Source organism: Engystomops pustulosus, chromosome 3 (genome assembly GCF_040894005.1).
Source record: "Engystomops pustulosus chromosome 3, aEngPut4.maternal, whole genome shotgun sequence".
Lineage (NCBI taxonomy): Eukaryota > Metazoa > Chordata > Amphibia > Anura > Leptodactylidae > Engystomops > Engystomops pustulosus.
The window spans coordinates 229,306,958-229,425,940 of NC_092413.1; the positions used below are offsets into that span (position 1 = coordinate 229,306,958).

General features: G+C 48.5%; 1 protein-coding gene across 1 annotated transcript; it reads left to right on the forward strand.

Annotated features, from left to right (window-relative positions):
* Positions 1 to 22,340: 22,340 nt before the first annotated feature.
* On the forward strand, positions 22,341 to 106,637 carry LOC140122767 (fucolectin-like). Its single transcript, XM_072143965.1, has 5 exons — positions 22,341 to 22,386; positions 30,453 to 30,511; positions 31,875 to 31,958; positions 101,456 to 101,756; positions 106,382 to 106,637. The coding sequence occupies exons 2-5, from the start codon at positions 30,454 to 30,456 to the stop codon at positions 106,521 to 106,523; spliced, it is 585 nt and encodes a 194-aa protein (XP_072000066.1). The 5' UTR covers positions 22,341 to 22,386; position 30,453; the 3' UTR covers positions 106,524 to 106,637.
* Positions 106,638 to 118,983: the final 12,346 nt, after the last annotated feature.

A 118,983-nucleotide genomic window follows, 5' to 3' on the forward strand; every position in this document is an offset into this window, starting at 1 on the left:
CTACATACAGCTGCCTCGTCCCCAGTAACACAGCTACATACAGCCACCTCACCCCCAGTAACACAGCTACACACAGCCACTTTGCCCACCAGTAACGCAGCTACACACAGCCGCCTCACCCCCAGTAACACAGCTACATACAGCCGCCTCGTCCCCAGTAACACAGCTACATACAGCCGCCTCGTCCCCAGTAACACCGCTACATACAGCCGCCTCAACCCCAGTAACATAGCTACATACAGCCCCCTCACCCCCAGTAACACAGCCTCATACAGCCGCCTCGTCCCCAGTAACACAGCTACATACAGTCACCTCATCCCCAGTAACACAGCTACATACAGCCGTCTCATCCCCAGTAACACAGCTACATACAGCCGCCTCGCCCCCATCAACACAGCTACATACAGCCACCTCATCCCCAGCAACATAGCTACACACAGCTGCCTCATCCCCAGTAACACAGCTACATACAGCCACCTCGCCCCCAGTAACACAGCTACATACAGCCGCCTCACCCCAGTAACACAGCTACATACAGCCGCCTCACCCCAGTAACACCGCTACATACAGCCGCCTCACCCCCAGTAACACAGCTACATACAGCCGCCTCACCCCCAGTAACACCGCTACATTCAGCCCCCTCACCCCCAGTAACACCGCTACATACAGCCGCCTCACCCCTAGTAACACAGCTACATACAGCTGCTTCGCCCCCAGTAACACAGCTACATACAGCCGCCTCACCCCCAGTAACACAGCTACATACAGCCCACTCACCCCCAGTAAAACCGCTACATTCAGCCCCCTCACCCCCAGTAACACCGCTACATACAGCCGCCTCACCCCTAGTAACACAGCTACATACAGCTGCTTCGCCCCCAGTAACACAGCTACATACAGCCGCCTCGCCCCCAGTAACACAGCTACATACAGCTGGCTCATCCCCAGTAACACAGCTACATACAGCCGCCTCGCCCCCATCAACACAGCTACATACAGCCACCTCATCCCCAGCAACATAGCTACACACAGCTGCCTCATCCCCAGTAACACAGCTACATACAGCCACCTCGCCCCCAGTAACACAGCTACATACAGCCGCCTCTTCCCCAGTAACACTGCTACATACAGCTGCCTCGTCCCCAGTAACACAGCTACATACAGCCACCTCACCCCCAGTAACACAGCTACACACAGCCACTTTGCCCACCAGTAACGCAGCTACACACAGCCGCCTCACCCCCAGTAACACAGCTACATACAGCCGCCTCGTCCCCAGTAACACAGCTACATACAGCCGCCTCGTCCCCAGTAACACCGCTACATACAGCCGCCTCAACCCCAGTAACATAGCTACATACAGCCCCCTCACCCCCAGTAACACAGCCTCATACAGCCGCCTCGTCCCCAGTAACACAGCTACATACAGTCACCTCATCCCCAGTAACACAGCTACATACAGCCGTCTCATCCCCAGTAACACAGCTACATACAGCCGCCTCGCCCCCATCAACACAGCTACATACAGCCACCTCATCCCCAGCAACATAGCTACACACAGCTGCCTCATCCCCAGTAACACAGCTACATACAGCCACCTCGCCCCCAGTAACACAGCTACATACAGCCGCCTCACCCCAGTAACACAGCTACATACAGCCGCCTCACCCCAGTAACACCGCTACATACAGCCGCCTCACCCCCAGTAACACAGCTACATACAGCCGCCTCACCCCCAGTAACACCGCTACATTCAGCCCCCTCACCCCCAGTAACACCGCTACATACAGCCGCCTCACCCCTAGTAACACAGCTACATACAGCTGCTTCGCCCCCAGTAACACAGCTACATACAGCCGCCTCGCCCCCAGTAACACAGCTACATACAGCTGCCTCGCCCCCAGTAACACAGTTACATACAGTCACCTCATCCCCAGTAACACAGCTACATACAGCCGGCTCATCCCCAGTAACACAGCTCCATACAGCCGCCTCGCCCCCATCGACACAGCTACATACAGCCACCTCATCCCCAGCAACATAGCTACACACAGCTGCCTCATCCCCAGTAACACAGCTACATACAGCCACCTCGCCCCCAGTAACACAGCTACATACAGCCGCCTCATCCCCAGTAACACTGCTACATACAGCTGCCTCGTCCCCAGTAACACAGCTACATACAGCCACCTCACCCCCAGTAACACAGCTACATACAGCCACTTTGCCCACCAGTAACGCAGCTACACACGGCCGCCTCACCCCCAGTAACACAGCTACATACAGCCGCCTCACCCCCAGTAACACAGCTACATACAGCCGCCTCGTCCCCAGTAACACCGCTACATACAGCTGCCTCGCCCCCAGTAACACAGCTACATACAGCCGCCTCACCCCCAGTAACATAGCTACATACAGCCGCCTCATCCCTAGCAACACAGCTACATACTGCTGCCTCGTCCCCAGTAACACAGCTGCATACAGCCGCCTCGCCCCCAGTAACACAGCTACATACAGCCGCCTCGCCCCGAGTAACACAACTACACAGAGCCGCCTCACCCCCAGTAACACAGCTACATACAGCCGCCTCACCCCCAGTAACACCGCTACATGCAGCCGCCTCACCCCCAGTAACACAGCTACACACAGCCGCCTCACCCCCAGTAACACAGCTACATACAGCCGCCTCGTCCCCAGTAACACAGCTGCATACAGCTGCCTCGCCCCCAGTAACACAGCTACATACAGCCGCCTCGCCCCGAGTAACACAACTACACACAGCCGCCTCACCCCCAGTAACACAGCTACATACAGCCGCCTCACCCCCAGTAACACTGCTACATGCAGCCGCCTCACCCCCAGTAACACAGCTACATACAGCCACCTCACCCCCAGTAACACAGCTATCCACAGCCGCCTCACCCCCAGTAACACAGCTACACCCAGCCGCCTCACCCCCAGTAATACAGCTATCCACAGCCTCCTCACCTCCAGTAACACAGCTATACACAGCCCCTTCACCCCCAGTAACACATATTTGTATCTACCTTCACCCCTACCAGATATGCAGTCCCATTTACCATACACCTCAGCCCGCAACCAGACATGCAGTCCCGCAGTTTATACAATTACACACATTTATACACTGATATATACACACCTTTATTATCGTATGCTTGCACCATATACATACAAGTATACACACACTTTTATGTATCCATAAACATTTATACACTAATACACAAACTCATAAAGTATATACATACATACAGTATATATACACATCACACATACGGCATACATATATATATATATATATATATATATATATATATATACTCACTGGCCACTTTATTAGGTACACCTGTCCAACTGCTCGTTAACACTTAATTTCTAATCAGCCAATCACATGGCGGCAACTCAGTGCATTTAGGCATGTAGACATGGTCAAGACAATCTCCTGCAGTTCAAACCGAGCATCAGTATGGGGAAGAAAGGTGATTTGTGGCCTCTGAACGTGGCATGGTTGTTAGTGCCAGAAGGGCTGGTCTGAGTATTTCAGAAACTGCTGATCTACTGGGATTTTCACGCACAACCATCTCTAGGATTTACAGAGAATGGTCCGAAAAAGAAAAAACATCCAGTGAGCGGCAGTTCTGTGGGCGGAAATGCCTTGTTGATGCCAGAGGTCAGAGGAGAATGGGCAGACTGGTTCGAACTGATAGAAAGGCAACAGTGACTCAAATCGCCACCCGTTACAACCAAGGTAGGCAGAAGAGCATCTCTGAACGCACAGTACGTCGAACTTTGAGGCAGATGGGCTACAGCAGCAGAAGACCACACCGGGTGCCACTCCTTTCAGCTAAGGACAGGAAACTGAGGCTACAATTTGCACAAGCTCATCGAAATTGGACAGTAGAAGATTGGAAAAACGTTGCCTGGTCTGATGAGTCTCGATTTCTGCTGCGACATTCAGATGGTAGGGTCAGAATTTGGCGTCAACAACATGAAAGCATGGATCCATCCTGCCTTGTATCAGCGGCTCAGGCTGGTGGTGGTGGTGTCATGGTGTGGGGAATATTTTCTTGGCACTCTTTGGGCCCCTTGGTACAACGCCACAGCCTACCTGAGTATTGTTGCTGAGCATGTCCATCCCTTTATGAGCACAATGTACCCTGTAACATCTGATGGCTACTTTCAGCAGGATAATGCGCCATGTCATAAAGCTGGAATCATCTCAGACTGGTTTCTTGAACATGACAATGAGGTCACTGGACTCAAATGGCCTCCACAGTCACCAGATCTCAATCCAATAGAGCATCTTTGGGATGTGGTGGAATGGGAGATTCGCATCATGGATGTGCAGCCGACAAATCTGCGGGAACTGTGTGATGCCATCATGTCAATATGGACCAAAATCTCTGAGGAGCTTCCAGCACCTTGTTGTATCTATGCCACGAAGAATTGGGGCAGTTCTGAAGGCAAAAGGGGGTCCAACCCGTTACTTGCATGGTGTACCTAATAAAGTGGTCAGTGAGTGTATACACAGTATATAGACATATACACAGTATATACAAATATACCCTTTATATACACAGTAGAATCATATATACACAGTATATAAATATATAGACAGTATATACATATATACACACAATATACATCATATATACACACAGATAAATACATATGTAATGTATACTTACCCTTTTAGGGTGATCGGCTGTCCCATCAGCAGGGTGTTCGGGGGGGGGGGGTGTCGGTCGGTTGCTTCTTCAGACGAGGGGGTGGTCGTTTGTTAGGCCGGGGAGGGGGAGCGGAGGACGGCTGCTTGTTCCAGCGGGGGAGTGGTGGGTAGTTCTGGCATCGGGGGCCTTGTGGAGAATGACTACTTGTTTGGGGGGGAACAGAGGACGGCTTCTTGCTCCCACAGGGGGGGGGATTGGATGGAGGTCAACTGCATGTTCCACGGGGTTGGCGGCGCTATCGGCGGTGGGATGCGGAGGATGACTGCTTGTTCCGGGGGGGGGGGGGGGTCTTGGTGCCAGCGGGGGTATGCAGAGGATGACTGCTTGTTCCTGAGGGGGGATGCCGGTGGCGGGATGTGGAGGATGACTGCTTGTTCCTAAGGGGGGGTGCCAGCGGCGGGATGCGGAGGATGACTGCTTGTTCCGGGGGGGGGAGGTTGCTTGTGGGCGGGGGGATGCGGAGGATGACTGCTTGTTCCTTGCTTGTCGGCGGGGGGATGCGGAGGATGGCTGCTTGTTCAGGGGGTGGGAGGTATTGAGCGGAGGACGGCTGAATGTTCCTGCGTAGAAGGGGCACGGAGCGGAGGATGGCTGAATGTTCCAGCGGGTAGGAGGGGGGCGGGGGGGATGCGGAAGATGGCTGCCTGTTCCGGGGGGGGGGGGTTTGGCGCCAGCGGCGGGATGCGGTGGATGACTGCTTGTTCCGTGGGGGAGCTGCTTGTCGGTGGGGGGATGCGGAGGATGCCTGGCAAAGCAGCGGGATGGGTGGGCAGGGGGCGGACGGCTCGGCCATGCAGCTGAATGGCGGGGAGGCGGTAACTTGTGCCGGGGGGTGGACAGGTGGGCGGGGACGCCATGCAGGAGGATATGCGGGGAGGTGGTCACCTGTGCCGGGGTCGAGCCGACGACTAAGGGAGACGGCGGCTGAGAAGTCAGGGACCGGGGGACGCGATCTGGTGGGGGCCCCCTGGGGGGGCAAGATGGTCTGTAATCCGGCCCTGGACGTGTAAGAGTACCACGTCATGCTGGGTGGAGTGCAGAGTCTCCTGGCTTGTAATTGGCTCAGTTTCTGGCCACCAAAAAACAAAACGGCGGAATATGCCATCTTCTCGAGCTGGCGAAATACTCGTCCGAGCAGCGAGCAGTTGCGAGTACGCTAATGCTCGGACGAGTATGCTCGCTCATCTCTAGTGTTGATGCAGGTTATATCAAACCACTGTAGCCACCTACTGTCCCTCTGGGTCAACACTTCAATTGAAGACGTGTTTTCAAGGCCACCTTACCTGTGCATGTCATCCAGACCACTGTACCTGGCCCTGTGCAGGATTGTTCATGCGTTTATTAATTGACACATAACACCTACAACCTCCTGGGTCATTTGAATGAGAGTCACCCTGTTACTTCAGGGATAGGATATGACCAGCATTTTTAACAAGCCCCAAAGCAAATAGCGAAGGGGCTGAGGACTGTAGGGGGTGGTTTCAAGCCTTCTGGTAGGCTGGTGGGGCTGGTGGGGCTGGTGCCCCTTTACTCCTCCCGTGTGAGATCACCGGAGGCGGTGTTTGGGGGGCGGGTAAGGACCCGCCCGGTGGTTTTATAAAGTCCGAGAGCATGTGGGGGGGGCTCTTTCCTTCTGTCCCCTGGACCGAAGAGGCGAGAAGTCAGAGACCCCTCTGCAAATACCCAGCATGGCTTCCCTGGAAGAACAAGTAATCCAGCAAGTGGCCATGCAGGGTTCAGCCTGGCTGGATACCCTCCTGCAGCGCCCTGCTGCGGGGTCGGTTCAAGAAGCGGACGTCCCTGAAGAGGACACCCATCTCCTAGGACCGAATCCTCCTGCAGTGGCTTCCAGCCTGGAGGGTACAGCCACCACCCCCGCCCGGCGGCCCGCCACCCTGTCACCACCACCCACCCAGTGCTCCTCACCTCCTCCACGTGCTCGCAGCGTCTCCAGTGCAGTGCCTGAGGAGCAGCTGGCAGAAGATAGAGGAAGGCCCATCCAGAAGATCAGGCCCCCTGTCCGTTTGAGCCCTGGATCGCCTGCACCAACCAGGAAGTGCGGCCCGGGCCAGAAAAAGATGGCGTCGTCCAGACCACGTGGGACCCATGCTGCAGCCAGTGCAGCGGATCGTCGGGGGACGGATCGGAAGGAGGCCTCAAAGGGTAAGTGTTTGCCTCCTGCGCGCTCCCCTACCCGGCATCCAAGCGCTGCGCCCCACACCTCCCTGCATTCACCCAGCAGGCCGCATCCCCCTGCCTGTCACCGCCCCCCCCCCCCCCACTCTCCACCGCTCCTGCTAGGCACCTAGCCGGTGCCAGCTACCAGTGCTGCGGCCTGTGATTCCCAGCGCTCCCTAGCCCGCGCCTCCCCCGATTACCCCCGCCTACCCCCCCCCGCGCTCACCTCCGCTCCGGCGTGTCCCCCAGCCGGTGTAGGCATCCAGCGCTGCGGCCCGTGCCTCCAGCGCCATCTAAGCAGGCCGCAATCTCCTGCCTGCTAGCCCGCGCCCACCCCCGCCCCCCTGCGCTCACCTCAGCTCTGGCGTGGTTTTCAGCTGGGAGCAGCATGCAGCGCTGCGGCCCGGCCCACCCGGCAGCCAGCAGGGGACTCAGGCCTTTCCCCTCCGCACCCATCTCCTCATGGCTCTCCCTCATCCCACCGGCAGCCCCAGGCTCTCCTCTTCTCAACGCCGCCTACCTCCCCCAGCACTCTCCTCGGCGCGGCAGGCTTCAGGCCTATTCTGCATACAGCCCTGGGCCTTACTCTGGGCCTCAGGCCTATTCCCCCACAAGCCCAGGGCACCGCATCAGGCACCGGTCCCACATGTCAGGCAGCCTCAGGCCTGCTCCCCATGCAGCCCCAGGCCCCACACTAGGCCTCAGGCCTACTAAACTGCCAGCCCCAGGCCCCATACCAGGCCTCAGGCCTGCTCCTCACCCAGCCCCAGGCCCCACTTCAGGCCTCGGGCCTACTCCCCAGCCAGTCCCAGGCCCTCCCTGTCATATACCCCCCCCCACCAACAAAGCCACCAGCAGCGCTATCACCAGCCTGTGGCCCAGCCCTCTCCCCCTCCCCACCATGCCCTCCGGCCCAGCCAACACCACAGCTCTGGATCCCTGGGCAGCTCCCCTTCCCTTCTCCCCTCCTATTCCCCCGAGTCCTCTCTGCATACCCTTGATGCGGTAGAGACCTCCATGCCCACGGTGCACCACAGACACAGGAGCCACAGATCCCCGTCCTACAAGCCGCAACATCACAGCAGAGTGGACTCCCAGAGGCCATACCGCAGGCGGGCTGCCGATACTGGCTCTGAGCTCCTCTCACCAGGCTGCAGCCGCCATCATCATCATCACGAGGACGTCGCAGACACTACAACAGCCCATCGTCACCGGGTTCCAGTGGCCGCGAGGCGGCGCATTCACACGCCCGCATCCGTCACCGAGACTACCGACAACGCCGCAGAGACTCCCCTCACCGCCTGACCAAGCGCTCCAGGCGGACATCAGAGCATCCAACAACTCGCCAGGAATCCGAAAACAGATCCTCAGCTCATCTACAGCCACCGCAGTCCCAGAGGTCATCCCGTCATGGCAGCCAAGGCTCTCAAGCCCCACCTCACAGTTATGACATCATCAAGAAACCACCTCAACGCATCACTTCAGCTTCCGAACATCACCAACCATCTGAACAGGACAAAGCACAGTCTTCTCATCAGGACACGTCAGCTCCACCAGCGAAGACTTCATCCGGTGAGTTCAGTGGCCTCCCCTCTTGGTCGGCCATTACCTCCTCACACAAGAACACAGAGGTCAACACGTACATTACCACCTCACACACGAACACAGAGGTCATCACGTCCATTATCTCATCACACAAGAACACAGAGGTCATCACGTCCATGACCTCATCACACAAGAACACAGAGGTCATCACGTCCATTACCTCATCACACAAGAACACAGAGGTCATCACGTCCATTAGATCACTACTCACACAATTACAAGGCAGTCAGGATACACATGTGGGTAGGACGCAGGACAGGGTAACACATTTAGGGATCGCAGCCCCGGGACTGCCAGTGCCCGGGGCTGCGCGATCCTCCTACCAGGAGCCGGGTCCGTGCCTTCTGGCAGGACTCGGCTTTAACACACTGAGCATGCGCAGCATGTTACATTACACAGTGTAATACATCTGTATTACACTGTGTGAGGTGAAGATTAGCTTGAACAAGCGATCAGTGGATCGCTTGATCAGGCTTACTGTAAAACTGATAAATAAAAAAAAACAAAAAAAACCCACATATTTGGTATTGTCGCGTCAAAGGTAAATTTTTCACAAAATCTCTTCACAAAAATGTTCTAAAAAGTGATCAAAAAAAATAAAATAAAAAATTGAGCGCCAAAATGGTATCAATTGAAAAGAGCAACTCAACACGTAAAAAATAAGCCCTATCAACGTAATGGAAGTGACCTATAGAATAAATATTATAGTATTTTTAGTGTACGGTGTACGACCCCCAAAAAATACAAAAAGAAAGGAAACCAAAATTGTCAATTTTCTTTCACCCATACATTCAAGAGTTAATAAAACCTCATCAATAAGCTAATGACCCACTAAAATAAAGTATTTGTAATGTGCATCTCATGTTGCAAAAATAAGCCCTTATATGTCAAAATTGCCAAAAAAATAAGATTGTATGGCCAATAAAAGTGACAATGCATAATCTGCTGTGAATGGCGCAGCTCCCCCCCCCCCATGCCCTGGCGTGTGCCCATACAGCAGGTTACCACCACATATGGGGGTTTGTTATACGCGGGAGAGATTGGGGATCAAACTTTGTGGGGCGTTTTGGTGTTTTATCCACTGAAAATTTGTACATTTTGAAAAACACATTCATCTAGCCAAAAAAAAAAAAAAGTACTTTCAAAATTGTATCCGATTTTGTTTTAACCCCTGTAAAACAGTTAAAGGCTTAACAAACTTCATAAAAGTTGTTTTACGTACGTTGAGGGGCGTAGTTTCTATAATGGGGTAATTTATGGGGTTTTACTTTTTATTTAGGTCTCTCAAAGTGATTTGAAACCTGAGCAGGTCCCTCAATAGCAGGATTATGCGTTTTTTTATGTATATGTGATAAATCGCACGTAACGTTCAAAGGGCCATAACATCCTACAAAGATAAGAGTATGCGTAAAACATCACGTCCACATAAAGTAGACTTTCAGGGAATGTTAGTTATTACGTTTTTTAGCGGTTATGACTATGTATGGGATAAAGTAGAACATTTTGAAGTCCGAAAATCGAGAATTTTTCCAAATTTCCAGGATAATCCTGGGCGTGCTGCACTTATAAAGACTAAACGCCCATAGACTTGCATTATGAACCAAACTTCATCCATTAGTCTTGTTCTCACCCATATATGGTAACATCCATAGGAATTCCTTTATGACCAGCTAACACAGAGACCATTATATGGTAAAGGATACCTCTTGTCATGTGAATGTGGTGTGATGTGGATGTGATAGGTGCTAACACAAAGAGAACTTCATATGGTAAAGGATAACTAATGCCATGTGCTAGGATGTGGTTGGGGGTTGCGTTCTAACATTATCTTTGAGATATGTCAAGAATGTACATACAAAACCAGTGTTGAACATATATGCCCCTGATTACACTTATGATTATTACACACTTACTCTCTATACATATTATAATCATATCACATTTGTGTCTCATTGACCATGTTGTACTTGATCAACTCTTTAGTACATTTTCACACTCTAATTAGAATATTGTAAATCTGGAATATTTAACAGCAGGTATGTCTTCGAGTAGGTAATGGGTCAGGTATCCTATTCACAGCTGCTTGAAAGAGAGCAAAGAAAGTCCTGATTATCAAAAATACATGGTGTCCCTGGGAGGAGTGGCGTTTAGGCATGAGAATCTGCGGGGGATAACCGCCATCTCTTATTATGCGACGGGGTCCATCTCAATTCCATTGAGGTGAATATTTTCCTTCTTGGCCTGCAGGAGCTGGCTGAGAGGTCCATGGCCTTGGTCCGTGTGGGGGGTCGCAGCCGGTGGTAGGAGGGAGGAGGCTGCTCCGTGGCAGAAGTTACACAGGCCCTAAGGCGCTGGAAGATGCCCACATGCTGGCTGCAGGGCCGCAGCCGCCATTTCGGGCGAAGTTGGTTCTCAAGATTTTGAAGATGCCGAGCGGGCCTAGCAAGTTGGGAAATGTTTTAATTTATAACGTTATTTAATAATTTATCTTAGTTGTTAATAAACGCTGTGGCCTTCCCACATTACCCAAACATTTAGTTTCCCGGTCTGTTTATGGGTGGTTAGTCTAGGTACACGGTCAAGTACCAGACGGTTGGGTGGTTAGTCTAGGTACACGGTCAAGTACCAGACGGATGGGTGGTTAGTCTAGGTACACGGTCAAGTACCAGACGGTTGGGTGGTTAGTCTAGGTACACGGTCAAGTACCAGACGGATGGGTGGTTAGTCTAGGTACACGGTCAAGTACCAGACGGTTGGGTGGTTAGTCTAGGTACACGGTCAAGTACCGGACGGTTGGGTGGTTAGTCTAGGTACACGGTCAAGTACCAGACGGTTGGGTGGTTAGTCTAGGTACACGGTCAAGTACCAGACGGTTGGGTGGTTAGTCTAGGTACACGGTCAAGTACCAGACGGTCGGGTGGTTAGTCTAGGTACATGGTCAAGTACCAGACGGTTGGGTGGTTAGTCTAGGTACACGGTCAAGTACCGGACGGTTGGGTGGTTAGTCTAGGTACACGGTCAAGTACCAGACGGTTGGGTGCTTAGTCTAGGTACACGGTCAAGTACCAGACGGTTGGGTGCTTAGTCTAGGTACACGGTCAAGTACCAGATGGTTGGGTGGTTAGTCTAGGTACACGGTGAAGTCTAGGAAGTCTAGGTACACGGTCAAGTACCAGACGGATGGAAGGTTTATCAAGGTACAGGGGCAAGTACCAAATTTAAGGTTTGGGTTTGTTAATCCCTGCAGTCCAGTGCTCCTGGCACTATTGTGGAGCAAAAGTCACAGCACACGCACATCTCCCACCACCACTTTGCAGGTGCACCAATATATTTGTCCAGATTCGGTTGCCAGTCTGGCTACACGGGAAGACTAGTTCTAGCTGAACCATCACTTTCCATTGGTGGCTTTCCGGTGTTTTTAGGTCTTGACATTGTCCTTTTTTGTTTGTCACTCTATTAATATATTACTAATAAAAGTTACATTTTAATCTCCTGGCTATGGTGCCTTTGGGTTGATTGATACCCACTTTTGGATTTTATGCAGTCCTATGTAATACCACAGATAACACAGTGATATCTGAGTGCAGATCATGTAGTAGATGTGTCCTGCAGTCCCATGTAACACCACAGATAACACAGTGATATCTCTGAGTACAGATCATGTAGTAGATGTGTCCTGCAGTCCTATGTAACACCACAGATAACACAGTGATATCTCTGAGTACAGATCATGTAGTAGATGTGACCTGCAGTCCTATGTAACACCACAGATAACACAGTGATATCTCTGAGTACAGATCATGTAGTAGATGTGCCCTGCAGTCCTATGTAACAGCACAGATAACACAGATCATGTAGTAGATGTATACTGCAGTCCTATGTAACACCACAGATTACACAGTGATATCTCTGAGTACAGATCATGTAGTAGATGTCACCTGCAGTCCTATGTAACACCACAGATAACACAGTGATATCTCTGAGTACAGATCATGTAGTAGATGTGTCCTGCAGTCCTATGTAACACCACAGATAACACAGTGATATCTCTCTGAGTACAGACCATGTAGTAGATGTGTCCTGCAGTCCTATGTAACACCACAGATAACACAGTGACATCTCTGAGTACAGATCATGTAGTAGATGTGTCGTGCAGTCCTATGTAACACCACAGATAACACAGTGATTTCTCTGAGTACAGATCATGTAGTAGATGTGTCCTGCAGTCCTATGTAACACCACAGAGAACACAGTGATATCTCTGAGTACAGGTCATGTAGTAGATGTGTCCTGCAGTCCTATGTAACACCACAGATAACACAGTGATATCTCTGGGTACAGATCATGTAGTACATGTGACCTGCAGTCCTATGTAACACCACAGATAACACAGTGATATCTCTGATTACAGATCATGTAGTAGATGTGTTCTGCAGTCCTATGTAACACCACAGATAACACAGTGATATCTCTGAGTACAGATCATGTAGTAGATGTGTCCTGCAGTCCTATGTAACACCACAGATAACACAGTGATATCTCTGAGTACAGATCATGTAGTAGATGTGTCCTGCAGTCCTATGTAACACCACAGATAACACAGTGATATCTCTGAGTACAGATCATGTAGTAGATGTGTCCTGCAGTCCTATGTAACACCACAGATAACACAGTGATATCTCTGAGTACAGATCATGTAGTAGATGTGTCCTGCAGTCCTATGTAACACCACAGATAACACAGTGATATCTCTGAGTACAGATCATGTAGTAGATGTGACCTGCAGTCCTATGTAACACCACAGATAACACAGTGATATCTCTGAGTACAGATCATGTAGTAGATGTGTCCTGCAGTCCTATGTAACACCACAGATAACACAGTGATATCTCTGAGTACAGATCATGTAGTAGATGTGACCTGCAGTCCTATGTAACACCACAGATAACACAGTGATATCTCTGAGTACAGATCATGTAGTAGATGTGTCCTGCAGTCCTATGTAACACCACAGATAACACAGTGATATCTCTGAGTACAGATCATGTAGTAGATGTGTCCTGCAGTCCTATGTAACAGCACAGATAACACAGTGATATCTCTGAGTACAGATCATGTAATAGATGTGTCCTGCAGTCCTATGTAACACCAGAGATAACGCAGTGATATCTCTGAGTACAGATCATGTAGTAGATGTGTCCTGCAGTCCTATGTAACAGCACAGATAACACAGTGATATCTCTGAGTACAGATCATGTAGTAGATGTGTCCTGCAGTCCTATGTAACACCACAGATAACACAGTGATATCTCTGAGTATAGATCATGTAGTAGATGTGTCCTGCAGTCCTATGTAACACCACAGATAACACAGTGATATCTCTGAGTACAGATCATGTAGTAGATGTGACCTGCAGTCCTATGTAACACTACAGATAACACAGTGATATCTCTGAGTACAGATCATGTAGTAGATGTGTCCTGCAGTCCTATGTAACACCACAGATAACACAGTGATATCTCTGAGTACAGATCATGTAGTAGATATGACCTGCAGTCCTATGTAACACCACAGATAACACAGTGATATCTCTCTGAGTACAGACCATGTAGTAGATGTGTCCTGCAGTCCTATGTAACACCACAGATAACACAGTGACATCTCTGAGTACAGATCATGTAGTAGATGTGTCATGCAGTCCTATGTAACACCACAGATAACACAGTGATTTCTCTGAGTACAGATCATGTAGTAGATGTGTCCTGCAGTCCTATGTAACACCACAGAGAACACAGTGATGACTGTAGGGATTAACAAACCCAAACCTTAAATTTGGTACTTGCCCCTGTACCTTAATAAACCATCCAACCGTTTGGTACTTGACCTTGTACCTTGATCAACCATCCAACCGTCTGGTACTTGACCTTGTACTTTGATCAACCATCCAACCGTCTGGTACTTGACCTTGTACTTTGATAAACCATCCAACCGTTTGGTACTTGACCTTGTACTTTGATAAACCATCCAACCGTTTGGTACTTGACCTTGTACTTTGATAAACCATCCAACCGTTTGGTACTTGACCTTGTACTTTGATAAACCTTCCATCTGTTTGGTACTTGACCGTGTACCTAGACTAACCACCCAACCGTCTGGTACTTGACCGTGTACCTAGACTAACCACCCAACCGTCTGGTACTTGACCGTGTACCTAGACTAACCACCCAACCGCCTGGTACTTGACCGTGTACCTAGACTAACCACCCAACCATCTGGTACTTGACCGTGTACCTAGACTAACCACCCATCAACAGACCGGGAAACTAAATGTTTGGGTAATGTGGGAAGGCCACAGCGTTTATTAACAACTAAGATAAATTATTAAATAACGTTATAAATTAAAACATTTCCCAACTTGCTAGGCCCGCTTGGCATCTTCAAAATCTTGAACCAACTTCGCCCGAAATGGCGGCTGCGTCCCTGCAGCCGGCATGTGGGCATCTTCCAGCGCCTTAGGGCCTGTGTAACTTCCGCCTTCGCTGTGACAACTGTAGGAAAACAGAAGGAAACAGCCAAAACCAAGGAAAGGAGAGCTGAAAAGAAATAATTCTGAGGGCAGGGTGGGAGGGTGACTTCTCGCCTCTTCGGTCCAGGGGGCAGAAGGAAAGAGGCCCCCCCACGTGCTCTCGGACTTTATAAAACCACCGGGCGGGTCCTTACCCGCCCCCAAACACCGCCTCCGGTGACCTCACACGGGAGGGGTAAAGGGGCAAGCCCCACCAGCCTACCAGAAGGCTTGAAACCACCCCCTACAGTCCTCAGCCCCTTCGCTATTTGCTTTGGGGCTTGCTAGACTGTAGGGATTAACAAACCCAAACCTTAAATTTGGTACTTGCCCCTGTACCTTAATAAACCATCCAACCGTTTGGTACTTGACCTTGTACCTTGATCAACCATCCAACCGTCTGGTACTTGACCTTGTACTTTGATCAACCATCCAACCGTCTGGTACTTGACCTTGTACTTTGATAAACCATCCAACCGTTTGGTACTTGACCTTGTACTTTGATAAACCATCCAACCGTTTGGTACTTGACCTTGTACTTTGATAAACCATCCAACCGTTTGGTACTTGACCTTGTACTTTGATAAACCTTCCATCTGTTTGGTACTTGACCGTGTACCTAGACTAACCACCCAACCGTCTGGTACTTGACCGTGTACCTAGACTAACCACCCAACCGTCTGGTACTTGACCGTGTACCTAGACTAACCACCCAACCGCCTGGTACTTGACCGTGTACCTAGACTAACCACCCAACCATCTGGTACTTGACCGTGTACCTAGACTAACCACCCATCAACAGACCGGGAAACTAAATGTTTGGGTAATGTGGGAAGGCCACAGCGTTTATTAACAACTAAGATAAATTATTAAATAACGTTATAAATTAAAACATTTCCCAACTTGCTAGGCCCGCTTGGCATCTTCAAAATCTTGAACCAACTTCGCCCGAAATGGCGGCTGCGTCCCTGCAGCCGGCATGTGGGCATCTTCCAGCGCCTTAGGGCCTGTGTAACTTCCGCCACGGAGCAGCCTCCTCCCTCCTACCACCGGCTGCGACCCCCCACAAGGACCAAGGCCATGGACCTCTCAGCCTGCTCCTGCAGGCCGAGAAGGAAAATATTCGAAAATATTCACCTCAATGGAATTGAGATGGACCCCGTCGCATAATAAGAGATGGCGGTTATCCCCTGCAGATTCTCATAATAAGAGATGGGGGTTATCCCCTGCAGATTCTCATGCCTATACACCACTCCACCCAGGGACACCATGTATTTTTGATAATCGGGACTTTCCTTGCTCTCTGTAAAGCAGTTGTGAATAGGATGCCTGACCCATTACCTACTCGAAGATATACCTGCAAAACCCACAAGACTTCCTTCAAGAGACTAGTTATCCGGGGTGAGATGTGCCTTTTTACGCAACCCAGGATTATCCTTTACCGACTAAGTTGCTGCATTTACCCAAAACCAGGGACCGAAACCGCAGAAGCTCACAGCTAGTTATGGAAAGTTTTGGACACTTCCATCTTTCTCTGCACTAAGTCGACCGCCCTGTTAAAGGAGACGTACGTAACCGCCACAACCTCCTATATAGCGTCATTAACCGAGGGACCCTTGGGAAAAGACAGGTGGACGATTAATCTGAACTTTCCGGGCTCCTTTTGGGAACTAAGCCTGGCGGTTCTATAAGGGACCGGCCGTCCTACCCGGGGAAACCTCATTCCCGACCTTCTCCAGTGCTAATACTGGATTGAACGAAATTAAACTGCCGTATTTAACCAACATTGCGGTGGGCTGGTGGCTAACCTGATGCAGTGGATGGGGTGAGAAGTGCCTTTTGTGCTGCCCAGGATTATCCTTCACTGACATTAACCCCTTAACGCCGAAGCCACTTTTCATCTCCCTGACACGGGCCATTTTTCCAAATCTGCCCTGTGTCACTATAAGTGGTTATAACAGATTTTAAAATATTTTTCTCGTGACACTTTGTACTTCATGTTAGTTGAAAAATTTTGGTGTTATGTTTTGCACTTATTTATGAGAAAATCAGATATTTGGTGAAAATTTGGAAAAATTCTCGATTTTCAAACTTCAAAATGTTCTACTTTTACCATACACAGCCATCACCGCAAAAAACGTAATAACTAACATTCACCGAATGTTTATTTTATTTCTCTGTGGTTTTTTATGCATGCTCTTATTTTTGTAGGATAAAAAACCTGAGGGACCTGCTCTGGTTTCAAGTCACTTTGAGCGGCCTAAATAAAAGTAAAATCCCATAAATTATCCCATTATAGAAACTACACCCCTCAGTGTATGTGAAACTACTTTTATGACGTTTGTTAATCCTTAAATGTTTTACAGGGGTTAAACAAAAATCGGATACATTGTGAAAGTACGTATTTTTGGCTAAATTAATGTGTCTTTCAAAATTGTACAAATTCTCAGTGGATAAAATTTCAAAACGCTCCACAAAATTTGATCCCCAATCTCTCCCGCGTATAACAATCCCCCATATGTGGTGGTGACTGCTGTACGGGCAGACGCCAGGGCATCGAAGGGGAAGTTGTGCCATTCACAGCGGATTATGCACTGTACTTTTTATTGGCTATACAACTTTAATGTCATTTATTTATTTAATTTTTATTTTTGGCAATTTGGACATATAGGGGCTTATTTATTGCGACATGCGATGCACTTTACTAAATAAAAATTATTCAAACTGGGATTTGAACCTAGAACCCGCAGTGTCCATAAACAATAATGACACAGAGCCTCAACCAACTGAGCTATAACTTCCGTGCTTCATGTTAGTGGGTCATTAGCTTATTGATGGTATTTTATTAACTCTTGAATGTATGGGGATGAGACTTTATTAACTCCCGAATGTATGGGTGAAAGAAAATTGTCAATTTTGGTTTCCGGACTTAAACTTTATTCACTTAATTCTTTTTATTAAAAATTGTTTTTTTTTTTTTTTTTTTTTTTTTTTTTATTACTTTTACAGGTAAGCTTGATCAAGCGATCCACTGATCGCTTGTTCAAGCTATTCTACACCTCCCACAATGTAATACAGATGAGATGCTGCGCATGCTCAGTGTGTTACAGCCGGGACGGACCCGGCTCCTGGAAGGAGGATCGCGCAGCCCCGAGCACTGGCAGTCCCTAAATGTGTTACCCTGTCCTGCGTTAGCCAAATTCCCTACGCCCACAGGTGTATCCTGACTGCCTTCTAATTGTGTGAGTAGTGATCTAATGGACGTGATGACCTCTGTTCTTGTGTGATGACCTCTGTGTTCTTGTGTGATGACCTCTGTTCTTGTGTGATGACCTCTGTGTTCTTGTGTGATGAGATAATAGGCGTGATGACCTCTGTGTTCTTGTGTGATGACCTCTGTGTTCTTGTGTGAGGAGGTAATGGCCGACCACGAGGGGAGGCCACTGAACTCACCGGATGAAGTCTTCTCTGGTGTAGCTGACGTGTCCTGATGAGAAGACTGTGCTTTGTTCAGATGGTTGGTGATGTTCTGAAGCTGAAGTGATGCGTTGAGGTGGTTTCTTGATGATGACTGAGCTGCGAAGTGGAGCTTGAGAGCCTTGGCTGCCATGACGGGATGACCTCTGGGGCTGCGGTGGCTGTAGATGAGTTTCGGATTCCTGGTGAGTTGTTGGATGCTCTGATGTCCGCCTGGAGCGCTTGGTCAGGCGGTGAGGGGAGTCTCTGCGGCGTTGTCGGTAGTCTCGGTGACGGGTGCGGGTGTGTGAGTGCGCCGCCTCGCGGCCACTGGAACCCGGTGACGATGGGCTGTTGTAGTGTCAGCGGCGTCCTCCGTGATGATGATGGCAGCTGCGGTCTGGTGAGAGGAGCTCAGAGCCAGTATCGGCAGCCCACCTGCGGTATGGCCTCTGGGAGTGGCGTTGCTGCTTGTAGTACGAGGATCTGTGGCTCCTGTGTCTGTGGTGCACCGTGGGCATAGAGGTCTCTACCGCATCAAGGGTATGCAGAGAGGACTCGGGCAATAGGAGGGGAGGAGGGAAGGGGAGCTGCCCAGGGATCCAGAGCTGCAGTGTTGGCTGAGCCGGGGGGGTTGGGCCTGGGGCTGGCTGAGGGGTAGGCCCGGGCATGGGATGGGGCCTGGGGCTGGCTGAGGGGTAGGCCCGAGGCCTGGGATGGGGCCTGGGGCTGGCTGAGGGGTAGGCCCGAGGCCTGGGATGGGGCCTGGGGCTGGCTGAGGGGTAGGCCCGAGGCCTGGGAAGGAGCCTGGGGCTGGCTGGGGAGTAGGCCCGAGGCCTGGGATGGGGCCTGGGGCTGGCTGAGGGGTAGGCCCGAGGCCTGGGAAGGAGCCTGGGGCTGGCTGGGGAGTAGGCCCGAGGCCTGGGATGGGGCCTGGGGCTGGCTGGGGAGTAGGCCCCAGGCCTACGGGAGTAGGCCGACTGCAGGGAAGGACCGAGGTCTAGTAACAGGCCCGGGGTTGCATGAGTTATAGGCCCGAGGCCTGGTGGCGTGCCCGGGCCTAGGGCCTAGGCGCCGGGTAGGCCTGAAGCCTACCGCAAAGCGAGAGGGGGTCTGGTGAGTTGCTGTATGGCTGGGGGGGAGGCCGGCCCCGAATGAGCAGGGAGCAGGAGGAGGATCGCTGGAGAGGAGGGCGCCCGGGCTTGAGAAAGGCCCGAACCGGAGCGTGGCCGGATGTGAGGGCCGCAGGCTCCGGAGGTAAGGTGAGCGGTGGGGTGGGGGCGGGATTGCGGGCGCCGCGGAGGTGGAGAGGTCGCCTACCGGTCGGGTGCCCGGGAGGCCATGCTGCAGTGCAGGATGCTGCTTAGGCCGCGGCCTGGAGGTGATGTGGCGGGTGCTGGGCGCGGGGGTCGGGGGGGGCAGCGCTGGGCAGCGGGGGTGCAGCGCTGGGGAGCGGGGGTGCAGCGCTGGGGAGCGGGGGTGCAGCGCTGGGGAGCGGGGGTGCAGCGCTGGGGAGCGGGGGTGCAGCGCTGGGGAGCGGGGCAGGGGATCAGGCAGCAGCGCTGGGGTGCAGGGCAGGGGAGCAGGCAGCAGCGCTGAGATGAAGGGCAGGGGAGTGGGCAGCAGTGTTGGGGTGCAGGGCAGGTGATGCAAACCACTTACCCCTTGTGGTCTTCACAGCAGGGATCCCAAGAAAAACCTCCAGTGCAGCCAGCGTCCCACGTGGTCCAGGCGACGCCATCTTCTTCTGGCCCGGGCCGCGCTTCCTGGCTGGTGCAGGTGATGATCTTCTTCAGGGGACGTCTTCTATCTTCATCCAGCTGCTCCCGTGGAGGAGGTAAGGAGCACTGGGTGGGTGGTGGTGACAGGGTGGCGGGCCGCCGGGCGGGGGTGGTGGCTGTACCCTCCAGGGTGTAAGCCACTGCAGCGGGTTTCGATCCAGGGAGATGGGTGTCCTCTTCAGGGACGTCCGCTTCTTGAACCGACCCCGCAGCAGGGCGCTGCAGGAGGGTATCCAGCATGGCTGAACCCTGGTCACTTGCTGGATTACTTGTTGTTCTAGGGAAGCCATGCTGGGTATTTGCAGAGGTGTCTCTGACTTCTCGCCTCTTCGGTCCAGGGGGCAGAAGGAAAGAGGCCCCCCCACGTGCTCTCGGACTTTATAAAACCACCGGGCGGGTCCTTACCCGCCCCCAAACACCGCCTCCGGTGACCTCACACGGGAGGGGTAAAGGGGCAAGCCCCACCAGCCTACCAGAAGGCTTGAAACCACCCCCTACAGTCCTCAGCCCCTTCGCTATTTGCTTTGGGGCTTGCTAATCTCTGAGTACAGGTCATGTAGTAGATGTGTCCTGCAGTCCTATGTAACACCACAGATAACACAGTGATATCTCTGGGTACAGATCATGTAGTAGATGTGACCTGCAGTCCTATGTAACACCACAGATAACACAGTGATATCTCTGATTACAGATCATGTAGTAGATGTGTTCTGCAGTCCTATGTAACACCACAGATAACACAGTGATATCTCTGAGTACAGATCATGTAGTAGATGTGTCCTGCAGTCCTATGTAACACCACAGATAACACAGTGATATCTCTGAGTACAGATCATGTAGTAGATGTGTCCTGCAGTCCTATGTAACACCACAGATAACACAGTGATATCTCTGAGTACAGATCATGTAGTAGATGTGTCCTGCAGTCCTATGTAACACCACAGATAACACAGTGATATCTCTGAGTACAGATCATGTAGTAGATGTGTCCTGCAGTCCTATGTAACACCACAGATAACACAGTGATATCTCTGAGTACAGATCATGTAGTAGATGTGTCCTGCAGTCCTATGTAACACCACAGATAACACAGTGATATCTCTGAGTACAGATCATGTAGTAGATGTGACCTGCAGTCCTATGTAACACCACAGATAACACAGTGATATCTCTGAGTACAGATCATGTAGTAGATGTGTCCTGCAGTCCTATGTAACAGCACAGATAACACAGTGATATCTCTGAGTACAGATCATGTAATAGATGTGTCCTGCAGTCCTATGTAACACCAGAGATAACGCAGTGATATCTCTGAGTACAGATCATGTAGTAGATGTGTCCTGCAGTCCTATGTAACAGCACAGATAACACAGTGATATCTCTGAGTACAGATCATGTAGTAGATGTGTCCTGCAGTCCTATGTAACACCACAGATAACACAGTGATATCTCTGAGTATAGATCATGTAGTAGATGTGTCCTGCAGTCCTATGTAACACCACAGATAACACAGTGATATCTCTGAGTACAGATCATGTAGTAGATGTGACCTGCAGTCCTATGTAACACTACAGATAACACAGTGATATCTCTGAGTACAGATCATGTAGTAGATGTGTCCTGCAGTCCTATGTAACACCACAGATAACACAGTGATATCTCTGAGTACAGATCATGTAGTAGATATGACCTGCAGTCCTATGTAACACCACAGATAATACAGTGATAACACAGGGGGGTAATAAACCTCCTAATAGATAAGTCCCTCAGTCATCATCCATCTATCATATTACCTCACACATAAGCGTCTTATAGTCGTTTCTTATATTAACCAATCAAAGCTTAGATATCATATTAATGATCAGTGACAAAATACAAGCTGAGCTGTGATTGGATGCTTTCCCCCCAGTAGATTATCTTTATGTACATAACACTGGATCAGTTCATTGACATTTCCCCCAATCAATAATTGTGTGGGCTGAGGTCACCCAGGACTATATAAGAGGCTCCCATCACCTCTGGGGATACGGCTGGTGAATATCCCTACAGCAAGGTAAGATCTCCCTGATATTAGTTAATAGCACAGGATCTGTATGTTATGGGGGGAGCTGCCCGGATGTAGCAGAGTCTGTAACTACAGATGTAGCAGAGCTGGTAGTGCTAGAATATATCCTGTATACATTGTATCACACAGGTGCAGCTATTAGTAGTAACCTGTGCAGTGTCATGTGTAGGGGTCAGGGTAGTGGGGGGCTCTGGACAGCACTGCTGGGGGCTCTCATACTGGAAGAACTTTACATACATAAATACAGCACAAGAACCAAGATTAGACTTTGGGCCACATGTATCACTCGTTTTTTCTGTTGTTTTTGCGCCTTTTCATTCAGGCGCACCGTTTTTGCGCCATTTTTGTGACTAAACGCCAAACTAGCCGCGCAGTAAAAATAACCAGCTTTCCCTCATCTATCTTACCAATCCAGATGTTTTGCTGCGCCTAATGATATGGCGTTATCTGAGAAGAAAGCACTGAGCCCCTGTGCAGAACAGCTCATTTCTAGCAGCAAAGCTCAACCAGACACTGCAGACACTAGAACAGATCATACAGACATTAGATACTCTGCAGACACAAGTACAGATAATACAGACATTAGATACTCTGCAGACACTAGTACAGATAATACAGACATTACATACACTGCAGACACTAGTACAGATAATACAGACACTACATACACTGCAGACACTAGAACAGATAATACAGACATTACATACACTGCAGACACTAGAACAGATAATACAGACATTACATACACTGCAGACACTAGTACAGATAATACACACACTACATACACTGCAGACACTAGTACAGATAATACAGACATTACATACACTGCAGACACTAGTACAGATAATACACACATTACATACACTGCAGACACTAGTACAGATAATACAGACACTACATACACTGCAGACACTAGTACAGATAATACAGACATTACATACACTGCAGACACTAGTACAGATAATACACACACTACATACACTGCAGACACTAGTACAGATAATACAGACATTACATACACTGCAGACACTAGTACAGATAATACAGACATTACATACACTGCAGACACTAGAACAGATCATACAGACATTAGATACTCTGCAGACACTAGTACAGATAATACAGACATTAGATACTCTGCAGACACTAGTACAGATAATACACACACTACATACACTGCAGACACTAGTACAGATAATACAGACATTACATACACTGCAGACACTAGTACAGATAATACAGACATTACATACACTGCAGACACTAGTGCAGATAATACAGACATTACATACACTGCAGACACTAGTACAGATAATACAGACATTACATACACTGCAGACACTAGTACAGATAATACACACATTACATACACTGCAGACACTAGTACAGATAATACAGACACTACATACACTACAGACACTAGTACACATAATATATACACTACATACACTGCAGACACTAGTACAGATAATACAGACATTACATACACTGCAGACACTAGTACAGATAATACAGACATTACATACACTACAGACACTAGTACAGATAATACAGACATTACATACACTGCAGACACTAGTACAGATAATACACACACTACATACACTGCAGACACTAGTACAGATAATACAGACATTACATACACTGCAGACACTAGTACAGATAATACAGACATTACATACACTGCAGACACTAGTGCAGATAATACAGACATTACATACACTGCAGACACTAGTACAGATAATACACACACTACATACACTGCAGACACTAGTACAGATAATACAGACATTACATACATTACAGACACTAGTACAGATAATACACACACTACATACACTACAGACACCATACCTCCCAACCGTCCCGCTTTCAGCGTGACAGTCCCGTTTTATGGGCTCTGTCACACTGCCACGGAAGGGGGAGAGAATTCCTGGGCCCCGCCCACTTTTTCCGCTTTGTCCCGCCTCCTCCAGCCCCCGTAGTTTAGAGCTGCAGAGCAGCCAAGGCATGGGGGCCGGGAGGAGGCAGGACCAGCCCCTGCTCCCTCCTCACATGATGTCTGCACCAATCTTGTGAGGAGCGAGCTCTGCCCCCGGCTGGCCACGCCCCCTCCTTGAGTCCAGGGGAGAAGATGGAATGAGAGAAGATAAAAGACTGAGGGAACAGGGGGGCCACAGGGAGAGGAGCCAGGAGGAGGATGGAGGCTACAGAAAGGACAGGGGGGGCTGGGGCACAGGAGGAGGACAGGGGGGATACTGGAGGCTACAGGGGTGGCTGGGGCACAGGAGGAGGACAGGGGGGTGCTGGAGGCTACAGGGGGGGCTGGAGGCTACTGGAGGAGGACAGGGGGGCTGGGGCACAGTAAGAGGACAGGGGGGAGATGTAAGCTACAGGGGGGGGGCTGGAGGCTACTGGAGGAGGAAAGGGGGGCTGGAGCACAGTAAGAGGACAGGGGGGGGGTGCTGGAGGCTACAGGGGGGTGCTGGAGGCTACAGCAGGACAGGGGGGCTGGAGGCTACAGGGGGGGAGCTGGAGGCTACTGGAGGAGGAAAGAGGGTATGGGGCACAGGAAGAGGACAGGAGGGGTGCTGGAGGCTACGGGGGCTGGAGGCTACTGGAGGAGGAAAGGGGGGGCTGGGGCACAGGAAGAGGACAGGGGGGTGCTGGAGGCTACAGGGGGGAGCTGGAGGCTACAGGGGGGGGCTGGAGGCTACTGGAGGAGGAAAGGGGGGCTGGGGCACAGGAAGAGGCCAGGGGGGGGGCTGGAGGCTACTATAGGAGGAAAGGGGGGGCTGGGGCACAGGAAGAGGACAGGGGGGTGCTGGAGGCTACTGGAGGAGTAAAGGGGGAGCTGGGGCACAGGGAGAGGACAGGGGGGTGCTGGAGGCTACGTGGGGGGGGCTGGAGGGTACTGGAGGAGGAAAGGGGGAGCTGGGGCACAGGAAGAGGACAAGGGGGGTGCTGGAGGCTACGGGGGGGCTGGAGGCTACAGGAGGAGGAAAGGGGGGGCTGGGGCACAGGAAGAGGACAGGGGGGAGCTGGAGGCTACAGGGGGGAGCTGGAGGCTACTGGAGGACAGGGGGGGAGCTGGAGGCTACAGGAGGACTGGGGGGGCTGGAGGCTACAGGAGCAGGACAGGGGGGGCTGTAGGCTACAGGAGGACAGGAGGAGGCTGCTGGTGGGCAGGAGGATGCTCGTAGGGGACAGGAGGAGGCTCGTGGGGGACAGGAGGAGGCTGCTGGGGGACAGGAGAAGGCTGCTGGGGGACAGGAGGAGGCTGCTGGGGGATAGGAGGAGGCTGCTGGGGGACAGCAGGAGGATGCTGGAGGACAGGAGGAGGAGGCTGGGGACAGGAGGAGGATGCTGGAGGACAGGTGGAGGCTGGGGACAGGAGGAGGCTTGAGTAGGCTTGGGGACAGAAGAAGGCTGGAGGGCAGGAGGAGGAGGCTGGGGGACAGGTGGAGGCTGCTGGGGGACAGGTGGAGGCTGCTGGGGGACAGGTGGAGGTGGGAGGAGGCTACAGGAGGACAGGAGGAGGAGGCTTCAGGAGGAGGAGGCTACAGAAGCACAGGAGGAGGCGGCTGGGGGACAGGTGGAGGCGGCTGGGGGACAGGAGGAGGCTGCAGGAGGAAGAGGCTTCAGGAGGAGGCTGCTGGGGGACAGGTGGAGGCTGCTGTGGGACAGGAAGAGGAGGCTGGAGGACAGGAGGAGGAGGCTGGAGGACAGGAGGAGGAGGCTCGGGGATAGGAGGAGTAGGCTGGAGGACAGGAGGAGGAGGCTGAAGGACAGGTGGAGGCTGGAGGACAGGAGGATGCTTGAGGAGGCTGGAGGACAGGTGGAGACTGCTGGGGGACAGATGAAGGCTGGAGGACAGGAGGAGGAGGCTGGGGACAGGAGGAGGCTGGGGGACAGGAGGAGGATGCTGGAGGACAGGAGGGGGAGGCTGGAGGACAGGAGGCTACAGGAGGAGGCTGGGGGACAGGGGGCTACAGGAGGAGGCTGGAGGACAGGGGGCTACAGGAGGAGGCTGGAGGACAGGGGGCTATAGGAGGAGACTGAAGGACAGGAGGATGATTGAGGGGGAGGTCGGAGGACAGGAGGATTCTGGAGGGGACTGTGGGACTGGAGGACAGGTGGAGGATGCTGAAGGAGGAGGCTGGAGGACAGGAGGCTACAGGAGGACAGGGGGGGCTGGAGGCTACAGGAGGACAGGGGGGGGGGCTGGAGGCTACAGGAGGACAGGGAGGGCTGGGGCACAGGAGCAGGACAAGGGGGCTGGAAGCTACAGGAGGACAGGAGGAGGCTGCTGGTGGGCAGGAGGAGGCATCCCGGAGACAGGAGGAGGCTGCTGGGGAACAGGAATAGGCTGCTGCAGGACAGGAGGAGGATGCCGGAGGACAGGAGGAGGATGCCGGAGGACAGGAGGAGGATGCTGGAGGACAGGAGGAGGATGCTGGAGGACAGGAGGAGGAGGCTGCTGGGGGACAGCAGGAGGATGCTGGAGGACAGGAGGAGGAGGCTGGGGACAGGAGGAGGATGCTGGAGGACAGGTGGAGGCTGAGGACAGGAGGATGCTTGAGTAGGCTGGAGGACAGAAGGAGGCTAAAGGGCAGGAGGAGGAGGCTGGGGGACAGGTGGAGGCTGCTGCGGGACAGGAGGAGGAGGCTGGGGGACAGGAGGAGGAGGCTGGGGGACAGGTGGAGGAGGCTGGGAGACAGGAGGAGGTGGCTGAAGGACAGGAGGATGCTTGAGGGGGAGGTCGGAGGACAGGAGGATTCTGGAGGGGACTGTGGAACTGGAGGACAGGTGGAGGATGCTGAAGGAGGAGGCTGGAGAACAGGAGGCTACAGGAGGAGGCTGGAGGACAGGGGGCTACAGGAGGAGGCTGGAGGACAGGGGGCTACAGGAGGAGGCTGGAGGACAGGGGGCTACAGGAGGAGGCTGGAGGACAGGGGGCTTCAGGAGGAGGCTGGAGGACAGGAGGAGGCTGGAGGACAGGAGGCTACAGGAGGAGGCTGGAGGACAGGGGGCTACAGGAGGAGGCTGGAGGACAGGAGGCTACTGGAGGAGGGCAGGAGAGAGGGAGGCTACAGGAGGAGGCTGGAGGACAGGAGGCTACATTATGAGGAGGATAGAGAACAGGGACCACACCATGTGAGGAGGGGTGGGGGTAGGGGTACAGATAATATTATGTGTAAGTTTGGGGAGATAAATAAAAGTGGAAAAGAAATGTCAAGGGAGGATAAAATTAAAGTTGGGTTTTATATGTTGCAGATTTGCTTTATGGGATATTATACGGGTCCATGGGGGTGGGGGGGTGGCCAAAGTAAGGGGCACTGTACTATGTGGGGACCGTCAAGGTTGATATTATACTATGCTTGTGGGTGGGACAATGGGCGTGGTTTAGAAAAAGGGGGAGGGGCTTTTGTCCCTCTTTCTCTTGTCCAAAAGTTGGGAGGTATGCACCTCTGTTCCGTCTCCTCCAGTAGATAGTGTCCTCTGTGAGAGGGGCTGCTTCCTCTGCACATGAGGTGGTAGGGGACCCCTAGGAGCCACTGTCAGCACTTCCCTGGTACACAGAGGCGCGGGAATTGTGGGCGGGGCCTCATCAATGAGTGAAGGAAGCGGAGGACCTACTGTACTGAGCTGTGCAGCAGCTTTTACTCCACCTGCAGCGCTATTCTGTGGCTCCACACTAATGTTGCTCTCTATTGAGCCTGCCGCCCCCTCCTTGTGACTAATGCCTAGCCAGGACATGCCATGGTCATGATTGTTTTAACATGACATGTCTAGTCTCAGACTGGCTGCTCTTTACCAACATCAGTGGCCTGCATGATGCCGCCCTCATTGACCACCAGAGGGCGCCGCCTGAGCCGAAAGTCTCAACTCTCCTCATGGGTGGTGCGCCCCTGGGTGTATGCCTCGACAAACTTTGTGCCAAAATGGTCGAGGATGGGCCTAATTTTATATAGACGGTCATATGATGGGTCACTTTGAGGTGGACACTGTGCACTGTCGCTGTGATGCAAAAATGTAAGAATTGCCCCAAAGCGTGGCCGTGTCATTACCGTGCGGTAACATCAGTACTCCAATACTGCCTAACCTCCGCCCATGTGGAGCACAAGACCCCAAAACTTCATCACCTCTACTGCATCTACACGGGTCCACCTAGAGAATGATGAAGCGGGGTTTTGTGCAAAAAATTGTTGGGCATATAAATTTGTCTGTGACATCATGAGATTTGGGACGTCCTCAGAGAAAAAGAATTTGAACAAAAATCTATTTCAGTGAGGCCATCAGTCTTAAAATGAATCCCTGAGCTGCCCACGAACTCAGGAATTTGGGGCACATAATTTTCAGGGGGTGGCTCCATGAAGAATCACTTGCGGGCTGGGGAACATGCTCGGCGGTGGTCCTGGGGCGTCTTCTTGAGGGCCCCTCATCACCTGAGGAAGAGGAGGGGCAGAAGGAGGAGGAGGAGGAAAATAAAGAAATGGGGCATCCTCCCCTTCTGAATCAGTCTCAGCAAGGAAGGCATAAGCCTCCATTGCTGAAAAAGATCTTTGGGATGTATTGGACATTTTTATTGGGGGGGGGGGGGGGTGTATAAATGTTGTGCTGTAACACATGTAAACTTTATTCAAGGGGATGTGTATGTTGTGCTGGAACACAGATATGATGACACAGGAGTGAGATCTTACTGTAGCAGTCGCAGCAGCAATTGCGGATCACACTGGTGGTGCCCAGAAAGGTGCCAGCCAGCAATTCTAGAGGGTCCAGCAACACAGGGGGGTGATATACACTGTTCTGCACGCTGCCTCACACTAGAATAAGTGATCATTAATTTGAACTTCCCACCTGAAATCCGATTGGCCGATCTGTACAGATCGGCCAATCAGATGTCTATGGGAGGTGGCATGAAGCCACCAGACATGCCCCCTAACGATGAGGATTGGTGCTGTCCTAGACAGCACAAGTCATCATCCTGTGTTAACCCCTGCATGCCCCCTGATGATGTTTACTGCTGCTATTGGCTGGTCGCATCGACCAGCCAATAGCATCGATCGTGAAACAGGGGTTGCCACGAAACCCCTCTGGTCCACAAGTCTGCACACTAGTACGGACTAATGTGTGTCTTTAAGTCACTAGTCCGTAAGTGTGTGTCGTTAAGACTAGTGCACGTCGTTAAGTCACTTTCCGCCGCGCCGTACTAATACTGCACAAGTCGTGAAGGGGTTAATACCATACCCAAGGCCGGCACATAAAATAGCACCAGAACTAAGATTACTACATGAACTGATTAACAGAACCAGGCTGAATACATAGATACAGCACAAGAACCTTCTGCAGACTGTATATATACAGCACCAGGCTTTGTATATGAATACAGCAAAGAACAAGGTTTAAAGTATAAGTGCAGCACCAGCTCATAAATATAGCACCAGAAACAAGCTCAGTATATTAACACAGCGACAGAAGCAGGCTGACCACAGAACTACAGAAAAAGAACCATGATCAGTACAGAAATAGAATCGGGTTCAGAAAGTAAATATCACCAGAAAAAGATCAGACCACACATATAACAGAAGAACCAAGCTCAATTCATATATACAGTACAAGAACCAGGCTCAGTACATACTATTAACTTTGTACATAAATACAGTACTAGAACCAGGCTGAGTACATGATACAGCACCAGAACCAGGCTGAGTACATGATACAGCACCAGAACCAGGCTGAGTACATGATACAGCACCAGAATGACTTGTAATGTACATGTTCCCCAGACCAGCCAGTATTGTATCATTGTAGCAGCGCAGGGGCTATTATATATGACAGATCCATCTATTAGCATTACTGCCTCCATTATCAGGACTGATAGTATTACTGGTTCTGTTACTCCTGGATCAGAGTTGGAATTAGGCGTCACATGATCTGTAGGTGACATTAATGGTGACCAGGATGTAGGAGGGTCTGAGGGATAACATTGAATATATAGAGAATATACATAGACCTCGTCTTCTGATATCAGGACATGTTCTCCTTTGCAGGATGAAGCTTCTGCTCCTCGTGGTCCTGGTGTGGACGGCGTCTGATGAGGCTTCTGCAGGTTCAGTAACTTCTCTCCTCAGCCGCTTTATAATTATATCCTCCTCTAATATCAGTGATAAGTAAGATATGTGGGAGGAGCGGTGGGAGAGGAGCAGCACAACATCTGGTTTGGAGTCTCTTAGTGGTTGGGTCTTGTCTGGGGTCTCTGTTCTTTGGTCTGGGGTCTCTGTTCTTTAGTCTGGGGTCTCTGTTCTTTGGTCTGGGGTCTCTGTTCTTTGGTCTGGGGTCTCTGTTCTTTGGTCTGGGGTCTCTGTTCTTTGGTCTGGGGTCTCTGCTCTTTGGTCTGGGGTCTCTGCTCTTTGGTCTCTGTTCTTTGCTCTGGGGTCTCTGCTCTTTGGTCTGGGGTCTCTGTTCTTTGGTCTGGGGTCTCTGTTCTTTGGTCTGGGGTCTCTGTTCTTTGGTCTGGGGTCTATACTTGTTAAGGACATCTGATCCTGGTTCTCTATTCTGTGCTCTGGTTTGGGGGTCGGAGTTTGTACAATGTCTGATCCTGGGTCTATATTCATTCCTTGGTTTGGGGTCTAGAGTATCTGATCGTTAGTCTTTTTTTTATTTTGTGATCTGGTTTAGGGGCTGAATTCATTTAGCGGATCTTTTCCTGGTCTCATAATAATCTGTGTCCTAGGATCCTTATTTATTTAGGGTGTTTGGAGTCTACATTTATATTGTGGTTTGGGGGTCTATAGTTACTTAGGGTTTCTTATCTTGGCTTTCTACTTATTCTGTTTTCTGGTGTGACTCTGTATGTGTACTGGGTATCTGATACTAGGTCTACATTTATTCTGTGGTTTTGGGGTCTGTACTTATGTTATCTGATATTGGGTCTCCTTTCAGTTTGTGATCTGGTTTGGGGTCTGTATTTGTTTAGGGCTTCTTAACCTCTCAGTTTTTATTTTTTCATTTTGGGTGTCTTAATATCTTCATTAATCTCGGATCTTTATTTGTTTAGGTTGTTTGATCATTTGTCTCCATTTATTTTGTTGCCTGGTTTGGGGTCTGAATTAAGGTGCCCATTACCAGGTCTATATTTATTCTGTGGTCTAGATTTATTTAGGGCATCTGATATTGGGTCTCCTCTTCTTTCCTGATCTGCTTTGGGGTCTCTATTTGTTGATGGTGTCTGATCCTTAATCTCTATTTATTCCCGGGTCTGGTTTGGGGTCTGTATCGGTTACGATTGTCGGATCTTGGTTCTCTCTTTATTCTGCCATCTGGGGTCTGTTTTAGTTGTGATGTCCATCTAGAATCTGTATCCATCTAATGTTTGGCTGATGGGTCATTTCCATCCCCTGAGACTGAGGCCATGACCCGTGTAATTCCTGTGTCCATGGATGATGATGTCACTTTATATTTCTCTTTAGATGCAGAAAACGTCACAGATATTGAGAAACCTGATCTGATCAAGAAAAAAGCAGAACCGGACTTATCCTCAATCCAAGAAAAATGTAAATTACAAAAATGCTTAAATCAATTTAACCCCTTAACGACCTTAACGGCTTGTTTTTTGCATAATAAATTGCACTTCATAGTAACAGTATTTAATATTCCATGCCGTGTACTGGGAAGCGGGAAAAAAGCCAAATGTTGTGAAATTGGTGAAAAAAACCCATTTTCTTGTGGGCTTGGATTTTTACAGCTTTCACTGTGCACCACAAATGTCAGCTCTACTTTATTCTTTGGCTCGGTGCGATCACGGAGATAAAACATTTGTGTAGGTTTTATAATGTTTTTATACATTTACAAAAATTAAAACCTCCTGTACAAAAAAATTCTTTATTTTGCCATCTTCTGGCGCTATTAACTTTTTCATACTTCGGTGCACGGAGCAGTGGGTGGAGTCATTTTTACAGCCTTTTGATCACTTTTTATTGAATATTTTATCAAAATTTTTTATCATATTTTGATAGATCGGACATTTTGGGAAGCTACGATACCAAAATGTTTATATTTATATCAGTTCTTGGGAAAGGGGGGTGATTGGAATTTTTAGGTTTAATTTAATTTAATTTTACTTATTTATTAATATTTTTCCAGACCCCCTGGGGTACTTTAACCTTAGTTTGTGTAATTGAGCCTTCCATATACTGTTATACTATAGTATGGCAGTATATGGGGATTTTCCACATAATCTCACATTGTAATAGATGGGGAAAAAATTAGACAGCCTCGGGTCTTTGTACGGCTGTCATGGCAACCAATCGCCGCCCCCTGGTGACTTCACAGGGGGCAATGATCAAATCCAACATGGCAGCACCCATGCACCACCAGGATGGAAATGAGTCAGGCATCTTTGTCGGAGGCATTTATAGGGGTTACACCCGCAATCGGTGCTAGCACCGACTGTGGGTGTTTGCTGCAATGTGCAGCAAACGCCCACCTTGTATGGAGAGGGTGCAGCCCATGAACCCTCTCCCCACACCCGCAGCTGACGTGTAAAGGTGTATTATGTCCTCAGTTTTTCTTGGTGGTCTGGTGGTCAGGAAATGAGGGGTTTGTTTGTGTTAATCAATTGTCCAATTAAGCTGAAAGTCTGGAATTTATGTCCATGTCTATTATGTAACAATGACTTGAATACGTTTTAGTTAACAGGTAAAAAAAATCTAAATTTGTGTTAGTGTTCAAATAGTTATGGACCTACCTGTACACCTCTATATAGCCCTATAGAGAACACAGCGATGGTCCAGGATTCATGATGCTGTTCATCCATCTCTATGTATAACTGAAGTTCACTTTTCTTGTTTCCTCTTCCTTGATAGATAAGAATCTCGCTCTTCATGGTCGAGCCACAATGTCATCCATTCATAAGGATACCGATTGGGGCTATTTGGGAATGGCAGTAAATGCAATAGATGGAAACCCAGACACCGACTTGTATCACGGATCGTGTTTTCACACACACACAGAATTGTCTCCCTGGTGGAGGGTGGACCTGCTAGAGTCCTACATAATTCATTACATAACAATCACTAACAGAGATGCCTACGGGACCAGGATTAATGGTGCAGAAATCCTTGTCGGAGACTCTTTGACCAACAATGGAAACAGCAATCCAAGCTGAGCCTCAGCCCTTATTGCTGTCCAGGCTTTGTTAACATTTTTTTACTTATTTAACTTGTCACAGGTGCTCCTCCGACCCACATCCCGGGTTGCAGACGCACCCATGCTCCTCTCCATGCCCCCGGAACCCCGGGACTGCTCTCATCTTTCTTCGATCCAGCGCTTCCGGAGATTTAAAGGGCCAGCATGCCAATAATTCATAGTATCATAGTATATTAGGCTGGAAAAAGACACAAGTCCATCAAGTCCAACCTTTAAGAATTAAATAAATGTTTTATCCCCATAACCGTGATATTTTTGCTCTCCAGAAAGGTATACAGGCCTCTCTTGAACATGTATATAGAGTCCGCCATAACAACCTCCTGCGGCAGAGGGTTCCATAGTCTCACTGCTCTTACAGTAAAGAACCTTTGTCTATGGTGATGGTAGAATCGCCTCTCCTCTAGGCGTAGAGGATGCCCCCTGTCTATGGTGATGGTAGAACCTCCTCCCCTCTAGGTGTAGAGGATGCCCCCTGTCTATGGTGATGGTAGAACCTCCTCTGCTCTAGGTGTAGAGGATGCCCCCTGTCTATGGTGATGGTAGAACCTCCTCCCCTCTAGGTGTAGAGGATGCCCCCTGTCTATGGTGATGGTAGAACCTCCTCTCCTCTAGGTGTAGAGGATGCCCCCTGTCTATGGTGATGGTAGAACCTCCTCTGCTCTAGGTGTAGAGGATGCTCCCTGTCTATGGTGATGGTAGAACCTCCTCTCCTCCAGGCGTAGAGGATGCCCCCTTGTCCTGGTCACAGGCCTAGGTATAAAAAGATCTTTGGAGAGATCCTTGTACTGTCCGTTCAGATATTTGTACATTGTAATGAGGTCTCCCCTCAGCCGTCTTTTTTCTAAACTGAATAATCCCAAATTTTTTAATCTGTCAGTGTATTCTAATCCCCCCATCCCCCTAATAATCCTGGTTGCTCTCCTCTGCACCCGTTCCAGCTCTAATATATCATTTTTATACACTGGTGCCCAAAACTGTACACAATATTCCATGTGTGGTCTGACCAGGGATTTGTATAAGGGCAAAACTATGTCTTTATCATGAGAATCTATTCCTCTCTTGATACATCCCATAATTTTATTTGCTTTAGCAGCAGCCGCCTGGCTCTGGTCACTAAAATTAAGTTTACCATCCACCAATACCCCCAAGTCCTTTTCAGCTCCAGTTTTACCAAGTAATAAACCGTTTAGAACATAATTATACTTTTTGTTTCCAAGTGCACAACTTTATATTTATCTACATTAAACCTCATCAACCATTTCTCTGCCCACTCCTCAAGCTTCCCCAATCCCTCTGTAATGCTAAACTATCGACCTCAGTATTTATTACTTTACGCCGTTTAGTATCATCTGCAAATATTGAAACTTGACTGTGTAAACCCACTACAAGGTCAGTAATAAAAATATTAAAAAGAAGTGGCCCCAATACTGACCCCTGTGGCCTCCACTGGTAACGTCAACCCAATCTGAGAATGTGCCATTAATGACCACCCTCTGTTTTCTATCACTAAGCCAATTACTTACCCAAATACACAGATTTTCTCCTATTCCCAGCAGTCTCATTTTATATACCAACCTTTTATGTGGCACGGTGTCAAATGCCTTTGAAAAGTCCAGATATACAACATCCACAGCGTCCCCCAGATCCAGTCTTGAACTTACCTCCTCGTAGAAACCAATCAGATTAGTCTGACAGGACCGATCTCTCATAAACCCATGCTGACGCTGGGTTATAAGGTTGTGCACAGTGAGATACTCGAGGACAGCATCTCTAACAAACCCCTCAAATATTTTCCCCACCACAGCAGTTAGACTCACAGGTCTGTAGTTTCCAGGATCGCGATTTGATCCTTTTTTGTATATTGGTGCCACATTTGCTATGCGCCAGTCCTGTGGAACATAACCACTCCTCAGTGAATCATCAAATATTAAAAATAACGGTCTGTCTATCACGGTACATAGTTCATGCAGAACCCGGGGGTGTATGCCATCTGGCCCCGGTGATTTATCTATCTTACTGGTTGCGAGGCGGCGCCGTACCTCTTCCTGGGTTAAACTGTTGACATTCCAAAAAGAAATTACATTATTCCTCATTGTGTCTTCCACCAGGGGATTTTCCTGGGTAAGACTGTTGAGAAAGGGACATTCAGTAGATTGGCCCTTTCCTCATCTCCTTCCCCCATGACCCCCATGTTATTTCTAAGGGGACCAACACTCTCTGTTTTTAGTTTCTTACCATTTATATACTTGAAAAATAATTTGGGATTATTTTTGCTCTCCCTGGCAATTTACAGGATTTATTTTTCTCTCTATAATCCTGTAATGCCTCATCGCTACCTTCACGTTTTAGCACCTTAAACGCCTTATCTTTCTCGCTTATTGCTTTCCTTACAAGACTAGTTAGCCACATTGGCTGTTTCTTGTTCCTCTTATGCTTTTTCCCATAAGGTATGTGTTTCTCACAGGACTTTTTCAGAATATATTAGAAAAAGTCCCATTTTTGGGGGGGGCTTTTGTCTTTGAGAACATTATCCCAGTCTATGCCTTTAAGATCTTCCCTTAGTTGCTGAAAATTTGCCCTCCTGAAGTTTAGAGTGTTGGTTGCCCCTTCCCTAACGTTCTTAGTAAAGCATAATACAAAATCAATTATATTATGATCACTATTCCCCAGGTTCCCCCCAACCTGTAGTTTTGATACCCTAATTGGTGCTGACCAGCTGCCAATTCTGTTAAATTCCCTGCCGGATCTTTGTGCCTCAAAGCCTTAGAAAGCTTTATTTCTATGCCTTGCGACTGTTTGTTGAATTCCCGTTGTGACCCTGACTTCGCTCCTCCACTGCCTGCCTTGGCCTTTTGCCTTGCTCCTGACTCCAATCCTGTGCCGCCTAATCTGACCTCCTGCCTGTCCCTGACCATGATGCTGTATCACGATTCTGTACTTCGCCTTGGCCTCCACCGCAACAAAGTCTCGCCTGTGGAGCGACCCGTTGGTACCACGCCACAGCAAGTCCAACCCGCTTTGTGGCTGGCTCTGGTGAAAGCCGGGTGCCACTTACATTTCGTTCCCAGGTGTCGTCTTACACCATTGTCCACGGTGGTACAGAGGATCCACTACCACTGATCCTGAGAGTAAGATCTGGCCATGGATCCCGACAAGGCTCCGCTTCCTGAACTGGCTGATCTTACCACCATTGTGGTCCAGCAGTCTCAACAGTTTGCCGTGCAAGGACAGCAACTCACCTCAACTCACCGCAAGAATTCACCGCCACCCTGCAGCATTTATTGGCTACTCTGCACCAGCATCCAGCATCCAGTACCGCCGGTACCACTCATTACTATGGCTGCATTGTCTACTGCTGAACCCAGGCTGCATCTTTCCATGCCCTCCAAATATGATGGTGTTATGCAGCAGTTATGCAGCGGTTTCATTACTTGCCCCCTACATATCGAGCTGATGCCTTCACAGTTTGTTGTAGAATGGGCTAAGGTAGCTTTCATGATCAGCCTCCAGGAAAGCCCTGGCATGGGTTACTCCCCTCTGGGACAGGAACGATCCAGTCACGGCTATTCTCACCACGTTCCCCTCTGAATTCCGGTCTGTCTTTGAGGAACCTGCCCAGGCGTCTTCTGCTGAGACCGCACTGCTGAAGCTGAGTCAAGGGGAAGATGCCTTGTCTGCACGGGACCTGCTGTCTACGCTGAGTGGTCTCATCTCTCTGGCCACTCAGATTGACATCCGGTCTACCGAGCATTTTGAGCAGCAACGTCTGGAACAACCACAAGTCAGGACCCGACGTCTGCCCCGCCTGGCTCCAGTCTTCCAAAGACCACTTCAGCCATCTTCCGTGTCTGCTGAAGAGGAGCCCATGCAGGTGGATAGAGCTCGTCTGTCTTCCAAAGAGCATTCCAGACCAAGACAGGAGAACCTCTGCCTCTATGTGCCAGCCCGGAGCACTTTCTTATGTCTTCTCCCCGCTCCTGCTCCCGTCTGGCCTGGCGTGCGTCCACGCTCCGTGCGCCGGCACTCAAAGATTTAAAGGGCCAGCGCACCGCTGATTGGCGCTGGCACTTCCAAAATCCCTTATAGGCCGGCTGTTCCCAGGATTCCCGGCCGGATCTTTAAGCTACCTTGCCTTAGTGAAAGCTTCCTGTGCTCCCTACGTTTATTCCTTGTTCCTGCTCTGCTGTATTCCTGTTGTGACCTCAGACCTGACTTTTGACTTCTGTATCTCTGCCACCTGCCCCGACTGTGTCTGTACCTGACCATGTGCCTGGATACCGATTCTGTACCACAACCTTGGCTTCCCCCGCGGGCTAGTCGCACCTGTGGAACGACCTGGTGGCACCCTACCGCAGCAAGACCATCCCGCTTTACGGCGGACTCTGATGAAGACCAGGTTCCACTTAGATTCTGGTCCCAGGTGTCGGCTAGTACCATCTCCCGCGGTGGTCCAGAAACCTGACAACCATTAGATGCAATGAAACCTTTTTACCGATTCCTCTCTATTTTAGTGCCAAGAGGCATGAGATTTTTCAATTTAAATACATTATGATAGAACAAGTGCCACCCTCCAGACGAGGGGGTAATATTAAACAATTATTGAGGCGTTGTGAGGCTTATTGGATTCCTCTACTTGACACACTGGAACTCCATATGATATTATGATATTGCAAACATATAGTAACTAAAATGCTTTTGTTTTCACTATATTATAATAAATATGACTTGAACATGGTTACAATATAATTTTTATTCTTTGCATTGATAATTGTGCAATTTGATGTATATCTTTACCTTTAGACGCGGACTGTGAAGTATTTCACCTATTGAGCCTCCCTCTTGGTTACATCACATCCCAGCTGAAGTGTGCCTGAGGGTGTGATGTCATTAGTAGGGGATTTACTTGCCTTATATAATGAAGTGTCTTTATGTATGTTGATTATCAGTTGACAAAGGCTTGTGGACGAGCCCGAAACGCGTCCTGATCCGACTCCTTCTTTGTCTTTTTTACAAAAGAAGGAAGAAGAATCACTAAGCAGTGAGTGCCAGGATTTTTTCTTTCTACTGGTAACCATTGTGGGGTATTGCTCAGGTATAAGCTAGGTAGCGGTCGCAGACAGAGGGAAAGAGACAGTTCTCAGTTCAGTTCAGTGTTTATTCACACCACAAAACAAATGGAACAAAAATCCAGCATTGTCTTCATGCTTGTTTAAAACATAAACATACAGACCAGGCTTGGCCTTCTCACCCAGTAGCAGGGTCTTCACAAATAGTCCAAATTGTTGGTGTAAGTTCACACCTTGCAGAAGCTGCTGCATAGCACTTAGTCCATTTAAAGACCAAAACAGCCAACCTGTCCTCCTAGACAGGACACGTGTTTGCTCTTGGAACAAGCTTCTCCCTCTGAGACTAGAGCTCACTCCACTCTCTTGTGCACACTTCCAGCTCAGCTTTGTTAGCTGGAACACCCTGAAAACCCGGTTTGGACCGGTGCTTGAAGTTTGGTCCGGTGCTTGATTTCAGCTTGCTGCATTACTCTGAGCAACACAAGCTGAGAGGATAATACCTCCCATCCAGCAACAAACCCCTGACTGTGTCACATACCCCCTCCCTTTGTTCAACCTTGAGGGGATGAACACTCGCCAGACAGTGCACCCGGGACAGGGCATCTGCATTCCCCTGTAGTCGGCCTGCTCTGTGTTCCACTGTGAATTTGAAGTTCTGTAGAGACAAGAACCATCTGGTGACCCGAGCATTCTTCTCCTTGGCCTGGCTCATCCACTTGAGAGGTGAATGGTCAGTCACCAGTCGGAACTTCCTCCCCAACAGATAATAGCGGAGAGACTCGAGTGCCCACTTGATGGCTAGGCACTCCCTCTCCACTATACTGTATCTGGTTTCGGCTGGGGTGAGCTTGCGACTCAGGAACCCAACAGGATGCTCTTCCCCATTAATTTCCTGAGATAGTACAGCACCGAGGCCCACTTCAGAGGCATCGGTCTGTACTACAAACTCCCTCTGGAAGTCGGGTGTCACCAGGACTGGCGACCCGCACAAGGCCGACTTCAAAGCGGAAAAAGCCTTCTCCGCTTGGTCATTCCAGCGAACCATCACTGTCTTACGTCCCTTCAGGAGCCCTGTCAATGGAGCCGCTACAGTAGCAAAATGGGGAATAAATCTCATATAATACCCCACCATCCCCAGGAATGACTTTATTTGCCTGGTGGTGACAGGTCGTGGCCAACTCCGTATTGCCTCTACCTTATTCATCTGGGGTTTGATGACTCCACGCCCAATGATATAGCCTAAGTACCGTGCCTCCTCTAGCCCTATGGCACATTTCTTTGGGTTAGCAGTTAGCCCGGCCCTACGGAGGGAGTCTACTACAGCCTGCACTTTTGCCAGATGACTCTCCCAGTCAGCACTGAAAATGACAATATCATCGAGGTACGCTGACGCGTAACGCCGATGTGGACGAAGCACAATGTCCATTAAACGCTGGAACGTGGCCGGGGCGCCATGCAGGCCAAAGGGTAACACTTTATACTGAAATAGTCCCTCAGGTGTGATAAAGGCAGTTTTCTCCTTGGCAGCCTCCGTCAAGGGCACTTGCCAGTACCCTTTAGTGAGGTCCAAGGTAGAAAAATACCTGGCCCGTCCTAAGCGCTCAATTAGCTCGTCCACCCGGGGCATGGGATAAGCATCAAATTTGGACACTTCGTTCAGTTTACGAAAATCGTTACAGAAACGTAGCGTCCCATCTGGTTTGGGTATCAAAACTATTGGGCTTGCCCACTCACTTCTTGACTCTTCAATTACGTCCAGCCGCAGCATCAACTGTACTTCCTCCGTGATGGCTTGTCGCCGAGCTTCGGGCACCCGGTACGGCTTTAGCCGGACTTTTGCCTGGGGCTCCGTGACAATGTCATGTTGGATTACGGAAGTACGTCCAGGGAGGTCAGAGAACACGTCCGTGTTCCGACTAATGAACTCCTTGGCCTCTTGAGCCTGTTTAGGGGAAAGGCTGTCAGCAATGCGCACCGTGGCAGCCGCTTCCCCGGGAACAGTTGGAGGTACTGGTTTCCCTTCCCCTAAACATACCGGCTGTGGGGTGCTCCCAACGCAGGTCTCCCTATCTCTCCAAGGCTTTAGCAAATTGACATGGTAGACCTGCTCTGGCTTCCGTCGCCCTGGCTGATGTACCTTGTAATTTACATTGCTTACCTTTTCCAGAATTTCGTAAGGGCCTTGCCACCTTGCGAGGAACTTACTGTCTACCGTTGGTACTAAAACCAAGACTCTGTCTCCTGGGTTAAAGCTCCGCACCTTGGCTACTCTATTGTAGACCTGACTCTGGGCTCGCTGAGCCGCCTCCATATGTTCCCTGACAAGGGGCAACACTGTCTCCATCCGCTCCTGCATCTTAGTGACATATTCAATGACACTCTTATGCGGAGTGGGCTGTTGCTCCCATGCCTCTTTGGCCACGTCCAGCAAACCTCGGGGATGTCTGCCATATAGTAATTCAAAGGGCGAGAACCCAGTAGAGGCCTGGGGCACCTCTCGCACTGCGAACATAAGATAGGGCAGAAGCAGATCCCAGTCCCTTCCATCCTTGGACACTGCTCTTTTCAGCATATTTTTCAAAGTTTGATTAAATCTCTCCACCAGGCCGTCTGTTTGGGGGTGGTAAACTGAAGTCCTTAACTGTTTAATCCCCAGCAACTTGCAGAGTTCCTTCATGACCTTCGACATGAAGGGAGTTCCCTGGTCTGTCAGAATCTCCTTAGGTATCCCAACCCTTGAAAACATCTCCATTAACTCCTTAGCTATAAGTTTGGCAGAGGTATGACGCAGTGGCACTGCTTCTGGATACCGGGTTGCGTAGTCAAGGACAACTAAAATATGTTGGTGACCCCTAGCAGATTTAGGTACTGGACCCACAAGGTCCATGGCAATTCTCTCAAAAGGTACCTCGATAATTGGGAGGGGTACTAGGGGACTGCGGAAGTGCTGCTGGGGGCTAGTTATTTGACAGGTCGGACAGGACTTACAAAACTCTTCCACCTCTTTGAACACACTGGGCCAGTAAAATCGCTGTAGTATACGGTCCTGGGTTTTCTGCGGCCCAAGGTGTCCACCTAAAACATGTTGGTGAGCAAGATCCAGTACCACCCTACGATATGCCTGAGGCACTATTAATTGTTCAACATTCTCACCCCGTAGTTGGGTGACCCGATACAGTAAATTATGGTGAACCACAAAACGAGGAAAAACTGCCTCAGCTCCTGGTTGTTGTGGCTCACCTTCAACCATTAACACATTCCCCCAGGCTCGGGACAGAGTCTGGTCCCGGAGTTGCGCCGTACCAAAATTGTCACCAGAGACGTTTAAGTCTGACAATTCAGGGCCTGGCGGCAAGTCCTCTACTTCCCCAACCATTACATTCATTGGTAGTGTCTCCCCATCATCCACCGAAGTGGCGGTCACCCCTACCGCTGGCCCTTCCGCCTCGGGTTCCCAAGGTTCTGGTTCTAGGTCTGGAACATGACCTTCAGCTATTGCTCTCCCTGACCCCTGGGGACTGACATACAGTAACGATGGCCATAGTGCAGAGAATAATGGAAAGTCTCTTCCTATAATTAGGTCATAGGGCAGATTTGATGCTACTGCCACCTCGTGGACTTTCCTCCCAGCAGGTGTTTTTATGACCACCAGTGCGGTTGGATAATCTTTTAAGTCTCCATGAATACACAATACTCGAACCTTGCGACTAGTGAGCTGAGAGGGTAGCGCCAGGGTATCCCGTACTATGGTCACTAGGCTCCCTGAGTCAAGTAATGCATTAGCCCTGCACCCATCAACGGACACTTGGCACATGGGAGGTGCCCTATCTGCATCCAGGACGTCAGCGGTACATACAGGCCGTGCATAGAAGGAAGTACGGCGAGCGTACCCACAGTCCATAGGTTCGGAGGCCAAGGGGCAATTTGCAGCCATATGTCCCAGGACATGACAGCGCCAACAGCGGAGTGTGGGGATCTCACGAATCTTTGTGGAACGTTGTTTGGACATCGTTGGGGAGCTACTCCCAGCAGAAGGTCGGGGCTTTTCCTCAGTCACTGCAAGTGGGGGTGAGGGACGGGGTGGCTTACGCGTAGGGGTACAGTCCCGCACAAAGTCCTGGGTGGCTATATAACGTTCGACCAGACCAACCAGCTGGTCTAAATTACCTGGGTCACCTTGACCTACCCAGCGCTGAATGGCAACCGGCAGAGTGCGCACAAAACGGTCTACCACCACCCTCTCCACTATTTGGGCTGGGGTTAAAGTCTCAGGCTGAAGCCACCTTTTTACCAGGTGCAGTAGGTCATAAGCTTGAGACCTGGCAGCTCGGGATTCCACAAACCCCCACTGATATACACGTTGGGCCCGCACATAAACATTGACTCCCATGCGTGCCAGGATCTCACCTTTCAACTTCTTGTAGTCCAGGGCATCCTCCTGAGTGAGGTCAAAATATGCCTTTAACGCATCGCCAGTCAGGAACGGGGCCACCACTTCAGCCCACTGGTCAGGCTGCAGCCCCTCACGCTCTGCCGTTCTCTCGAACACCGCCAGGAAGGCCTCTACGTCATCCTCCGCTGTCAGCTTTCTCAGCGCAGTTCGGACTCTCTCTCTGGCCGCAGGCTGTAGCTGGGTCACCACTGTTGGAGTCTCACGCAGCGCCTTTATTTGTTGTAGCAGTAAGTCGTTAGTCTGTTGCTGGGCCTGCATAGCCTCAGAGTGTGCCATCTGCTGTTGAACATTAGCTTGCACAAGTTGTTTAATCAGCTCCTCCATCTTGTCCGGTGATGCTAGCTGAAACTTTGCAGGTTTAATCCACGACATGCAATGGTGCCCAGAAAAAAAACTCCGGTTTTGCACCACCCTCACTGCGTTTTGCCCGCTCCAAGCCACCAATTGTGGGGTATTGCTCAGGTATAAGCTAGGTAGCGGTCGCAGACAGAGGGAAAGAGACAGTTCTCAGTTCAGTTCAGTGTTTATTCACACCACAAAACAAATGGAACAAAAATCCAGCATTGTCTTCATGCTTGTTTAAAACATAAACATACAGACCAGGCTTGGCCTTCTCACCCAGTAGCAGGGTCTTCACAAATAGTCCAAATTGTTGGTGTAAGTTCACACCTTGCAGAAGCTGCTGCATAGCACTTAGTCCATTTAAAGACCAAAACAGCCAACCTGTCCTCCTAGACAGGACACGTGTTTGCTCTTGGAACAAGCTTCTCCCTCTGAGACTAGAGCTCACTCCACTCTCTTGTGCACACTTCCAGCTCAGCTTTGTTAGCTGGAACACCCTGAAAACCCGGTTTGGACCGGTGCTTGAAGTTTGGTCCGGTGCTTGATTTCAGCTTGCTGCATTACTCTGAGCAACACAAGCTGAGAGGATAATACCTCCCATCCAGCAACAAACCCCTGACTGTGTCACACCACATACGGCACTGAGTTACCATTCAACAAGACAAGTAATAGATCAAAATTTGTGGCAGATTATATTTTTATAAGGTAACACCAAAAAATATCTTATATGTAAAAACAAATATTTTTTCAACTTTAAGCCTCTAACCTCTTTTAAAGCAAATAACTGTGAACACATTTTTTTTTTTAAAAAGCATTTCTCTTGAAAAATAAAGCCATAAAAATTATTCCCAAAAAATAAAACGTTAGAGACATAAAAAGTACACAAAAATTGGACAAAACCTGAACGTGGAAATCACTGTGAGCCTGAACCGGTTAAAGAACTTACGCAAATGTGAGGCAATTCAGGACACTGAGAGGAGGTTGGTGACAGACATTTCCTCCTCCGGATGTAGATCAGTAATAGTAGAGCAGGGAGCGATGGCCTGGTATATGTATATATGTGTGATACGGACACTTACCTGTCATCCTTTCTGTCACAGGTGTGCTCTGGTGACTTCTCTCCCAGATGGAGCGACTCAGACTTATGAGTGCGGAGCAATGGTCGGGAGATACGTCAATATCGTTTTGCCTGGACAAACTGAGGTTCTTCACCTGTGTGAGGTTCAGATCTTTGGAGAGCAATCACAGGAGGCTAAAATCTGATGATAAAATAATGACAGCAATATAGTAACAATCCCAATAATCACTGCACATATAACTGCAAGATATCATGAAATAAAAGCTTCCGCACATTCTCCGCCTGCTGTGTCATTTTTCACCTTTCAGGGTCCTGCTCGACACAAAGTCAGACATTGCTTCTTGGGATTAGGGATGTGCAGCTTCGCTCATGTCCGGCAAAAGATATTTCCCAATCCCCTCACTCCATCATTCCTTTCTCTCCGGTACCTTACTCTCTTCTTTTGAGCCAGTCTGTGAGGCAAAGGCTTTTCAATGGACAACCGGACTTTTCTTGCTGAAAATTATCCAAAAGGAGTTTATTTTGAAAAGTAAATTTTTCACAAAAGAAAGTCGATATATAATATAACGGATTCAATAGACATCAGGCTCTTGTAGTTCCACAGACCAGCAGAAATCTCCACAATTAAAATCCCCCAGATTGCTGCTCAGTGACACCTTTTATACAATTAAAAATTCCCATAATTCTCTGCAACTTCCCCTATAAAACACCAGAGCTGCTGCTGCCGCCTCTTATAAGGTCAGAGCAGACGCCCCACGCTGCAGGTGAGGAGAACAGAACAGATATTACATTGTGTCTAGAGATGAGCGAGCACTAAAATCGAATAACGAGCCCCATTAAAGTCAATGGGAGACCCGAGCATTTTTTTAATAAAATAGAACATTAAAAGAACAGTGTAAAATAAAATATTCCAGATGTTTACAGATGTTTTGCTTGTCAGAACACATTGAAATAACACTATTCTTCACTTTCCAGATGTGCGCGCGTGTCTTCCGATGGGTTCGGAGATGTGCGCGCACCTCTGCAAAGTGAAGAATAGAATAAAAACATTAAAAACAGTGAACACAGGAGCATTTAAGTGCAGAACACATTGAAAAAACACTATTCTTCACATTCCAGATGTTCCGAACATCTCCTAACTTAGCGGGAGACACGCGCGATCGCCCGGAAAGTGAAGAATGCTGTTATTACAATGTGTTCTTACAAGGAAAACTTCTGTAAACATCTGGAATATTTTATTTTGCAATAAAAATACTTTTCTTCACTTTATTTTATTAATTTAATGCTCGATGTCGAGCCGGCGTGATACTCGTCCGAGTAACGAGCCGGTCCGAGCATGCTAATACTCCACCGAGCAGTATACTCGCTCATCTCTAATTGTGTCACATTGTAACAGCACATTCCCTGGAGAATAGAGCATTAGGTGTCCGGCCAAATGAGAGAAGTAGAAAATAAGAGTCATTCACACTCATTCATACAGAACTTTACCAAACCAGGAAACTAATGTACCACAACCAGAGAAAAAACTGTTTTCAATACTACAAAAAAATTATGGGGCACATTTACTTACCCGGTCCTGCCACGATTCTGCGGCGCGTTGTCCAACGAGGATTTGGGTCTGCCGGGATGCACTACGGTCGTGCGCTCGATATCCAGCAGGTGTCGCTGCTGCACCGAGGTCCGCCGGAGTTCACCTTCTTCTTTCCGCTGTAGGTGAGTACATGTCTTGCGACACAAATTGTTTTTTAAATTCCGCGTTTTTTCCGAATCCGTCGGGTTGTCCGATGGCCACGCCCCCCGATTTCCGTTGCATGCAAGCCGGAGCCGATGCGACACAATCCGATCGCGTGCGCCAAAAAACCCAGGGCAATTCGACGCAAAATGAAAAAAAAACGCGAAACCCGACGAAAGTACACAATTCGGACCCTTAGTAAATGAGCCCCTATGTGTCTTTTTCACACATTCACAGAGGAAGAAGTGTCCAGGCTCCTTTCCTCTGCTTGCCCCACTACCTTCATCAGTTTCCCCATCTCCTCAAATCTGGTACAGTCCCTCACCCCTGCAGTTACTTCTCACCTCACTAACATCTTCAACCTCTCTCTTCTGGTATTGTGGCCTCTTCTTTCAAGCATGCGGTTGTTACCCAATTACGAAAGAAACCTTCCCTGGACCCGTCCAGTGCTGATAACTACAGACCAGTCTCTAATTTTTTTTATTCTCTAAACTCCTCGAACGCCTGTTTAATTCTCGACTAATCTATCATCTAACTCCCTTCTTGACCCCCTAAAATCGTTTTGTAGTTTTTGTACTATACACTCTAATGAAACTGCTCATTCTGAAGTCTCCAATGATCTTTCAACATCCCCCTCCGGGGCCTAGTAGCTGGGGCCCAGAATACCGGAGTAGCTGGTGGTTGCAGCCTAGGCACGCTGATGTCACGGTGCTTGGTATGGGGACCGGAGGGCTGTCCTACAGCCTGGCAGGTCTCTAGCAGGTGGTGTGTGCAAGAAATATGGAGGGAGAGGCTGATTTTCTGGTTCTCCCTGGGGCAACCCCTGAGTGTCTGTAGTATATGTCCCTGGGTGATGGATGGGGAACCCGTGGTGGTGACAGCCGTATCCAGGGATCAGACGGGGGCAACGTTGTGCAAAATAACTCATCGTTCTTTATTAGAACTGAGTGTCAGCCCTGATGGTGGACTGACACTGTTTCTCTCTCTTCACTCTATCTCTCTGTAGGCAGACCTTCTGGTCTAAAGATGGAACCCAAGAGACCTAGCCCCTCCCTGTCAAGGGGTTTTATTATCCTGGTCAGGTGGTGGCTAACTCTCCAATCACACTCCAGTGTACATGGTGAAATACAATTGGTTGGAACTCACACCCAATTAACCATTGCCTGTTCAGGCAGGATCTACAGCTGCTAATTACCTCAGACTTACTGCACTACCCCTTAGTCGAGTTGTGCAGGCTCACCTGCTGGGGAGAGACAGATAGAGGGCCCTATTCGCAGCTACCCCCTTGCCTATACATTGGCAGGGGTGTTGCAATCTCCTACATTGGCAGGGGTGTTGCTAAATCTAAAGGTGATTATTTTCTCTTCTCATTCTTCTGGATATCTCTGCAGCATTTGATACAGTGGACCACTAGCTCCTCCTGAGTAGGGTTTGTTCCATTGGCCCAAACAACACTGTACTATATTGGTTTTTACATTAACAGTAGGTTCAGCAGGCTGGAAAGCTGGCAGGAGATAGCTGGTCCACAGGAAGGGTTGCTCGCAGCCTGGTAATAGCTTTCAGCTCGGCTGGTAGATGGAGCGAGTCCGGACAGTGGACCTCTGCTCTGCGGCTTAGTCTCCTGACTTGCCCAAGGTGTCAGGCAGCAGGCCTGAGACACTGTTGCTGCCCGGTAGTGTGACACTGGCTTCTGCAGCACAGACAGGTGCTGCACTCTCCTCTGCTTCTGCTTAGACTGACTTAACCTGCCCTTGTGCTCCCGTCCACAAGGGGTTTTTATCCTCCCCTAGTGAGGTGGCAGCACTGTCCAATTAGCTTCCAGATTGCTTTACAGTAAAGAACAAAGCATAGCATTGGTTGCAGACAATTGATAAGTTAATAGTTTCCCTCCCAGGCAGTGGCTCCAGCTGTCCCCACTTTTGGAGACCTTCTAGCAAGGTGATCGATTTTCCTAGGCAGTTCCTAATATGGAGAGGGCGCTATATGCATCAACAGGGTTGTTGCATTCCCCCTTGGTAATTAAACGAGTCGCCCACGGCTCGGCTATGGACCATATGGGGATATATGCTGGGGCTGGATAGTAGTGCACAGCATCCATAAGGTCCATGCACACTACAACCTGGAGGTGCGAAAACTGAAGTGCACTTTGGGTGAAGTGCAATGGATATGTACAGTATAGAGGGGGGACAAACCACCCACAGCCCTGGTTATTGGAACCGGCATTGGTATCGAACTAAATACATTACATAAGTACAACACACATACAGTTGGTATCTAGCACCTTTAAACCAACCATTTACTTAGGTAAGGCGTGGTGTCATGTCCTGTAATCCACTCCTTGCACCAAGGCCTGAAATTTGTCCGAGGGCTAGAGATGGGCGAATTTTAAAAAAATTCGATTCGCCAAGTTTGACGAGTTTTCCGACAAAATTCGTTTTAACCCGAATCGAATCATGGCGAATCACGTTAAAAAACTGGTATTTCCTGGCTGCAGAGAGCATGTAGGGTGGTGTAGAACGTTGTGCCATGCATAAATATGCATAGGGAGCGTGGCTTGGTCTTCAAACAATTATGTGTTTTAGTATGACACGCACATGACAGCCGCCGCTCTTAGAATCGCTTCACTCTTCAATTCCATGTGCACTTACATAGGCCAACTTCCCCAAATAAGCGAAGCGGGAACGCAGCCTAACAAGGTAACGTCTGTGCCAGCTCGAAAGGACCGAGCTAAGGGCCAAGATCCCACTATAACATCACACAGTGCACTCTTCTTACACTGACATCAGATGATTCCATAGATTACGACAGAACCTGTTCTGTTACACGCGGATACATGTAGAAACCCCCCAAAAGAGTGCAGAGGTTGTCGCCTGTAATTCTGCATTGACGTCACTGATCATTTTGCCCTTCATTTCATCCGTCAGTGTCCGCTTTCAATCCGTCAATAATCCATCAGTATTGCTAAAGCCAAAAACAAACAGGAGTGGATCCAGAACAGAGATGGCCAGTAAATGAGATTTTTGCATGTCCTCTGTGTTCTGTATCCACTCCTGCTTTTGGCTTTCAATCCTGAAGCTTTTCATTCCTTCTGACAGATGAAATGAAGGGGGAAACCAAACATAGTGGCAACGTCATAGAGTGATGGAGGGTGAAAACAGCATTATGGAAATCACAGGGTGTTCCAGGGAGACAGCGGTCAGATTACAGCAGCATGAGTAGAGTGGCACAATGACAAATTATGGAGGTGGCAGCAACATCGAAGGGCCACAGAGTGGCAGAACAGCAGAGTGTGGAGGTGGCGGCAGCAGCATGAGGTCAGAGAGTGGCACAATGACAAATTCTGTAGGTGTCAGCAACATGGTAGGCCACAGAGTAGCACAGTGACAGAGTGCAGGGGTGGCGGCAGCAGCAGGAGGTCAGAGTGTGGCACAATGACATTGTGTAGATGTGGGCAGCAGCAGTAGCAGCAGCATGAGGCCAGAGGGTGGCACAATGACATAGTGTGGAGGTGGCTGACAATTCCAATCCCTGGTTAAAATGATAGGAGGCAGATGGAGGAACTGGCAGCGGATGTGTGGTATCAGGCGGGTGGCAGCATCAGTATAGTGGCTGAGGCAGATAGTTAAAACCCAGACTCATTTCTCAATGTTTGGGGGAGGCGTCATGGCTGATCTAATCTGATGCATTAGGCATTGGTGAGTTGAAATCCTGGCCGATCCAAGCCTGATTCATCTTGACAAAGGTCAGTCTCCCCACATTAGGGTTGGACTCGTGGGTTCTTCTTGGAGCAACGATGGCCCCCACCGCACTGAACACCCGCTCTGATGCCACACTACTGGCCGGGCAGGACAGCTTCTCTACTCAAATTGAAATTTGGGGGATACAGAACCCCAAAAACTGACACCATGTACTTTGGGAAAAAAATCACTCCAGCAACTATGTGGATTTGACACAGACTTATTGATATGTACTTTAGCAACCAAAAAGAATTGAAATTTGCGTTATACAGATCCCCCAAAATGGACACCCTGGATCTTGAGCAAAAATCACTCCATCGGCTACTGAGTACAAGCAGCTGGACGCTACAGGCAGCACATGCAGTGTGAAATGACGGGATTGCAAATGGCCGTCTGTTTTTATAGGGCTATGACATCACATAAGCCTGCCGGTCGCTGATTGGCTTACATGTCTGCACATGTGATCGGGGGTGTTCCTTTCTTCTTCCCAGAGCTCTCTGCCCCATGTAACACATTGGGGCAGATTTACTTACCCGATCCAGTCGCGATCCACCGGCTCGTTCTCCGACGAGGATTCGGAGCTTGCTGGGATTCACTAAGGTTGTGCGCCCAATATCCACTAGGTGTCGCTGCTGCGCCGAGGTCCGCCAGAGTTCACCATCCTATTCCTGGTGCATGTAAGTGCGTGTCAAGCGACACTTTATTTATTTTTTTTTTAAATAGCGCGATTTTTCTGAATCCGTCATGTTTTCTGACAGCCACGCCCCCTGTTTTTTGTCGCATTCAAGCCGGCACCGATGCGACACAATCCGACCGCTTGCGCCAAAAACCCGGGGCAATTCGGTGCAAAACTGTAAAATTCTGAAAACCCAGCAGAAAAAACTATTTGGGCCCTCAGTAAATGACCCCCAATAGCTGCCTTGAACTGCGCACAGGTCTGCCACCTGCTGGTCATTCATCCTTATAATCAGGTGCGTCTTATAATCCGATGTGCCTGAACCTAGACGTTTTAGCAGGCATTTATTAATGATGCGCCTTATAATCCATTGCGCCTTATAGTCCGAAAAATATGGTATGTAATAAATCCAAGACTACTGTGTACCGGTTCCTCTGGAAGATCTTTTACTAAGTGCAATAAGGTTCTTAATCTAAAGTAGTTAAACCAGTCCGATACAGGTATGTTATATCCTGTCTCGGTTCCTTAAAGGATATGCAGCTTTCATTTTTCTTTAGGGACTTAGGATTTTTATTCACAGCTTGTATCCATACTGTCAGATCGAGGTTGCGATCGGATTGTCGCGCATCTGCGCCGGCATGCACGCTACGGAAATCGGTGGCGTGGCCATTGGAAAACCTGCCGGATACGTAAAAACTGCTGAATTAAAAAAAAAAATGTGTCACTTGACACGCACCTACCTGCACCCAGGATAGCTTGGTGAACTTCAGTGAACTCCGACGGACTTCAGCGCAGCAGTGACACCTGGCCTATTCCTAGTGAAGGTAAGTGCAAGTCTTGCGACACTTTTTTAAAAAAATGCGGCGGTTTTTCCGAATCCGTCGGGTTTACGTTTGGCCGCGCCCCCCGATTTCCGTCACGTGCATGTCAGCGCCGATGCGCCACAATCCGATCACGTGCGTCAAAATCCCGGGGCAATTCAGGGGAAATCGGCACAAATCGGAAATATTCGGGTAACACGTCGGGAAAATGCGAATCGGGCCCTTAGTAAATGACCCCCATTGCCTGTAAGTGCAGTTCATATATTAGGTGCACCAAATTATAAGGCGCACCTTTGATTTCTGAGATAATCAAAGGATTTTTTGTGCTCCTTACAGTCTGAAAATTACGGTACATGAAGTCAGTTAGATGAAAGGGCGGCACCTCCACAGTTTATAGGGACTTCCTTTACCGAGATAGTAGGGGTAAACTAGGGGTAAAAGAAGGCAATCAATGACTCAAATAGAAATTTGCTATGCACAAACCATATAGATAAACTCCGCAGTAGATGTTATCTAACCCCCCAAAAAACTAGCAAAAATCAATCAAGATCCCAGTGAATACTTCTGGAGGGGTGCATGGCCATAGCTACAACTTTCCATATGTGGTGGGACTGTGATCGAGTTTTGTATGTGTGGAACTTTACCTTCAAGCTCATTTCTAAATTACGGAACATTTATCCCCCACACTGCCCTGCGATCGCTCTCTTAGATATATATTTGGGGGCTTTCTCTGAGAAGGAGAAATGGATAATTAGTAGGTTCTGTGCCGATGTTAGAGCCACGATTGCCAAGTAATGGAAAAATCCTTCAGTCACACTGACCCGGATTTAATAAAAGAGAATATGAATGAATGTTACCGTTATGAAAGACAAATGTCGGAACCAGGCCTAATAAAAATGTCAACATTTCAAACAAAATTGGATTGTGTGGCATGTGGTATAAAATGCATACAGCGTATCACCATGTATTATACAATGCATACAGCATACCGCCGTTTAGTGTAAAATGCATACAGCATACCGCCATGTAGTATAAAATGCATACATGGTATCACCATGTAGTATAAAATGCATCCAGCGTGCCACCATGTAGTATAAAATGCATCCAGCGTGCCGCCATGTAGTATAAAATGCATACAGCATACCGCCACGTAATATAAAATGCATAAAGCATATCACTATGTACTATAAAATGCATACAGCGTATCACCATGTAGTATAAAATGCATAATGAGTGCCACCATGTAGTATAAAATGCATACAGCATACCGCCATGTAGTATAAAATGCATACAGCGTATCACCATGTAGTGTAAAATGCATCCAGCCTGCCACCAGGTAGTATAAAATAGATACAGCGTACCACCATGTAGTATAAAATGCATACAGCGTATCACCATGTAGTATAAAATGCATACAGCATACCGCCATGTAGTATAAAATGCATACAGCATACCGCCATGTAGTATAAAATGCATACAGAGTACCGCCATGTAGTACAAAATAGAAGCCCTGATAAATATCACAAATGCTGCATATACATATAGCATATATACACATAAACAAACAGGAGATACAGCATATATACACACAAAGATATATTCACATATACACACACATATACATATAAACACATACATATACATAAACTCACCGGCCACTTTATTAGGTACACCTGTCCAACTGCTCGTTAACACTTAATTTCTAATCAGCCAATCACATAACGGCAACTCAGTGCATTTAGGCATGTAGACATGGTCAAGACAATCTCCTGCAGTTCTCCCGAGCATCAGTATGGGGAAGAAAGGTGATTTGTGGCCTTTGAACGTGGCATGGTTGTTGGTGCTAGAAGGGCTGGTCTGAGTATTTCAGAAACTGCTGATCTACTGGGATTCTCACGCACAACCATCTCTAAGGTTTAAAGAGAATGGTCCGAAAAAGAAAAAATATCCAGTTCTGTGGGCGGAAATGCCTTGTTGATGCCAGAGGTCAGAGGAGAATGGGCAGACTGGTTCGAGCTGATAGAAAGGCAACAGTGACTCAAATCACCACCCGTTACAACCAAGGTAGGCAGAAGAGCATCTCTGAACACACAGTACTTCGAACTTTGAGGCAGATGGGCTACAGCAGCAGAAGTGCCACTCCTTTCAGCTAAGAACAGGAAACTGAGGCTACAATTTGCACAAGCTCATCGAAATTGGACAGTAGAAGATTGGAAAAACGTTGCCTGGTCTGATGAGTCTCGATTTCTGCTGCGACATTCAGATGGTAGGGTCAGAATTTGGCGTCAACAACATGAAAGCATGGATCCATCCTGCCTTGTATCAGCGGGTCAGGCTGGTGGTGGTGGTGTCATGGTGTCTTTGGGCCCCTTGGTACAACGCCACAGCCTACCTGAGTAATGTTGCTGACCATGTCCATCCCTTTATGAGCACAATGTACCCTGTAACATCTGATGGCTACTTTCAGCAGGATAATGCGCCATGTCATAAAGCTGGAATCATCTCAGACTGGTTTCTTGAACATGACAATGAGGTCACTGGACTCAAATGGCCTCCACAGTCACCAAATCTCAATCCAATAGAGCATCTTTGGGATGTGGTGGAACGGGAGATTCGTATCATGGATGTGCAGCCGCCAAATCTGCGGCAACTGTGTGATGCCATCATGTCAATATGGACCAACATCTCTGAGGAATGTTTCCAGCACCTTGTTGAATCTATGCCACGAAGAATTGAGGCAGTTCTGAAGGCAAAAGGGGGTCCAACCCGTTACCAGCATGGTGTACCTAATAAAGGGGCCGGTGAGTGTATATACACATAAATATATGCACTAACACATACATACATATATACACATATGCACACACACATACATACATATACAGGCAGTCCCCGGGTTACGTACAAGATAGGGTCCGGAGGTTTGTTCTTAAGTTGAATTTGTATGTAAGTCGAAACTGTATATTTTATAATTGTAGATCCAGACAAAAAAAATTTGGCCTCAGTGACAACTGGAGTTTAAACATTTTTTGCTGTAATGGGACCAAGGATTATCAATAAAGCTTCATTACAGACACCTTACAGCTGATCATTGCAGTCTGGGACTATGGTAAAGCATTCAGAAAGCTTCACTAGAGGTCAGAGGGGTCTGTCTGTAACTATGGGTTGTCTGTAAGTCGGGTGTCCTTAAGTAGGGGACCGCCTGTATACACATATATACACACACACATATACATATATACATACACATATTACATATATATACACACACATATATATATATATATATATATATATATATATATATATATATATATATATATATATATATATATATTCATATATATATATATATATATATATTGCGGGAGATTTGGCCCAGTAGAGACCGTGGTAGCGGGGTGCTGTGATGCAGCTCAAGACAGTGACACCAAGGTACAGTCCAAAATAGGTCTAGCCTGCGTTTATTGCAGCAGAAACAAAATAAAACAGCCTTCACATTCAGGCAACAAAACAAAATAATATCCTACCCGTCAGGGTACTAACTATACAGTGATTCTCTGACTCACCGCTAACAAAATACTTTGCTGCTCCAGGCACAGAGGTCAAGGCTGTGTGCTCTCCAGCCTCCACTCAGAGAGACCACACTCTCAGCTCTGCTAGGCAGCTTTATGCAGGCTGATTAGGCTGTTCCCACCACCTGTGTACAAAGTGCTGGACACTACAACCTCAGCACTAAGGCCTTGCATAATAGGAAAACCTAGGGGAAACATACCGCCCATCCACAGTTAACCCCTTCAGTGTCTCACATACCCTCCACCTCTGTTTGACCCTGTGGGGGCGAACACCTTTGGCCATCAGACAGTGGGTACGAGACAGGGCATCATCATTCCCATGCAGCTTTCCTGCTCGATGTTCTACCGTGAACTTGAAGTTTTGTAACATTAGGAACCACCTTGTGACCCTGGCGTTCCTCTCTTTAGCCTGACTCATCCAGGTGAGGGGAGAATGATCGGTTACTAGTGTGAACTCTATCAAGTAATATCTCAGGGGTCCATTTGATCGCCAAGCACTCCCTCTCAACTATGCTATAGTTCTACTCAGGAGGTGTGAGCTTGAGGCTCAGGAATGTCACGGGATGTTCCTCACCCTCCACTACTTAGGACAGGACAGCCCCTAAACCCATGTCAGAAACGTCAGTCTGTACAATAAAGGTCTTGGTGAAGTTAGGGGTGATCAGTACCGGTCCCTCGCACAAAACCGCCTTAAGTCGCTGAAACGCCCCCTCAGCCGCTTCACTCCACTTTACCATTACTGACCTGCTACCCTTGGTCAGGTCAGTCAGGGGTGCCGCTATTGTTGCAAAATCGGGAATAAATCGGCGATAATAGCCCACTATGCCTAGGAAAGCCCTCACTTGCTTCTTGCTCATAGGTCGTGGCCACTGCTGTATCGCCTCCACTTTATTTACTTGGGGTTTGATGACACCTCGCCCAATATGGTACCCCAGGTAACGGGCCTCTTCCAGACCAAGTGCACATTTTTGGGGGTTCGCTGTCAACCCTGCTGCCCTCAGGGAGTCTACCACTGCTTGTACCTTGGCTAGATGACTCTCCCAATCGTTACTTTAGACTATGATGTCATCCAGGTAGGCCGAGGCATATCTCCGGTGAGGTTTTAGCACGAGATCCATTAACCTCTGGAATGTGACGGGAGCCCCATGTAGCCCAAAGGGGAGTACCACATACTGAAAAAGCCCATCAGGAGTAACAAAAGCGGTCTTCTCTTTGGCCCTGTCAGTAAGGGGTACCTGCCAATACCCTTTCGTCAGGTCAAGGGTGGAGAAGAACCTAGCCTGTCCAAGTCGTTCTATCAACTCGTCAACTCTGGGCATAGGATAAGAATCAAATTTGGACACCTCGTTCAACTTCCTAAAGTCATTGCAGAACCGTAGGGAACCATCAGGTTTGGGAATCAACACAATAGGGCTCGACCAGTCACTTTTAGACTCCTCGATAACCCCCAGGTCTAACATCTGCCTGACTTCTTCGGATATGGCAAGCCGGCGCGCTTCAGGGACCCGGTAGGGTTTTTGGTGTACCCGGATGTGGGGTTCGGTTATGATGTCATGCTTGATGACTGAAGTACGTCCCGGTAACTTAGAGAACACATCAATGTTTCGGAGCACAAACTCCTTCGCTTCCTGAATCTGGGCCCTGGAGAGGGACTCCGAGATCCGTACTTCAGGCACCTTGGCATTGGGTACACCTACCTCCGGTGTCACCTTCTTGGGGACAGATGCTTTTTCTACTCCCACGGCCATCAGGGACTCTCTTTCCATCCATGGCTTTAGGAGGTTCACATGGTATATCTGTTCGGGTTTCCTCCTCCCCGGCTGAGAAACCTTGTAGTTTACCTCCCCCACTTTCTCCATGACCTCATATGGACATTTTGCCAAGAACTTACTCTCAACGGTGGGCACCAGAACTAGCACTCTGTCGCCTGGGTTAAAGGTCCTGAGTCTGGCTGATCTATTGTAGACCCTAGACTGGGCCTCTTGTGCCCTTGTCATGTGCTCCTTTACAAGGGGCATTACCGCCGCTATGCGGTCCTGCATAAGGGAGACGTGTTCAATCACACTACGGTGGGGGGTCCTCTCCTGTTCCCAGGTCTCCTTGGCTACATCCAAAAGCCCACGTGGGGAACGGCCATATAACAGCTCAAAGGGTGAGAAACCCGTGGAGGACTGGTGAACTTCACGTATGGCAAACATCAAATAAGGCAACAAACAATCCCAGTCCTTCCCATCTTTGCTGACCACCCTCTTTAGCATCCCCTTCAAGGTCTTGTTAAACCTCTCGACCAGGCCATCTGTCTGAGGATGATATACAGAGGTGCGGAGCTGTTTAACCTGGAGTAATTTACACATCTCCTTCATTAATCTAGACATGAATGGGGTTCCCTGGTCAGTCAAGATTTCCTTGGGGAGGCCTGTGCGGGAGAATACCTGGAACAGCTCCCTAGCAATGTTTTTGGAGGAGGTGTTCCTTAACGGGATTGCCTCTGGATACCACGTAGCGTAGTCCAGGATAACCAGGATGTACTGGTGCCCCCTTGTGGACTTGACTATGGGGCCAACCAAATCCATTGCAACCCGTTCAAACGGCACCTCTATGATTGGTAACGGTACCAGAGAACTCCTGAAGTGGGACACCGGGGCAGTAAGCTGGCACTCAGGGCAGGAGCTACAATACCGGTTTACCTCCTCCCACACCCCGGGCCAGAAAAATCTCTGCAGGATCCTCTCTCGGGTCTTCTCAGCACCTAAGTGCCCACCCAGCACATGTTTATGTGCCAAATCTAGCACCAGCCTACGGTGAGATTGGGGTACTACAAGTTGCTCAACCTCCTCACCCCGTACCTGGTCAACCCTGTACAACAGTTCCCCAACAATCACCATTCGGGGGTATATTTTGTCAGCCCCTGGTATTTGGAGTACCCCATTTATCACATTAACATTCTCCCGTGCTTTAAATAAGGTAGGGTTCTGTAGCTGTGCTGGTGTGGGTACATTGGCCTCAAAGGGTTCAGGGGCCAAGGCCGGACACACCTGATGTCCATTATCTGCAACAGCACCTGAGGTGGGTCTTTGTCTCCAGAGGTCCCAAAACACCGGTAAGTCTCTGCCGATAATAGCCTCATGAAACAGGGTCCCCACCACCCCCACTTCATGGGTAATAGTACCACAAGGGGTATGTAGGTTGATGACAGCAGTGGGATACTCGCGAGTGTCCCCATGTATACACAACACTCCCACTTTCCGCCCACTGTATAGTCCAGGATCAACGAAAGTTCTCCGCACCAGGGTGACCAGACTCCCTGAGTCTAGCAAAGGCTTCCACCGTGTGACCTCCGATTGTGACCATACACACTTGGGGTTCCGCATCCGTGACCGACTCGGCTGCCAGAACCGGCCGGGCAAACAGTGACACTCGCCGGGTCTGGTTGCAGTCCATTGGCTCTACTGACAGTGGACAGTTGGCAGCAATATGGCCCATTTCATGGCATCACCAGCACTGGATACGGCTATGACCTCTGTCACGAGCCTCACTGGGTTTCTGGGTATCCACGCCCCCCAATGAACCCCCTCCCAACCTGACCTGTCTCCACTTTTCCGCAGTAGCAGTCTTGCCAGATGGTTTGGTGACCTTGTCACTGGCACTGCTTCGTGTGGGAGAGGTAAGTAGAAGCTCCTCCGTAGCCCGATATCTCTCTACTAGGGACACGAGTTCCTCAGCATTTGTGGGACCGGCCTGTCCAACCCATCGCTGGAGCCGAGAGGGCAGAGAACGGGTGAACTTGTCAAGAACCACTCTCTCTACCATCTGTGCTGGGGTGCAGTCCTCTGGTTGTAGCCACTTCCGGACAAGATGGATCAGGTCATGCATTTGGGAGCGTGGGGGTAGTTTTTCTGAGTATGCCCACTGGTGGACCCGGCTGGAACGAACTTGAACGGTGACCCCAAAACGAGCCAGAATCTCCGCCTTTAGCTGGGGGTACTCACGGGCCTCCGTTTCACTCAGGTCGTAGTAAGCCTTCTGCGCTTCGCCCGTCAGGAAAGATGCCAGGACATCTGCCCACTGCTCAGCTGGTATCTCCTCTCGCTCAGCTACTCGCTCGAACACAGTGAGATACGCCTCCACGTCGTCGGTCGCCGTCATTTTTTGTAAAGCCTTTTGTACTGCAGCCCGTGCTGTACGCTGGACAACCGGGTACCCTTGCAAACCAGTATGGGACCCATCAGTAGTCGTCGCTTGCGGTGCTGCCATAATGCCAGAAAACTTTTCCATCATCAGCTGGAACATGGCTCGGGACTCTTCCTGCTGCTGGCGGGACCTCTCCTCCTGCTGCTGGAGCATGGCTTGCTGCAGCTGCCGATTAGCCTGGGACTCTTCCTGCTGCTGCTGCCGATTAGCTCTGGCCTCCTCCTGCTGCTGGCGGGACCTCTCCTCCTGCTGCTGGAGCATGGCCTTAATAAAGTCCTCCATCTTGGCTTTATCCTGCAATTTGCCTGCAGCTTTCACCCAGGCCATGCAATGTTGCAGGATGTAGCGAGCCTTTTCAGGTGTGTGTCTTTTGAACTGCCCGCAATCCGAAGCACCATATGGGGAGATTTGGCCCAGTAGAGACCGTGGTAGCGGGGTGCTGTGATGCAGCTCAAGACAGTGACACCAAGGTACAGTCCAAAACAGGTCTAGCATGTGTTTATTGCAGCAGGAACAAAATAAAACAGCCTTCACATTCAGGCAACAAAACAAAATAATATCCTACCCGTCAGGGTACTAACTATACAGTGATTCTCTGACTCACCGCTAACAAAATACTTTGCTGCTCCAGGCACAGAGGTCAAGGCTGTGTGCTCTCCAGCCTCCACTCAGAGAGACCACACTCTCAGCTCTGCTAGGCAGCTTTATGCAGGCTGATTAGGCTGTTCCCACCACCTGTGTCCAAAGTGCTGGACACTACAACCTCAGCACTAAGGCCTTGCATTATAGGAAAACCTAGGGGAAACATACCGCCCATCCACAGTTAACCCCTTCAGTGTCTCACAATATATATATATATATACATATTACTAGAGATGAGCGAACACACTTGTCTGAGCTTTTCGAGTATTAGCGTACTCGTAACTGCTCGTTGCTCGGACGAATACTTCGCCAGCTCGAGAAAATGGCATCTCCCGCTGTTTTGATTTTTGGCGGCCAAGAACAGAGCCAATCACAAGCCAGGAGCCTCTGCACTCCACCCAGCATGACGTGGTACCCTTACACGTTAATAGCAGTGGTTGGCTGGCCTGATCAGGTGACACTGGAATAGACTAGCCCCTGCCCGCGCTGCTCGGATCATTCTCTGTCTGAATGCCATTAGGGAGAGAGCTGCTGCTGCTGCAGGGATAGCGTTAGGCTGTTATATTAGCTTACTGTTAGCCAGGAGTGAGTCTACAAGAACCCAACAGCCCTTCTTAGGCCTACAATAGCGTTATATTTTATTTATTTTTTGTTTGCTAGTGGCTGGCCTTGCTGGCACTAGTAGTGCAGCTACTACCATATTGTGACGAATTTGCAGGGAGACTTGGGAACGTTCTATTTAGCTCTTAGTGACACACATATCCATCTCAAACATCTAAGTGGGACAATTTATTAGGGGTTTGATTGAATTAGGCATAGTCTGCCGATTTTTTTTTTTTTTAACTTTAATTCACAGGCACAGCACAAAATCCAGTTGTGTGCTGTCAGTGTAGGTTAGAAACTAGCCATACAAAAACCCAACAGGCCTTCTTAGGGCTACAATAGCATTATATATTTTTTTTATTATTATTTGCTCGTGGCTGGGCTTGCTGGCACTAGTAGTGCAGCTAGTACCATATTGTGACGAATTTGCAGGGAGACTTGGGAACATTCTATTTAGCTCTTAGTGACACACATATACATCTCAAATACCTAAGTGGGACAATTTATTAGAGGTTTGATTGAATTAGGCACAGTCTGCAGATTTTTTATTTTTTTTTCAAAACTGAAAGTCATCATCACAGGCACAGCACAAAATCTAGTTGTGTGCTGTCAGGTTAGAAACTAGCCATCATCATCTTCTGTGGTTGCTGTGTGATTTCTTCTGATCGTTTTGTTAAAAAAAAAAATACAAAAACACAAAAAAAATTAACAGTTTACACTTTAATTTTGAAAATGTTGAACCCGAGGGCTAGGGGTAGGGGTCAGAGGCCATGGTCTTAGGCGGAGTGAGACAGCACCTGCTGATGAGGGAGCAGGGAACGCCGCAGAGCTACACTCCCTAGGTTCATGTCTCAGGTTACGGGGACTCGTGGTAGAGCACTGTTGAGGCCAGAACAATGAAAACAGGTGATGTCGTGGATTGCGGACAATGCTTCTAGCCATTTGTCCACCAGTCAGTCTTCCACGCAGTCCACCCATGTCACTGAAATCAGCACTCCTCCAGCTCCTCCACCTCAGCCTCCTTCCCCCCAGTCTGCCCCCTCCCAGGAAAATTTGGCATTTGAACCGGCATACTCTGAGGAACTGTTTTCTGGACCCTTCCCAGAGTCACAAACCACTTGTCCGGTTGCTGCTGAGCTCTTTCCCGATGCCCAGGTTTTCCACCGGTCGCAGTCTGTGGGTCATGATGACATTGTTGACGTAATAGAAGAAGTGTGTAAAGAGGTGTCGGACAATAAGGAGACACGGTTGTCATACAGTGGTGAAGTTATTGTCAGTGCAGACGGAGGATGATGAGGTGACAGACCCAAGCTGGGTTGATAGGCCGGGGGTACACAGTGGTTCTGAGACAGAGGCGAGTCCTTGACGAGAACAGGTTGGAATAAGCAGTGGTGGGGCCAGACGGAGAGGCAGGGCCAGAGCTGGTGCACCAGCGCCAAATGTTTCAGGTAGTGAAGCTCCTGTGGCGTGGGCTAGATTTTCGGAAGTCTGGAGGTTCTTTAAAGAAACACTGGATGACCGACGGACTGTGGTGTGCAAGCAATGCCACACCACTATCAGCAGGGGTTCCACCACTACTAGGTTAACCACCACCAGTATGCGCAGGCATATGAATGCTAAACACCCCACTCAATGGAACCAAGGCTGTTCACCTTGGGGCCGGGCACACCACTGCTCCTTCCCCTGTGTCATCTGCTGCCTCTGCTAGTCAGCCCCCTGCCCAGGACCCCGGCCCAAACACCTCCAATGCGAAAACTACACCTTCGCCTCCACGATCCTCAACAGCATCCACCAATGTCTCCATGCGCAGTGTTCAGCTGTCTATACCCAAGACACTGGAGTGCAAGAGGAAATACAGTGCAACCCACCCACACGCCCAAGCCCTCAACGTCCACATCTCCGAATTACTCAGCCTGGAGATGCTGCCCTATAGGCTGGTAAAGACCGAGGCCTTTCGCAACCTCATGGCGGTGGCCGCCCCTCGATATTCGGTCCCCAGCCGCCATTACTTTTACCGATGTGCCGTCCCAGCCCTGACACCAGCACGTGTCAGACAACATCATCCGTGCCCTGGTCCACCTGATAACGGACACGTGGACAAGTGCTGCCGGGCAGGGCCACTATATGTCGCTGACGGCACAATGGGTTAACTTGGTGGAGGCTGGGACCGAGTCTGACCCTGGGGCTGGTCGTATACTGCCGACGCCGAGGATTGCGGGGCCTACCTTGGTCCAAGTCTCTCAGGCCTACTATGCCTCCTCCTTCATCCACCCCTCCTCCACCTCCTCCTCCGAATTACCATCTGTGGGCATGGCGCCATTAGTCGGTAGCTCTAGTCACAGCAGCAGTGCCGTCGCTAAGCGACAACAGGCGGTGCTCAAACTGCTGAGCCTAGGCGATAAAAGACACACCGCCCAAGAGCTATTACAGGGCATCACGGTGCAGATTGATCTGTGGCTGGCACCGCTGAACCTGAAGCCAGGCATGGTTGTGTGTGACAACGCAGGTCGACTTTCTGAAAGTCAGGCTGGCGCTTATCAAGATGATTTAAGCCTGGATTTCTCAGGATTTCCATTCTCCACCAGGTGAAAGCAGCTCAACCTGAATAATTCTCATGTATGCCTGGCCCATGTGTTAAATCTCATTAGTTCAGCGTTTCCTCAAGACATACCCCAATCTGTCTGATTTGCTCACGAAGGTGCGCCGCATCTGTGTGCATTTCAGAAAGTCGACCACAGATGCTGCCACTCTCAGGGCAGCGAAGTGCCACCTCCAAATGCCCGCTCACCGACTGTTGTGCAACGTGCCCACCAGGTGGGCGCAGAGCGATTGTTCACTGCCAGATGTCAACTTCCACCAGATCTGCTAGTCAGGTCAGTCAGCTTCCTCAAGTCTACAATGAGGAGTGGACGTGGATGTCTGATATCTGTCAGGTGCTGAGTAACTTTGAGGAGTCAACACAGATGGTCAGTGGTGATGCCGCAATCATGAGCCTCACCATCCCGCTGCTTGGCCTGTTGAAAAACTCTCTGGTCAGCATGAAGTCGGAAGCCTTGCGTTCGTCACAAGAGACGGGGGAAGAAGATTCCCTTGTTGATAGCCAAAGCACCCTCCGGACTGTTTCTCAGCGCGTATCGGAGGAGGTGGAGGAGGATGAGGAGGAAGAGGAGGAGAATGTCGGCGAGACAGAAGAGGGGAGCATTGCTGAGTCTTTCACTGTTCAGTGTGTATGGGCAGAAGAAGAGGAGTTGGAGGAAATGGACAGTCAGGCCAGTGAGGGGAATGAATTCTTGTGCGTTGGGACTCTGGCGCATATGGCAGATTTCATGCTAGGCTGCCTATCCCGTGACCCTCGCGTTCAAAGAATTTTTGCCAGCACTGATTACTGGGTATTCACTCTCCTGGACCCACGGTACAAGCAAAATCTTTCCACTCTCATCCCTGGAGAGGAAAGGAGTGTGAGAATGCATGAATACCAGCAGGCCCTGGTGCACAAGCTGAAACAGTCTTTCCCTTCTGACAGCGCTAGCGGCAGAGGGCGTACTTCTGCAGGACAGGTAGTGAGGGAGAGTAGGCGAGCAGGCAGCTTGTCCAGCACTGGCAGGGGTAAGCTTTACAAGGCCTTTGCCAGTTTTATGTCACCTCAGCAAGACCCTGTCACCTGTCTCCAGTCTCGGCAGAGTAGGGCTGATCTTTGCAGAAAGATGGTGAGGGAGTACGTAGCTGACCATACCATCGTCCTAAATGATCACACAGCTCCCTACAACTACTGGGTTTCAAAGCTGGACATGTGGCACGAACTGGCGCTGTACGCCTTGGAGGTTCTTGCCTGCCCTGCCGCTTGCGTGTTGTCTGAGCGGGTTTTCAGTGCAGCTGGTGGCATCATCACCGATAAGCGAAAACACGCCTGTCGACTGACAGCGCTGACAGGCTGGCGCTTATCAAGATGAATAAAGCCTGGATTTCTCAGGATTTCCATTCTCCAACAGGTGAAAGCAGCTCAACCTGAATAATTCTCATGTATGCACTCCTCCTCCTCATTCTCCTCCTTCTCCCTATGTACACTAAAGCAGAGGCAACTGGCTATTTTTTGCCAGGGCCATCTGGCTCTAGCTATAGTACAATAGCTATTTAATTTTTCTGGAGGGCCACCTACCCTTTCCTCTGTTTTGCAAATTTTTTTGGACTGCCACATACAGGCACTATCCAAATTTAATTGTCTCCATAGCAGCCTCCACACGTCCTCTTTATAGCTGCCTCCACACGTTGTCTCCATTGCTACCTCCACATGTCGTCTCCATAGCTGCCTCCAAAAGTCGTCCACATAGCTGCCCCCATACATCGTCCCCTTAGCAAACGAGCTGTGTCCGGCAAAATTTTTTGTTTTTTTATCGGCTTCCACATCAAATTTGTTAACTTTTTGCCGTCATGCTGTATTATCAACAAAATATACCGCCCAACTTTTATCATTGACCGATATTACTTCAGCGCTACTTGCGCATCTCTGTACGTTCCCCTTCCCCACCATAACCAGGCCAAATACTTATAAGAACAGTACTACACTTGATCTTACACAAAAGGTTTTTAGAAATGCTGTTTGTAGCCCCCGCCTGCTTTTAAAATGATAATTTTTTCAAAGTAAACGCTACGAGCCCCCAGGTCCATTTTGGGTGGGGAGGAGCCGAGAGGCAGGTGCTTGGACAGGCGAAAGCTCACCTGGCAGCGGACCGCCAGCTCCATCCCAAGATCCAACTGAGATTGTTTTAACTGCAGCAACCTTCAACCCACAACCTATAACCTTTTACCTCTAAAATCTATCTTTTCACTCCTCTTTTCTCACCTCCTTATGATCACCTCGGGTGCCATAACCGCCCCCATTGCCTCCACACGTCGTCTCCATAGCAGCCTCCACACGCCGTCTCCATAGCTGCCTCCACACGCCGTCTCCATAGCTGCCTCCACACGCCGTCTCCATAACTGCCTCCACACGCCGTCTCCATAGCTGCCACCACACGTTGTCTCCATAGCAGCCTCCACATGTCGTCTCAATAGCTGCCTCCAAAAGTCGTCTTCATATCTGCTTCCACATGTCGTCCCCTTAGCAAACGAGCTGTGTCAGGCTCATTTTTCGGATGTTTCACCAGATACGTTATGGAACTTGGTCACTATGTTGCCGCCATGCTATCGACTAAATATACAGTCAACCTTTTGTTCACATAGTAAATCATTTCAGCGCTTCTTGCTCACCTCCTTAGGTTCCTCTCTGCCGCCATAACCAGGCCAAATACTGATACGTACAGTGCTACACTTTATCCTCGTCAAAAGGAATTTTTTTAATTGGTTCGAAGCCTGAGTCCATTTGGGGTATGTTGCCATGCCACTCTCTAGCCTGCCGCTGCTGCCGCTGCCTCTGCATGCCGTCCCCTATAGTGTCAGGGTCAATTATTGCATGTTTTAGATGCTATCTAGCCTCATTCTGTCACTCTGTCATGGCCATGCTGTTGCCCATAATTTTGGCATAATGGTGCGATTAAGCAGCCTCAGAGGCATCCATGCATGCTGCCCCTGCTGTTTCCTGTCCATTTCCGTGGTGTTTCCATCCTTTTCTGAGGTTCCCAGGTGTTTGGCCAAGCTTCCCTGTGCAGACCCTTGGTCCCCTTGAAAAATGCTCGAGTCTCCCATTGACTTCAATGGGGCTCGTTATTCGAGACGAGCACTCGAGCATCGGGAAAGGTTTGACTCGAGTAACGAGCAGTCGAGCATTTTAGTGCTCGCTCATCTCTAGTTGTGAGATATTAGATGACAATGACTTGACTGATGCACATGAAGGAGGAAGTGGATGCAAACAGGAAGTCAGATGAACATTTTTCAGATGTCATCGGGGCTGCTTAAAAACAGCATTTATTTTTATTATTTATTTATTTTTTATTTTTTCTGTTATTATAAGTATTATATTATATTTTAAGTTCTTTCTCTAGCACATTTGTCAGGGCCCTGTTATTACTCATGTTTTTCAGCCCTTAAGCCCTTACTACCCCTAAAAAATGTTTTTTTTTATTCCCTGAACTGAGTGGTTTTGCTAAAAAAATTATTATAAAATTATGGCAATGAAGCTCTGTCACTCCTGTGGCTGCTCCGGTGCTTCTCATCTTACCCTAATTATATATTGCTTCAGAGAACACCGAAATCACTGTGTTGTCCCTGACACAAAAGTAATCAATAGCTGCACCATCCCCTGGCTGCCGTGTACGAGTCATCCAGCTCAGGTTGATGAGTCTTGTCTCGACAGTGCAGGAAGCTCTGTGTAATGTGTTTATGTACGGCATCCAGCTGGCACCCAGCTTTCCCAAGGTCCTGAATTTTATAATTGTTTTTTAAGCAAAACCACTCAGAGACTAAACAAGATATGTTTCTGCATCAGTGTAGCTACAGCATTGTCAAGGTATGTTTGGTCACGATCTTAGTGACTCCCCACACAGCGCATTATACACGGACAATGCACTTACATGCACCAGGATAAAGAAGGTCAACTCCGGGGACCTGAGCAGGGAAGCGACACATGCAGGATATCGGACGCACGATCTTAGTGAATCGCGGCACAGCGCATTATACATGGACAATGCACTTACATGCACCAGTAAGAAGAAGGTGAACTCCGGGGACCTGAGCAGGGAAGCGACACATGCAGGATATCGGACGCACGATCTTAGTGAATCACGGCACAGCGCGTTATACATGGACAATGCACTTACATGCACCAGGAAGAAGAAGGTGAACTCCGGGACCTGAGCGGGGAAGCGACACATGCAGGATATTGGGCGCAGGATCTTAGTGACTCCCCACACAGCGCATTATACACGGACAATGCGCTTACATGCACCAGGAATAAGAAGGTGAACTCCGGGGACCTGAGCGGGGAAGTGACACATGCAGGATATCAGACGCACGATCTTAGTGAATCGTGGCACAGTGCATTATACACGGACAATGCACTTACATGCACCAGGAAGAAGAAGGTGAACTCCGGGACCTGAGCGGGGAAGCGACACATGCAGGATATTGGGCGCAGGATCTTAGTGACTCCCCACACAGCGCATTATACACGGACAATGCACTTACATGCACCAGGAAGAAGAAGGTGAACTCCGGGGACCTGAGCAGGGAAGCGACACATGCAGGATATCGGGTGCAGGATCTCAGTGACTCCCTGCGCAGCGCATTATACAGGACAATGCACTTACATGCACCAGGAAGAAGAAGGTGAACTCCGGGGACCTGAGCGGGGAAGCGACACATGCAGGATATCGGACGCACAATCTTAGTGAATCGCGGCACAGCGCATTATACATGGACAATGCACTTACATGCACCAGGAAGAAGAAGGTGAACTCCGGGACCTGAGCGGGGAAGCGACACATGCAGGATATCAGGGGCACGATCTTAGTGAATCGCGGCACAGCGCATTATACACAGACAATGTACTTACATGCACCAGGAAGAAGAAGGTGAACTCCAGGGACCTGAGCGGGGAAGCGACACATGCAGGATATCGGGTGCAGAATCTTAGTGACTCCCCGCACAGCGCATTATACACGGACAATGCACTTACATGCACCAGGAAGAAGAAGGTGAACTCCAGGGACCTGAGCGGGGAAGCGACACATGCAGGATATCGGGCGCATGATCTTAGTGACTCCCCGCACAGCACATTATACACAGACAATGCACTTACATGCACCAGGAAGAAGAAGGTGAACTCCGGGGACCTGAGCGCGGAAGTGACACATGCAGGATATCGGGCGCAAGATCTTAGTGACTCCCCACACAGCGCATTATACACGGACAATGCACTTACATGCACCAGGAAGAAGAAGCTGAACTCCGGGGACCTGAGCGGGGAAGTGACACATGCAGGATATCGGGGGCAGGATCTTAGTGACTCACCGCACAGCGCATTATACACGGACAATGCACTTACATGCACCAGGAAGAAGAAGGTGAACTCCGGGGACCTGAGCGGGGAAGTGACACATGCAGGATATCGGACGCACAATCTTAGTGAATCGCGGCACAGCGCATTATACACGGACAATGCGCTTTCCGTAAACTCCATCGGACGGGTAAGTACATGTGCCCCGTTATGTCCATCTGAGAAGAATCACAAACCACAATGAGAATTTTTTAAATCATTTATTTCATTATTTTAGCATTAATATCTTTGGGGATTTTTCTTAAAAAGTTGTGCAAAAGTCACAAAACCCTTCTGCAAATTTTATCGTAAAAAACGTATGTGTTTTTGTATGTTCACCGTGTGTTTGGCTGTTTTGAATCTGTTTTTCTTCTTTTCTGGAGGTGTAAGTCGCTGTGAAATGGATTAAAACCAAATGCACGGTAAACGTACAAAAACGCATGTATTTTCATTGTTTAAAAATGGTCCAAGAACTGTCCAAAAATGCTCCATGTGAGAACATCCTAAGGGTACTGTCACATGGTGCATTCTTGGTCAATTCTTCCGCTCACCCGACCCTTACAGAAACTGCAAGATGTCACTGAGCAGTAAAGTTGTCACGGGACTGGTTGACAGTACGGGATCCCTGAAAAGGTCCAAATCGGGGATTCTGGAGGTTGTCAGATCCTTCTACTCACACCTCTTGGGCAGGAAGGATCTAGATCGGGATGTGATGTCGGCTTTCCTGGCTGAAACTGTCCCTGAGCCAGGAGTAGACCCCTCTCTTGATGTTTTGACAGAGATGATCAGGGAAGAGGAAGTCAACCGGGCGATCGATGGGCTCGCCTTTAAGGGTACAGTCACATGTTGCAGTTAAAACTGCATCGCAATCAGTTTTGAGTTGGTTTCAGGGGCAGTTTTGTTCATTTAACAGGTGAAAGAAATTTGTGGAGCAGGTTTTCCCTTCAAAATCAAATTCACCCGTTCATGTCTTTCACCAGTTAAATTAGCAAAAGTGCACCTAAAACCACCTCAAAATTGACTGTGACGCAGTTGTAACTGCAACGTGTGACCGCACTCTAAGGGTGATGGTACACGTAGCGTTTTGAACGCGTTTTTGAGCGGTTTTTAAGCAGTCCGTTAAAAAAAAACGTTTTTTGAAAACGTATCCGTTTTTGACAGGTTTGACCATTTATCTTAATTTAAACTGGTCAAAAACGGATGTGTTTTCAAAAAACGCATGCATTTTTTGACGGACTGCTTAAAAACGGGCCAAAGACGCATTCAGAACGCCACGAGTGTCATCATTCTAAGGGTGATACAAGACCTGGCGTCTTCAGTCCGTTTTTAAACGCATCCGTTTTTTGACCGTTTTTCCTGATTATCTTAATAGATAAACAGGTTCTTGGCAGCAAAACGCATGGTAAACAATTAAAAACTACCAAAAACTTTTTAAATGGACTGAAACGCATGCTCTAAAACGGACCAAAAACACCACGTGTGGCATCACCCACAAAAATCACAGGTCCTGAAGGCTTTACATCTGAGTTTTAAGGACGCCTTGGTTCCCCTCTTGACTGAGGTTTTCAATGAGCGTCTTTCCTCTGGTGTTTTGCCGAAGTAAATGAGGAGGTCCAGGGCAACCACTGGGAATTTTGGGGCTCCTGACTGACAAAATTATTGCCCCCTCCCAACACACTTTAGTTCCCATCTTATAGTAATATACAAAATTGCTTATAACTACTTCATAAATTCATTCTTCTACATATTGTTCCATGGAATGAATTATAACTAGAACACCCCCCTATTCATTATAGATACAGCACCCATTTTACTGATTACATAAAGCACCCCCTAATTAATTAATTAATGATGTGTTCATATAACATAAAGTGCAATATGCATTATAAATCCCCTACACATACCCCCATAGATAGGTAGCCCCCGCATATATAATGCTCCCCCAGTATATATGCTTCCAGCACACTGCCCCCACCCAGTAGATCAGCAATCAGCACACACTGAATTCCAGTAGATAGGTAGCCCAGAACTCACTGTCCCCCAGTAGATAGGTAGCCCAGCACATACTGTCCCCCAGTAGATAGGTAGCCCAGTATACACTACCCTACTGTAGATAGGTAGTCCAGCACATACTGTCCCCCAGTAGATAGGTAGCCCAGTACACACTACCCTACCGTAGATAGGTAGCCCAGCACATACAGCCCCGCAGTAGATAGGTAGCCCAGTATACACTACCCTACAGTAGATAGGTAGCCCAGCACATACAGCCCCCCAGTAGATAGGTAGCCCAGTACACACTACCCCACAGTAGATAGGTAGTCCAGCACATACTGTCCCCCAGTAGATAGGTAGCCCAGTATACACTACCCTACAGTAGATAGGTAGTCCAGCACATACTGTCCCCCAGTAGATAGGTAGCCCAGTTTACACTACCCTACTGTAGATAGGTAGTCCAGCACATACTGTCCCCCAGTAGATAGGTAGCCCAGTACACACTACCCTACAGTAGATAGGTAGTCCAGCACATACTGTCCCCCAGTAGATAGGTAGCCCAGTATACACTACCCGACAGTAGATAGGTAGTCCAGCACATACTGTCCCCCAGTAGATAGGTAGCCCAGTATACACTACCCTACAGTAGATAGGTAGTCCAGCACATACTGTCCCCCAGTATATAGGTAGCCCAGTATACACTACCCTACAGTAGATAGGTAGTCCAGCACATACTGTCCCCCAGTAGATAGGTAGCCCAGTATACACTACCCGACAGTAGATAGGTAGTCCAGCACATACTGTCCCCCAGTAGATAGGTAGCCCAGTATACACTACCCTACAGTAGATAGGTAGTCCAGCACATACTGTCCCCCAGTAGATAGATAGCCCAGTACACACTACCCTACAGTAGATAGGTAGCCCAGCACATACAGCCCCGCAGTAGATAGGTAGCCCAGTATACACTACCCTACAGTAGATAGGTAGCCCAGCACATACAGCCCCCCAGTAGATAGGTAGCCCAGTACACACTACCCCACAGTAGATAGGTAGTCCAGCACATACTGTCCCCCAGTAGATAGGTAGCCCAGTATACACTACCCTACAGTAGATAGGTAGTCCAGCACATACTGTCCCCCAGTAGATAGGTAGCCCAGTTTACACTACCCTACTGTAGATAGGTAGTCCAGCACATACTGTCCCCCAGTAGATAGGTAGCCCAGTACACACTACCCTACAGTAGATAGGTAGTCCAGCACATACTGTCCCCCAGTAGATAGGTAGCCCAGTATACACTACCCGACAGTAGATAGGTAGTCCAGCACATACTGTCCCCCAGTAGATAGGTAGCCCAGTATACACTACCCTACAGTAGATAGGTAGTCCAGCACATACTGTCCCCCAGTATATAGGTAGCCCAGTATACACTACCCTACAGTAGATAGGTAGTCCAGCACATACTGTCCCCCAGTAGATAGGTAGCCCAGTATACACTACCCGACAGTAGATAGGTAGTCCAGCACATACTGTCCCCCAGTAGATAGGTAGCCCAGTATACACTACCCTACAGTAGATAGGTAGTCCAGCACATACTGTCCCCCAGTAGATAGGTAGCCCAGTATACACTACCCTACAGTAGATAGGTAGTCCAGCACATACTGTCCCCCAGTAGATAGGTAGCCCAGTATACACTACCCGACAGTAGATAGGTAGTCCAGCACATACTGTCCCCCAGTAGATAGGTAGCCCAGTATACACTACCCTACAGTAGATAGGTAGTCCAGCACATACTGTCCCCCAGTAGATAGGTAGCCCAGTATACACTACCCGACAGTAGATAGGTAGCCCAGCACATATAGCCCCCCAGTAGATAGGTAGCCCAGTATACACTACCCTACAGTAGATAGGTAGTCCAGCACATACTGTCCACCCATAAATAGATAGGCCATAATACACTAACCCCCAGTAGATAATTATGTTGGGGACTGTCAAAGGAGGTGCACACAGAGATTCGGAACTGCAGCGTGGGAAAAATACTTATGTCCCAGAGCTGACAGACAGGTTTGTCAGCTCTGGGAAACAACTACTTTTTCCACGCTCCAGTTCCAAATCTCTTTGTGCGCCTACTTTGACAGTCTCCAATATACTCCTCTATGCTTTGATCCAGACCGTTATGGCAATCGTGAATCGATGACTACGGTCTTAAGGCAGCACCTGAGTATACCGTCACCCGAACCCAACAAGCTATAAATACCATTGTGCCTAATTTAGCACAACTACATCTCGTGCACAACTACATCATTCCAATTGTTTGTTCTAGATATCATTATTTTGTCATTACAACAATACTACTCTATGAGCGCTATTCAGTCTCTCCTTGTCTCCCTTTCTATTTTATTCAACACCCCCAGTAGATAGGTACCCAGCACACACTGCCCCCCTAGATAGATACCCCAACACACTGCCCCCCAAGTATATAGGTAGCCCAGCACACACTGCCCCCCTAGATAGATACCCCAACACACTGCCCCCCCAAGTATATAGGTAGCCCAGCACACACTGCCCCCCTAGATAGATACCCCAACACACTGCCCCCCAAGTATATAGGTAGCCCAGCACACACTGCCCCAGCACATAAAAAAATAAAATCAGTACTCAATTGCAGTGTCCTTCTCTTTCCATGTAACTTCATGATGATTCAGGAGCACAATTACATCACCGCACACCTGCAGGGTTACCTGCAGGGCCGGCCCAAGCCACATAATATCTAGCATGCATGTCTTACACATGCACGTGATTACAGATTGAATGGGGAAGGAAGATAAGAGCTGCAGGAGCCGGACCAAGCCGGGGAGAGGGGACACCGGAGATGCGGGAGCAATGAGAGTTGGGATACATCATCTTTTGCTGCGCAGTGAGTTCCCTGCACCACGGGTGCCGCCTGAACACAGTCACACTAAACCCCCCTGATGGCGGTTCTGAGAAGGTCTGCCTAATCTGCTGATCTGAGAAGCCGATCTCCTATTGAGAATTGGTGGCCCATTGCACTGCTCTGTTCCAGGACATAATGCATTTAGTGCTGCGCTCTGTGTCCGGGAGGCAGTGGAGCAGGGCAGGGTCGGTCACTGGAAGGAGTACTTGCTGTCCTTGAATCAGGCAATAGCTTTTGATTGGATTAGCCACAAGTACCTTTGGTCTGGCCTTCTGAGATATGGCCTGCCAGGCAGGTTTGTTGAAAGGTTTTGCATGCAGGGGTAGAGAGCTTCAAGCTTGTGAATGGTTAGATTGGACGTTCTTTTGAGGTTCTTTTGAGGTTGCTTTCAGAGTTGGCCAAGATTATCCACTGTGCCCACTGCTGAACGTGTTTGCAATTGACCTGTTTCTTAGGAGGGTTGATCATGGTCTATTGGTTAGAGTCTGGAAGGAACAGGCAGCACCAAAAACCACTCTAAGGGTTGCCATGTATGCAATTTTTGAGTCCTTGAGAGGAGAGGCACAATGGGTGGTGTTGGAGGTCGATAGTCTGTTCGTTGAACTGTTATGATTCAATAGGCCTCTTATCAAGAGGGAAGTTATTTACCAAACAAGGAGCCAAAAAGGCTTGTTTATGGTCAACCCTGTGGTATTCCTTGTGAATTCTTTAGATCAATGTTGCAATCTGGAAAGAGAGGGCTCCTCCATGAGTATATTCCGGCAGGGGATGGTTTCTAGGAATGGGAGACAAGTGAAGGATCTCCGTACACCACATGGGCATCTTCTGGCTTATGCTACCCCAGTTATGAAAGTGATTCATTGGTGAGATCTGGGAATGTGGGAGATCAGGACCATGTCAAGGAAACTCGCATTTCCAGAATCCTCTGGCCCTCAGGGGTTGCTCAAGTCGAAATTTGGGGATGGGTTTGAGACTTCTGAATTCTGTCATGATACCCATGAAGTTTTGGGACTTGGATTGGTGCTTCTTCCTTGGAAATCTGTGTGTGAGGGACAACCTGAAATGTAGGGGCTCTGAGGAAAGAGGTTTTTCTCGGGAGGAGTGCGGTGGCCTGCTGGAGAGCATGGACCACTTCCTGCTTCATTGTTCCTTTACCACAGAGGTGCACAACCGGACAGGTGCTTCCGTCAGGTGGCCGGTCTCTCCTATGCGGAGTAGGCCTATTGGGCATTCAGAGGCCTGGATAGCAGGGATCACTGCACAATATTCTTAGTTAGTCTAGTGGTCAGGTACCACACGTGTAACGCACAGTGTCTAGTATGAGCTCAAAATAAAATCCTCCCAGTTGAAGAGGTGATTAGGAACATTCTGGGTGACCTGGTGAAGGTGCGCTCTCTGTAGTATGAGAGGCTGGGCACGGGGAGGGCCTCTCTCCTTTGGTGGGGGTTCTCCTTTAGTGTCCCTTAGTCATTTCACCTCCTGGTGATGGGCTGACACTGTAGATTTTTGTTTATAGTGGTCTTTATGCTGTCATGAGGCTCCAGGATAGGAGGTTCCATAGAAACGCTGACTTATGATAGCGTCGCACTTTATAGCATAGCTAGTGAGGCTCACCTGGTGGATGGCACACCCCAGGCAACGCAGGGTTCACCTATTATAGGGGTAGCTGCAGGGCTAGAATAGACAGGAGGAAGCTATTTCTTCACCAGTGTCTAATTTTGTTTTCTCTGAATGTTGCACAGACCCCCTGGATGGGAAGAGGCTACTGGAAGCTGAATGCATCTTTCCTAGAGAAGCGGAGATCAGACAATCCTTTGAGGACATTCTTCAGAGCCAGGTACCATTGCTGGGCCATGTTGACCACTTCAGAGGGTGAGAGATGTTCAAGAAAAGGGTGGCGAGATTCTTCCGCCAGCTCTCGAGTCCCAGGATCCTGGACAGGTACCACCTGTATCAGGGCCTGAGGAGGAAACTCGAGCATCTCGTCTCGACTGGAGGTAGTCGTGAGGACATCTCCAGAGTGAAATCTTTGCTTAAGAGTTGATCGGGATGTGATGTCTTTGCCTTACTTGATGTTTTGACAGAGATGATCAGGGAAGAAGAAGTCAGCTTAGTGATTGAAGAGCTCGCCCTCAAGAAATCGCCAGGTCCGGATGGCTTAACATCCGAGTTTTATAAGACCTTTAAGGACGCCTTGGTTCCCCTCTTGACTGAGGTATTCATTGAGTGTCTTTCCTCGGGCGCTCTGCCGAAGTCAATGAGGAGGTCTGCCCTGATCATCCTGTCAAAGGGTAAGGACCGATCTCGTGTTGAGAACTGGCGTCCCATAGTGCTTCTCAATACGGACAGAAAGGTTTTGGCAAAGGTGCTGTTTAATCGGCTGGTGCAGTTTGTGTCCAAGCTCCTTTCGGTGGCCCAGCCTCAAAGAGACTCCTGGCTCTGACCCCACCCCAACCCCTACTACCATTGACATCACAGGGGTTTCCATCCCATCCTAAATCACGCAATCTAATTTCAATGCACATAATGAAGAGATAAGCAGTGGCACTCACCAGTCAGATAAAAATATAAGTGGACTTTATTGATCGCTGTGGCAGTGCTGGGAGGACGCCAACCACGGCAGGCGATGGGCCGTTTCTTGCAACTAAGTGCTTTCTCAAGCCTATAACGCTGCTGCCTCTGGGAAACAGATAATAAAGGCTCCCAGGTGCAAGAGTGTCAGAGTATGAACCAAAACCTGTAGCGGAATCCTCTGTGGATCACAACAAACAGTGCAACAATGTGATACATATGTGACAAATGTTAAACACTCAATGCAAGTTATAAAAGCAAATGTAACCAGATTACCAAGCAACACAATTATTACTGTACCTTCTAAGGGTTCATTCCCATGCGGTATGCCCGCCGTGCGCTGGAGAGGAGGAGGAGGTGACCCCTCCTCCCTCCATAGAGAATAGCGGCGCACGGCCGCACACACGCCGAAAGATAGAGCATGCACTACCTTTTTGTGGTGTGCAGCCCGGATCGGTGCCACACATGTGTGGCACCATATCTGCGCCGCGCCGCTATTTCCGTCTATGGGGACACAGACGGCCATGTGAATGTGCCCTAAGTAAGCTTTTCAGTAAAGATTAAAGCGATTGAATTAAATCTCACATAATGCAACCATATCCCTCTTGAAACCACTAAACAATCACAAGAAGACAGAAAGATTGTTCCGATCATTCAGACCCATCCTTATTTCATATTTAATAATATAACGAGCCTCTCATTGTAGGAGCAGTCGGGCACGATCCCTGCCATTCGGAGTTACTTCCACTTTTTCCAGCCCTCCAAAGCGCATCACATATGGATTGCCACTATGATGTTCCCTAATGTGGGCTATCAATCTGGGGCATCCATTGCCCGATTATACTGAGTGAAAGTGTTCTCTCACTCTAATGAACAGAGAACGGATGGTCTTACCTATGTAATATTTCCCACAAGGGCAGATCAGAATCTACTTTTATTGTTATCGTTAGACCTCATCCGATCCCCTTCTTCTCCAATCTCTTCGCTATGTGCATTCGGACCTTCCTGTGTAAAAGTTGAGCACCCCCGAGGAGTTATACATATTGATCACTACCTTTTCTGTCTTGCTGCTTGATGCCTTCCATTTTTTGGATCCGCTGAGACTGTTGCTATGACCCTGCTGTGCCTCAAAAACGTTGCTTCTTCTAATTTCAATGCCGCAACTGTGTTTGATTCTGACAATCTCACAATTATCACCTGCAACTGTGACCCCTGAGACTTTTTCATACAGACAGGAGTGACCGACGCTGCCCTGTAATGTAAGGAAATTATAAGCAAAGAATAAGGCAGAAAGCAGACAGCGCCATTCTCTGTGTAGTGGTTGAACTGGGTCACTGCACCCCAGCTCCGATTCTAATGCATAGTAACTGATCTGGTGTCACCTGGTCCGACCCAAACACTAAGACGGCGCAGCCTGAGATAGAAGACGTAATCTGAGGAAATGTTCTCTATAATATTATTCCAGACAAACCATTTATTATACTGCACTGTACAAGAGGTGAGTCACGTACCCAGCCAGGAAGGGGTTAAAGCGAAATAGAAAAGCAAAATTATTTAAATGTTCTTTTGGTATTTGACCCCAAAGAATTACACAAGTCCTCCGGCTTCTTGCTTATCCATGTCCCTGTGCGGTTTCTATTGACTCATCACCGGGCAGTGATTGTTCCATTATTCTGAAGAATTTACAACAATAAAACATCACAAAATAAAGGAAAATGTGGAAGAGTATAAAATGTGCAGAGCGCGAGCAACAGGGACATCAGAGACATCACAGGAGCATCAGAGACATCACAGGAGCATCAGAGACATCACAGGAGCATCAGAGACATCACAGGAGCATCAGAGACATCACAGGAGCATCAGAGACATCACAGGAGCATCAGAGACATCACAGGAACATCAGAGACATCCCAGGTGCATCAGAGACATCCCAGGAGCATCAGAGACATCAGCACATCCTCAGGTATTGTCCACATTGTAGATGCAGTGACTATGATCCTCTCATTACTAGCAGAGACTTACAGGGGATCCCCACATCACACGTCTGTCACATGTCTTACACCTGCTGAGATATTTTAAGATGTGAATCATGGGAAGAAACCATGTCCAGCCAATTCATCTATTACCAATAATAGGGCGACCCCACATCATTTATTTTTTTTCAATTTCTGACACAACACAATCCAGCAAATCCGAAGTAGTCCACAGCAGGAGCGGCCCGGAAAGACATTAAAAGCAAAAACACAATAAAAAAGAACTCGCTACCTTGGGATGAGGGGATGACACAAGAGCTTACAGACTATGAGGATGAGGGAGTGACACAAGAGCTTACAGTCTATGAGGATGAGGAGGTGACACAAGAGCTTACAGTCTATGAGGATGAGGGGGGACACAAGAGCTTACAGTCTATGAGGATGAGGGGTGACACATGAGCTTACAGTCTATGAGGATGAGGAGGTGACACAGGAGCTTACAGTCTATGAGGATGAGGAGGTGACACAAGAGCTTACAGTCTATGAGGATGATGGTGTGACACAAGAGCTTACAGTCTATGAGGATTAGGGGGTGACACAAGAGCTTACAGTCTATGAGGATGAGGGGGCGACACAAGAGCTTCCAGTCTATGCGGATGAGTGGTGACACAAGAGCTTACAGTCTATGAGGATGAGGAGGTGACACAAGAGCTTACAGTCTATGAGGATGAGGGGGGACACAAGAGCTTACAGTCTATAAGGATGAGGGGACACAAGAGCTTACAGTCTATGAGGATGAGGGGGTGATACAAGAGCTTACAGTCTATGAGGATGAGGAGGTGACACAAGAGCTTACAGTCTATGAGGATGAGAAGGTGACACAAGAGTTTACAGTCTATGAGGATGAGGGGGTGACGCAAGAGCTTACAGTCTATGAGGATGAGGAAGGGGAAGAAGAGCTTACAGTCTATGAGGATGAGGGGATGACACAAGAGCTTACAGTCTATGAGGATGAGGGGGTGACACAAGAGCTTACAGTCTATGAGGATGAGGGGGCGACACAAGAGCTTACAGTCTATGAGGATGAGGAGGTGACACAAGAGATTACAGTCTATGAGGATGAGAGGGGACACAAGAGCTTACAGTCTATGAGGATGAGGGAGGGACACAAGAGCTTACAGTCTATGATGATCAGACGGTGACACAAGAGCTTACAGTCTATGAGGATGAGGGGGCGACACAAGAGATTACAGTCTAAGAGGATGAGGGGGGACACAAGAGCTTACAGTCTATGAGGATGAGGGGGGACATGAGAGCTTACAGTCTATGAGGATGAGGGGGTGACACAGGAGCTTACAGTCTATGAGGATGAGGGGTGACACAAGAGCTTACAGTCTATGAGGATGAGGGGGTGACACAAGAGCTTACAGTCTATGAGGATGAGGAGGTGACACAAGAGCTTACAGTCTATGAGGATGAGGAGGTGACACAAGAGCTTACAGTTTATGAGGATGAGGAGGTGACACAAGAGTTTACAGTCTATGAGGATGAGGGGGTGACGCAAGAGCTTACAGTCTATGAGGATGAGGAGGTGACACAAGAGTTTACAGTCTATGAGGATGAGGGGGTGACACAAGAGCTTACAGTCTATGAGGATGAGGGAGGGACAGAAGAGCTTACAGTCTATGAGGATGAGGGGGCGACACAAGAGCTTACAGTCTATGAGGATGAGGGGGTGACGCAAGAGCTTACAGTCTATGAGGATGAGGGAGGGACAGAAGAGCTTACAGTCTATGAGGATGAGGGGATGACACAAGAGCTTACAGTCTATGAGGATGAGGGGGTGACACAAGAGCTTACAGTCTATGAGGATGAGGGGGTGACACAGGAGGTTACAGTGTATGAGGATGAGGGGGTGACACAAGAGCTTACAGTCTATGAGGATGAGGGGGTGACACAAGAGCTTACAGTCTATGAGGATGAGGGGAGGACACAAGAGCTTAAAGTCTATGAGGATGAGGAGGTGACACAAGAGCTTACAGTCTATGAGGATGAGGGGTGACACAAGAGCTTACAGTCTATGAGGATGAGGGGGACACAAGAGCTTACAGTCTATGAGGATGAGGGGGGACACAAGAGCTTACAGTCTATGAGGATGAGGGGTGACACAAGAGCTTACAGTCTATGAGGTTGAGGGATGGACACATGAGCTTACAGTCTATGAGGATGAGGGGGACACAAGAGCTTACAGTCTATGAGGATGAGGGGGGACACAAGAGCTTAAAGTCTATGAGGATGAAGGGTTGACACAGGAGCTTACAGTCTATGAGGTTGAGGGATGGACACATGAGCTTACAGTCTATAAGGAATAGGGGGTGACACAAGAGCTTACAGTCTATGAGGATGAGGGGGCGACACAAGAGCTTCCAGTCTATGCGGATGAGTGGTGACACAAGAGCTTACAGTCTATGAGGTTGAGGGATGGACACATGAGCTTACAGTCTATAAGGAATAGGGGGTGACACAAGAGGTTACAGTCTATGAGGATGAGGGGGTGACACAAGAGCTTACAGTCTATGAGGATGAGGGGTTGACACAAGAGCTTACAGTTTATGAGGATGAGGGAGGACACAAGAGCTTACAGTCTATGAGGATGAGGGGGACACAAGAGCTTACAGTCTATGAGGATGAGGGGGTGACACAAGAGGTTACAGTCTATGAGGATGAGGGGGTGACACAAGAGCTTACAGTCTATGAGGATGAGGGGTTGACACAAGAGCTTACAGTTTATGAGGATGAGGGAGGACACAAGAGCTTACAGTCTATGAGGTTGAGGGATGGACACATGAGCTTACAGTCTATGCGGATGATGGGTCACACAAGAGCTTACAGTCTATGAGGATGAGGGGGGTGACACAAGAGCATACAGTCTATGAGGATGAGGAGGTGACACAAGAGCTTACAGTCTATGAGGATGAGGAGGTGACACAAGAGCTTACAGTCTATGAGGATGAGGAGGAGACACAAGAGTTTACAGTCTATGAGGATGAGGGGGTGACGCAAGAGATTACAGTCTATGAGGATGAGGGGGAGACACAAGAGCTTACAGTCTATGAGGATGAGGGGGTGACACAAGAGCTTACAGTCTATGAGGATGAGGGGGCGACACAAGAGCTTACAGTCTATGAGGATGAGGAGGTGACACAAGAGATTACAGTCTATGAGGATGAGAGGGGACACAAGAGCTTACAGTCTATGAGGATGAGGGAGGGACACAAGAGCTTACAGTCTATGATGATCAGACGGTGACACAAGAGCTTACAGTCTATGAGGATGAGGGGGCGACACAAGAGATTACAGTCTAAGAGGATGAGGGGGGACACAATAGCTTACAGTCTATGAGGATGAGGGGGGACATGAGAGCTTACAGTCTATGAGGATGAGGGGGTGACACAGGAGCTTACAGTCTATGAGGATGAGGGGTGACACAAGAGCTTACAGTCTATGAGGATGAGGGGGTGACACAAGAGCTTACAGTCTATGAGGATGAGGAGGTGACACAAGAGCTTACAGTCTATGAGGATGAGGAGGTGACACAAGAGCTTACAGTTTATGAGGATGAGGAGGTGACACAAGAGTTTACAGTCTATGAGGATGAGGGGGTGACGCAAGAGCTTACAGTCTATGAGGATGAGGGAGGGACAGAAGAGCTTACAGTCTATGAGGTTGAGGGGGCGACACAAGAGCTTACAGTCTATGAGGATGAGGGGGTGACGCAAGAGCTTACAGTCTATGAGGATGAGGGAGGGACAGAAGAGCTTACAGTCTATGAGGATGAGGGGATGACACAAGAGCTTACAGTCTATGAGGATGAGGGGGTGACACAAGAGCTTACAGTCTATGAGGATGAGGGGGTGACACAGGAGGTTACAGTGTATGAGGATGAGGGGGTGACACAAGAGCTTACAGTCTATGAGGATGAGGGGGTGACACAAGAGCTTACAGTCTATGAGGATGAGGGGAGGACACAAGAGCTTACAGTCTATGAGGATGAGGAGGTGACACAAGAGCTTACAGTCTATGAGGATGAGGGGGGGACACAAGAGCTTACAGTCTATGAGGATGAGGGGGGACACAAGAGCTTAAAGTCTATGAGGATGAAGGGTTGACACAGGAGCTTACAGTCTATGAGGTTGAGGGATGGACACATGAGCTTACAGTCTATAAGGAATAGGGGGTGACACAAGAGGTTACAGTCTATGAGGATGAGGGGGTGACACAAGAGCTTACAGTCTATGAGGATGAGGGGTTGACACAAGAGCTTACAGTTTATGAGGATGAGGGAGGACACAAGAGCTTACAGTCTATGAGGTTGAGGGATGGACACATGAGCTTACAGTCTATGCGGATGATGGGTCACACAAGAGCTTACAGTCTATGAGGATGAGGGGGGTGACACAAGAGCATACAGTCTATGAGGATGAGGAGGTGACACAAGAGCTTACAGTCTATGAGGATGAGGAGGTGACACAAGAGCTTACAGTCTATGAGGATGAGGAGGAGACACAAGAGTTTACAGTCTATGAGGATGAGGGGGTGACGCAAGAGATTACAGTCTATGAGGATGAGGGGGAGACACAAGAGCTTACAGTCTATGAGGATGAGGGGGTGACACAAGAGCTTTCAGTCTATGAGGATGAGGGGGCGACACAAGAGCTTACAGTCTATGAGGATAAAGGCGTGACACAAGAGCTTACAGTCTAAGAGGATGAGGGGGGACACAAGAGCTTACAGTCTATGAGGATGAGGGGGGACATGAGAGCTTACAGTCTATGAGGATGGGTGGTGGACACAAGAGCTTAAAGTCTATGAGGATGAGGGAGGACACATGAGCTTACAGTCTATGAGGTTGAGGGATGGACACATGAGCTTACAGTCTATGAGGATTAGGGGGTGACACAAGAGCTTACAGTCTATGAGGATGAGGGGGCGACACAAGAGCTTACAGTTTATGAGGATGAGGGAGTGACACAAGAGCTTACAGTCTATGAGGATGAGGGGGTGACACAAGAGCTTACAGTCTATGAGGATGAGGGGTGACACAAGAGCTTACAGTCTATGAGGTTGAGGGATGGACACATGAGCTTACAGTCTATGAGGATTAGGGGGGATGACACAAGAGCTTACAGTCTATGAGGATGAGGGGGGTGATACAAGAGCTTACAGTCTATGAGGATGAGGGGGTGACACAAGAGCTTACAGTCTATGAGGATGAGGAGTGACACAAGAGCTTACAGTCAATGAGGATGAGGGGGGGACACAAGAGCTTACACTCTACGAGGATGACCAGGTGCCACAAGAGCTTACAGTCTATGAGGATGAGGGGGTGACACAAGAGCTTACAGTCTATGAGGATGAGGAGGTGATACAAGAGCTTACAGTCTATGAGGATGAGGGGTGACACAAGAGCTTACAGTCTATGAGGATGAGGGGGCGACACAAGAGCTTACAGTCTATGAGGATGAGGAGGTGACACAAGAGCTTACAGTCTATGAGGATGAGGAGGTGACACAAGAGATTACAGTCTATGAGGATGAGGAGGTGACACAAGAGCTTACAGTCTATGAGGATGAGGAGGTGACACAAGAGTTTACAGTCTATGAGGATGAGGGGGTGACACAAGAGCTTACAGTCTATGAGGATGAGGGGGTGACACAAGAGCTTACAGTCTATGAGGATGAGGGGGCGACACAAGAGCTTACAGTCTATGAGGATAAAGGCGTGACACAAGAGCTTGCAGTCTAAGAGGATGAGGGGGGACACAAGAGCTTACAGTCTATGAGGATGAGAGGGAGGATACAAGAGCTTAAAGTCTATGAGGATGAGGGGTTGACACAAGAGCTTACAGTCTATGAGGATAAAGGCGTGACACAAGAGCTTACAGTCTAAGAGGATGAGGGGGGACACAAGAGCTTACAGTCTATGAGGATGAGGGGGGACATGAGAGCTTACAGTCTATGAGGATGAGGGGGTGACACAAGAGCTTACAGTCTATGAGGATGAGAGGGAGGACACAAGAGCTTAAAGTCTATGAGGATGAGGGAGGACACAAGAGCTTACAGTTTATGAGGATGAGGGAGGACACAAGAGCTTACAGTCTATGAGGTTGAGGGATGGACACATGAGCTTACAGTCTATGAGGATTAGGGGGTGACACAAGAGCTTACAGTCTATTAGGATGAGGGGAGACACAAGAGCTTACAGTCTATGAGGATGAGGGGTAACACAAGAGCTTCCAGTCTATGCGGATGAGTGGTGACACAAGAGCTTACAGTCTATGAGGATGAGGAGGTGACACAAGAGCTTACAGTCTATGAGGATGAGGAGGTGACACAAGAGCTTACAGTCTATGAGGATGAGGGGGTGACACAAGAGCTTACAGTCTATGAGGATGAGGAGGTGACACAAGAGCTTACAGTCTATGAGGATGAGGGGGGACACAAGAGCTTACAGTCTATGAGGATGAGGGGGTGACACAAGAGCTTACAGTCTATGAGGATGAGGAGGTGACACAAGAGCTTACAGTCTATGATGATCAGACAGTGACAAAAGTGCTTTCAATCTATGAGGATGAGGAGGTGACACAAGAGCTTACAGTCTATGAGGATGAGGAGGTGACACAAGAGCTTACAGTTTATGAGGATGATTGGGTGACACAAGAGCTTACAGTCTATGAGGATGAGGGAGGGACAGAAGAGCTTACAGTCTATGAGGATGATGGTGGGACACAAGAGCTTACACACAATGAGGATGAGGGGGTGACAAAAGAGCTTACAGTCTATGAGGATGAGGGGGTGACACAAGAGCTTACAGTCTATGAGGATGAGGAGGTGACACAAGACCTTACAGTCTATGAGGATGAGGAGGTGACACAAGAGCTTACAGTCTATGAGGATGAGGAGGTGACACAAGAGCTTACAGTTTATGAGGATGATTGGGTGACACAAGAGCTTACAGTCTATGAGGATGAGGGAGGGACAGAAGAGCTTACAGTCTATGAGGATGAGGAGGTGACACAAGAGCTTACAGTCTATGAGGATGAGGGAGGGACAGAAGAGCTTACAGTCTATGAGGATGATGGTGGGACACAAGAGCTTACACACAATGAGGATGAGGGGGTGACAAAAGAGCTTACAGTTTATGTATTTTATTTTTAAAAAGATAGTATAAAACCTAACAATACATAACATAAACCAAACATTATATTCAAAATATTTACAATAACTCACCCGCTGGTCCAGGCTCATTCTCACCTTTCACACTTTTTTTTTCAGAGAAATAACAATGAATTAACATACACCAAAATAATTATATAACACCAAATGATCACAACCCCCACCCAACCAATTATCACGGCATAAACCAAACCCATCAACAACTGAAGACAGGCCACACCCACAAATTAACATAAATGAACATAAACACACCCATCAACCAAAAATAATAGATCAACCCACACAAATAACATATCCCGCGCCCATAAATGATTTTTTTTACTTACAATAACCTAACACAATACACAATACACACTCAAAACCCAGGCCATCCCCTTCCCCTCAGACACTGGTCTAACGTGTAAGCTTAGCATTAAGTAGCCCAGACCAGTGTCCAGGAAGAGTTCTAAGTAATAAATCCCACCACCATCACCCCCCTCCCAACCTGACTGTATCCCCCAAACCACACTATAAACATAATATATAATATATACACTATTTACAACATAAACATAAGGAACACGAGGACACGAAAATGGTGACATCATCCCCATACGCTACCACCCTTAGTCCAGCCTACAATGCCGACTGTTGCAAGCCTGTCTGTATTGCCAAACCCTACAAAATCTATCCTTACTAGAGATGAGCGAGTATACTCGTCCTAGCTTGATGCTCGTTCGAGTATTAGCGTACTCGAAACGGCTCGTTGCTCGGACGAGCATCTCGCCTGCTTGAGATCGAGCATTTAATTAAGTAAAAAATGTAAAAAAAATTTGAAAAAAAGGGAATCAGAACACATCGCTGATGTTTCCGAACATAAGCTAATCATCTGCAATGTGTTCTTCACTGAACACATTGGGGGTCATTTACTAAGGGCCCGATTCGCGTTTTCCCGACGTGTTACCCGAATATTTCCGATTTGCGCCGATTTCCCCTGAATTGCCCTGGGATTTTGGTGCTTGCGATCGGATTGTGGCGCATCGGCGCTGGCATGCACGTGACGGAAATCGGGGGACGTGGCCGAACGGATTCGGAAAAACCGCCGCATTTAAAAAAAAAATGTGTCGCGGAGCTTGCACTTACCTTCACTCAGCCCGGCTCGGTGTATTCCAGTGCGTTCCAGGGAACTTCAGTGCAGCAGCGCCACCTGGTGGACGTTGGAGGAACTGCCTTAATAAATCCCGGCCGGACCCGAATCCAGCGCAGAGAACGCGCCGCTGGATCGCGAATGGGCCGGGTAAGTAAATCTGCCCCATTGTGCTGAAAAATGCTCAAGTTTCCCATTGATTTCAATGGGGTTCGTTACTCAAAATGAGCACTCGAGCATCGGAAAATGTTCGGCTCGAGTAACGAGCACCCGGGCATTTTAGTGCTCGCTCATCTCTAATCCTTACCCTTTGATTCGATGATCCGGGCAGAGTGTCAAAGGAAAGACACTCAGTCAAGAGGGGAATTAAGGCTTCCTTAAAGGTCTTATAAAACTTGGACCTGGTGATTTCTTGAGGGCGACCCCTTCACTCACTAGACTACATTCCTATTCCCTGATCATCTCTGTCAAAACATCAAGTTAAGGGGTCTGCCCCTGACTCAGGGACTGTTTCGGTCAGGAAAGCCGACATCACATCCCGATCTAGATCCTTCCTGACCAAGAGGTGTGAGTAGAAGGATCTGACGACCTCCAGAATCCCTGATCTGGACCTTTTCAAGGACCTTATACTTTCAACGAGTCCTGTGACAACTTTACTACTCAAAGATATTTTGCAGTTTCTGTAAGGGTCGGGCGAGTGGTATTTCCCGTGTCTATCGTACTGACACCTCTTCAGCAAGGATTTCACTCTGGAGATGTCCTCACGACTACCTCCAGTCGAGACGAGATGCTCGAGTTTCCTCCTCAGGCCCTGATACAGGCGGTACCTGTCCAGGCTCCTGAGGCTCGAGAGCTGGCGGAAGAATCTCGCCACCCTTTTCTTGAGCATCTCCCACCACTCTGACTTACTGCTACAAAGGCCCAGCAAAGGTACCTGGCTCTGAAGAAAGTCCTCAAAGGATTGTCTGATCTCCGCTTCCTCCAGGAGAGACGAATTGAGCTTCCAGTAGCCAATACTATAGTTATCTATACAAATTACAATATTTTATTTTTATGCTTAAACATACCGTATATACACGAGTATAAGCCGACCCGAGTATAAGCCGAGACCCCTAATTTTAACACAAAAAAATGGGAACAACCATTAACTTGAGTATAAGCCAAGGGTGGGAAATGCATTGGTCACAGCCTCCCCAGTATTTAGCCTACCAGCCCCCAGTAGTATATAGCCAGCCATCCCCCTGTAGTATATATCCTGCCAGCGCCTGTAGTATATAGCCAGCCAGCCCCCTGTAGTATATATCCTGCCAGCGCCTGTAGTATATAGCCTGCCAGCCCCCTGTAGTATATAGCCTGCCAGCCCACTGTAGTATATAGCCTGCCAGCCCCCTGTAGTATATAGCCAGCCAGCCCCCTGTAGTATATATCCTGCCAGCGCCTGTAGTATATAGCCTGCCAGCCCCCTGTAGTATATAGCCTGCCAGCCCACTGTAGTATATAGCCTGCCAGGCCCTGTAGTAGATAGCTTCACATTATCTGTAGGTGACATAAATAGTGACCAAGATGTAGGAGGGTCTGAGGGATAACATTGTACAAACATTGTAGAAATATAGAGAATATACATAGACCTCGTCTTCTGATATCAGGACATGTTCTCCTCTGCAGGATGAAGCTTCTGCTCCTCGTGGTCCTGGTGTGGACGGCGTCTGATGAGGCTTCTGCAGGTTCAGTAACTTCTCTCCTCAGCCGCTTTATAATTATATCCTCCTCTAATATCAGTGATAAGTAAGATATGTGGGAGGAGCGGTGGGAGAGGAGCAGCACAACATCTGGTTTGGAGTCTCTTAGTGGTTGGGTCTTGTCTGGGGTCTCTGTTCTTTGGTCTGGGGTCTCTGTTCTTTGGTCTGGGGTCTCTGTTCTTTGGTCTGGGGTCTCTGCTCTTTGGTCTGGGGTCTCTGTTCTTTGGTTTGGGGTCTCTGTTCTTTGGTCTGGGGTCTCTGTTCTTTGGTCTGGGGTCTATACTTGTTAAGGACATCTGATCCTGGTTCTCTAATCTGTGCTCTGGTTTGGTGGTCGGAGTTTGTACAATGTCTGATCCTGGGTCTATATTCATTCCTTGGTTTGGGGTCTAGAGTACATGATCGTTAGTCTTTTTTTATGTTGTGATCTGGTTTGGGGGCTGAATTCATTTGGCGGATCTTTTCCTGGTCTCATAATAATCTGTGTCCTAGGATCCTTATTTATTTAGGGTGTTTGGAGTCTACATTTATTCTGTGGTTTGGGGGTCTATAGTTACTTAGGTTTTCTTATCTTGGCTTTCTACTTATTCTGTTTTCTGGTGTGACTCTGTATGTGTACGGGGTGTCTGATACTAGGTCTACATTTATTCTGTGGTTTTGGAGTCTGTACTTATTTAAGATACCTGATATTGTATTTTTTTAGTTTGTGATCTGGTTTGGGGTCTGTCTTTGTTTAGGGCTTTTTAACCTCTATCTTTTCATTCTTTTATTGTGGGTGCCTTAATATCTTCATTAGTCTTGTATCTATATTTGTTCAGGTTGTTTGATTATTTGTTTCTATTTCGTTGTCTGGTTTGGGGTCTGAATTAAGATGCCCATTACCAGGTCTATATTTATTCTGTGGTCTAGATTTGTTTAGGGCATTTGTTTGGGTCTCCCTTTATTTCCTGCTCTGCTTTGGGGTCTTTATTTCTTTATAGGTTCTCATCTTTAACCCCTTAGTGCTCAGCGTCCGATATATCGGATGCTGAGCTGATGCCGGCCCAGCTCGAGATGGTAACACTGGGGAAAGCATCTCATCCCGCAAAAAAAAAAATGCCGTCACATGGCCCCCATAACGGAAAAGCGAAAATGTTATAGCCTACAAAAGGGGCCAAAGAGGAAACTAAAATCCTGAAAGCTGCAGGTCCCTCCTTCCCTCCTGCGCCTCGCTGTGCGCCCATAACACAAGTAACGGCCACATGTGGGGGTCTCTGCACTCGGGAGAAGTAACAGCCACATGTGGGGGGTCTCTGCACTCGGGAGAAGTAACGGCCACATGTGGGGGGTCTCTGTACTCGGGAGAAGTAACAGCCACATGTGGGGGTCTCTGCACTCGGGAGAAGTAACGGCCACATGTGGGGGGTCTCTGTACTCGGGGGAAGTAACAGCCACATGTGGGGGGTCTCTGTACTCGGGAGAAGTAACAGCCACATGTGGGGGTCTCTGCACTCGGGAGAAGTAACGGCCACATGTGGGGGGTCTCTTCACTCGGGAGAAGTAACGGCCACATGTGGGGGGTCTCTGCACTCGGGAGAAGTAACGGCCACATGTGGGGGGTCTCTGCACTCGGGAGAAGTAACAGCCACATGTGGGGGGTCTCTGCACTCGGGAGAAGTAACAGCCACAAGTGGGGGGTCTCTGCACTCGGGAGAAGTAACGACCACATGTGGGGGTCTCTGCACTCAGGAGAGGTAACAGCCACATGTGGGGGGTCTCTGCACTCGGGAGAGGTAACGGCCACATGTGGGGGTCTCTGCACTCAGGAGAGGTAACGGCCACATGTGGGGGGTCTCTGCACTCGGGAGAAGTAACGGCCACATGTGGGGGGGTCACTGCACTCGGGAGAAGTAACAGCCACATGTGGGGGGTCTCTGCACTCGGGAGAAGTAACAGCCACATGTCGGGGGTCTCTGCACTCAGGAGAATTAACAGCCACAAGTGGGGGGGTCTCTGTACTCGGGAGAAGTAACGGCCACATGTGGGGGGTCTCTGCACTCAGGAGAAGTAACGGCCACATGTGGGGGGTATCGGTACTCGGGGGAAATTGTAGAACAAATTGTATGGTGGGTTTTCTCTTTTTATTTTTTGGAAATGTGTCAATTTTAGGGCTAAATGAACGTATAACCGACAAAATTTGACCATTCTAAATTTCACCTCCATTTTGATGTAATTACTATGAAGATCTCAAGGGGTTAACAATCTTCCTAAAAGCTGTTTCTGATAGTTTGAGGGGGGAAGATTTGAAAATGGGCTGGTTATATAGGGGGTTTTAATGTTAAATATTTAAAATTTAATTCAAAACATTATTAATCCTCAAAATATTAAATTCTGAAAATACGGAAAATCGTTTTTTGATATTCAAAAATCATCATTTTTTTCTTTTTTTGTAAATAAACACAAAACTTATCAGCCAAAATTTACCACTAACATGAAGTACAACATGTGGGGAAAAAACAATCTCATAATCGCTTTGATAAGTAACAGTGTTCAAAAATTATAACCATATAAAGCGACGCAAGTCAGAATACAAAAAATGTGGATGAGCCTTAATGGAAACCTACCACCACGGACCTACCTATTAAGGTAGAACTGGTGGTAGGTGCATCTAATGAATGTAAGGATAGCCCTTTTTAGGGCTAATCCTTTATTCCCCACAATCTTTTGATATGCAAATTTTCTAAAGAGGCTACTGGGACGTGGAATAACCATAGCTGAGGCTACATGGCACGGCTACTCCACTCCCCAGTAGCCTCTTTGATCCTCCTACCAGATATCTTCAGCACGCAGCTCCTTGTTCGCGAAGCCAGAGTTCTGCGCATGCGCAGAACACAGGCCAACAGCTGCGCGATCTTAGCTACAAAGCCGGAGCTACTGCGCATGCGCAGAACTCCAGCTTCGTGGACAAGTGCCCACAGCTCCTTGTAACTGCGCACTGAAGATATCTGGTAGGAGGGTCAAAGAGGCTTCTGTGGCTTGGAGTACCCGGGCCAGGTAGCCTCACCTCTGGCTAGCCCCAGTAGCCTCTTTAGAAAATTTGCATATCAAGGCCATTAACCTTACTAAAAGATTGTGAGGACTAAAGGATTAGCCCTAAAAAGGGAAATACTGACATTCTTTAGATGCACCTACCACCTGATCTACCTTAATAGGTAAATCAGTGGTGGTAGGTTTCCTTTAAGCTACAAAATGGCTACGTCCTTAAGGGGTTAATCTCTATTTATTCCCGGGTCTGGTTTGGGGTCTGTATCTGTTACGATTGTCGGATCTTGGTTCTCTCTTTATTCTGCCATCTGGGGTCTGTTTTAGTTGTGATGTCCATCTAGAATCTGTATCCATCTAATGTTTGGCTGATGGGGTCATTTCCATCCCCTGAGACTGAGGCCATGACCCGTGTAATTCCTGTGTCCATGGATGATGATGTCACTTTATATTTCTCTTTAGATTCAGAAAACGTCACAGATATTGAGAAACCTGATCATGAAAAAAGCAGAACCGGACTTATCCTCAATCCAAGAAAAATGTAAATGACAAGGTTTTATGAATATTTTTTTAACTCTCAGAAAAGTCAAAAATTTTACCCCTTAACCACCAGACCCAGGTCAGCCCGTGAGCCCTCTCCATACACACGCAGCTGATGGGGGTACTTATGATAAAACTAGATTTGGGTCCAACTACATCATAATCCAAATCATTATTTGTGCTCATCTATACAGGTAGATCGTAATAGATTCATCTGGAATAAATGCAGGGACAAGGTAAATACATGGTGTAGGCTCCCGCTATCCATGATAGGTAGAGGTAACCTAATGGTACTTATGCCTCAGCTGCTTTATATTCTTCATTATACACCTGTATGGATACCATGTAGGGTGTTTTATAGTGTACAGAGTATGTTCCGAGAACTGTTATGGAAGAAGGGGGCACCCTAGGATTAAAATAGAAACCTTGCAGAGGGCCAAAGATAGTGGGGGACTGGCTGTACCCAATCCATGGATCTATTTTCTGGCAGCACAGGCACAACAGCTAAGGGTATGGGCGCAGAGTCTAGATGGAGCAGCGGGAGACTGGTGTCCTCAATGACTGGAATAATGCCGCCAATTGCAGCAGGAAACAGGAACAACTAGTGGATTAAGATGCCCGATTCTGGCTCTGTTGTCTAAGTAAAAGTATGTTGGGGATCCAAGGTCAAAGTTAATATTTTCCCTTTTGGCATAACCAACAGCTCCCCGCGATGTTCAGATTGGAAGGGTTCTCTCTGTGGGAGGGTAAAGGAATATGGTATTATAACAATCAGTGGGAGGGGGTCCGGATAGGGGGATTATGTCTAATATTTACTCTAGTCTCCGTCAGGGGCCCAGTGATTATCCCAGATTCATTTCCTGCTTAGGGTGTATACAGGGCCAGATTAAGAGTGGTGGGGGCCCCTGGGCACAAACTGGTGGAGGCCCTTCCAATAATGTTTTTGGAAGTATATAGCCAGCCAGCCCCTGTAAACAGTGTATCGGAGATCTCCTCCAATGATAGCAGCTGATTCTCACTGACATAGCTGACATCCTAGACCCCTATGTGTGATGCTGAGCTGAGTCGCTGACTGTGGGAAACTGGTGGGGGCCCCATTAAAAGTGAAAGTGTTGGGGGCCCCGGGGCTTGGGCACCAGTAGCCCCTCCTTTAATCCGACCCTGGGTGTATAAGACGCCAAGTTTACTCCATAAAATAGGATTGCGCCCTGACTCTTGCTGTCCCAGGTGTTTGACTCCAGATACTGCATAGGATGCGGGAGTGTAGGGAGTTGGAGGGAATTCTGGAAACAGGTCCTGCACCACAATCCTGGAACAGAACTGTTATCAGGTTAAAAACAACTATTGTGTCGACCCAGACACTATAAGGAAGCTAAGTAGCTAAGGAGACTAAAGATTATTTCAACTTTAGCAAAATGCCATAGTTTATTAAAACATAACTTTTAATTCAGATAGATAAAAGGCGACCACCTTCAAGTCCGTGGTCCAATTAAACCACAATTCGTAAAAGAGAACACCTAGTGAACAAACAAACAATCACATACACGGACAAAAATTGTCGTACCATAACCAATATTTACAAAAACAGCATGAGAGAGGGCCACATGTATTAGTGCAGATATGCCAGTGTTGGGAAGAAAAGGTTGGATCTCACCCGTCTTCGTCCAGAATTGGCCGCAGTAGGGACTGTTCCGTCCAGTGATGACCTATTATACCCTACTGTATCTGTTAGCCTGGTCCCCCTTGTATTGCTCCCAGCCCTTACAAGGGCGGTCCCAAGACTGGCCCTATACAGACTGTTATGCCCTTACTCTGAGCTGCATAAGTCCATTAACTCCCTGCGCGTTTCGTGCACCGGTCCTTGTGCACTCCTCAGGGGAATCTAAAGTAGGTTATACTAGTGATGGGCTGCATAAGTATGCGCCGACGCCGTGCTTTCAACCTAGTGACTAGGTGGATGCTTGCACCTCTTGGAATAGCCTAGGACGAGCCACTGCCCGTCTTGGAGAAAGTCGTAGCGCTACTTAGCGCATACTCATGCAGCCCATCGTGGCGCAGCAAGCATACCAGCACAAGTATAACCTACTTTAGATTCCCCTGAGGAGTGCACAAGGACCGGTGCACGAAACGCGTAGGGAGTTAATGGACTTATGCAGCTCAGAGTAAGGGCATAACAGTCTGTATAGGGCCAGTCTTGGGACCGCCCTTGTAAGGGCTGGGAGCAATACAAGGGGGACCAAGCTAACAGATACAGTAGGGTATAATAGGTCATCACTTGACGGAACAGTCCCTACAGCGGCCAATTCTGGACGAAGACGGGTGAGATCCAACCTTTTCTTCCCAACACTGGCATATCTGCACTAATACATGTGGCCCTCTCTCATGCTGTTTTTGTAAATATTGGTTATGGTACGACAATTTTTGTCCGTGTATGTGATTGTTTGTTTGTTCACTAGGTGTTCTCTTTTACGAATTGTGGTTTAATTGGACCACGGACTTGAAGGTGGTCGCCTTTTATCTATCTGAATTAAAAGTTATGTTTTAATAAACTATGGCATTTTGCTAAAGTTGTCTAACGATTTGGATGCCGTGGTCAGTGGCCTGCTGCACGTGTATCACTCTCAGTAACCAGTGATCTTGACAGCCTACCTAGTTTATTTTTAGTAAAGATTATTTCAAGAGTAGCACCCTAGATTTTCCATGGGAACATGGAGGTTTATATACAGTGTTACAGTCTAACTTCAGTTAGGACTAAAGTCTTGTGGACTCCCTGGACCACCGCGGGAGATAAAGATGCCAGCCACAACCCGGGAGCGGAGTCTAAGTGGACTCCTGGTCTCTGCCAGAGCCCTCCGGGATGGACTTGCTGCGGAGGGGAGCCACCAGGTTGCTCCACAGGTGCGACTAGGCCCGCGGTGGCAGCCAAGGTAGGGACACAGGGCAGGCAGGACCACGGGAAGACAGGACCACGGGAAGACAGGACCATGGGAAGACAGGACCTCGGGATGGCAGGACCTCGGAATGGCAGGACCTCGGAATGGCAGGACTTTGGAATGGCAGGACCTCGGAAAGACAGGACCTCGGAAAGACGGCTGGCAGGAGCTCGGAAGGACGGCTGGCAGGACCTCGGAAGGATGGCTGGCAGGACCTCGGAAGACCACTAGGATCCCGGACCGCCACAGGATTACAGGACCGCCACAGGATTGCAGGACCGCCACAGGATTTCAGGACTACCACAGGACTGCAGGACCGCCACAGGATTACAGGACCGCCACAGGATTACAGGACCACCACAGGAATACAGGACCGCCACAAAATTGCAGGACCACAGGAACACGGAGGTGTATGGAAACGCTCAGGAATCACAGAGGCGTCTGGAAACGCTCAGAAGGGCTTTCACTCCAGTAGAATGACCTGAAGATCCTTCAAGGGATGCTGGGAGTCGCCAGGCTATACAGCCGAGCCGGGAATGCCAGAGCCAGTAAGGAAGACGCTGGCCCTTTAAGGCTGGGAGAAGTCTGCGCGCCCCCCTAGTGGCGAGAGCAGGGAAAAAGCATGTGGCCTACACGTCAGGAGCCAGAGTACAGACTGGAGCCAGGTGAGGTAAGTGAGGGCAGGGGGAGCAGGTACCACGGCAGCAGGCACGGGTGCATCCGCGATCCGTTCCGAGGATCGCGGGTGTAACCGTAACAGTACCCCCCCGCCAGGGCCCCTCTTCTTTTCTTCTTCAGCCCGCTGTTCTTCTTTCTTCGCCTCCTCCAATTCTTCTTGGTTATGAGGCACCTTAGGAGGAGAGCAGGCACCGGGAAGACTTGGGAAGCCGCAGGCTGGGTCGGCTCTAGGTACACCGGAGTGGCCTCAGGGGAGGCCGGTGGAGACTCTGGAGCGGCCTCAGGAGAGGCCGGTGGAGACTCTGGAACGGCCTCAGGGGAGGCCGGTGGAGACTCTGGAGCTGCCTCAGGGGAGGCCGGTGCAGCCGTGGGAAGCTGTGGAGGCGACTTCTGGAGAGCCGCCAGAGCAGCACCGGCAAGCTGTGGAGGCTGAGGCGACTTCTGGAGAGCCGCTGGAGCAGCACTGGCAAGCTGTGGAGGCTGCAGAGTTTCTGGAGCAGCTTTGGGAACCTGCGGAGTCACTGGAGCAGCTTTGGGAAGCTGAGGAGCCACTGGAGCAGCTTTGGGAACCTGCGGAGTCACTGGAGCAGCTTTGGGAAGCTGCGGAGCCACTGGAGCAGCTTTGGGAAGCTGCGGAGCCACTGAGGAGCTGCGGGAAGCTGCAGAGCCACTGGAGCAGCTGCGGGAAGCTGCGGAGCCACTGGAGCAGCTGCGGGAAGCTGCGGAGACGCTGGAGCAGCTGCGGGAAGCTGCAGAGGTGCTGGAGAAGCTGTGGGAAGCTGCGGAGGCTTGGAATTTATGTCTATGTCCATTATGTAACAATGGCTTGAATACATATATTTTAGTGAACAGGCGAAAAAAACTTCATTTGTGTTAGTGTCCAGATAGTTATGGACCTATCTGTACACCTTGTGAGACACTGAAGGGGTTATCTGTGGATGGGCGGTATGTTTCCCCTGGGTTTTCCTAATATGCAAGGCCTTAGTGCTGAGGTTATGTTATCCAGCACCTTGGACACAGGTGGTGGGAGCAGCCTAATCAGGCTGCATAAAGCTGCTGATCAGAGCTGAGAGTGTTGGCTCTGAAAGGTGGCTGGAGAGCACACAGCCCTGACTGTGCCTGGAGCAGCAACGTATTTTATGTTCTAATGGTGAGTTAGGAGAACTCTGTTTAGTTAGCACCCTGACCGGTAGGATTTTGTTTATGTTTTATGCCTGAATGTGAAGGCTGTTCTATTTTGTACCTGCTCCTGGAATAAACGCAGGCGAGACCTGTTTTGGACAAAACTTTGGTGTCACTGTCTTGGACTGCATCTTGAATCACCGCTACCACGGTCTCTACTGGGCCAAATCTCCCACACATGGTGCTTTGGATTGCAGGCAGTTCAAAAGACACACACCTGAAAAGGCTCACTACATCCTGCAACATTGCATGGCCTGGATAAAAGCAGCAGGCAAATTGCAGAATAAAGCCAAGATGGAGGACTTTATTAAATACCTGCAAGAGGAGGCCAGAGCTAATGGCAGCTGCAGCAAGCCATGCTCCAGCAACAGGAGGAAAGGTCCCGCCAGCAGCAAGCCATGTTCCAGCAGCAGGAAGAGAAGTCCCGCCAGTAGCAGGAAGAGTCCCGAGCCATGTTCCAGCTGATGATGGAAACGTTTTCTGGCATTATGGCAGCACCGCAAACAACGACTACTGAGGGGTCCTATGCTGATTTGCAAGTGTACCCGGTTGTTCAGCATTCCGCACGGGCTGCAGTACAAAAGGCTTTACAAAAAATGACGGAGACCGACGACGTGGAGGCGTATCTCACTGTGTTTGAGCGAGTAGCTGAGCGAGAGGAGTTACCAGCTGAGCAGTGGGCAGATGTCCTGGCACCGTTCCTGACAGGCGTATCGCAAAAGGCCTACTACAACTTGAGTGGAACAGAGGCCCGTGAGTACCCCCAGTTAAAGGCAGAAATTCTGGCTCGTCTTGGGGTCACCATACAAGTTCGTTCCAGCCTGGTCCACCAGTGGGCATACTCAGAAAAACTACCCCCGCGCTCCCAAATGCATGACCTGATCCATCGTGTCTGGAAGTGGTTACAACCAGAGAACTGCACTCCAGCACAGATGGTCAAGAGAGTTGTTCTTTACAAGTTCACCCGGTCTCTGCCCTCTTGGCTCCAGCGATGGGTTGGACAGGCCGGTCTCACCAATGCTGAGGAACTTGTGTCCCTAGGGCTACGGAGGACCTTCCACTTACCGCTCCCGCACGAAGCAGTGCCAGTGACAAGGTCACCAAACCATCTGGTAAGACTGCTCCTGCAGAAAAGGGGAGACAAGTCAGGTTGGAAGGGGGTTCATTGGGGGGCTCGGATACACAGACGCCCAACGAGGCTCATGACAGAGGTCACAGCCGTATCCAGTGCTGGCGATGCCGTGAAATGGGCCATATTGCTGCCAACTGTCCCCTGTCAGTGGAGCCAATGGACTGCAACCAGACCCGGCGAATGTCACTGTTTGCCTGTCCGGTTCTGGCAGCGGAGTCAGTTACAGATGCAGAACCACAAGTGTGTATGGTCACAATCAGTGGTCACATGGTGGAAGCCTTGCTAGACTCAGGGAGTCTGGTCACCCTGGTGCCGGGTACTTTGGATGATCCTGGACTATACAGTGGGCGTAAAGTGGGAGTGTTATGTATACATGGCGACACTCGCGAATATCCCACTGCTGACATCAACCTACATACACCTTGTGGTATTATCACCCATGAAGTGGGGGTGGTTGGGACCCTGTTTCATGAGGCTATTATCGGCAGAGACTTACCAGTGTTCTGGGACCTCTGGCGATGAAGACCCACCTCAGGTGCTATTGCAGATAATGGACATCATATATATCCAGCCTTGGCCCCCGAACCCTTTGAGGCCAAAGTACCCACACCAGCAGTCGGGGTGACACCAGGTGATGAATTCTCAAGAGGAGGTGGCCGACATACATCCTTGAGATTTCCCGTGAAAATTTTGGGGCTGCACAGCTACAGGACCCTACCTTGTTTAAAGCACGGGAGAATGTTAAAGTGATAAATGGGGTGCTCCAAATACCAGGAGCTGACAAAATATACCCCCGAATGGTGATTGTTGGGGAACTGTTGTACAGGGTTAACCAGATAGGGGGTGAGGAGGTTGAGCAACTTGTAGTACCCCAATCTCATCGTAGGCTGGTGCTAGATTTGGCACATAAACATGTGCTGGGAGGGGCTGAGAAGACCCGAGAGAAGATCCTGCAGAGATTTTTCTGGCCCGGGGTATGGGAGGAGGTAAACTGGTATTGTAGCTCCTGCCCTGAGTGTCAACTTACTGCCCCGGTGTCCCACTTCAGGAGTCCTCTGGTCCCATTACCAATCATAGAGGTACCGTTTGAACGGATTGCAATGGATTTGGTTGGCCCCATAGTAAAATCCACAAGGGGGAACCAGTACATCCTGGTTATCCTTGACTACACTACATGGTATCCAGAGGCGATTCCGTTAAGAAACACCTCCCCCAAAAATATTGCTAGGGAGCTGTTCCAGGTATTCTCCCGCACAGGCCTCCCCAAGGAAATCTTGACTCAGATTCATTCAGATTCAGGTTCATTCATGTCTAGAGTAATGAAGGAGATGTTTAAATTACTGCAGGTTAAACAGCTCATCACCTCTGTATATCATCCACAGACAGACGGCCTGGTCGAGAGGTTCAACAAGACTTCGAAGGGTATGCTAAAGAGTGTGGTCAGCAAAGATGGGAAGGACTTGGATTGTTTGTTGCCTTATCTGATGTTTGCCATACGTGAAGTTCCCCAGTCTTCAACGGGTTTCTCACCCTTTGAGCTGTTATATGGCCGTTCCCCATGTGGGCTTCTGGACGTAGCTAAGGAGACCTGGGAATAGGAAAGGACCCTTCACCGTAGTGTGATTGAACACGTCTCCCTTATGCAGGACCGCATAGCAGCGGTAATGCCCCTTGTAAAGGAGCACATGACAACGGCACAAGAGGCCCAGTGTAGGGTCTACATTAGATGAGCCAGACTCAGGACCTTTAAACCAGGTGACAGAGTGTTATTTCTTGTGCCCAACGTTGAGAGTAACTTCTTGGCGAAATGGCAAGGTCCATATGAGGTCATGGAGAAAGTGGGGGAGATTAACTACAAGGTATATCAGCCGGAGAGGAGGAAACCCGAACAGATATACCACGTGAACCTCCTAAAGCTATGGAGGGAAAGAGAGTCCCTGATAGCCGTGGGAGTAGAAAAAACATCTGTCTCCAAGAATGTGACACCGGAGGTAGGTGTACCTGATGCCAAAGTGCCTGAAGTACGGTTCTCGGAGTCCCTCTCCAGGGCCCAGATTCATGAAGTGAAGGAGTTTGTGCTCTGAAATGCTGATGTGTTCTCTAAGTTACCTAGTCGTACCTCAGTCATCAAGCATGACATCATAACCGAACCCAACGTCCGGGTACACCTAAAACCCTACCGGGTCCCTGAATCGTGCCGGCAAGCCATATCCAAAGAAGTCAGGCAGATGATAGACCTAGGGGTTATTGAGGAGTCTCAAAGTGACTGGTCGAGTCCTATTGTATTGATTCCCAAGCCTGATGGTTTCCTACGGTTCTGCAATGATTTTCGGAAGTTGAACGAGGTATCTAAATTTAATTCCTACCCTATGCCCAGAGTTGACGAGTTGATAGAATGACTGGTACAGGCTAGGTTCTTCTCCACCCTTGACCTGACGAAAGGGTATTGGCAGGTACCCCTTACAGACAAGGCTAAAGAGAAGACAGCTTTTGTTACTCCTGATGGGCTATTTCAGTATGTTGTACTTCCCTTTGGGCTACATGGGGCTCCCGCCACATTCCAGAGGTTAATGGATCTCGTGCTAAAACCTCACCATAGATATGCCTCGGCCTACCTATATGACATCATAGTTTATAGTAACGATTGGGAGAGTCTTCTAGCCAAGGTACAAGCAGTGATAGACTTCCTTAGGGCAGCAGGGTTGACGGCAAACCCCAAAAAATGTGCACTTGGTCTGGAAGAGTCCCGTTACCTGGGGTACCGTAATGGGGCGAGGTGTCATCAAACCCCAAGTAAACAAAGCGTAGGCGATACAGCAGTGGCCACGACCTGTGAGCAAGAAGCAGGTGAGGGCCTTCCTAGGCATAGTGGGCTATTATCGCTGATTTGTTCCCGATTTCGCGACAATAGCGGCACCTCTGACTGACCTGACCAAGGGTAGCAGGTCGGTGATGGTAAAGTGGAGTGAAGAGGCTGAGGGGGCGTTTCAGCAACTTAAGACGGTTTTGTGCGAGGGACCGGTACTGATCACCCCTAACTTCACCAAGATCTTTATTGTGCAGATTGACGCTTCTGACGTGGGCTTAGGGGCTGTCCTGTCCCAAGTAGTGGAGGGTGAGGAACATCCCGTGACATTCTTTAGCCGCAAGCTCACACACCCTGAGAAGAACTATAGTATAGTTGAGAGGGAGTGCTTGGCGATCAAATGGACCCTGGAATCCCTGAGATATTACTTGATAGGGTGACAGTTCACACTAGTAACCGATCACTCTCCCCTCACCTGTCTCGTACCCACTCTCTGATGGCCAAGGGTGTTCGTCCCCACAGGGTCAAACAAAGAGGGGGGGGTATGTGAGACACTGTATCTGTGGATGGGCGGTATGTTTCCCCTAGGTTTTCCTACTATGCAAGGCCTTAGTGCTGAGGTTGAGTTGTCCAGTACCTTGGACACAGGTGGTGGGAGCAGCCTAATCAGGCTGCATAAAGCTGCTGAGCAGAGCTGAGAGCGGTGTGGCTCTGAAAGGAGGCTGGAGAGCACACACAGACTGACTTTGCCTGGAGCAGCAGTCTTTTATGTTCTAGTGGTGAGTTAGAATAACTCTGTTTAGTTAGCACCCTGACGGGTAGGATTTTGTTTGTTTGATGCCTGAATGTGAAGGCTGTTTTATTTTGTACCTGCTCCTGGAATAAACGCAGGCGAGACCTGTTTTGGACTAAACGTTGGTGTCACTGTCTTGGACTGCATCACGAATCACCGCTACCACGGTCTCTACTGGGCCAAATCTCCCACAACCTCTATAAAGCCCTATAGAGAACACCGCGATGGTCCAGGATTCATGATGCTTTTTGTCCATCTCTATGTATAAGTGTGTTCACTTTTCATGTCTCCTCTTCCTTTGATAGGTAGGAATCTGGCACTTCATGGTCGAGCCACAATGTCATCCATTTATAAGGATTCCAATTGGGGCTTTTTCGGAATGGCAATAAATGGAATAGATGGAAACGAGGACACCAACTATTATCACGGATCGTGTTTTCACACACACACAGAATTGTCTCCCTGGTGGAGGGTGGACCTGCTAGAGTCCTACAGAATAAGTCGCATAACCATCACTAACAGAGGCGACTGCTGCGGGAGCAGGATTAATGGTGCGGAAATCCTTGTTGGAGACTCTTTGGCCAACAATGGAAATAACAATGCAAGGTGAGCCTCAGCCCTTAGTGCTGTCCAAGTCTTGTTAATAAAATTAAACTTTTTATTTACTGTTATTTAATCCACTAATTATTACCAAGGGATGAGTCCAATTAGCTGCACCAGACTTATTAACCTTCCTTCTGATGGTTCATTGAAGAACAGGAAGTGCAGATCTGCTATCAGCTACACGACTGCCCTCTGTATTTAAATAGTGGAAAATGAAAGGAAAATATATTATTTAAAAACAAATACAATAAGAATACCAAAGATGTATTTTCCACACCAATCTTTGATGTAACCGTATAGTCTTCTAGAAGGACGGCTTGCATTTTTCTTACATTTTTGAGACTTTTTATGGCCCGTGTGCTCATTTGCGACTTTTTTGGCACCTAAAACCTCCTCCCATTGAAGTTCCCCATTGTCTAGTTTTCAGCAGTGTTTCCCTGAGATTTCACCTTAATCCAGATGTGAAATTTGCAACTTTTCTAAAAAGTTGCAAATTTTTGTGCACATCTGCGGCTTAACGATCTCCAGATGTAGAGATTAGCCGGGGAACTGTTTGCAACTTTTTGTTTTAAAAAATTGCCAATTTACTACAGACCCAATCCACATATATCAATAAAGAAAAACGCTAAGATACATCTGACCATCAGGAAAGCCAAGAAAAGTCTCAAAAAACTGAAATAGCCAGACATATGGCACATGTGCAGCATACAGTGGTCATTTCTGTAACTGATATGTCTGTGTTCATAGGAAATGGAAAGACGCTCAATAGATTTGGTTGAGCTAAATATTATGCTCAACTCTATCGCCTCTTTGAGATACCAAATGTAACCGTATATGGTATATAACCAATAAAGGAGCGGCACTTCCGTGGTTGGGTGGGGCACGTGGATGAGCAAACGCTGTACCAATAGAACGGAAAAATCCTGGCACTCACTTACTTTTAACTGGGATGGAAGGGGAAGGGTCAATAGGTGAATTACTTCATAGTCCGTTTCTAAAGTTAAAAGGATACATCAAATTAGGAACCAAATATTCATGCACAATTATCAATGCAAAGAATACAAATTACATTGTAACCATGTTCGAGTCTGATTTATCATAATATACCGAAAACAAAAAACATGTTAGTCTCACAGTCGGGGACAATTCTATTACAAGTGAATTACAATTCAATATGATGTTTGATCTTGTGTAAGAAAAAGTTGCATTCCGCACCAAACGTGGATTAAAAATTGTCAATTTTATTTGGAAATCCGATTAAAATCCATGACACAAATGCATTCCATGGCAGTGTTACCTAACGAGTAGGTTATTACTACACCATATCCCAGTGTTGTGCAGGAAGCACCGCCATGGAATGCATTTGTGTCATGGATTTTAATCGGATTTCCAAATAAAATTGACAATTTTTAATCCACGTTTGGTGCGGAATGCAACTTTTTCTTACACTTGATCCTGATATCAAAGTCCTGGAGCCAGCAAACCGCACAGCCAGGGGGGACAATGATCGGTGAGCTGAAAAGCAAATATCTTTTGTTTCTACTTTACGATGTTTGATCTTGTTCAAGTCAGATATTTGGATATTTCGGTCAGAAAGAATGAAAGTGGAGGTTTAGTTACAGATTTATATAGAACGGATACTGATTGTAATAGTATTTTACATTTCAATGATAACCATCCCTACTCTACAAAGAAAGTCACTGCTACATGCCAGTTTCAGAGGGTATGCAGAATTGTCTCCGACGATGAGACTGAGAAAGTAAGACTGGACGAAATGACAAGCGGATTTTGTCAATGAAAATATTTTAAACATCTTCTCAGAAAAGCACGAGAGGAAGCAATAAATGCTTTGGGGCAAGGAAGAACACAATCAGCAGAAAACAAGGTTGTCTTCGTACACCATAACCATCCATGTCATTTTATCCGGTGCATCCTGGCGATCACCGCCACCAAAGCTGGTGGCGGCTTCAAAAAGATGGCAACGCATGGGCACCACCATCTTGCCGTTTTAACCCTTTTATTACAATTGCTAATTGCACATTGTAATGAATGAGTAGGAAAATCCACATATACTGCCATGCTCTAGTATGGCAGTATATGATAGGATCGATCAGACAACCTAGGGTTAAAGTACCCTAGGGAGTCTGAAAAATAGTAAAAATAAAAAAAGTTTAAAAAAAAATCATAATAAAAAAAATCAAATCACCCCCCTTTCCATAGAACTGGTATAAAAATAAATAAACAATAAAATTCATAAACACATTAGGCATCGATGCATCTGAAAATGCCCGATCTATCAAAATATAATAACTGTTTTTCACTGCATTTAACCCCGTAACAGAAAAAAGCGCCCAAAGTTGAAAATAGCACTTTTTTGCCATTTTGAAAAATATCTTAAAAATCTATAAAAAGCGATCAAAAGGTTATACAGTGCTAAACATGGTAGCATTGACAACATCATCAAAAGTTGCAAAGGTTATTGGCGCCAGAAGATGGCAAAATAAAAAAAAAAATTTAGTACAGGAGGTTTTCATTTTTGTAAATGTATGAAAACATTATAAAACCTATACAAATTTGGTATCCCGTTGATCGTACCGACCCAAAGAATAAAGTAGATAAGTCATTTGGGGCGCACAGTGAAAGCTGTAAAATCCAAGCTCACAAGAAAACGGCACAAATGCGTTTTTTCACCATTTTCACTGCATTTGGAATTTTTTTCCCGCTTCCCAGTACACGGCATGGAAAAGGCAATACCATCACTATGAAGTGCAATTTGTGATTCAGAAAACAAGCCCTCACACAGCTCTTTAAGTGTAAAATTTAAAAAGTTATAGATTTTTGATTATGAAGAGTGAAAAATTGAATCGAAAAAACAGGAAAGGGCGAGGTCCTTAACAGGTTAAAGGGACCCTACCACCACGATTCTACCTATAAAGGTAGATCGGGTGGTAGGTGGATGAATGGTGGATGAATGTGGATGAATTAGCCCTTTTTTGGGCTAATCCTCACGTTCCGGCTATCCTTTAGTAAACTTTAATAAGTGGGTATTGTGGGGAATTTCTCAGGTAGATGCCTGGTAGTAGTAGTGCAGGAAACAGGGACACATGCAGGGTTAAAGTCCAAATAAAGTGTTTTATTCACACTTCAAAAAACAACATAAATTCAGCCTTGGTTTTGGCACATATAAAGCAACACAAAAATAAATCCTGCCCGGCTGGGCACTGCCTAATACAATATCAGGTCCTAGCTATGCGGGTACCAGGCTGCCTGGCACACACTCTTGGCCAGCAGTATTACAGGAGGCACTCAGTTACCCTTGCTGTGTGAACATGGTCCAGCCTTCAGCTCTCCAGGTAGAGCCTCTCCTACTGCTTCTGGCGTGCAGATTATGTCAGGCTCTAACGAGGCCTGTGACCCTGCACCTGTTACCCTGTACCTGTGACCCTGCACCTGTGACTCTGTACCTTTGACCCGCCCCTGTGACCCTGCACCTGTGACCCTGCACCTGTGACCCTGCACCTGTGACCCGCACCTTAGGACCAAAGCTCAGGTGGAGTAGGAGTCCCACTACCAGCCTACCCCTACTCCATAATAAGCAGGCCCAGTACGGACATTACCAGTGTGTGTCTATGTTAGCGAGGCCAACATGGACCAAACAGACTATTCCTGCTTACTTACCGTGGAGTAGCCGGAGATGAGGCTACACGTCGCGGCTACTCCACGCCCCAGTAGCCTCTTTTCTCTGCCTACCATTTCATCTTCCGCGCGCAGTAGCGCCGGCCTCGGAGCTATGGTTGCGCAACCGCAGGCCTGCGTTCTGCGCATAACTCCGGGTACACGGACGAGGGAAAATGAAATGGTAGTCTGAGAAAAGAGGCTACTGTGGCGTGGAGTAGCCGCGACGTGCAGCCTCATGTCCGACTAATTCATGCCCCAGTAGCCGCTTAAAAAAATGTACATACCCACTTATTAAAGTTTACTAAAGGATAGCCGGGACGTGAGGATTAGCCTAAAAAAGGGCGATCCTCACGTCCCATTCATCCACCTACCACCCGATCTACCTTTATAGGTAGAATCGTGGTGGTAGGTGCCCTTTAAAGGTGGATGGTATTGTGAGAAAACATTGGAAAATTTTGCAGACAGCAAACCTCGACGTAGAGGAATTTAAGGATCTCCCATTCATCTGTAACAGGAAATTGACGTGACAAACTAGTAAAAGCGGATTTAGTTAGTTCAACTAAAGGTTCACGCCAAACATTTTTGGCATTTAGTGGTAACTGTTCCTACTATAGGGATCAAACTGGAGCACCATAGGAGAACATCATCACGCTATTGCCAATATTTTTAGATTTTTTTACTTGTTTAGTCATTTTTTATAATAACAAAATGTTAGAGCCATTAAAAGTACACAAAAATTTGGATACAATCTGAACATGGAAATCACTGTGACCCTGAAGCGGTTAAAGAACTTGCGCGAATGTGAGGCAATTCAGGACACTGAGAGGCAGGTAGGTTACAGACATTTCCTTATCCAGGTGTATATCAGTAATAGTAGAGCAGGGAGCTATAGTCTGGTATATATATATATGTATGTTATGGATACTTACCTGTCATCCTTTCTGTCACAGGTGTGCTCTGGTGACTTCTCTCCCAGATGGAGGGACTCAGACTTATGATTGCGGAGAAATGGTCGGGAGATACGTCAATATCGTTTTGAAAGGAAAGCAGCAATGTCTCCACCTGTGTGAGGTTCAGATCTATGGAGAGTGATCACATGAGCTTATATCTGATGATAATATAATTCCTGCCATATAGTAATAATCCCAATAATCACTGCACATATAACTGCAAGATATCATGGAATAAAAGCTTCCGCACATTCTCCGCCTGGTGTGTCATTTTTCCTGGGATTTCACCTTCCGGGGTCCTGCTGGAGAGGTGATGTAGAGGGTCTTATAGGTCAGACATTGCTCCTGGGGATAAGGATGTGCATTTCCTCTCTTGTCTAGAAAAAATAATTTTGCAATCCACTAACTCCAATATTTCCCTTCCCTGTGGTACCTTACCCTCTACTTTTTAGCCAATCACAAGTAAGAAGTGCCCCAGCTCCTTTCCTCTGCTCGCCCCACTACCTACATCAGTCTCCCCATCTCCTCACATCTGGTACAGTCTCTCCCCAGCAGTCACTTCTCAACTCACTAACATCTTCACCCTCTCTCTCTCTTCTGGTTGGTGTTGCCTCTTCTTTCAAACATGCGGTTGCTACCCCCATACCTAAGAAAACCTTCCCTGGACCCGTCCAGTGCTGTTAACTACAGACCAGTCTCTAGTCTGTGTTTCCTCTACAAACTCCTGGAACGCATTTTAAATTCTCGACTAACCCGCTATCTATCGTCTAACTCCCTCCTTGACCCCCTACAATCTGGTTTTTGCACTATGATATTTAATGCTATTACTATTATATACTATTTCATGAAACTGCTGTTACTAAAGTCTCCAGTGATCTCCTCACTGCCTAATCTATTATATATAGGCAGTGTCGGACTGGCCCACCAGAGTACCAGAGGATCCTCCAGTGGGCCCTGGCTCAACCCAATAATGAACCACAGAGGTCAATCAGAAAACAACACAATTTGGAGGCCGCTAGAGTATATTTCCTGAAGAGTGGGCCCCCAGATTGATTTTCTTTCTGGTGGGCCTAAGGAAACCTAGTCCAACACTGTATATAGGTGACTATTCTCTCCTCATTCTTCTGGATCTCTCTGCAGCATTTGATACTGTGGACCACCAGCTCCTCCTCAGGAGCCTTTGTTCCATTGGCCTAAATAACACTGTACTATATTGGTTTTTCTGGATCTTTCTCTTCTCATCTTCCTCTCAGTGTCGGGGTCCTCAGGGCTCAGTCCTAGGTCCTCTCCTCTCAGTGTCGGGGTCCTCAGGGTTCAGTCTTAGGTCCTCTTCTCTTTTCCCTCTATACTGCCCCCATTGGACAGATTTGGTTTCCAGTCTCATCTCTCTGCTGATGACCCCCAGCTATATACTTCTGCTTGAAACTTTATCTTTCAAGACTGAACATCTCGTCGTTTGACCATCGGTTAACACACCCAACCCTGAACCTGAGTTGTTTCAATCACTCTCCATCAGCCTTAACCTCAATAAACACATAAATACCTAAATATAATAGATGCCAAAAATAAAACAGATCCAGCACTCGGAGGTTCGATATCTCTCCAAAATGTATTCTTTAGAAAACACACTGACATGGGTACAATGTAACGCAACAAAGATCGACGCGTTTCGGCAATGAGCCTTAGTCTTCATCAACAACATTGATCTAACGGCAATGGTTTCCCGTGGGAGGAACTCGTCCCAAAATGCACCAAAATTGCTGGAACACATAATCCACTAAATTAACTTAAATGATAAAAACATGTAAAAAAACAAGTTGCAAAAGACATTCTACGGAGGCCGAAGAGGAACATTATTCCACAATAGCAAAATCCTTATTCCTTGCTGACTGAACGGGACCTAAATCTTAGGGGGAAAGAAGGAAACTAGTTGCAGGTAATTAAATCCATTCTACTATCCAGCCCCCTGGAGCCCTTGTATCAAGAATAAACATCCAATAAGTTTCCCTATTGGTAAGTTTTCTATTTATGTCACCTCTTCTGATCGAACCAGTCACTTTTCTATCCCTTGCCAAAAGAAATTTTTAGTATCACCCGCACGTTGTGTTCTGAAATGTTTAGACAAAGAACATATGTGAGTGTGCTTTCTAAAGAAATTTAGTAACATCAAGGGCAGCAATCTGTGTTGGAAAGGATGTGGCCAAATTGGGGGGTTTTACCACTGTTGGTAAAAATTTGGGTGCAATATTTTTGAAGTAATCTCTAAGATTTCTACGAAAATGATAAACCCCCTCAACCATCATGTTGGCCAATGACATGCATGGATTTTAACGATATGCCTCAATAAAGTTCAAGTTTCCTCTGACACGGCTGGATTTGGAATGCTTTTTTTCCTGCACAGTTTACCAAGCCCTCACACAAGGGTCATCCGCGCCTTGTCGGGCAATCTACACGGGCAGCAGGTGAGCTGGACTTTCTTTGTTATTCATCACTAGATCTTCTGCCACAAACTTCCTTTAATTACGCCTCACATCATCCAGTATTTCTTTTTCGGAGTGAGAGTACGTCCACATAGTCATAGTTTTAGCTGAAGGCAGTGATTGCATTGCAATACACAGTAACTGGGTGAGACGATGGGATTTTACATATATCTTATTTGTAACAAAAATATACAGTGCAAATTGAGCAATTTTTTCTGTAGGTTTTGTGGTTTAGAACCAAATGCAAAGGCACTAAACTTAGAAATAAACCTGGAAACAAAAAAGAAGTCCATGACCTTCATCATGTTTATTCCCAGCCCTTCCATGAGGAAGACCTTTCCCCACTGCCATCAACTCCAGCTCCTTATGCACCTCCAATTTCGGTCTCTAATCAGCTCGGCCACGGGAGGATCCCTTTATTGGTAATCTGATCACAAAGACTACCCCCCCCCCTATTACATCCACCAGTGATCAGCTGGGAAACCTAGCTTTTTGTTTCCACACAGCACCCCCGCAGGGGAAATGCTCATGAAAGAGGAAGTGGATGCAAACAGGAAGTCAGATGAAGATTTTTCAGATGTTGTTATTGGGGCAGCCTAAAAGCAGCATTTATTTTTATTATTTATGTATTTTTATTTTCTGTTATTAATATTATTATTATTTATTGTGGCTTCCCTTGTGCTTCTCATCTTATCCTAATTAAATACTGCTTCAGAGAACACCAAAATCACTGTATTGTCCCTGACAGGCAAAAGTAATCCGACTGATATAGACAAATGGTGGAATTTAACTTTAAAATTGTGTCGCAAGACAATGCACTTACAAGCACCAGGAAGAAGAAGGTGAACTCCGGGGACCTGAGCGGGGAAGCGACACATGCAGGATATCGGACGCAGGATCTTAGTGACTCCCCGCACAGCACATTATACACGGACAATGCACTTACATGCACCAGGAAGAAGAAGGTGAACTCCGGGGACCTGAGCGGGGAAGCGACACATGCAGGATATCGGACGCAGGATCTTAGTGACTCCTCGCACAGCGCATTATACACGGACAATGCACTTACATGCACCAGGAAGAAGAAGGTGAACTCCGGGGACCTGAGCGGGGAAGCGACACATGCAGGATATCGGACGCAGGATCTTAGTGACTCCTCGCACAGCGCATTATACACGGACAATGCACTTACATGCACCAGGAAGAAGAAGGTGAACTCCGGGGACCTGAGCGGGGAAGTGACACATGCAGGATATCGGGCGCAAGATCTTAGTGACTCCCTGCACAGCGCATTATACACGGACAATGCACTTACATCCACCAGGAAGAAGAAGGTGAACTCCGGGGACCTGAGCGGGGAAAAGACACATGCAGGATATCAGGTGCACGATCTTAGTGACTCCTCGCACAGCGCATTATACACGGACAATGCACTTACATGCACCAGGAAGAAGAAGGTGAACTCCAGGGACCTGAGCGGGGAAGCGACACATGCAGGATATCAGGCGCACGATCTTAGTGACTCCCCGCACAGCGCATTATACACGGACAATGCACTTACATGCACCAGGAAGAAGAAGGTGAACTCCGGGGACCTGAGCGGGGAAGTGACACATGCAGGATATCGGGCGCAAGATCTTAGTGACTCCCCGCACAGCGCATTATACACGGACAATGCACTTACATCCACCAGGAAGAAGAAGGTGAACTCCGGGGACCTGAGCGGGGAAACGACACATGCAGGATATCAGGTGCACGATCTTAGTGACTCCTCGCACAGCGCATTATACACGGACAATGCACTTACATGCACCAGGAAGAAGAAGGTGAACTCCAGGGACCTGAGCGGGGAAGCGACACATGCAGGATATCAGGGCGCAGGATCTTAGTGACTCCCCGCACAGCGCATTATACACGGACAATGCACTTACATGCACCAGGAAGAAGAAGGTGAACTCCAGGGACCTGAGCGGGGAAGCGACACATGCAGGATATCAGGCGCAGGATCTTAGTGACTCCCCGCACAGCGCATTATACACGGACAATGCACTTACATGCACCAGGAAGAAGAAGGTGAACTCCGGGGACCTGAGCAAGGAAGCGACACATGCAGGATATCGGGCGCACGATCTTAGTGACTCCCCGCACAGCGCATTATACACGATCAATGCACTTACATGCATCAGGAAGAAGAAGGTGAACTCCGGGGACCTGAGCGGGGAAGCAACACATACAGGATATCGGGCGCAGGATCTTAGTGACTCCCTGCACAGCGCATTATACACAGACAATGCACTTACATGCACCGGGAAGAAGAAGGTGAACTCCAGGGACCTGAGCGGGGAAGCAACACATGCAGGATATCGGGTGCACGATCTTAGTGACACAAACCACAAAGAGAATTTTTTAAATCATTTATTTAATTTTTTAGCATTAATATCTGTCTGAAGTACCTAATAGGGGGTCATTTATCTGTATTCAGGACATTTGTACTTGTGCTTTTTTGGTTATTCCGGGTTTTGGACTTGTTTGATTGATCTTAGAGGTTGATATATGAGGCAGCTGAGTTTGCGGGGATTTTGGAACTTTTTCTTAAAATCATCAGTAGGGGGACTAGCTGCATGGGACATTTCATCATCAGTAGGGGGGGCTGGCTGCAGGGGACATTTCATCATCAGTAGGGGGGCAGGGTGCATGGGACATTTCATCATCAGTATGAGGGCTAGCTGCATGGGACATTTCATCATCAGTATGAGGGCTAGCTGCATGGGACATTTCATCATCAGTAGGGGGGCTGGCTGCAGGGGACATTTCATCATCAGTAGGGGGGCAGGGTGCATGGGACATTTCATCATCAGTAGGGGGGCTAGCTGCATGGGACATTTCATCATCAGTATGAGGGCTAGCTGCATGGGACATTTCATCATCAGTAGGGTGGTGGCTGCATGGGACATTTCATCATCAGTAGGGGGGTGGCTGCATGGGACATTACATCTTCAGTAGGGGGGTGGCTGCATGGCACATTTCATCATCAGTAGGGGGGGCTGGCTGCATAGGACATTCCATTATCAGTAGGGGGGGCTGGCTGCATAGGACATTCCATTATCAGTAGGGGGGTTGGCTGCATGGGACATTACATCTTCAGTAGGGGGGTGGCTGCATGGCACATTTCATCATCAGTAGGGGGGGCTGGCTGCATGGCACATTTCATTATCAGTAGGGGGGGAGGGGCTGGCTGCATAGGACATTACATTATCAGTAGGTGGCTAGCTGCATGGGACATTTGATTATCAGTATAAGGGCTGGCTGCATGAGACATTTCATCATCAGTAGGGGGGCTGGCTGCATGGCACATTTCATTATCAGTAGGGGGGGGCTGGCTGCATGGGACATTTCATCATCAGTAGGGGGGCTGGCTGCATAGGACATTCCATTATCAGTAGGGGGGTGGCTGCATGGGACATTTCATCATCAATACGGGGTGGATGCATGGGACATTTGATTATCAGTATGAGGGCTGGCTGCATGGGACATTTCATCATCAGTAGGGGGGTGCTAGATGCATTGGGCATTTCATCATCAGTAGGGGGGCTAGTTTCATCATAAGTAGGGATGGTGGCTTCATGGGACATTTCATCACAAGTAGGGATGGTGGCTTCATGGGACATTTCATCATCAGTAGGGGGGGGCTGGTTGCATGGGGCATTTCATCATCAGTAGGGGTGGTGACTGCATGGGACATTTCATCATCAGTAGGGGGGCTAGTTGCATGGGACATTTCATCATCAGTAGGGGTGGTGGCAGCATGGGACATTTCATCATCAGTAGGGGTGGTGGCTGCATGGGGCATTCCATCATCAGTAGGGGGGCTAGTTGCATGGGACATTTCATCATCAGTAGGGGGGCTAGTTGCATGGGACATTTCATCATCAGTAGGGATGGTGGCTGCATGGGACATTTCAACATCAGTAGGGGGGCTAGCTGCATGGGACATTTCATCATCAGTAGGGGGGCTAGCTGCATGGGACATTTCATTATCAGTAGGGGGGCTAGTTGCATGGGACATTTCATCATCAGTAGGGATGGTGGCTGCAGGGGGCATTACATCATCAGTAGGGGTGGTGGCTGCATGGGACATTGTATCATCAGTAGGGGAGCTGGCTGCATGGGACACTACATCATCAGTAGGGTTGCTAGCTGCATGGGGCATTTCATCATCAGTAGGGGGCTGGCTGCATGGGGCATTTCATCATCAGTAGGGGGGGCTGGCTGCATGGGACATTTCATCATCAGTAGGGGGGTGGCTGCATGGGACATTTCATCATCAGTAGGGGGGTGGCTGCATGGGACATTTCATCATCAGTAGGGGGGTGGCTGCATGGGACATTTCATCATCAGTAGGAGGGCTGGCTGCATGGGGTATTTCATCATCAGTAGGGGGGCTGGCTGCATGGGACTTTTCATCATCAGTAGGGGGCTAGCTGCATGGGACATTTCATTATCAGTAGGGGGTGGCTGCATGGGACATTTCATCATCAGTACAGGGGTGGCTGCATGGGACATTTCATTACCAGTAGGGGGGTGGCTGCATGGGGCATTTCATCATCAGTAGGGGGGCTGGCTGCATGGGAAAGTTTATCATCAGTAGGGGGGCTAGCTGCATGAGACATGTCATTATCAGTAGGGGGTGGCTGCATGGGACATTTCATTATCAGTAGGGGGGCTAGCTGCATGGGAAATTTTATCATCAGTAGGGGGGCTAGCTGCATGGGGCATTTCATCATCAGTAGGGGGGCAGGGTGCATGGAACATTTCATTATCAGTAGGGGGGTGGCTGCATGGGACATTTCATCATCAGTAGGGGGGCTGGGTGCATGGGGCATTTCATTATCAGTATGGGGGCTAGTTGCATGGGACATTTCATTATGAGTAGGGAGGCAGGGTGCATGGGGCATTTCATCATCAGTAGGGGGGCAGGGTGCATGGGGGATTTCATCATCAGTAGCGGGGCAGGGTGCATGGGGCATTTCATTAACAGTAGGGGGTACTGGCTGCATGGGGCATTTCATTATCAGTAGGGGGATGGCTGCATGGGACATTTCATCATCAGTAGGGGGCCTAGCAGCATGGGACATTTCATCATTAGTAGGGATGGTGGCTGCAGGGGGCATTACATCATCAGTAGGGGGGTGGCTGCATGGGGCATTTCATCATCAGTAGGGGGACTGGCTGCATGAGACATTTCATCATCAGTAGGGGGCTGGCTGCATGGGGCATTTCATCATCAGTAGGGGGGGCTGGCTGCATGGGGCATTTCATCATCAGTAGGGGGGCTGGGTGGATGGGGCATTTCATCATCAGTAGGGGGGCTAGCTGCATGGGGCATTTCATCATCAGTAGGGGGGCAGGGTGCATGGGGCATTTCATTATCAGTAGTGGGGCTAGTAGCATGGGACATTTCATTATCAGTAGGGGGGCAGGGTGCATGGGGCATTTCATCATCAGTAGGGGGACTGGCTGCATGGGGCATTTCATTATCAGTAGGGGGGCAGGGTGCATGGGGCATTTCATCATCAGTAGATGGCCTAGCAGCATCGGACATTTCATCATCAGTAGAGGGGCAGGGTGCATGGGGCATTTCATTATCAGTAGGGGGGCTAGCTGCATGGGACATTTCATCATCAGTAGGGGGGCAGGGTGCATGGGGCATTTCATCATCAGTAGAGGGGGCTGGCTGCATGGGGCATTTCATCATCAGTAGGGGGGCAGGGTGCATGGGGCATTTCATCATCAGTAGGGGGGCAGGGTGCATGGGGCATTTCATTATCAGTAGGGGGGCAGGGTGCATGGGGCATTTCATTATCTTTAGGGGGGCAGGGTGCATGGGGCATTTCATTATCAGTATGGGGGCAGGGTGCATGGGGCATTTCATTATCAGTAGGGGTGCAGGGTGCATGGGACATTTCATCATCAGTAGGGGGGTAGCTGCATGGGACATTTCATCATCAGTAGGGGGCTAGCAGCATGGGACATTGTATCATCAGTAGGGGGGTAGGGTGAATGGGGAATTTCATCATCAGTAGGGGGGCAGGGTGCATGGGACATTTCATCATCAGTAGGGGGGCAGGGTGCATGGGGCATTTCATTATCAGTAGGGGGGCTGGCTGCATGGGACATTTTTTATATCTTTCGTTATATCTCTAAGGGGCACATTTACTAACGGGTATCCCGACTTTTTACGTTTTGCGCTGCATTTAACTGGGGTTTTCGGCGCACACACGCGACAACTTTCATGCGACACAAATCGGGGTCGTCGCCATCGGACAACCCGACTGATTCGGACTGAGCGCAGGATTTAACATTCAAAATTGTGTCGCAAGAAAATGCACTTATATACACCAGGAAGAAGAAGGTGAACTCCGGCGGACCTCAGCCGGGAAGCGACAGGAAATGTCAGGAAATTATAGGAAAAGCGTAAGACAGAAAGCAGACAGCGCCATACTCTGAGTAGTGGCTGAACTGGGTCACTGCACCCCAGCTCCAATTCTAATGCATAGTAACTGATCTGTTGTCACCTGGTCCGACCCAAACACTAAGATGGCGCAGCCTGAGATAGAAGACGTAATCTGAGGAAATGTTCTCTATAATATTATTCCAGACAAACCATTTATTATACTGCACTGTACAAGAGGTGAGTAACGTACCCAGCCAGGAAGGGGTTAAAGCGAAATAGAAAAGCTATTATACTTATAGCAATAATACTAAAAAAATATACTTGAAATGTTTTTTGGTATTTTAACCTCAAGATTACACAAGGCTTCCGGCTTCTCGCTTCTTCCTCTAGTGTGGGGTTTTATTGGCTCATCACCGGGCAGTTATTATTCAATTATCCTGAAGAATTACAAAAAATAAAACATCACAAAATAACGAAAAATTGCCAAACATTTATTATGAAGGGAGAAGTGTGTACTATGTGCGGTGTGTACTATGTGCAGTTTCCTGTGTACTATGTGCGGTGTGTACTATGTGCAGCGTGTACTATGTGCAGTGTGTATTATGTGCGGTGTGTACTATGTGCAGCGTGTACTATGTGCAGTGTGTACTATGTGCGGTGTGTACTATGTGCAGCGTGTACTATGTGCAGTTTCCTGTGTACTATGTGCGGTGTGTACTATGTGCAGCGTGTACTATGTGCAGTTTGTGCCATGTGCAGTTTCCTGTGTACTATGTGTGGTGTGTACTATGTGCAGCGTGTACTATGTGCAGTGTGTACTATGTGCGGTGTGTACTATGTGCAGCGTGTACTATGTGCAGGGTGTGTACTATGTGCGGTGTGTACTATGTGCAGCGTGTACTATGTGCAGGGTGTGTACTATGTGCAGTGTGTACTATGTGCAGTGTGTACCATGTGCGGTGTGTACTATGTGCAGTGTGTACTATGTGCAGTGTGTACTATGTGCAGCGTGTACTATGTGCGGTGTGTGCTACGTGCAGTGTGTGTACTATGTGCAGTGTGTACTATGTGCAGTGTATATTATGTGCAGTGTGTACCATGTGCGGTGTGTACTATGTGCAGCGTGTACTATGTGTAGTGTGTACTATGTGCAGCGTGTACTATGTGCAGGGTGTGTACTATGTGCACTGTGTGCTATGTGCAGTGTGTACCATGTGCGGTGTGTACTATGTGCAGCGTGTACTATGTGCGGTGTGTGCTATGTGCAGGGTGTACTATGTGCAGTGTCCTGTGTACTATTTGCGGTGTGTACTATGTGCAGTGTCCTGTGTACTATGTGCATTGTGTACTATGTGCATTGTGTACTATGTGCAGTGTGTACTATGTGCAGTGTGTACTAGTACTATGTGCAGTCTCCTGTGTACTATGTGCAGTGTGTACTCTGTGCAGGGTGTGTACTATGTGCAGTGTGTACTATGTGCAGTGTGTACTATGTGCAGTGTGTATTATGTACAGTGTGTATTATGTACAGTGTGTACTATGTGCAGTGTGTATTATGTACAGTGTGTACTATGTACAGTGTGTATTATGTACAGTGTGTACTATGTGCGGTGTGTACTATGTGCAGTGTCCTGTGTACTATTTGCAGTGTGTACTATGTGCAGTGTCCTGTGTACTATGTGCAGTGCATACTATGTGCAGTGTCCTGTGTACTATGTGCAGTGTGTACTATGTGCATTGTGTACTATGTGCAGTGTGTTCTATGTGCATTGTGTGCTATGTGCAGTGTGTACTATGTGCAGTGTGTACTATGTACAGTGTGTACTATGCGCAGTGTGTACTATGTGAAGTGAGTACTATGTGCAGTGTGTGTACTATGTGAAGGGTGTGTACTATGTGCAGGGTGTGTACTATGTGCAGTGTGTACTATGTGCAGTGTGTACTACATGCAGTGTGTACTATGTACAGTGCCCTGTGTAGTGCACAGTGTGTACTACGTGCAGTGTGTACTATGTGCAGTGTGTGCTATGTGCAGTGTGTACTATGTACAGTGTGTACTATGTGCAGTGTATACCATGTGCAGTGTGTACCATGTGCAGTGTGTACTATGTGCAGTGTCCTGTGTACTATGTACAGTGTGTACCATGTGCAGCGTGTACTATGTACAGTGTGTACTATGTGCAGTTTCCTGTGTACTATGTGCAGTGTGTATTATGTGCAGTGTGTATACTATGTGCAGTGTGTACTATGTGCAGTGTGTACTACGTGCAGTGTGCACTATGTGCAGTGTGTACTACGTGCAGTGTGTACTATGTGCAGTGTGTATCATGTGCAGTGTGTACTATGTGCAGTGTGTACTACGTGCAGTGTTTACTATGTGTAGTGTGTAGTAGGTGCAGTGTGTACTATGTGCAGTGTGTACCATGTGCAGTGTTTACTATGTGCAGTGTGTGCTATGTGCAGTGTGTACTATGTGCAGTGTGTACTATGTGCAGTGTGTACTATGTGCAGTGTGTACTACGTGCAGTGTGTACTATGTGCAGTGTGTAGTAGGTGCAGTTACCTGGGTAGTGTGCAGGGGCGACAGACTTTCTGACGCTCGTTCTGCATGATTCTGGCGCCCCTGCACTGCCCCGGTAGCACGCACCACTTTGTTTAGGTTCACCTTTAATATGGGGCGTGCAACACATTTCTGTTGGACTTTGCAAGTTAAATCTTGCAATCGGTCCGAGTCACGACCGCACGTCCCATTCAGCAGATATTTGTGTTGCATGAAGAATAGTGCAGCCACAACACAAAAGGGTCACAGGCGACACAAATGTACAGACACTTCTTATACCTGTAAAAGCAGTCAGCACTAGAGAGGACGTGCAAAGTACGACAGAAAAAGAGTATAAACTGTGTACAGCGCAGGCAACAGGAACTACAGTCATTCTCAGAAACAATAAAGACATCGCTGAGACTCCAGAGACATCACAGGAACAGCAGAGACATCGCTGAGACTCCAGAGACATCACAGGAACAGCAGAGACATCGCTGAGACTCCAGAGACATCACAGGAACAGCAGAGACATCCCGGGAACATCAGAGACATCCCGGGAACATCAGAGACATCCCAGGAGCATCAGAGACATCAGAGGAGCATCAGAGACATCCCGGGAACATCAGAGTCATCCCGGGAGCATCAGAGACATCACAGGAGCATCAGAGACATCACAGGAACAGCAGAGACATCGCTGAGACTCCAGAGACATCACAGGAACAGCAGAGACATCCCGGGAACATCAGAGACATCCCAGGAGCATCAGAGACATCACAGGAGCATCAGAGACATCCCGGGAACATCAGAGACATCCCAGGAGCATCAGAGACATCACAGGAGCATCATAGACATCCCGGGAACATCAGAGACATCCCAGGAGCATCAGAGACATCACAGGAGCATCAGAGACATCACAGGAACAGCAGAGACATCGCTGAGACTCCAGAGACATAACAGGAACAGCAGAGACATCCCGGGAACATCAGAGACATCCCAGGAGCATCAGAGACATCACAGGAGCATCAGAGACATCCCGGGAACATCAAAGACATCCCAGGAGCATCAGAGACTTCACAGGAGTATCAGAGACATCACAGGAGCACATCAGAGACATCCCGGGAAAATC

Coding starts and splice junctions, on each gene's coding strand:
- LOC140122767 (XM_072143965.1), top strand. CDS start 30,454: ATGAAGCTTCTGCTCCTCGTGGTCCTGGTGTGGACGGCGTCTGATGAG. Junction 31,959..101,455: donor ATCCTCAATCCAAGAAAAAT/GTAAATTACAAA, acceptor TTCCTTTGATAG/GTAGGAATCTGGCACTTCAT. Junction 101,757..106,381: donor AATGGAAATAACAATGCAAG/GTGAGCCTCAGC, acceptor TTTCTGTCACAG/GTGTGCTCTGGTGACTTCTC.